The sequence below is a fragment of the Phascolarctos cinereus genome, unplaced genomic scaffold, assembly GCF_003287225.1.
Source record: "Phascolarctos cinereus isolate Bilbo 61053 unplaced genomic scaffold, phaCin_HiC Scaffold_1;HRSCAF=81, whole genome shotgun sequence".
NCBI lineage: Eukaryota > Metazoa > Chordata > Mammalia > Diprotodontia > Phascolarctidae > Phascolarctos > Phascolarctos cinereus.
The window spans coordinates 50561011-50705189 of NW_027555514.1; the positions used below are offsets into that span (position 1 = coordinate 50561011).

Genomic DNA, 144179 nt, shown 5'->3' on the forward strand with positions numbered 1-144179 from the left:
CTGCTAGACAGAAATTATAACCTTTTTAAATCCTCTAGATGCAAATGATGGAGGCAAAATTCATATTTAACATTGGAGAGACTCCATATTGTGAAGAAGTTTCAGTTAAAGTATCAAGATATAATTAACCACTTCTAGTTGCACTGGGATTGAAGTTATCATTTATATTCTTTTTAATAATATTCACATTTTCTGACGAAGGCAAATTTCACTTTGAATGGCTCATTCAATTTGAAGAGTCAGTATTAAACCTCATCAAGAAGACTGCTAGAGTAGCCATAAATTCTCAACTTCATCAGGTCAATTTCACACATAGCTACTTCAGCTGCATCCACTGATGTTGAAGATTTGGTCCCTTAAATTGAACTTTCAAAAAATTGGAATCAATACTCTATGTTCTCCTTCTGAATATCAATTAGGACTTGTGTTAGGGGGCCAAGAGTACTACACAGATTTTAAATCATAATGAACCCAATTTCATCCATTAGTATGATACCAATTGTAGAGTGTTGTGAGGGGGTGGGTGATACTGATGTGTTCACATCATGTAGTATTTATAATTTTGAAAGAGGTTTTACCTAAATGATACCCTAAAGGATTCAAACAACAGAACACACTCCCAAGAGATGTAACATCTACGGGTGACATGATATTGAATGATATTTTTGTTGAATGTTTTATTATTGAGAGCATTTTATATTATTCATCTCTTTACAAAAGTTTAACTGTGAGATTATGAAACAGACACTATTCATTCCTGAAGGAGACTGGAGAAATAGAGAGACTATCTAAATCTTTGGATAGCAGTGAGAAATTTCAGATTATAGTTTGCAGTCAAACTCAGTGAAGGAAAAAGAATGTACATATGTATATACACACATATATACACATATATGTATGTGTATATATAAATATATATATATATATTTATATATGTGTTTTCTTTGTATTTTAAAATATTTTATTTTTATTATTTGATTATATGTGTAGGGATGCCATCAAGAACCAGTCTAGTCTAATCCCATGAATCCCAACAAGTCTATAGCTGAAGGAATGCTGTTTATCATACACTTAATTTCAAAAGGAAAAAAAAAATCACACTTTTCCTTAGTAACTATTTCAGTTTTAAGCTATTTTGGTTCAGAAATTTAGGATAGGCATGAAAATAAATAATGCTTCATTTATCTATGTCCTAAGAGTAATCAGGATGACCTACTAAAGCTGAAATAGTTAGCATAAAATATTTCTAAATTAAGGTTAAATTTTAATGATCTGCGAATATAAAGGCTATACTAGTTGGTGGGCAGCTTACTCAGATGCTCCTTTAATCTAGATAATTTAAAAATTTGTAACAGGAAGAAGCAAATATAATAATTAAAAACACTGGGTTTTTAAAAATCCAACAACCTTGCACATTGCTGCTTTGACAGTGGCAGATAGCTATCTTCCATCATCAAATTTCCCTTCTTAGATGTGTTTTACCCAAAATAATATTGAAGGTAGTTTGTGTTCTGGCTGCACATACTGACTAGTGGAAGGGGATAAAAAGAGGGATGGCTTAAAAATATTCTGTGTGGCAGGCCAAATCCAATTTGTGGTTAAACATTTTTGGTCTATAAGTCATAAATCAAATTACATCAATATGTTCAAATTGTAGCTTATTCTCAACTTGAGGATGAAACCATTCTTCTGAATGCATGCAACACTTAAATTTATTCTTGATTATGTACTTATTTCTATCTTTCATATGGTTTAAAAGTTGAATTGAAAAGTCCTATGTGCACTTAAATACCTTGTCCCTTTTCTGTCTTTGCTGGGTTCTCTTATGATTCTGAAATCATCCACACCTTTTAAAAATGTCCAATAAGTCATAAGCTGTCTTCTGCTTTTAGAGACTCTGTCCAATGAATCATGATTGTCTTTTCTCTGAACTTTTTGGAATTTGATTTCCTAATCCCCAAAGTGGATATTTGATTGTCTCCTCTTCCCTTCCTATGCTATCATGACCTCTGAGATGACATAGCTATTTTCTCTCAAAGTTCCCCTGACTTCCATTTTGCTAAATTGTTCTTCTACATTGTTCATGATGCCTGAGTAGAAGTTTCATTAATTGGTCCTTTAAAGAGACGAAATTGTCCGTGAGGAAAGTATTTTTAGCGTACTTTTTGAGTACACATGAAAATTTGAATTGATTTCCAGATAATTAAAGTCCCACCCATCATGTCTGCTATACCTCTTTTGCTGTGCTAGGTTTGTGAAATTCAGAAGTTTTAGTACATATCCTAAGCATGTCTACAATTGCTAGTTCCACTTTCTTAACCCCCCCCATTTATCCCACCACATCTTATAGTAGACTGAAATGTACCTCAGAATTCCAGTATCTCAAAATATCAGTGACCTCCTTTTCAAAATTCAATTGTTTTCCACTTAGTAGTCATTCCCCTTGACCATTCTGCAATACTTCTTTATTAATGCTCTTCTTTTCTTGACTTTCCTGATGTTACATTCTCCTTATGCTCACTCTACCTTTACGAGTTTCTCCTTTTCTTTCTTTTCCTTTTAATGTAGTTATTTTGCAACATTCTCTTTGGCCAAATTTTTTCTCTACTTTCTGTCCCTTTATGATGTTATCCATTCTCACAGTTTACCTATCATCTCTATGCAGATATCAGGTGCATATTTCTAGCCTAAACCTTTCTCTTCTGTACTCCAAACTCAAATTCCCAAATGGCTACTAGGTATTCATACTTGGATGTTCAATCAGCTCCTTAAAGTTAGTTAAACCTTTCTGAAATGAATTCACAGTCTTTCCCATCCAAACCTGTCAGTTTTCCCAATTTTTGTGTTTAACTACATTCTCATAATCATGAAAGCAAATACAGTCTTCTTTGAATTGTTCCTTCTTCTGGCCTTCCAAAGACCATCAGTCACTATATCTTGCCTCATGTCTATCTCTAAAATATTTAAAATATTTCTTATATCTGCACTTTCCTTTTGAATCTCACTGCTACCACTTTAGTATAAAGTCTCATCACCTCTTATATGAAATGTTGTAACTGTCTCCTAATCAATTTCCCTAGTCTTTCATTCCTTTATCCATATAACACACCAGTGACAAATCAATCATCTTAATGCTCAGGGTTGATAATTAAGCAAATATTTATTAAGTACTTATGTTCACAAGCATTGAAAATATAATGGTTAAATGATAAATACTCTCATCTCTCGGGGGTTTAAAATGTAATAGGGGGTATAAGATAAATACAAAGATATCATAAAATAGCTTGATATTATAGTTAAAGGCATAGGAGAGGCCAGAATAGTATGAAAGATTCAAGAAAGGAAAGATTGCTCATACTATCGGGATAAAGAAAGGCATCTATGGAGAACATAGCCCCTGAGCTGAGACTTGAAGGAAGAGAAGGAATTCATAAGGCAGAGAAAAAGACACCATTCCAAGCATGGAGGCTAGCTTGTGCAAAGGCACACAGGCAGATGTGAGATATATAGCTGAGGTAGCATTGACAGAACATGTCTACTGAGTGGATGTGGATGGGGGGTTTTGAGGATGGGTGACTGGGAGAAAGGTGGTTTGATCAACAAAAATAAAGAAGAGGCAGCTTTGGAAGGGTAGACGATGTCAAAGTAAAGTTCCAACTTCTTATTTTGATATTCAAGTTCTACCCTTCTTACTCTCCTAAAATCTGCTTCTAATCTCCCATTTCAGACTTAACTCACAGTAACCTTCAGTGGCCTGTGTTTTATCCAAACTGGACACGTTTTCTTCCCCCTGCAAACAGTATAGTCTCATCTGCTTTACTCACATTGGTTCCCACAGCTGGAGTGTTTGTACTCATTACTGTGAGTTAAAATCTTACCTATGCTTCAAAGCCCATAATGCAAAGGTGATTTCTTCAACCTAACCTTTCCTGCTCACCCTAGACAGAAGTGATACTTTTCCATTATAAACCATCATGCCACTTAATACCTCTTGTGTGTTGCTGTGATCCTTAATATAATTTTTTAATGTGTCTTCCCCTCTCTTGGTTGGTACTCTGTACATACCAGGTGGTCAGTGTGTGTGTGTGTGTGTGTGTGTGTGTGTGTGTGTGTGCAGAATTGAACTGGTTCTCCCAAAGAGCTGTATCACTTTTAATTTTCTCTTACTTTATTTTCACTCAAGTTGTACATTTTCATAGAGGAATGTACGTTCTTGACATAGTGCTATTCTCCCACTTCTTAGATTTTTCTGGACATTTCTGTCTGTTCCAGTAATAAGTTCCATCATAAAATGTCTTGACAATACATATGGAACCCTATTGATTGAAATTCTTTTAGGAAAGTCATTTCAGAGGGATGGGAGATTTTAAAGCATAAAATTCTTAAGACATGAAAAAGGAAACAATCATGTTGAGGAATAAATCCTGGAAGTTGTCTGAAGAATTCAAAATAAATTAAATTATTAAAAGTTGTGAACAAAAGAGGGAAGCCAGAAGATATATATATTTTTAAAGGATGAATAGAAGAACATGATAAAAATAGCACCAGGGATACTAAAGCTCAGGCTAGTAAGGAATGCAAAAGTCAACAAAAGGGGGATTAATTATATGAAAAATGAAGATATTTTGTCTATCTTCATAAATATGAAAGAGCAAATATGAAAAATAAAGCAGGCATATGATCACTGCTTGGTGTGAATGTGATGAAGATAACTGCTAAATTATCATTTTATTTCTTTTTCTCTGGCAAAGAGAATGCATGTTAGATGGGAAAATGACTAGTGGGGAATTGATAACCAAGAGAAGTAAGGAAAGAGTCATGGCACACCCACCCCAGATGAATTACATCCTCAAGGAACTGAAAGAAGTGGTGGGTGTGATTACTTGAGTCACTGGCAGTGACAGATGAAAGAGTGGAGAACTACCTAGTTGCCACAGAACTGGAGGAGGGCATACATTGTTAGGAGGAGATTGAGAAGGGAGAGGAAATAATCTGCACACTATAAACTAGAGGTCTTGACTTTAATTCCTGGCAAAAGGCTAGAATTTATTATTCAAGATTCAGGCTAGAAAAGGAAATAAATGTTATAAAGAATCATATAAAGGTGATGAAAAACTCAACTTATTTTGTTTTATGTTATGGATTTATGGGTGTGTATATATGCACATATAAAAAATATAAAAATTGTATAATATATTATATAACATGGGATATGTACACATACATATATAATTACATGTATATATATATGTATATTTGGGTGTTTATATGGATTTAAGCAAATATGATAAAGTATCTCAACTATTCTTATAAAAAAGAAAGATATGATGATATGATGATAATACAATTAGATTTGAAAATGATTAAATGGCTGTACTCCAACATTACTCATTAATGATTTAATGTTAACTAGGCAGGAGGTGTCCAGTGGAGGTCCCTTAACATCTCTGCATGTCTGTGTGTTGTAGAACATTTTAGTTAATGACTTGGATAATGGTGTACATGCCATTCTTATCACATATGAAGATGACTCAAAGTTGAAAGAAATAACCAACATACTCTTGTAGAGTCTGGATGTGAAAAACAAAAAGAATCTGACAGGCTGAATCTGATGAAATCTGACAGAGGAAAAAAAAGTTGTATATTTGAGTTCAAAAAATCAACTTCACAAGTGTTAGATGGAGTATGCGTGATTGTTTAGTCGTTTTTTGGTCTTGTCTGATGCTTCATGGCTTCATTTGGGGTTTTCTTGGCAAAACTACTGAAGTGGTTTGCTATTTCCTTTTCCAGTTCATTTTACAGATGAGGAAACTGAGGCAAACAAGGTTAAGTGACTTGCCTAGGGTTACACAGTTATTAAGTATCAGAGAGCTGACTTGAACCTAGCTCTTCCTGACTCCAGGCCCAGTACTGTATTCACCTGGCCACCTAGCTTCTCTTGATGGCATAGTCAGACAACATTTTTTTTTATGGATAAAATATGGAGGCTTTAATAGATTGCAAGTTCAATATGAATTAGTGGTTAGATTAGGGACAGCCAAAAATATTAATTCAATCCCGGACTACATTAAGAAAAGCATAACTTAAGACAGGTCATAATTCTTTTTTTTTTCTCTGCCTTAATCAGACTATATCTAGAACACATGCTTAGTTCTGGGTCCTGCAGTTTAGAAAGGATATTGATTAACAGTACAGTGGCCAGTAAAGGCTAGGCAGAATGGTGATGAGGCTTGAGTTTACATCATTTGAATATCAGTCAAAGAAACTAGGAATGTTTAGCCTGGAGAAGAGAAGACTTGCTTGGGGTGGGGGCGGGGGGAGAGATATAGTAATTGTGTCTGGGCATTTAAAGAAGAGCCATGTGGAAGAAAGAAAAAACAATCCTCTTATTTGGCCCAGGAGAGCTGAACCTAGAACAATAGGTAGAAGGTGCAGAGAGACAAATTTAGTGAGCTGTTGATAAGTGGAATGGTTCAGACCAAACACTTGACTCTTACTAGCTCTATGACCCTGGGCAAGTCACGTAACCCCAATTGCCTAACTAAAAAAAAAAAAGATAATGGAATGGCTTTCCTTGAGAGTGGGTGGGTCACCCATCTCCCTCACTGTTAATTTTCTAGAAGAAACTGGACAATCAGTGGTTGGATATATTATAGTGATTCTTTTCTGAGTATGATATGGACTAGATAGCTATTAAAATTTCCCCTGGGTTTTAAATTCTGTGATTTGTGATCATTTCAGTGGTTTTCCAGCCAAAACCATTCTTCCTACAATTGACTCTCATCCATTTTTCAGGTGTTTTAAATTATGGCCACCAAATTATGCCATATTCCTCAAAACAATTTATGTAGCCAACTGTTCATAGTTACCTTCATTTTTTTTTTTCAGATCTGCTCCCAGCCATTCATCCCTGTGAAAAAGTAGTCTAGCAGCTCTAACAGGGGACAGAAGTCTGTTGATTAAACCTTTCTGCTTCAAAAAGGAACAACACAGTCTCCTGCTGGCTGGGAGGAGTGAAACTTCAGATCCTTTTAGGCTGCAGAAAAGCTAGTCATTTTGGTAGTAAGATGAAATCTTAGCTTCTTTCAAAGATTTCTGGTTTCAGTTTTCATGTCTGCTGATATATACAGGGGCACAGGTGGTAAATGTTCCCAAAAGAGACCTAATTTTGAATCCTGTATAAAAGTACAGCCTTATAATAATATGTGTGTCAATTATATAATCTACTTTTGTTGAAACTGTCAAATTGCCAATAATAAAATATATGGGGGGGGGAGCTCCATTCACTTCAAACGGAGAATCTCTACTAACTGAGCCTTAGATGATGATGTATTTTCTTCATGATGAGAGCCCTGGACCACTATCAGCACAGTGAGAGGAAAAAGCCCTGGATTTGGAGTAAGAGAACTTGCATTCAAATCCCAGTTCTGCCACTTACTACCTATATGACCTTGGGCAAGTGATTTAACCTTTCTGGGACTCAGTTTCCTCAAATGTCTAATATAATGGGTGGAGTATATTACCTCTAAGATTCTTCCTTCCTCTTAATCTAAGCATCTAGAAAGTGAAATATAGGCTGGTTGAAATCCCACTATTAGGCAGTTTTGCCTGTTTTTAGAAGATGTACTTTATAGGGATTTTTTTGAGTTATGTTATTTGTTGTTTCAAAACAATGTACCACTGTCTTTTTAGGGTGAACAGTTGACTCCATATACAGTGTTGAGGAATATAGTACGTTTTTATGAGTGCTGGCTTATGAGAATTGAAAAAATTAGTGAACAAGTCACTTAATATCTCTAAACTTCAATTTCCTCATCTGTAAAAATGAGAAAAGAGCATGTTGGACTAAGTGATCACTAGTCTTTTCCACTTCACAAGATCTAAAATCTTATGTGTCCCAGAGACACAGCTTTTAAAAGGAAGAAGAGACATCTTCCATAGCCACTAGTGCTTTAAAATCACTGGCGATTCATTTGAGACTTCTTCTGACTATGCTATCTATTCCTATATAAATCAATCTAAGTGGGTGGTGGTTGGTGTGTTTCATAAGTAAATGGAGGATCTCCATCCAATTTTGGAAGATTATACACTTTTCCCATAGGTAAGGCAAGTTTACACGTGAAATCACATCTGTACCTCTCAGTAGGAAATGAGCCATTTCAAGTCTCTTCCACTTAGCATCAGTAGTAGCATGATGCAGTATAATTGCTAGAATTGGTGAATCTCCTCCCTCCTCCCCACCTGAAACATGGGAGGCAGCTGCTTTTTCAGAAGGTCAAGGTTCACATTCTACTAGAAAACCCTCACACCTGTGGTAAAACTCTAGCGATACATATTGTCTTCTTTTTTCTTCTTCTGTGTCATTCTCCCATTTGCCACATTTTTAACATTGTGATTGCTTCCTACTCCCTTGCAATTCCTCCTTGACTCCCTCTCAGGGTTAGTTCTATCCCATGTAAGAAACCTTGATTGTATCTAATGGCCTAAAGCAATTCCTTAAGTTCTTTCCCTTTCTCTAGTTCCAGGATCCACTTGCATGTAGTTTGTGTAATGGGTAATTACTTCTATTTCTCATTTATGATTCCATCAAAGTGCCCTTTCATTCAAGTGGTACAAAGAGCATTGGAAGGAATAAGAAATATTTTGTTACTGTTGTTACTAAACTTTTGACTACTCTTGAATGAAAGGATTCAGATGAATGATCTGAGCAGTGACTGGATTCAAATTAGGCCTAAACAGAATTGGAATATACACAGAATGAGGCAATGGCTGGTCAGTTAATTGGGATGGGTGAAGGTGGGTGGCATGGACTAGGTGGGGGAGATGGAGGGGGAGGGTACCCAGCCAAGAATGTGGGGTAGGTAGGGATGATGACACAATCAGTTACGAAAATGAGATACAGACAAAATGTGTTTAAGAAAGAGGATACAGGGTTTTTCCTTTTTGTTCTGATTCTTTTTTCATAACATGACTAATGTGGAAATATATTTTACATGATTTACATGTATAACCTATATCAGATTGCTGGCTATCTTGGGGAGGTTGTAGGAGAAGGAGGGAGGGAGGGAGAAAAATTTGGAACTCAAAATCATATAAAAATGAATGTTGAAAATTATCTTTACATGCAATCGGAAAAAAATAAAATACTATTAAGTGCAAAAAAGGGGACTGCAGGTATTATGCCTACCTGACAAGGGGTAACATTAGATAATAATGATAACTCATATTTAGAGCATACTTTAGAGTTTACAAAGTACCTCCTTCAAAACACCCCTCTAATGAGATAATCTAGTCTCTGTTTTACAGATTATGAAACTGAAGCTCAGAAAAGTCCTGTGGCTCACCTATGGTCGTAGAGTAAATGAGCTGTAATTTGAACATAGATATCTGACTTTGCGACCAGTATTCTTCCCACTGCACAACAATTCCTAATTGGACAACTTAGATTTTGTGGAATAGAAATAATTATTTTTGACCAGTGACTCTTGAAAACCACATACAAAGTCTGGTTTGTAGTCACGTTATTTGTGAAACTTTCAGTGAGTGGGATATTTTATATATTTATTGTGAAACAATGGAACAGAATTACAATGGTTTACCTTATTTTGACACTATATTAAGTTCTTGTTTCTTTAACATTGTTTTCTCTTTGTGTTTGAAAAATGACTTGATGGAAATTGTGTAAGCACTGTTAGCGTTCTAGATAGAAGAGTAAAAGTCTGTCTTCCTATTCCTTATGATGAATGGCAATTATCACACTTTTATACCAATTATAATTTATTTTGTATAACTTCTGCAATATCAGGCACTAATTATTTATGAATACTTGTTTTCACAATAAAATAATAAATATTAGGGCATTTGGATGATGGAAGAGCATCTGAAGTGAACCTGACCAAACTTTTTGCCATTACATATGGCATATTTCTATGCAGGCATAAGATGGTGAGTTAACAGTAATCTAAGGAATCAAGTCAACCAATCTGTCAAAAGATGCACACTTTTATCTGAATTAATTGCTTTTTTTTTTGATTTACCAGTTCCCTTTGCCTGTGTAGACAGATCCATAGTCTATTTGGGTTTAAGAGACCAATCAACACTTAGCATTTAGTCAAAGAACCATTTTGTTGCCATTGTCACTAAACTGATTGGCTGCTTTGACTGACTATTCAATCAAAACAATGAAATTGCTTGTGTATGTCAAAAATAGAGTTCATTATTTGCCAGCTGCCATGTCTTTTTTTCCTTAAATGTTAATACCATGCCTAGCAAGTTCATCCAAAATGTAACACTGCCTCCTCATTTGTATCTCCTTTTTTGAAGAAATTATTTTAAAGTTAATGGTACTGTTCTTTCAAGTGAAAAACTCATTTAAAAAACTGTGATGATCAAATGCTTAGTAATTCCATATTTATACATGAACCCCAATCTTGCCAGTTTACAAGCCCCAACAACTTTTTATTCTGACCACAATCACATACCTCATTTCTAAAACATCTTTCAGAAGGCAGACACGATCTCTTCTTAAGACGCAACCCCTACCCCCAGAATAGAGAGGTAATTGTTAGTTCAAGTGAGCAGAAACATTCAACACTTCTTTTACTCTATTGAACTGCTGTATTTGACCAGAGCACGGATGATGACAAAAGTCTTGCCCTTGAAACACAGGCTGAATTAACGGATTCAGAGGATTCAGATGAATGATCGAAGCCGCAACTGGATTCAAGTGAGGCCTGAATAAAGTTGGAATAAATGCACCATGAGGCAATGGCTGGAGGGCTAAGTGGGATGGGTGAAGGTGGGTAGCAGGGACTAGATGGAGGGGGTGCCCAGACAAGAAAGTAGGGTGTGTAGGGATAACAGCAGGAGTCAAAGGTGAAAATGAGATGGGGGTAAAGTGGGTTTGAGAGAGGGGATGCAGGTGAGCTATAGGGAGGTGTCCTCCATGAGGATTTATAGAAGCAGAGACAGCAAAGTGTTGCAAAAGAGTGTGATGGATGGTTGTAATGGATGTGTGCTGATGGACCGGCACCGATGGCATCGCGGCGGTAGAGGAGAAGGCAGGGGTACCTGTGGCTTTAAGATGTTTGGACAGGAACTGCTTCTGCATATGCTGCTGGGCTTGTAGCTGAAGTAGCCTGTATTTGTCTATTTCATCAGGTGTAAATGTTATGGGCTGCTGTGTTAAAGGTGGAGAGATGGATTTGTGGTAGACTTCCCTTTCTGTTTCACCATATTTCTGCATAGTACTGTCAAAGTAAGAGTTGATATTCCCTTCTACTTCATTTATGTCCATGCTGCCATCGTGTTGCTCTGAGATTTTTTGTTCCTCTTTGGTCTCTGTTGAATTAACACCCGAATATCTAATAGATGGCAGAGCACCAGGGAAATTATTTGGTACTGGGTCAGAGCTTTGTAGAAAAGGTTGGGTTCCACTAATTGAGGGGCTCAATTGTTCCTTTGGAACAGTGTTCATTTTTATGTTTGGGGACCAATAGTCTGTTCCTATTTGAATTATACCTTTCAAAAGACAGTTCTCATCACCAGTGTCTGACAAAGCAGCATCGTGCTTTGTATGTGATCCTTCATCCTTGTCTCTCTCAGCACTTCTTTGAATCAAACCGCCTTTATTCTTGGTAACCGTACTTATGTTCTGCGTTTCTTCCAACAAAGCAAACACTGGTGGGCTGTGTACGGGTGCCGGGAGCTTAATTGCAAAGTGACTTTGGGAGGGATCCTCCACTTCCATCTGGCAGCCATCTGAAAAGACCTTGCCCTTGTTTATTTGCTCCTGACATTTCTCTGGGTGGGCTCTCTCCAAAAGCCTCAGGGCTGGCAGTGATGTTTTCTCTCTTTCTGAAATGTGAAACCCTGAGATCCTTGGGGTTCCACTGTCTCCATCTTTCTGTGGCCAGTCGATCAATTCAGAGGTATACTGGACGAGGTTTATTTTTCCCAGGTTGGAATTGTGAGGGTTTTCCATGTCCTCCTGAATCTCACTGCCTTTATTTGGGTAATCAGTTTTCTCTCTTAAGAAAGAGCCTGAATTTCTGTTCCAAATTCCTGGATTTTCAGAGGATCTGTCACTGCTCCTAGAATGCCTTGTGAAACAACTTTGGGTGCTGGGGTCCCCAGGAGGTTTACTGGCTTTGGGGCCTAGACACAGGTGTCTAGTCTTTCCCTGCCTTGACTTATCCCTGTTGTAAGTATATCTATATTTTGATTGTTTTTCATTTCTAAACCCACTCCAGAGTTTGCAGTTTCCCCCTCTCTGACTTTTTGATGGGAAATGGCTACTCCTTTCATCATCATTGGAACAGGGTAAAAAGTTGTGCTTCCTAGACCATTCTTTGTGCCCTTCCTTGGGGTGGCATTCCTTTCTACACACATAAAGCAAAGTGTCTTTGCTATTTTCACTGGACCTGTGACTTGAACAAGTGCTCCTGTGGCTGCTTGTGCTATAAAGAGAGATGTCAGAAGAACTAGACTGTCTGTCCAGAGAAGACTTTGGAGAGGAAGATTTCCAACACCTATCAGAATTTCCATTCCTTTTGTATTCTGAAGCTTCTCTGACTGCTTGAAGGTGATTTTCATTCATCCTCCCATGAAAGTCCTTCCCACCATCACTTACATCACTGATGCATTCTGCTAAACTGGAACTGAATGTCCAAGGGTCTTGGTTTCCGCATTTGTACCTCAAGTGAGTATCCCACGTAGCAGATTTATGTTTTTTAGTCCTAGAGACGTAGGGAGAAAAACACTTGACCTCACTGGCATCATTCAGGGTTACCCTTTGGCAACCTTGCAAATGGTCCTTCAAAGGTCCCATAGATTCTGTTTCATGTGGATGCCTCTCTACCACACAATCCTTTTCAGAGGCAGCAAGATAAGCAGGCACTTTAGGATTTTTTTCACTTAAATCATTTGTACTATATTCCTGTTCATTCACATTTGGCTCAGAGTTATTGAGGCCTGATTGATATTTTTTCAGGGAACATTTCTCATCTAGATTACATTTCATCTTCTTTGGTTTCAGTGACTGATTATCTTCTTGTATCACTATTCGTTTATCTTTGATTAAACCTGAGGCTTGGCTCTCCTTTTCTATCTGAGTTCCAGAAGGCTCCATATAATATTCTGCATTCTTTTCGTTTTGTTTATTAGCTCCTTTTGTGTTTCCAGAATGTTTGAAATCGAAATACAATGGGTTACAGCCATAAGAGAGGCAGGGTTTTGTTTTTGTAAATAACAGAAGCTCTGTTGGCCACTGGAGGTTGGTGCTGCCATCTTTACCGAGCACATGAAGGAAAGGCAATGCTTTGGATTCTTCTCCATGGATTAATGTATCTTTTACAAGTGTTTCCATGTTTCTTTTAGCTGTCTCTGCTTTTTCAACTGATTTTATTCTGTTGTCCATTCTGGAGCTGGGATTTAGCTTAATTGAATGCTCTTGTCCCATTGGTGATGGAAACTCATCCAGACATTCAAATAACCTATATTCGCTGTGCTTATGTGTGGTCTGTGGTGTGCAAAAGGTATTTGTTTGGTACAGGTGATAGCTATGGCCTTTTGGAGAGTCCTCAGTCTCATTCATTTCTTTTCCATGTTCTTTTTCTCTAAATGAAGAATTAAAATCTATACCTGAAAGATGAATATGAGATTTGGACATGGAAGAATGGATGTGGATGGCGTCTTGCAGTATCCTATCATTAGTAACATTCTTGTCTTTCAAAACTTTAGTTCTTATGGGAACAGTGCTGGAGATCATTTTTTCTATATGACCTCGGGGATCATTTATTACTTTCCCCCCACTGAGTGCCATGTCTCCATCTGAAAACGTACAACCCTTCCAGCTCACCGTTGCTTGTTTTGTTTTGTGGGTGGGTGATTTGGCGCACTCACACGTTTCTTCCGTGTTCTCATTGAAAACTGATGCAGAGGACTCCAATTTTAGATGAGCTTTTTTGGAGAAAGAGAAAGAGACACCTGTCCTGTGACAGGGATTGCTGCCATCAGAAAGTGGCTGTAAGATCCGACTTCCAAACAAATAATGTCTCTCAGTTTGGAACAAGCGTCGATTTTGCGTAATCTGACGTTGTTTGCTGGAAATGCTTCTGGGGATGTTTTTACCTTTAAGGAGAACAGAGCTCTTCATGTATCCCATATTTCTGCCATCCTTAAATGGGATAACTTCTTGTTGAAACTGCTTTTCTGGGGCTACTCTTGGTGCTTTAAATACTGGCCCACTTCCAGACACACTGAAAATGTTAACAAATATGGTGTCAATGACTCAGGAATTAAGTTCAATACCATAGAAATTTGAACAGTGACACAATCATCTCAGGGAAGGATTGGACTGCTCTTATTTTAGTTAACCAGAGTCGTTCTAACAGATCACTTGCTCGGTTTTACAAACTGCAGGACTTGTAGTCCTCTGCTTTGTAACGGCAACTTCTAAGCAACCATCAGGCCTCCACTCTTACCTTTAAAAGCTTTTTAAAATAGTCAGCTACACAAAAGATAACCAGGCCTCCACCTTATCTTTTCTTAGAGCTCCAAGGGAAAAACAAAATATTTCCATTTTTTCCATAGAACATCTTCAGAATTACAACAGGGCCTTTGAAAAGAGTTCTTAAGTCATTTCCCGGGAACTCAGAAAAAGTTGTCCTTGGAAGAAGAAATAAAAGAGCCTTTTTAAAAAGAATTGCATCTTAAGAATATAAGGCTTGTTCATTTCTCTTTTCTGCTTATTAATTAACTTGCAGTTTGGGGCATCTCAGTTCTATTTCTCTCTCATTTTATATTCATTTTTAGAATATTTAAGAATAATAATAATAACTAGAATACAGACACCAAAAACACAACAAAGGTCCTGCCCTCTGGGAATTTATATTCTTCTACTCTTGGGAATCTCAGTACCTGAAATATCTCTTTCTGGAATGTTTCCTCTTATTTTGTATTCATTCTTGTGTTCTTTTTCTTTAAATGTTGCACTACTTAATTATAAGTTGGCCTTTACATCCCCAGGCTTTAGCATCGTGCCTGGCACATAGTACGTACTCCAATGCTTATTAACTGCTAAGTCTTATATTCCTAATAATTTCTTTAGTTCAATTGATTCTCATTATCTGACTCAAGCCTACCTTTCCAGTTTTACTGAACATAACCTTCCTACACATACTTCTACATACTCTACAAGGCACCTAGGTTTCTCAGTAGAAAGAACACTGGACCTGGAATCAGGAAGACCTGAGTTCCAATTCAGCTTCACACATTCAGAAGCTAGCTGTGTAACTCTGGGCAAGTCACTTAACTTCAGTCTGACTTGATTGTTCTATTTGAAAAATGGGGATAATAATAGTCCCTTCCTCTTAGGATTGTTTGTGAGGATGAAATGGGATGATGTTTGTAAAGTACTTTGCAAATCTGAAAGCCCCTGTATCAATCATATACCAAATCTCACCATCACTAAATATAAAAATCCTGACTACCCTAGCCATTTTATCCACACTACTAGGAGGATGAGGAGGATTAAACCAAACACACCTGCGAAAAATCCTAGCATAGTCATCTATCTCTCACATAGGATGAACAATCGTTATTATCCTAATCAACCCAACCATAGCTATATAAATGCTGGCTATTATTATCATTATTGTTGTCATTGCTACTGCTACTGTCTTTTCCCTCTTTTTGAATCCCTAGCTCTTAGCATAGTGCCTGGCACACAGTATTTAATAAATATTTTTTTACTATTATTATTACATTCTAGCCAATTTGGCAGGCTTGCTGTTCCCTATATAATATTCAGTTTCCTATTTACAAGCTTTTGTGCATGCTGTCCTCAAGCCCTGTGATATACTTCCTCCTAACCTTTGCTGCTTAGAATTTCTACCCTGCTTCAAAGCTCAGTTCAAATTTTACCTCCTATAGAAACTTTGGACTTGAGAAATTTTAAGGGATTGAGAAAAACTTGAGGAAACATACTGTCAACAAAAGTTAAATATAAAAATATAGAGCATAAATAAATGAAATATATGGAAAAAGTAGATATAAAGTAATTTCCAGAGGGAAGAGATTAGCAATAAAATACTACCTCATGTATAAGCAATTTTTTTGTTGCTGTTATTCTTGTACCTAGGGCCTAGAATGATTCCTGACACATGATAGGTACTTAATAAATGCTTATTGAAAAAAAAGACTGAATTTTAAAATATGGCAACACAGTAAATGAAATATTAGTTGAAGAAACTAACTGAATCTGGTCCTACAGTTGGTATGTGCATAGCCACCACAGAAGCAACCCTATTTTGCTTTTTGTTGCTTACTTTTTCAGTTGTGTTGGATTCTCTATAACCCTTTTTGAGGAGGGAAGTTTTCTCAGCAAAGATACTGGAGCGGTTCGCCATTTCCTTCTCCAGCTTTTTTACAGATGAGGAACTGAGACAAACAGGGTTAAGTGACTTGCCCGGGGTCACACAGCTAGTAAGAGGCTGAGGTTGGATCTAAACTCATGAAGATGAGTCTTTCTGATTCCAAGGTCAAGGCTCTATCCACCACACCACCTAGCTGCTCAGAAGCAACCCCACCACTGTTTTTGTACGATATGTTACAAATGGATATCTTCGCCAAATCCCCATTTATTATCGTTTTGTTGTTGTTATTGTCTTTGCTTCCGTCATGCTGAAAGAAATGTATCTGATTAAGGACCATGAAGCAACCCATGGGTTAAAATTAAAAAACAAAAACAAAAAAACCCATTAATGATATTGGTTGAAAGTTGGTATGAAGGCCAAAACCCATTAAAAATTTGGCAACAGAAACAAATACTTGTGTATAAAAAGTCGACCAAAAGTCTCAGATAGGGTTGACACATTATAATAAGCTAACTACAATTTCACGTAGAATGAATGCCTCGAAATGGAGACACTTCCCTATGAAATAAATCTGACTACTCTTCAGTGGTGATGTAATTAAGTCACTTACTACAAAGATTGCTTACCATTCATTTAAGCAAGAAACACTTTTTTACTGCGAGAGCGTCATGCGTTTTATAATTTATCAGGTTGATAGCACTAAATTAATTAGCTGCATTAGTGTTCTGCATAATGATTTATAGATACAAACATCTCATCCTATAAATTAAATGGGTATTGGGGACAATTTCCTTTTTCTGAAACACTCAGTGGATGTGTCATAAAATCTCTACTTCTTAGCTGCAATGGTTTATTCGTATAACTCCTTGTTTCCTTATAATTATTAATTTAGCCAGCATTAAGAGGAAAATGTAAATGAGGTAATTACATCTCTGTTTGTCATTCAGCCATTGATAATGACATTTATTCAAGGGTTTGAGTGAATACAAAGTGATGTTAGAGAATTTACAGAGTAATCAAAGAGATATTACCATTCAATTTTCTTCTGATGACATAAAATAAACCAAGTAAATTATAGTGCTCGATTTATACTAGGAAAATATAAATTTAGGTCAAGTTAATAAGCTAAATACTATTATTTCAGAATCATTCTTTGGTTTCTTCTCAAAGGGTGGATTAAATGAATAGTTTTAGAAGAAGGGAAAATCCTAAAAAGACAAGTAATCCATTTAGAGACTTTAAATATTAGAAGTATTTATTATGTTTCCCTCTCTTCTTTGCAAAGAGTAGTTGACTGTGGGTATGGGATACTTCATGTACTGTTGGGATCTCTAAAGAAGGAAAAAGGAAACATATTTCGAAGTGAAAGTGAGGTAAAAAACAAAAGATACTGACACGTGCACATATATACATATACATATATACACACATATATATACACACACACACATACACATATATATATATATATATATGTGCGTGTGTGTGTGTTTGTATGCATGCATGTGTGTGTATAGATGGCTGGATTGAGCCAGCTAGGTGGTATAGAAATTCAAGGGTGGGGAACCTGCAGCCTCGAGGCCACATCTGGCCTTCTAAGTCAAGTGTGGACCTTTAACTGAATTCAGGGCCACATTTGAGGGCCACAGGACCCCCACCCCTACATAATGGATAAAGCACCCAGAGTCAGGGAAGTCTGAGTTCAAATCTAGCCTCAGATACTTATCAGCTATATGATCCTGGAAAAGTCACCTCACCACTGTCTGCCTCAGTTTACCCATCTGTAAAATGGGGATAAATATAGGATTTTTTTTTTTGTGAAAATAAAATAATATTTGCAAAGCACTGCAAATCTGGAAGCACGTCAATGCTATGTAAATATTAGCTATAATATATACATACACATGAAGCATTCACTATTTGGTACTATTTCAGATGGCCCATGTTCATGGGTTTGAGCTTCTCATTCTCACCATTCAGACTGCTGCCTTAATTCAGCCAGCTGATGTAGCCGCTTGAGTGCTTTTTCTTGTTTCTTCTCATCTTTCCATGACTTAGAAGCTACATTTCGAGCAAATTCCCGTTGTTTTAATTCTTTCAGTCTCTAGGGGAGAAAAGTTAAAATGAAAAGTAGTAAATAAGGGGCAGCTAGGTGGTACAGTGGATAGATCTCTGGCCTTGGAGTCAGGAGGACCTGAGTTCAAATCTGGCCTCAGACACTTGACATTTACTAGCTGTATGACCCTGGACAAGTCACTTAACCCCAATTGCCTCACCAAAAACAAAGCAAAAAATAGTAAATTAATACATAGGACAATAATGTGTATTCTTCAACCTGAAAATCTCACTCTCCTCCATTTTGGCCTGAGTGTGTTGTAGCTTTCTTGGAAAGAAGAGGATGAAGGTCTTTGTGTTTTTTTTTCCCTTTCTTCTCACTGTCATTCTTTATCCTACTTCCAGTAGGAAGTACCTCTCTCTGAAGTTCAGATAGACGTTAATAGAACTGTCCCCAAGCTCTATAAAGAGCTCAGGAATCAGCTTTCTCCCTCCCCTTCATTCTTATGAATCCTCTCATGGTTTTCTGATTTCATCCAAGCCCTGTTCCTGGATTAGTAGCAATCCAAAAAAGCATGAGAGTCAGAGTGTGGAGCAGTGGATAGAAACCTGACCAGCACCAGAGTCAGGAAGGCCTGGGCTCACATCCCACCTCTGACTTGCCCTGGTCAAGCCACTTAACCTCTCAGTGCCTCAGGAAACTGAAAATAGGGAGTGTACGCTAATTTCCATTGATACGATCAATTTCTTCACAAGTAGCTCTTTGAATCAACAAAATCAAAGGTCCAGGCCAAGTACATAGATACGCATGTATGCAAACACAGATTTACATATAGATAGATGTATCTACACATAGATATATTTTCTGATGCACATATGTGTAATTATATACACAGCGCATTGCATCATATAAACTATCAGTAGATGCCAAGGATATAAAAGCAGAACCAAAACAGTTCTTGCCCTCAATCAACTTATGTTTTCCTACTTCCTTTCACCCCTTTTTGCCAGAGGAAGAAACTTCAACTGCTTAAATTGAACTCAGAAAAAAACGCAAAACCCTGTAGGGATGAGTGGGAGAACCCAGACAGACAGCCTCAGTACGGTGCTCAAGTTAAAATAGCCCCCAAAGGGTTTAAAGCGATTTGTTCTTTGTCTCTAATGCCGAGATGGCTTAGTATTTACATTGCGAGGCACTCTTCGCCTGATCAGCTTTCCACCTCTTGGTCCTCCACTAAGCACAGAGAATCACGCTTAAACCCAAATGTCACCAGGTTTCCACTGAAGATCAAATGAACATGCCCTTAGCTCTGGGCTCAGGCCTAGATTTGTAGCACATTTGAAGGTCAGTCTTTCTTAACCCAAACAGAGTGGTTTGAGACTCGCACTGCAATCTGTAAGCATTTACTCTCTCTTTATTTCCAAGGGCAAATTTAAAGAAAATAGACAAGCATCCACATATAGCAGAATCCCTTGGCTGTCAAGTGAAATAATCGTGCTATGTTGGCTTATTCCCTACCTGGAGGACAGAGTTCAAAACTTTAAAGAACATTAGCTTCTTCCTTGAGAGAGGTAACTCATGGGGAATTGTTGTCAAATGACTATGCCCGGAATCCCAGACTGCCACTCAAGCAGCAGAAAGGATAAGGTATAAACATGAACCTTTTAAAGGGAGAAGGGTAGTGGGAATTCATGACAAGAGAGTTTACAGAGAAAAGAGAGTAGCCACAGGGGAAATGGTGGTGTCAGCCTGATGGTATAATATAAAAAATATACTAGCACCTCCTTCAGGAAAGAAAGAGCTGGTAGAAATAAAAAGTTGGCCTATGTATTTGATATGAAGCTTAAAAAATATTTCATTATAGCATTATCTTTAGGTGGGCCCAGAGCCCTCACTAGCAGAACTTTCCTGACCCCATTGCTATCAACATAGAGATTGGGTGTGCTTCGGGGATAGCCAGAGAGGAATCATTCCCATGGTGAGTGCCAGCCCTGTGTCTTGGCTCATTGTTCTGTGCCAGCCACCTCTACCTATCAGGGTAACATACCTCATCCAACCACAGAGGGATAATTGGGGGTCGGACTGACCTCTTAATCTACGGTAAATGTATTTGTAGTCTGATGTTCTCTGTTTCCTGTTGTTTAGCCCCTGTGTGATTTGGGGGGAAAGTTCTGAATCTGGAATCAAAAGACCTGAACTCAAACCTGTGTGACTGAGCAAGTCACTGAACTTTCCTGCTTTTCATTTTTTTTAATCTGTAAAATTAAAGCATTGGAATAGATGGCCTCTAAGGTCCCTTTCAGGTCTGAGCCTATGAGTTTAATAACCTTTCATTGAATTTTTCAAGGTCACATAAGTGGGAAGTAGGAGAACTGGGACCTGAGCCCAGGAACGGGACTCTTTCAGTTAAAACACATTGCTTCTCCTAACAGTATTATGATGATGGCAACCTCATTCCCATTAGAAGAGATACCCCAAGCTTTAATTGTTTGCAAAAACATTTAACATTTTTGGAAAAAAAAAGACATAGACATTGAAAAATGTCATTTATTGACACTTGTAATGGATAGGCAGTCACTAGAAAGTACTCTGGGGCACACATTCATTTGGGAAAACAGAAACCATTTCTACCTGTCATAGAGAGCAGTGTGGAAAGAAAGCAGTGTATTGTGGAAGGCATGGAGTGAAGAGGGATGCCATTTCTTCTCTTGACAGTTTGAATGGTAATCAACAAAGCAAAGGGAAAGGCTCTAAGAATAGAAAGGAAAAAAAAAACTAGCTGCATTTTCCCTTCTAATGATGTAGGGTGGATGCCAGAGAAGTAAAGGGAACCAAAAAATATCAAATTATCACATGCATAAGTTCACAAACAGGTGTTTGGGGACTTGAAAATGAAAAAAATTAGGAGTGTCAACACTGAACAGCTGTATGACATTGAGTATATCTTTAAATTCTCTGGACCTCAGTTTTCTTATCTGTTAAATAAGGTATTTAGACCAGATAACCTCTAAGATCCCTAAATCTGTGATTTGGTAAGATATAAAAAACAGATAAAAATATGCTTCTCTATCCTAGGCTTGGTTTGATTTCTAAGACAATGGGAAACCAGCTGTTATCTTCACATAGGTTTATAGATATAAAGATAGAAGGGACCCTCAGGTCATCTAGCCAGTGGTATCAAACTCAAATAGCAACAAATCCCTGCAGGTAGCATACTGACTTAGAAAACCACAAATTCACATTATCTATATTGCATCGTATTTTTATTTATTTTGTTAAGCATTTCCCAATTACATTTTAATCTGTTTCAGGCTGCTTTCCTACCTTTTGTCAGTGATAAGAACAAGCAGGAAGTTTGACACCTCTGATAGACCCACCTAATCATTTTAGAGATGAGGAAAAAAGGGGACCCAGAAAAGTGAGGGTACTTAATGAGGGTCACCCAGATAGACCCTGCATCTTGCCTTATAGTTCTCTGACTGCCTCCCCTACTGGAGTTCAACCAGTGGGGTTGAACTAACTCAAATGCCAGAACCAGAATTTGAATCCAGGTCTGATGATTATATATCCAGCATTCTTTCATTGTATCCTCTCTTCTTGGCCCCAAGACTACTTCCATGTGGCCTTAATCCTGTTTTGAAATAAATCAACTGTTAAAGGGCTTTTCACCAATTTTGTTCTAATTATCTAATGGAGGTGGGGGTAGGGAGGAGAAGCAGGCTCCTCTTTAACATTTGGCAGCTATGAGCAGGCCAAGAAATCAAATGCTTCCTTCAAAAATAGCTTTCCAGAGGGCAGCCCTTAACTAGGATCTTTCTGCAGCATTTTTCATTTTGACACCTCAGACATTTTTTCAAAGAGGAATGGAAATATCAATTATGTCTTTGGAAACTTTGTTTTAAAGTCTTTCTAAGAATAAAGGCTAATCTATATACAGATCTTCTTCTCTACCCCCTCTCCTTTTCCACTGTAATGCTTGGCACAATAATTGTTATTAGTAAAAATGATGGAGGAACCCTGTGAGAAGTTAAATGCTAATATAATGGTTTCATGTTTGTTTGATTTTTTTAAATTCTCTTATTTTAGAAAACAAAAGTATATCTGAAATATGCTACCTAGTGAAGAATAGAAAAAAAATTAATAAAAGAATGATTGGGTAAGGCACTTAATCTCTCCCAGCCTCACTCTCTTCATCTGTAAAATGAGCAGGTTGGAAATAATAATAATTATTATTATAATTATAACAGCATTTATATGTCACTTTAAGATTTTCAAAGTGCTTTACACATATCGTCTGATTTTATGATAATAGCTCTGTGAATAGATGCTAATATTATCCCCATTTTACTGATGAGGAGACTGAGGCAAAGAGAGGGTAAGTGACATAGCTTAGTAAGTACCTGAGGTGGGGCTCCAATTCTAGTACTGTATCTGCTATGTCACTGAGCTGGTTTGATGAGGTCTCAATGACCTCTAGGGTCCCTTTCAGCTCTAAATCTATGATGCTATGATGGTAGCATCATTTGATTTGATCCCATGAAGCAGAACTAGAAGCAACCAGTGAAAATTAAAAAGATGGCAGGATAGCAAATAAGCTTCTTCCCAATCAGAACTGTTCAAAATTGGAAGGGGCCACATTATTAGATGGGGGTGGGTAGAGGGGAGTATTGGGTTCCTCCTCACTGGAGGTCTTTGAGCAAAAGCTAGATGACACTTAAGCAGACACTTTGTGGAGGGAATTCTTTGAGTAAATGGTCATGGAAATCCCTTCCAATTCAGAGGTTCTGTGATCCAGTTGTCACTTTGTTGGGCCCAAATCCCAGCCTTTGGTCAGTTCTCTGTCTTCTCAGGTTTCTCTGCCTTTTCCTTCTGCAGAGTGCCGGGTTGTTTCTACACTTAATGGTCCTTTATGGTTCTCTCTCTGTCCCCCAAGAGTTACTAAAGCTTTTGGTGATTCTGGTGACTTCTTTTTTGTCCCTGTGACTTTCCTCAGTTAAGCCATCTACCCCCCTCTCATTAAGAAACTTCAGTTCCTCTTCAACTATCCCCCATTAAAAATTAATAAAACAAATTTTCTGCCAGCTCCAATTTCTTCCACCAAAATATCCCATTGACAGCTCTGATTTATCCCCATCTCTCCACAAGTTAAAATACTTAACTAATAAATAATAAGTCTGTTGGCAGGCCCAATTTTTCCCCATGTCTTTCCAAATTAACATCATTTTCACATTTTACATTCATGAAGACACACCAATCAACTAGAAGAAGCAATAGACACAACGTACCAGGAGAAGACGGAAAGGTCAGACTCATTCTATGAGATTAGAAACATATCTCTAAGCTTAACCTGATCATTCATTCTGGGAATATGGCTTTTGTATTAGACCCTTGAATCATAGGATTCAAGGAAGGATTCATCAAGGCAGAATCATAGACTCTCAGAACCAGAGGAGACTTAAAGTTCATTTAGTCAAGCCCCTTTATTTTCCAGGTGAGAAAATGGAAGGTCTAGAAGTGATAGAGTCAGAATTAGAATCTAGATCTTGGATCAATCACTTAGCTTTTATGTGTCTCAGTTTTCTCATATGACAAAAAATAAATTAAATTGGAGTAGACGGCTTTTAATGTTCCTGTCAGCTCCAAATCTGTAATTCTATGTAGTGCTGACTCAAGACCATATCTTTGGGCTCCAAAGTCTGGGCTTTTTTTACTCCACCATGTTAACCATTGAAAGGGGATATTATTTAGCCTGGGTTAGAAACTGTAACCAAAAGATAAATAATGCCTGAAACAATTGAACAACTCTTTATGCTATCCCAGTGATAGGAAGCCAGGGGTATGCTGGAGCCAACTCAATGAGCTGTGAAAGCTGATTGTTAAATTTTCATTGTGAGCATTTCCTCCTAGGAAATTGGGAAACACCACAAATCAGGATTTGACTTATCTTTTTGATTGTATGAATTTAAGAAAATGGTGAAGAAAATATTAATACTGCAGATTAAACTTAAAAGTGTGTCAGACATACACTTATTTTTGGAGGGAGGGGAGAATCAGTTAAACTTTTAGCAGCACTCCCCTGTATGAGGCCCAAACAGTTTTGTTTTCAAAGGATGTGCGTATAGCATCATACATATGCATATACATACACATGCATATACACACACATTATTCTTAAGAGAACCCCAAAGAATGATTCTCAAGTCTACCCAAAAATAATATTTGAACATGTCTAGCTTCTACTACATATCTCATCTTGTGGAATCTCAGCAGCTGACTGTATAACTATATAAAATCTACCATTCCTCCCTTTCCCAATCAGAGCCTGTCTAAATGTCAATCAATCACTTATTACATGTCTACTATGTGCCACTGGGGATACCAAGTAAAAAGCAAAATAATCCCTACCTTCAGGAAGCTTATATTCTATTCAAGAAAGGAGCATGAATACATGTAAGTACAAAGATGTACAGAGTAAAATACAAGGTACATTTCTGGGAGAGACATACATGGCTGGGGAGCGGAAAAGTCAAGCAAGACCTCATGTAGGAGATGAGATTGAAGGAAGCCAGGGATGTTATGAAGTGAAGAAAGGGGGGAGTATATTCTAGGCAGAAAGGAAAAATAGAGAGATGGATTGAGTAAATATGAAGATGCAAAGGCATGGAGATAGGAAATTATAGAGCAAGTGATATAAAATTCTATCTTTTTCCATTAAATATAAAGGTGATGAACTTCAAGCTCCTGTAATAAGGTTAGTAGAACAGACATTGAGAGATGATTCTATTAAAGTTCTATTAGTGTTGAAATACACTGTTATGGAATACAGCTTTTACATTTTAATAGCCATCTCCAGCCATGAATCTTCCAGCGCCCTATCCATAACCACCTTGGTCACACTGAGCAATCTATCATCGGTGACTCAAAAGGTAAATGATGACAAACAATAGAGATTAATTTTATAGGACCGATTTATATGTTCACATCATGCTTAGCTTAGTTTTTTTTGGCAGGCACACAAATGTGTGGGAGTAAGGAAAACTGTGGCTTAAAAGAAACAAACAAGCTTTAGGCTAAATCCCTTCTCCATCTTTGTTTATACGCAATTTCAAATACCAAAGGTCTAAATGCTAAATATAATTTAGCCAGCTCTCCCAGGAATCTTATTGCTTGCCCCAAGCACAAAGAAACTGTGGAGAGAGGTAATGAGTTGATAAAGTTTTCTTATATAGGGCCTATCATCATCAATGAAGGTTGAGCCAGGGATGCTTGCCCCATACTGGCACAACTCCACTAAGGTCCCTAGGTTTTGTTGATTTAATATGGGACCTGATGGTTTTGTTTCATTAGCTGATGCAACATCTGGATTTTTGCCATTTTACCAAGTGTTGATTCATTTATAAATTACTCCCCTTTTTAGGGGGGTTATTTTCATCAGCATAAGAAAGCTAAAATTATTTTATTTTAATGTTGGGAGCAAAAGGAAGTTCTTAGAAGATATAGGGTTTCTCCTTAAGATGCATGAGAGGAAGATATTGAACAATGAAGAGAAGGCCCAGCTCCTTGACTTTTATTTTCCTTTCTGTTATCCAGGTTTCAAACTCCATGCCATCTTCAACTGCTTATTCTATCATATCTCACATCCAATGTATTGGCAAGACTTGTCAATTCAACTTCCACTATATTCCTAGTATCCATCCCTTCTCTCCTTTGAAATAGCCATCACTCAAGTGGAGCCCTCATCACCTCCCCCCTAGAATACTGCAATAGCCTCCAAATTAATCTGCCTACCTCATGTTTCTCCATGTCCAATTTATCCCTGTTTCTTCTAGGTTAACTATAAACTTTTCAGTTTGAAATATGAAGTCTTCATAATCTGTCTCCTCTTTGCCCTATGCTTGGAATGTCTCCTTACTTCTTTATCTCAAATACCTTTCTTTTCTCAAAGCTCAACTCATGTGCCATTTCCTATATAGGGCAGGTATAAATCTGTATGTAATGAAAAGAAATGTAAAATTTTATGCTTAGGTTAAAAAAAAAACTCTCCTGGACAAATATGAGGGAGGAATACCTAGATAGCCATTCCTTTAAAAACAAACAACAAAAAAAAGATGATTTTGGTGGATTGTAATCAGTCACAAAAAGCTACTAAGATCTTACAAGGCATAGTGTGTAGGAAAAAAGGAAATGATTGGACAGACCCCACATGGGACATGGTGTTGAATTTGGAAGGCCATGTTTTAGAAACTGTAACATGTTATCATCATTAAGGTATCATCATTGAAAATAATTCCAATCTTTTCTTGAATAATTTTGTGAAACTTGAAAGCTTTTCCATATATTTCCTATGATAATAAGAACCAATTCTAAGCATGGGCATTACATAGATCACAAGTAATCCCAAGGAAAAACAGTTGTAGCTGACTGGAATGAAGTGAAGGAACAGAGAGGATAGATACCAAGAAAACAAAGAGTTTATGTTGGGGAGTAGTAGGAGATGTTTGTATAAGTAAGGTAGGGTCACATTATAAAAGCCTTGTATGCCAGGAAGACAATTGTGGATTTAATCCAGTTAATATGGAGAGAGGTCAGCATGGAAGGGCCTGACTTTTTTTTCAGGGGATGAAGGGCTAGAGTTGTTGGCATCAGAGATATTTTGCAGAGATTGAGATTATAAGGTAATAAAGAGCTAAAGGAGACCTTAGCCCCTTCCTTTTACAGATAGAGAAACTGAGGTCCAGGAAGATTAAGTGACTTCCTCAATTCACATAGATAGTCATCATCAGAGGTGGGTTTTGAACCCAGGACCTCTGATTCAAAAGTCAATGACATTTTTATTGAGAATGAAACAGCAAGAGGGACAGCTAGGTGGTGCAGTGGATAGAGCACTGGTCCTGAAATCAGGAGGACCTGAGTTCAAATCTGGCCTCAGACTAAATACTTGATACTTACTAGCTGTGTGACCCTGGGCAAGTCACTTAACCCCAATTGCCTAAAAACAAAACAACAACAACAAAAAGAATAAAACAGCAAGGAAAGGCATAAAAGGTTCATTCTCCCCCTGAAGGTGATCAGAGAGGGGCTGAAAGTTTAGAGACTGTATAAAAAGCATTAACCCAGGAGATCTGGTGGAGAAAAGATAAAAAGTGACAGTGACCACACTGGAAAAAGGATCTCTACACTTGGCAAATTTGCTATGTTCAACTTTTCACAAAAAATATTTGCAGAAGCTATTTTGTGAGGGTCAGAATATTAGTCTTGCCTTCTGTGAATCCATAATAATAACTTCTTGGGAGGGGATTCTTGATTATGACTGTGATCTTGGGGGGGGGGGTTTGTCTTTTTACCAGTTTTTGTTTAATGATTTTATTATCTGAGGGTGTGCTCAATAGCACTTACTTTGGGATAGATGGAGACATTGATTGATAGGAAGAAAGATGGATAATAGATGAATAGATAGTAATAATAATAATAATAATTACTAGTATCTATATAGTGCTTTACAAATATTATCTTGTTTTATCCTCACAACAGCCCTAGGAGGTAGATGCTATTAGTATCTCCGTGTTACAGACAGGAAAACAGTGGCAAACAGAGGTTGAGGGACTTGCCCAGGGTCACACAACTTCTAAGTGTCTTAGGCTGTATTTGAATGTATGTCTTCCAAGTCCAGCATTCTATGTATAGATCGAACATTTATTAAGCTCTTAGTATTTGCTAAGCACTGGAAATACATACACAAGCAAGAAAGGTCTTAAGCATGTTTTAAATGGCTCCATGACTAAGAAAGAGACCAGTATGCAGTGATATACTGGGAATGCAGACTCAAGGCTTTACCTCCTCTTTCTCTGCCAGGGGATAAACCACATGAAGAGAAGCATAGTGCTGGCATGTGAACTGTAGGAATTACATAAGCGTCTATTTCTCATGGTTTCTTCAAGGAAACTCAAGGAAATCAGCAGGACAGAGGGATAGAATATAAACCCCTTGAGGGCAGACCACCAAACCAAGCACTGTGCCAGGCACATAACAGGTGCTTAACAGTTGGTGATTGGTGAATGACATTGTCAAAGGCAAGAGGGAAAACAGTTGTTGTAGCTCCAAGAGAGACAAAGAGAAGGATCAATGTAGTGATAAGGTTAGAGATGAGATGATATTCTTTTACTTCTAATGTATACTTTCCTCACTATCTACTTTCCCTCTAACAATGTGGTAAAATTCATCATGGCATAATAAATAGAGGGCAAGATTTAGAGTTAGCCAGACCTGAGTTTGAGTATTGCCCTAGAAACTTATTAGTTGTGTGATCCTCAGAGAGTCACTGGAACTCAGTTATCTGACCTGTAAAATGAGGAGGTTGGCCCCCAATGATCTCCAAGATTCCTTCTAGCTCTATATCTGTGACCTTATGATCCTATGAATTCTTCTCTAGCTCAGGAGAGCCTTAGTCTTTGCTACGATGAAGATTTGTGACCCTAGACCCAGCCTGGTGATGACCTTCTCTGATCTTTCCTGGGCTGGTCCCTCTGACATCAGATTCGAGGTCTACCAGAAGTCCCATCATCTGACTCATTAGCAAGGTCAGTGATTGTGCCTTGTTGATTATATCCTTTGAGGAATCAGGGTCACACCTCCAAGCCACAAAGAAGAATTTTTTTTTAAATTAAATTCTAACCACAAAACTGTTTGATGGCAGAGGTTTGTAAAACATGCCTCAATGATCTGGGTAGCCTTAGTTATAGGATAAGTTACTGATTTTTTTAAAAAATCATTTATTCAGAATCATTGCCTTGACCAACTCTCTGTTCAGGAAGGTGAAGCTACACTGAAGTTTTATTTTAAAGGAAAATATATTACCTTTGAGTAAGAAAGTATGCCAGTATTTTTCAAGTCTGATCCAACTCAGAATAAATAAAAAAAGGAAATTGAGCAGATCACTCAGTCTCTATGTGTTTAGAATAGCAGCATTCCTGATACTTTTTATTACTAGAAACAAGCAGGTGCTCGAACTCCTGTCCAGCCTACACACTGCCTTCTCTGCTTGGTATCACTGAAGCCAAAAACAGACGTGGAGATTTCCTCCAGCTGATCCATTTCTTACCTCTTAAAATTAATCATTGTTTCCATTTCTCAACCTTTTATTCACAGGTCTCAAGGTGCTTTGCAGGCATTAATTAATTCTCACACCAAAACAGGACACTAATGGGGGGGGGTCAGTATTATTAACCCCACTTTATAGATGAGGAAATAATCACAAAAAAGTTAAATGATTTGCCCAGAGCCACATGGCAGATCTCCAAAAGAGCTGATTTGAAATCAGGAGCCTAATTCTAAGTTAGGTGGAGGAAAGCATCAGACAGCACAAACATGGGAGATCCAACATATTGCAAAATATTCCATTTTCTGAATCAAAAAATGTCTTGCCCAAGACATGTCCCTCAAAATGATTTTTCAAAATTACATTTATAGATCAACAAATCATTCTCAAATTTAACAAATTATACTTTAATGAGTATAGTTTATCATCTGAATCATAGAAATATGTTGGAGTACATATAAATTAGTCATTATTTCTTAAGGTCTTAAGAAAAACTATTATTCATTTCCTGCTGCTGTCAAATTCTTGTCTCTAGGAAAACTCTGAATGCCCAGAATCACAGTACTTCAGAGTTGGGAGGGGCCTCAACAATCCCCTAAACTTATCTCCATACAAAGCATGAATCCTGTCCTTAACATGTGGTCCACTAGCCCATGCTTGAAGATTTCAGTGGCAGAGAGATCATTCCTTTCACAAGGAAACAGTTCCTTTTTGGGGAAGCATTGGAGACACTTTCTACATGTTGGTTTCTTTCCAAAGGCTTTCTCACTCCTAGTGACTTCTTTCTGAGACTGAATTTACATGTGTCTTCTCTTGAACTCAAAACTCAGGAAAAAAAAGGACTCTCCTCTTTCTAGCTTTTATTAGTTCCACCCTAAAGCACTGAATAATCATTTTCTGCATTGAAAAAGAGTTTTATGGAAATACCCAGGCTTGAACTTTTGGTTACACTTCCATTGTTTGGAAGTTCTTTTTTATATTGAACTGAAATTTATCCCCTTACACTAAGGGTTTATCTCCTGAATCTTATTTCTTCTCTCTAGTACAGCACATTTAATCCCTCCTAGGAATTTGGTCCACATGAAAGGGTAGTTCAGTACTCAAAATGGTCTAGAACCAACCTGTTTCTCCTACCACCCTCTAAGTCACTGTGGTTGTTTTTGTAGTCATTGTAACTGACTTATTTAAATCCGATGCACTTGCAAATCAAGACATAACCCTCCTGATGTCATAGGACAACAAGCCACAGAGATCAATTCAAGAAGAGCTAGAAGATCCTAGAGAAGTCCTGGAACAGAGCCAGGTGGAAGGGGCATACATCCAAGGAAAGACCAGACTGCTCCACCCCAACCTATTGGCTGGGCCACCATCATGTCATATCCTCTTCCCAAAGTCTGCAAATATATAAATACACTCAAATAGCAAATGTGGTCCACTCATGACTGAGAGATTTGCGTGCCCTAAATTCTCCATGTTAGTTCTTTCTTCCAACTCAGTCTGAGTGACATGGCAGGTGGGCAAAGTGACTGTGCCATAACACATGTGACTTTTATTTTGTTTTAATTATAAGGTGAACTAATTTCGTGAAATGCAGGAAATCGCTAGCAGCCAAAGTTTCTAGTTACATTGGAAAGTTATTATGTTCTTTAAGGCCAGGAGAACTCCCTAGTCAGTCAACCAAGAAGCATTTATTAAACATTTACTATGTCCTTAAGTACTGGGGAGAGAAAGAAAAGGCAAAAACATAACTCCTGCCCGCAAGGAGTTTCCATTCTAATGAAGGAGAAAACATGCAAATGATTATGTATGTACAAGTTATATACAGTAAAAATGAGGGGAATCTCCCCAAATCCTTTCTGGAAAAGTCATAGGAAAAAGAGGTGCCTTTGCACTGATCACTGAAAACAAAAATTTAAAAGAAAGAAAGAAAAAGACATCCTAAAAAAATCCCTCTTGCTCCCAGGAAATTTTGTAGCTCGTCATGATGCTATCTATATTTAGAAGGCTATTATCTGCTCTGCAACTTTTCTTGCCCAGCTACAGGATGTTGATAGACACACCCTCCACATTCAGTCCATAAAACAGAACTTGACCTCCTCCACCCATGACCCAGCTATCCAATTGCTTCTTTAAGGGCAATTTCTTGTATTTCAGTTTCTCACACAGGCTAACATTATATTGATTTTTAAAAGCTCTTTCAATTTCAACTTCATCCTCCCAGTCTTTCATGCCTTAGTTTAGGGTCAGTGTTACCTGCTGAGAATATGGCAGGCAAAGGTATTTAATCTGAACCATGCCTACTAATGAAAACTCAGTGCTGAAGTGAAAGCATTCTTGGCATTTCATCAATTTCTCCCTCGATGGGAAACCAATTTTTTTTTCTGAATCACATTCTGTGAGAGATAAGGATTATGGTACTAGCATAGCAATGGGACTTGGAATTAATGAAATGGTTCTAAGACTTGGAAAAATTTGACTCGGTCAAGAAATAGAAATTAAAAAAACAAACAAACAAACAAACATAAAACTTGCTCGGTCTTGCCAGTAGTGAAAGGCAGGTATTGCTACTCTCCCAAATTGATGGTCTCCTGCAGGAATGAAATCTCTCTCCACAACCATTGAATCATTGGGTTGTAAAATAGAAGACAACTATTTGGCCCAACATAGAGGAGGTTCCAGATGGTTTCTAGCTGTATCTTCATGGATGGTTTAATTAAAATCCTTTCTCTCAGACAATCAATAGAGGCTGACAATTTGCTGAAAAACAGGGTATCAGAGAACAGTTCCTGCCCTCCCTAGGGTGGTCACTTCATCCTGTATTTACTAACCTAATGGGTCTTTTCTTTGAGGAGTCAGAAAAAGCATCAGAGAGATCAGATTGGGGAGGAGCAGTCAGTGGAGAAAAATGTGTGTGTGTGTGTGTATGTTTGTGTGTATGGAGGGGAGACATGGGTAGAAAATAAACCTTTTATCTTCCTACTAGAAGCCCCTTTTAGGGCACTTATTTTTCTTTTTTAGAAGACAACAATAATGAGAGTAATAATATTACAATGTTTTGTTAAGTTTAGTTTATCTTAACAGCAATCTATCTTCCCTTGTCACTAAGTCAGACTTTTTTCCCCATTGAACGAAATAGAGCAGTAAATATCCATAAAAGCAAGAATAAGCTACACAAATCTACTGAATTCATAAGAGATAGCTGGTACGCAATCATAGAGTCAGAGAGCCAGAAACAAGGTGGGCTCAAATCCCACCTCTGCCACGTACTAACTGCACGATCATGAGCAAATCACAACCTCTAAGTTGCCCCTTGCCAGCAACTCCTTAGTCTAATACATTACAATCGAGGTGAGTTGCTGATTTATATCAGTGGATGGATTTTCTATATTAGGAGTTCCCTATACCGATAAAAACAAATAAGTAAATAAAAACAACGTAGGACTAAAATTTAAAACCACATTTGGAGGAGAACTAGGTAGATTTTGAGTTTTATACCATGTTCTTCCCACGCCCATTGTCTGAAATAGAGCTGTTGAACAAAGAACCAAAAGGTAGAGACAATAAGAGAAAGGGCCTGAGTAGTCTGAGAACTAAATTAATAGTAGCTGAATAACCATATGATCGCATAAAGCTCACTGTAAAACTTGTCTGCTGAGTAAATATCTGGTGACTTTCTTGGTTTTGGTTTTCAAAACCAATGTTTTAGTAAGATGAGGGTGCCATGGTTCCCTCTGGCTCTATAAGGAAGAACACATAAGGAAGCCATAAAAGGGAGAAAATATGCCTTCCTTTCCTCTCCAGGACCCTCTGTTCAAAATGGGCTTCTTTGTTGGCTTAAGTGCAGAATTGCTCTGCTTCAACCAGTAGCCTTTGGAGCTCCTGGTGAATTCTGTCCAAATTAAAAAAAGAAAGTTTTATGGATGTATGTGTTTTCAACATTGCAAACATTTATAGGACACTCCTGCCGCGTCATAAGTTTCTTGTAATAAAGTGAAACTAACAATACAGTGACCTCATTTGAAAGTGTACTCAACATTCCATATCTATAGCACTCTATTTTTAAAAATGAACAGAAAAATATGTTCTCTCCCTGCTTAATAAAAAAAAAAACAGAAAAACACATTTCTTATAATAAACATGCATAGTAATTAAGCAAGAAAAAATCCTCCAATGGTGGTGTGTATACATGCATACACATACATGTGCATGTATATATATGTGTGTGTACGTGGATGTGCATAATATGCATATATATGTGTGTGTACATGTGTGCACATGTGTGTTTATACATATACATATTTGTAAGTGTCATTCTACACCCTAAATCTATCACCTCTTTTTTTTTTCTTTTTGATGAGGCAGTTGGGATTAAATGACTTGTTCAGGGTCACATGGCTAGTAAATATCAAGTGTCTGAGGCGGAATTTGAACTCGGGTCCTCCTGACTCCAAGGCCAGAGCTCTATCCACTGTGCCACTTCTCTTTAATGCATAGCAAATTTCAATATTATTCCTCTGGAATCGTGAATGGTCTTCATATTGATCATAGTACGTATAGCTTTTTTGTTATTGTTCTTATGTTGTAGTTGTCACTGTATAAATAGTTCTCCTGGTTCTTCTCCCTTCCCTCTACTCTGTTCATGCAAGTTTTTTCTGTGTCTTTGACACTATCTCTTTTCTTACAGCATAATAGTATTCTATCTCCTTCATATGCTACAGCTTATTCAGCCATTCCTCCATTGATTAATATCTTCTCATTTTCCAGTTTTTTGCCAGCATAAAAATAACGGCTATAAATATGTTTGCACATGTAAGACCTTTTTCTTTTTCTTTGCTATCTTTTGGGAAGAGGCCTAGCAGTGGTATACGACTGGGTCATTTTAGAGAGTGTCAGAGAACAATCAGCCATCAAGAACATCACATATACTGATTCTAGAGGACCAACGATAAAGAGAGACAGGCAGTGCAGAATGAGATGAATTGTTTGATCTGGCCAATGCAAGGATGTCTTTTGCTGACTATGCATATCTGCTAGGAAGATCTTGTTTATCTCCCTCTTCCCCCCCCCACCCTCACTTCAGCAGAAGGAAGGGAGTTAGGAAAAAGTTCTCTTCATTGCTTATAAACTGAAAGCAAGGATGTCTGGGTTTCTATGGGAATGGCCACACCCACCTGAGCTCTTCCTACATTAAAAAAAAAGTCTATCAGTGTCTGGGCAAGAGAAACTACAGTAGCTGCTATTCTTGCCTAGCACACAACAAGGGCTTAATAAATGCCTGTTGATTGACTGCGCCATATTTTACAGATAAGCAAAATGGAACCCAAGAAGGTTAAGTGATAGTGTTACGCAATTAGTAAATGTCAGAAGCAAGATTCCAGCCCCGGACTCTTTCCACTAGTCCCAATAACCACTTAGATTTGTATGCACCTAGGTTCAGTTGCAGTCCCTTACATCCTGTAGTCCAAGGAAAAGGATGGTATTGTGTTATTTCATCATCAAAGGGATGGACAAGTAACCCATCTGCTTTTAGAAACTGCCTCATTTTTCCTGTCCATCTTCATTATTCCCTTTATTCCAATTCTTCCCTCTCCACAAAATGAATTATGTCCCAAATCAGAAGTAGAGGCAAGTCTTGGAAACTTATTTGTATACACTTTTCTTTTCCCTTGCTGCCTTCCCTTCCCTTTGCTTCCCCACCTTTTCCCTCCCTTTCTTTCCCTTCTCTTCCCTTCTCCTTTCCTTTGTCCTTTCCTTTCTTCTCTCTCTCTCTCTCTCCTTTCCAACCCAGCATATTTCAATACCTTGCAGAGCAGATGTCATTCAAACTTAGAATTCGCTTAATTTCACTGCTCCAGTCCCAATAAAACAGGAAAGCAATTAGGAAATATGTAAACCAATGAAATATTATACCTCGCTTCGGACTTCTTGGGAACCTTTTTAAAATCCATCTCTTTCCCAGAGTGAATGATGATTCTACAGTGCCACTGAGTCCAAAACGGTCTCTTCCATCCTCATCATCATATCAGAACTTAAAAGGCAATTTCTGAACTATGAAATGGACTTCAATAAATGCCAAAGCATCAGTTCCATTTTGAAAAAGGGAATGGAAACTGAAGGTTAAAGAGCCAAACAAGGATCAATTTTTTTTTGTGAAAATACAAATCCATCAGTATTAGGGGAATGTCTCAGGTGCACATGGAATGCACACACACACACACACGCACACACACACACACTTTTCTATTTTTCACCATCCAAATAAGCCTGGAGCTGTCAGAGGATGTGTGGACTGAAGTAGCCTTGTCATTTCTCCATCCCAAAACTCTCTGAATACTATGCTTGGACTCTTTGCATTAATAATGTATACATACCACTCTAATTTGATTTCAGGAGAAAGTGAACAGATGTCTCAATTTGGCCAGAAAAAAACAATCATAAGAGATTTCTCATTTAAGTCTACCAGCTTGCTACCACTATGCTCGTCATAGTGAAACATTAATCTCCCTTTCATCCTCTGATTTTATCATGGGACCGTCCTATGGAAAAGGTATAGAACCTGTCTTCTAATTGGAGACTTTCTTTTTCTTTTTTTCCATGCCTCTGAAATGCTGTCTTTAAAGCGCTTTCCAGAAAATTATTTTTCCTTCGCTTTGCAAACTGGAAAATGAGACCCAAGGAAGAGCATGCCTTTTGTCAAATGTCACACTGAGAGTCAGTGGCTGATGGGGACTGGGGTCTGGACTCTGTGGGCTGTGCTTCAGACATTAAGCCTCCCTACAGCACTATCAAATCAAAAGCCATCAGCTGGAAAGTCTTCCAGGACCAATATTCCAATACATCCTTATTGTTGAGTGTCTGAAGGTGACAGGCACTACTGAAAGATGATCATCCTAAACCATTAAGAAAAAAGATATAAATGTAAAGTCTTTAAAAGAACTGAATCTCAACTCCCCTTAGCCCATTTCACTTACAGTATCCTGCTTTTCATCATAGCTAAATGTCTTGAGAAAGTTGTCTACACCCATTACCTCTACTTTCTCACTGCCAACTCTCTCTTCATCTACCTTCAGTTCCTATCCACCCCCCAAAAAAGAAAACATTCAATGAGCATTTGTTAGGTACCTACTACGTGCAGGACACTGTGTTAAATGCTGAAGATGCACAGACAAAAAGAAAATGGGCCCTGACTTCTATGAACTTGCATTTTAAAGATGGCAAGGCTACGGCTACATGTGAAGGGAGGAATATGTGCATGAAAACGTGAGGGAAAAGCCAAAGGAGCAATGACCAAGGCCATCATGAAACACTTCCCAGATCAGAGGTTCTATGAACTAATCCTTGAAGGAAGCTACGGACTCCTACTTCTACAGAGGTAGAAGGGAGGAAAGAATGTAGTTCTGGCATCAAGAACAGTGCAACGGCGTATAGATGGGAGATGGTATGCTGTATCAGGCCAGTTTAGCTAGAATCATAATGCATGTAGACGTAACTAGTGTGGAATGGTCTTTTTCAGTCCTCATCTTCCTGTACCACTTTTAGTATTTGATGCTGTTGACTTTCTCCTTTTACTAAATACTTCATCATCTCTGGACTTCAGATACAGCACACTCTTGTGGTTCTCTCTCTACATGTAATTCCTTTTTTTAACAAAGAATGACTCAATCAGAGAAGTTCTTATTTGAAAGGCATGACAATGGCCATTTAGACTAGATATCCCCCCAAATGATTGCTCCATAGCATGCCTGAAACACACCAATGTAGCTTGCAAAGAAGAGGTATCCACCATCCTCCAAGGAAGCCCATTCCAACTCTTGACAAATTTAATTCTTAAGAAATGTTTCTTGACATCAAGCCTAATTTTGTCTAATTTTGTAAGTGCTAGCCTTTGCTCTGAGTCCTGCCTGCAGGACCAGAAGTTTAATCTCTCTTTCAAATGCCAACTGACTTGACTGGCCCTTTGTCTTCTTTGTGACTTCTTTGGCTTGGCTGATGTCCCTATGTCTGTCCCCGACATTTTCTTCTCTTCCTTGGAAATCTCATTCATTCTTATAGCCACGATTCCTACTTCAATATAGATGACTAACAAATCTACCTATCTGGCCCTCACCTCTCCTTGGTCTGCTATATATTTCTTGCATTTCTGCCTCCTCTCCATGCACATGGCTACTAACTTAGTTGAGGCAGCCATCACTTTTATGGACCACCAGTTCTGGGATCACCTGGACCTATACTTCTCACCTAAGTATATTCTCATTGCTAGTTAGCTCATCCTTCAACCCAACTAGCAACATGAGTTTACTAATGTATAGATCTGTCTCTGATACTCCTGGTCAATGACAATAACAGATCACATATGATCAGGGGTTTAGAGATAGAAGGGATCTTAGGGGTTATTTAATCCAAACCCTTTATTATAAAAATAAAGAAGGGGCAGCTAGGTGGTGCAGTGGATAGAGCACCAGCCCTGGATTGAGGAGGACCTGAGTTCAAATCCAGCCTCAGACATATAACACTTACTAGCTATGTGATCCTGGGCAAGTCACTTAACCCCATTGCCTAACCAAAATAAATAAATAAAAAAAATAAAGAAGGAAGTCCAGAGAGTTGAAATTACTTGTTGAAGATCATTCAGGTAGTGTTAAAGCCACTCATGCTTTCCTCAACCTATTTACCTTTTGTCCATGCTCTTAAACAAATCTTCCATGTGGGCAGCCTCCAAATGTACTAATGGCCTACACAGTACAGTCTCTCATCTATTGTCCATCCCTCTGGTCTTGTGACTGGCCCACTTCCTTTTCCACCAATATATCTCTTTGAAGATATCTTTTCATGAGGGGGTCCAATAGGTAGAGGGCTGAGTCTAGAGTCAGGAAGAACCAAGCTTTAATTTACTCATAGATACTTATTAACTGTGTAAACCTGTGAAAATCATTTAACTGCTGTCTGTCTCAGTTCCTTCAACTGTAAAATGGGGCTATTAATAGCACCTACCTCCCAAAGTTGTTGTGAGGATCAAACAATGGAATCATTGTAAGAAGCGCTTAGCACAGTGCCTGGCACAGGGTAAATGCTCAATAAATATGTTCCCTTCCTCTTTTGCACTTAGGCAATTTATCATTCATAATATACTACAGCCTGCTTGGGTCCACAATACAACTTTCTGCTGCTTTGGAGGTGAATCACCATTTTTTATTTCTCAGGGACTGTGATATTCCATGATTCACAGCCATTGAATTTTGGTATAAAAAGATTTGTGCTATTGTTGTTATGATGTCAGACTCTACCTTCAGATCTTTGAAAGTGCTAGAAAAAAATGCCTAAACTATCAATCATATTCCCTTTCTCCTATTCAATTTTAGTTCCAATTCATTTTCTACCCAGGACATATGTACTGATGGGCCAACTCGAAGTGTTGTCCATCTAGTTTAATGTAAAGCATTTTTCACCAACTTGTTTTTGTTTTGTTTTTTTCCTCTGTGGATGCTTAACTCTTGGGTGATTGTGGATCTCATTTGGGAGACTCTGGGGCATAACGCAATCAGTACAACAGTATCCTCAGTCACTTATCATAGTGTCTGGCATACGGTAAATGTTTAATAAATACTTGATTGATTAATTAAGGATATCACTATATACAAATGGTTGGAGCTACATGAAAATGTCAGGGGCCCAGAAACAATGATTATAAAAAAAAAAAAGTATGCCACGCATACATGTGACCAAATTAATAGCAAAGGGAAAACTAGAACTTAGAACTCCTAACTAGTTGCTAAGCAAAACACTGGCTTTTTCTGTTTCTATTGCTTCTCCATATGTAAAAAAGTGCATCTTCTCTCCTATTGGACCCCATGTTGGAGTAAATCATATGGGACAAGGATTTATTGAATAACTTAGCCTCTGTCAAATCAGTGTGAAGATAGAATTAAGGTGGAAAAGAAAATCAGTCTGGGGAAGAGATTCCCTTAACCAAGATGTTCTGGTGCTACCGATGGTTGGAGTCAAAAGAGGAATTATGCTTGCCTCTTTCCACATGGGATAGCTAGGTGGCATAGTGGATAGAGTGCCAGGTATGGAATCAGGAGGATCTGAGTACAAATCTGGCCTCAGACACTTACTAGCTGTGTGACCCTGGGCAAGCCATTTCACCCTGTTTGTCTCAGTTTCCTTATCTGTAAAATGAGCTGGAGAAGGAAATGACAAACCACTCCAGTATCTTTGCCAAGAAAATCCCAAATGGGGTCACAAATAGTCAGACATGACTGAAACAACTGAACATGCTGTCCACATTAGAGAAAATTTATTTCTAGACTATTTTCAGGCTTCCAAGAGAGAGTCAATGTCTTTCTGTGATATGTATTAGAAACACACATTTTTTCCGCTAATAGTCCACATATACATGGAAATATTTTTTTCTTCTTCAGCAATGGTGGGAGGTAGGGGAAGAAGGCAGGGAGATAGAAAATTAACTTGAAATTCCTAATGTGTCTTCCTTGCAAACCTCTAATTGTAGCATTCCTCCCAAATAAAACCCTTATATTATTACAAAAAGGATGAAAACAAATAGCCGTGACCAGAGCAGAATAACTCAATACCTTATAATGTTGTGACACTTTTGCAGTAACCCAATCAGTATAGTTGTACTTCTCACCACAATATGAAATTTCTCATAGTCTCTTTAAAAAGTATGCATTAGCATTTGAAGTCTCTTTATTACAGATTCATCTGGCATCAACCCAAATAGTCTTGGCTGTAATGAAATCACTGGGTATTCACGTAGATGGTGCCTAGATTTCCTTAGGTGCTCTGACTGTAATTCAGTATTAGTTTGGGGACAACTTAATGAGTTATCAACTGATTTGATACAAGACTTGTTGAGATTCAATTCTTCAGAAATTGCCAGCTTGGTAAAATAAAAATTAGTCCAGAGCTGTTTTCCTATTCCTGGGAGGCAAATAAATGATTATTAACATTTGCAAACAACTTTTTAAAAAAATCTAACTAAGCTAATGGTTTATAGCTATCATGATAATAAAGATGGAGGGGTGGGGCAGTGAGGATGGACAACTCTTAAAATAAATATAGCAGGGAGAACATTTTTCTAGGCACTGGAATTTATGATCAGCATTACTCGAAAGCTCCACAGGACTCAATTATGCAGCTAACTTTTCAGCATTAATCACTAGTGAAAGATGCAGCTGGGCATGGTTTATTTGATGTTAATAACAAAACACTAATAGTTATAGGGGGCAAATTAGATATATCATATGTAGGTGAAGGTAGCCCATGGATCCAAGGGTGGCCCCATTAGAAGTCTTGGATAGAAAATGCTGATATAAGCAAAAAGTGATAATTGTCACTTGATGTGCTTAGATACTTTTCTAAGTTGCCCATAAGGAATACAAAACTGAAGTCACTGATGATGAGTGAAATTTGACAAATGAGCTTGGGTACTCTTGTGTGCAATCATGTGCATGTGTAAACTGTGAATGAGGAAAAAAAAAAAGAAACACCTCAGTTCAGCCCAGAACCAAGCCCTTTCTCAAAAGAAAGGAAACCCTAAAAGTAGCTTTGATGAATTAGTGCCTTAGTGACTTAGTGACTGGTGCAGACTCAGAAAGGAAAAAGCATGAGCCTATGCCCAAGCCTAAAGGCAGAATAAAATACTAAAATCAAAACTTCATTCTAAGGAGGATATCTGACTCAGTTATTTGCATACCTAAAGCATTTTGGAATTTGAAATCCTAAAGCATTTAAATAATAATCAGATGACCAGTTAAATACTATTTCTGATTATTTTTGCAAGATTGGCTAATGTTCTATATTTGTACATTTTTTTTAAATTTAGGATTCTGGGATTCCATTTGCAAAACCATTTGTAGTTATTTTTGATGCCTTTTCTTTTTCTTCTTTCCAATTTCCCTCCTTTCCTCCTCCTCCCTTCTCTTTCTTTTTTGTTTTTCTATTTCTTTCTTTCTCTTTCTTCCTTTTTCTCTCATGCTTTTCTTTACTTTCTCCTTTCTTTTCTCTATTCTCTTTCTTTCATTATTTCATTACTGTCATGAGTAAGATGAAAAAAAGTTTGAAAAAAATCCTTTTAACTCACAAAGATTTAAGTACATACTCTCATAACAACTGAAAATAATGTACTATGCATGATGTCATAAAAGCTTGTCGTAATCTAAAATTTAGAGAATGTCTGTGATGTACTATCCAAGGGTGGAGAACTGGCAACCTCGAGGTCACATGTGACCCTTTAGGTTCTCAAGTGTGGCCCTTTGTCTGAATCCAAACTTCACAGAACAAATCCTAGGATTTGCACTTGAGGACCTAGAGGATCACATATGGCCTCAAGACCATGGGTTCCGCACTCTTGCCTATACTCTCTATGGAAAACACCCAATACAATTTCTGTTCTCTGGGAACTTGCATTGGAAAACAGCTTAACATACACACTCAGAGGAATACTGGGTGATCTTACTTATACTCTTATGGTCTGTTCTTACTCTTTCTCTCTCCCAAAATTTTATTTGTATTTAGGATCAAATAGATCAACAAAGACCTACTAAGTGCCAGGCACTGTGCAAAGCACACCAAGGACACAAAGACAAAAGAAGGTGTAGTTATTGTCTTCAAGGACCTTATATCCTATCAGAGGAAATAGAGTGTGTGTGTGTGTGTGTGTGTGTGTGTGTAAGTAAATACAAAGCATGGCCAAGTAATTTGGGGTATAGCATTTGTATTGCAGATGACAAGAGAAGGCCAAATGTTGGGTGTGGTATTTGAGCTGAGGTTTGAAGGTGCTTAGGAGGTGAAGCTTGAGTGTATTCTAGGATTGGAGAAAGGCCCATGAAAAGATATGAAGACAGGAAAAGGAATACTGTGTGTGAAGAACAGCAAGAAGACCATTTTGACTGCAATATAGAGAGTATATGAAGGGGAGTAATGTGTAACTAGGGTAGGCAAGGTAATCTGGAATGAGGTAAGGAATTCAAGTGCTAAAAACTGGAACATTTAGTGACATGATCATACCTAAATGTTAAAATGATATTAATGAATATTGCTTTGGTGGCTGTGTTGAGTAGGTTTGGAAAGGGGAGGTGTTTGTAGCAGAAAAACCAGTTAGAGGGCTATTATAGTTTTGCAGATGAGGAGAGATGAGGGCCAGAACTAAGGTTGGCTATGTGAGTAAAGAGAATGGGACTGATGGGAGAGATTTATCTATAAGGCTTGAAAATTTACTGGAAATGAACGGCCTCGTTCTGTGATGGCTGACTTTGATAGACTTAGTTCTTCTCAACAATGTAAAGATCTAAGACAACTTCAAAAGACTCATGATGGAAAATGTTATCCACATCCAGAAAAAGAACCATGGAGTCTGAATGCAGATAGAAGCATACTATTTGCTCTCCTTTTATTTTGCTGTTTTGTTTCATTTCTTCTTTCTCATGGTTCCTCCCATTAGTTCTAATTCTTCTATATATTATGATTAATGTGAAAATATGCTTAATATGAATGTATAAGTAGAGCTTATATCAGATTACATGCCATCTTGGGGAGGGGGAGGAGAAGGAGGGATGGAGAGAAAATTTAAAACTCAAAGTCTTATGGAAATGAATGTTGAAAACTAAAAGTAAACTATTTTTAAAAAGAATGAGGCAAAAGGACAATAAAAGGAAATAAAAACTGAAACAAAAGAAAATTGATTGGAAATTAAATGGTGTTCAAAAAGACAGGAAGAGACTTGATAACAATACTGAGTGTATAAAGTAGGTAACTGGAAGGATTGTGATTGCCTTAATAGAAAAATCAAAGTTAGGTAGGAGGGTGGGTTTTAGGGGAATGATAATGAATCCAATTTTGAACATCTTGAATTTGAGATGTGTGCATGATATCCAGTTGCAAATTCCAACAGGTAGTTGGAGATACATTGAGTGGATAAGGCCAAGTGAAAGTGTCTTAAGGATGGGGGATAACTGGATATGAATATAGGCAGGAGGGATGGATCCAGTAGTTAAGGGGAGAATTGAAAATAAGAGACAAAGAGATGATCATAAGGGCAATTTCCAATTGGAATGGGAAAGGAGGAGATCACACATATAAGTAAAGGAACTGGCCTTGACAAGGAGAAGGGCCACGTCTTTATTTGACACCGAAGAAATGGAATAGGGAATTGGAGATGACAATGAATTTTTATATGTTAAGTTAGGGAGGAGAGTGAATTCAAGGCAAATGGCTTCTATTTCGTCAGTTAAGTATGACATGAAGTCCTCTTGTGTGTGTGTGTGTGGGGGGGTTGTGGTAGAAGGTTTGAGAAGAAAAGCAAAGGCTTACAATAGCTGCAGTGGGGAGTGAGATAAAGAGTTAATCAGAGAAGAATAGAAGTCTCAAGGTAGGGAAGGTGAAGTTGAGATTGTGTTATCAATAACTAAATTGGGAAGTGGATCTGGTCAATACAGTTGTTTGATTTTCCCTGAATTTGAGATTTGTCAAGTCATGATAAGAAATAGGACAATGGGGAAAGGGATTAGAGAGTTCAAGACAGTGGAAAGTTGAAGTAGGTACATTCAGAATATAGAGTCAAGACAGAGAATATAAGAAATTAAAGCCAAAGTAAGGGTGATTGGAGGCGTGGGGGCCACGGTGAGGCTGAGGAATAAAATTAAGATGACTAGGAAATGGAGAGAGAGAGAATGAGGGGAGGTTCTTGCTGGACAGAGGAATATCAAAATTCATGATGGAGGAAGTAGAACACTTGCAAATGATGGTGAGACGGAGGATGTGACTATCCTTCTTGGTGTCTGAGATGAAATGAAACAGGAAGTCAAAGGAGTCAATGAGATTCATGAACTGGGAATCCGGAATATTTAAGAGAACATCAATATGTAAAATGAATTCCAACAGTGTAAAAGGGCTGAGGTTGAAGTGTAGAAGAAGACTACAAACCAGATATTAGACTACTGAGGAAAGAAGGAAGAATAACTTGGGCTCAGTAAGTAACTACCAGGCTTTTGACAGAGTAATATATCTGTCATCTAAGTAACAGCTTAGCAAAGTAGAGAGATAATCACCATGGAAGGATAAAGTTTCAGGGTTCAGAAACTTGTGATGACTACCTACTAAAGTATAGAGGAGTTGCTACTTGTATTGGTAGAGGAAATCGATAGATGGATGGATGGATGGATAGATAGATAGTTGGAGAGAGATGGTAGAAATTAAATATACCTTATAGCAATACATATCTATATCTATCTAAATACACATATATTTCACATGCTAAATTATGTACATGTATATGCACATTTATAAAAAGGGGTTTTTTGGTTTTTTGTTTTCGTTTTTTTAAACTAGAGGACGAGATTGAGCCACAATCACCTCATCATCAGAGTGGTGACAAGTTTGCACTGAGTCATCCATGTTCTCCTGACAGGTCTTACTGATGCTCAGTCTATGACATCTGGAAAAGACCTAGCCAGAGATAAGGGTAATGTAACCTTTGGTCAGAGAATACAGAAAAATTCACCTCATTACACATTGATAGAATGCATGACCTACCAAGTGTAGGACTCTAGCCAGGGCTGAACTAACTAGTTATAGATAAGTCATACACAGGGTTTCACAACGGCAGTAGAAAATAGTGGCTAGAGGGCTGGACTTAGATTTAGAAAGATCTAATTTCAAATACCAAAGTGTATCTAATTAGATGATCCTAAAGAAGTCACTAAAACTTCTGCCTTTCAAGTAGCTCTGTAGGGTAAAAGCTACTTAGTCATAGATGGGCTGAGGGAGTTTCTTTTCTTTTTTTTTTTTTTGGTTGGGCAATGGGGGTTAAGTGACTTGCCCAGGGTCACACAGCTGATAAGTGTTATGTGTCTGAGGATGGATTTGAGGCTGAGGGAGTTTCTACTCAGAGCATTTCCCCATAGGGTGAACTCTTAGATCCTTCACCTACATAGGGATGTTTGTGGTACATGCCTGAGATATCTTGGCAAGCGATAATTGACGTGGAAGCTTCAAAAAGATGAAAATCAATCTTCCTTTTTTGTTCTTAATGCAACTTTTTCATTCTCCATCTACATAATGATATTTACAAATAGGACTTATCACATGACAGGAATGTCCAACAATTAAGAAAATAAGCTATTGGCAATAGAAAGGCTTTCAAATCACCTTACTGCTCTGCAGGTAGAACACATCAGTTTTTTCTTCCCTCCTTTTTCAGTGAACAACATTGTCATTGATATTACTGAAATTTTAAAAAAATGTTCCCACATTGGATAAAAATAAAAGAAAATTGCCCTTCCTGCTTTATAGACTTATGATTAACACCATCACCACCAAGGTAGCAATTGTATGGTGCTTTAAAGTTTGCAAATCATCTCATATCTTATCTGATTTGATCCTCACAACAACTCTGGGAGAAGCTATTATTGTCCCCATTTTACATATGAGGAAAGTAAGGCTTTGAGGTGTCGAGTGACTTATCCAAGGTTATTAAACTATTAAATGTCCGAGGGAGAATTTGAACCCAGGCATTCCTCTGCCTCAGAATCATGGAAGGTAAAAGCTGGAAGGAAATATAGAGGTTTTTAGTCCAAACTCCTTAATTTCTAGAGGAAATGGAGGCTTAACCAAGATCACACTGTTAATTACAGGCAGAGTCCTAACTGAAACCCTGCACAATGCTTCCAACTATAGCATACTGTGTATTCAATGTTATGATTCAGCTACCTTAAATCACTTCAAGCTATCTTGGAAACTCCTTGCTGTTAGAACAGAGATCTCTGGTTATAGCAAAGAAAAGCCTTTAACCATTCACCCCACCTAGACGATTACATTTGGCTTTCATTTGTAACCCAGGAGATGTCATTAAAAATCCAGATGAAAGCATTCTTTGACCAAGAGAAAAGAGACTTCGTACTTTCCTTTCGTTAGTCATGGCATGATTTGCTCTGTGATGGCTTGCTTGTGAAACAGCACTGATTTGTAATTGTGTAGCTCAGGGTCACTGCTTTAGTGTGTGCCCTTTGAAGCTGACATTTTCTTTTTAAACTCTATTTTCAGTCAAAACTCCCCCTAAACTGAACTAAGAATGGAAAAGCTTGTATTTACTCTTGGCTTCAGGATTTTAATGAAATGTGATGAACATCTTTGCCGTTATCTACATGGAAGAAATCTATTTATTTAGCCATTAAACCATTTTCTAGGCTCATATGAGAATAGCAGAGGTCTGAAAAGCTGCAGAATTTATAGACCTTTGAGAATCAACTAGAACCATTCATTTTCTTTATCAATATTATCAGAATTTACTTTAAAACATGATCAGAAAACATGCCAGGGATAATACAGAGAAATTTGTCACCAAAAAAAGCTGCATATTCCAGAATATTGGGGTAGGCCCTAGCCTTAGAGATGCTTAGGAAAGCCTAAGAAAGTTGATTACATCATAGGTTCCATTTATCTTATTCATTCTTCTTAATCATGGTTCAAGCTATTTGCCTTCTCACCTACACACAAACAATTCTTTCCTCATGAATGCAAAAGGAAAATGGAGAGGATATAGGAGGAGTGAGTGGTCCTGTTTCCCCTCTTCCTTCCCTACCAGATGATTAAAATAATTTGGTTAAAGGATCATTTCCAAAATTAATCACTATATTGAATACCATCCACAAAATTCATCCAGATTATTTGTGCTTTGTGCAAAAGTCAGACTGCTGCAATAATCAATCTGGTACTTCAAAGACCTGTGATTTCATTGGTGTGAGCATCCTGTCACTGGTACATATTATAAACCTTCCACACTGGCTGTCCCCAACAGAGAATCTTGTCCTTATTCCTCCATAAATTCTTCACCTGACACACTGCACTAGAAACCTTCTTCTACCACTTTTAACAGTTTGGGGATACTAATGAGATGTTGGGACTGTCCATCTATTATGCCTTGTTCTTCCTAAATGATCAGCCCATTCCCTATTTTATGTATTAATATCTTAGAGAATTTCTTTCTTACCACTCTCCTTGAATTGGTAACTTAATTGGTAACATACTTAAAATTATGTGCTGGAATTAGATAGACCATTAGGTCACCAGAACTTTTGATTCTTTGTAGATAGTAGTATTCCCTGATTATATCAGGGGAAGACTGATATTAAAAATAGAGGATTTTATGGTAGAGAAGCACCTTAAAATCACTGAAAGTGCTGCAAATTTTCCCGAATGTAACCTATCCTGCATGCTTCCTTTTATCCGATTCAGTCACTTTTACCTGCCCAAGTGAATGTCTTTTTAAATATTAATTTTTATTGATATTTTTCATCATCTTCATTTCCAAATATATGCATCCACCTCCTACCTGAGAGTTATTCCTTCTAACAAAAAATAGAGGGGGTGAAGGAGGAAGAAAAGGAGGAAGGAGAGGCAGAGACAGAGAGAGACATGAACAAAAGCAGGTCAGCACAATTGGCAGACACATCAACCACCTCTGACAGAATATACAGGGTTATACACATAGTCCCATTTCTGCAAGGAAGATGCATTTTTGTAAACTTGTCTAATGCAAAATTTGTTCACTACACTTGTAAAATATTTTCGAGGGGTTTTTGGCTCCCATTTATATCATTATAGTCAATATGTATTTTCCTGATTCTTACTTTACTTTGCATCATTTCATGTAAATCTACCCATATTTCACTATATTCTTCATCATTCTTCTAGCACAGTAATCCACTATATTAATGGACCCCAACTTCCTTAGCCATTCACCCAGTTGATGGGTATCTACTTTGTTTTCAGTTCTTTGCTACAATCAATGCGTTCTGATAAATATTTTACTGTAAATGAGGTTTTCTTTTTGTCATTGACCTCCTTGAGGAATATACCAATCACTGGTATCTTTGGGTCAAAGGTATGGATATTTTAGTTACTTTCTTTGCAGAATTTCAATTGGTGTTCAGAATGGTGGGACGAACTCTCAAGTCCCATCATGTCATATCTGCTAATCTGCTGGATGTACCATTAAAACCTTAGCATTGTTTTCACTATATTTCCCTTATTATTTGTGACATGGAACATTTTTCCATTTGGCTGTCGATAATTTGTAAATCTTCTTTTGAAAAACTATTTGTTTGCTGTGAATAATAAGAATCCCTCTCTTCTTTCAAGACACAACCCAATCAACACCTTCTACACAAAGCTTTTCCTGATCTACCTTAGTACTAGTGTCCTCTCTCCCAAACTACCTTTTATTAATTTGTATTTGTTCTCTTTATATTTACTCTGCGTACACGCACCTAGGCTCATTGTATCCCCTGTTAGGATGTAATCGTCTAGTGATCAGAGATTATTTCATTCATCATATTTGTATCTCTGGCACTTAGCACAGTGTCTGGCACACAGTAGGAGCTTAAAATATACATGTTAAGTAATTGATTGTTGGTTATCTATTAAGAAGTGTAAATTTTCTATGGATCTTGGATATCAGCACCTTATTAGAGGTAATGTATGTGAAGATACCTTCCCTCTGCTCCCCTCCTCATCAATGGCTTCCCTTCTCATCTTTCTTGTATTAATTCTACTCGTGCAAAAGCTTTTGATTTCATGAATTCAAAATGATATATTGCCTTCTTTGGTTAAGAACTGCCTCCCTAGTTTAAGCTGCAAAAGGTACCTGATCTAGTTCTCTACTAATTATTTTAAGATATGGCCTTTTATATTCATGGCACTTATTCATATAAGTTGATGGTTTAAACCAGGAATCAGCAAACTACTGCCTACAGGCCAAATCTGGACCACCTTCCACACTTACATGTGTGCAAACACACACACACACACACACACACACATTCTCAGCTCCCAGGCCATACAAAAACAGGCAGTAGGCTATGCTTTGCTGACTCTTGATTTAAACCTAATTTTTGCCAAACTGTTTTCCCCCAAATGCATTTCTCAGTCAAAACAATATACCTTTTTCTCATCTTACATCTGGCCCCTTCTTCCTTCTTTTATAGTCAACAATACCTAGGTTGAGTCCCTCATTACTACTTGCCTAGACAATTGCAATAGCCTCTTAATCAGACTCTCTTATCACACTATCCCTTCTTGAATCGATCCTCCACACAGTGCCCAATGACCTCTCCTATTCGTACATCCCACCATGCCCCTTTTGCCTCTACAATACAATAGGTACAAAGACTTTACTTTTGCCATTTTCCATTTTGTTGAAGTCAACAGCTGTTTAAACAGGTCAGATTGGAGCTGCAATAATTGTATAAAATGTTTTTCCTCCTCTTTATCCTTTCCTCAAGTTTTATATTAGTTTTGACCTTTGCTCTAAACAGTCAATGATTTGGCTGTCAATTGATCTAAGATATTTCTCACATCAGTAACCAGTCACATTCTAAGAGGCTGTTTATATTATTCTTATAATGTTGTTTAGTGCTTTTTATATCGGACACATAGTGTGTACACACACACACCTATATATGTATATGTGTGCATATATGTGTATATATACATGCATGTATACATGTGTGTATGTGCATGCATATATGTATTTGTGTGCTTATGTGCATGTATTGTGTGTATGTGTGCATATATGTATATATAGTTATAATTAGTTTTATTTATATACAGTTATATATTGTTATATACAGATATACATAGAGTTATGTATGTGTTATACATATAGCCATATAGTTATATATATATATATATATGGTTATACACATATATAGTTATACACACATATATATATATATATATATATATATATATATATATATATATATATAGTTATATACAAAATAAATATAATTCAGGAAAAATATTACCAGTTAGAGAAGGGGCCCCAGAAAAGTTTACATGAAGAGGGTGGTGATTGCTTGAGCTAATCCTTGAAGATTCTAAGGAAGATACCGAGAGATTCTAAAATGTAGAGGTAAAGAGGAAGTACATTCTAAGGATGGAACACAATCAGTAAAAAGGCATGGAGATGGCATGGAGGGCCACATATGAGAAATTGAATATGAAGATCAGTTTAACTGGAGTACATTGTACATGGATGGGGGACTGTTAGGTAATCAGGCTGGATAAGTAGGTTGTGGCCAGGCTGTGACAAGCTTTAAATGCCAAACAGGGGAGTTTAATGAGTGGAGGAGTGATAATGGTAAAACCATAGCTTTGGCAACTCTCTGAACAAGGGCTGGAAGAGAGAGACAGAGAGAGACAGAGTCAGACTTGAGGCTGAGATTAGGAGGCTATTGCAATAGTCAACGTAAAAGGTGATCAGGGCCTGAAGAAGGGTAGTAGCTGTTTAAATACAGACAAAAGAATAAATGAGAAATTTTGTGGAGGTAAAAGTTATAAGATCTGGCCATCAATTGGATATATAGGATGAGAATGAGGATTCTTATATAATGTTGAGATTGTGGACCTGGTCAGGTGAAAGGACAGTGGTGCCCTGGACAGAAACAGGGAAGTTTTCCTAAGAGGGACAGGATTTGGGAAGAAGATAATTGATTATGTTTTAGACACGGTAAGTTTGAGATGTCTATGAGGCATCCAATTTGAAATGTCAAATAGGCAGTAGGGGATTTGGAATTGTAGCTCAGAAGAGAGGTAAGGACTAGCTATTTGGATTTGGAAGTGAATAGCATAGAGGTGATAATGAAACCTACAGGGGCTGATGACTCGGTGAGAACACAGAGAGGGAATAGTTTACAAGCTAAAACGTCTGCAAGTCCAAGGGCTCTTTAATTTCTTAATCTCAAATCTCAAAATACATATTTTCTCCAGCACATCTTTTACCATCTTCCCTTGTACCTATCTTCCCATTCAAGTCACCGAGTATTGAGGTTGACCTAGTTCTGCAGATCTCATGAAGTTCCCTACAGATTTCTCAGCTTCTTTATGTTCTGCAAGGGATGGAGCATAAGGTTAAGTAATTTTCATGGCAGCCTGTTTGATTAGATGCATTATAAGCAGGGCAAGTTTAGATTGTGTCCCGTGGAATGATGCCTCGTTTTACCTTTGAGGACATGATGAAACCAACTCCACAAAGTCCTTTATTTCTCTCTCTGAGAAAGACCTATTCACTATCCTCCCACTTGACCACAACTCTTTCATATATTTTTGATTCATTTATGTTAATAATTCCAATCTAAATATGATTCACCTTCTCAAATAGCAACTCATTGGCTATTGAATAAATATCGTACGCTACAATTCTTACAATTAAATGAATGTTTACAGACATTCTAAGAACTTGATGATTTTTAGGCCACATCATCCTTTGATGACCACTGCCACTCTCACTGCAAAGGTGGGAAGAGGGCCACCAAAGTGAGCTAAACAAAGTTGGCCAACAAATGGTCAATGGAAGGCCAGTTATGTTTTTATTACTCCAATATTTGAGCAATGAGCCTCTCCATACTCAATGAGTTTGGCTATCATCAACAGATGTCCTACTGTAAGTCTTTTGAGTTCAGTGGAACTTATCAGGACCTACAAATCTACCAGCATATCCTTCAAGAATCCATCTCATAATGAGACATGGGTGGAATCACATTTTATAAAGGCAATATTAACAATAAAAGCTTAAATATACATGCAGCTTTGTGGTTGCAAAACAGTTTACATATGCCATCTCATTAGGGGATATGAGTAGGGAGTGGGAGTATAATCATTCCTAGCTGAAGAATCTGAGGTTCATAGAAATTAATTGACTTTCTGCTCACTTGTCACTTGACAGACAGCTAATAAGCATCACAGTTGGGACTCACATTAGGGTTTTATCTAGCAAATCTGGTGTTCTATTTACCACACTGTGTTCCAAGAGAGTATATAGATTTTTATAAATCCTACATACAACTTTACCTGGATTCATAAATATTAAGTAAAATTTACCTTCTGTTTATCTGGCAATAGGCTGTGATTAGCATATTGCAAATGTGTGTATAGGTGCAGGAAAGTTTCATCCTCAAAGTTAATGTCAGTTCTTTTTAACCAATAACTTCGGAATTATGGGAGCAGTTTTTATTAATAAATTAACTGATACCAACAGCCAACAGTGATAAAAAGCCATGTAGATAAACTTATTAAGTGTAGCAGCTTGGAAAATTACTTTCCAGGAAAAAAAATAATTGTCAGCAAATCTTGACAGAGTTCTAGAGAGAGAGTGAGTGAGCTAGCTGGCATAGTGGATAGAGCATGGGGCCTGACGACAGGAAGACTGGAGCTCAAATCTAGTCTCAGACATTTACCAGCTGGAAGAAATTAGGCAAGTCACTTACCTCTGCCTGCCTCAGTTTTCTCATTTGTAAAAATGGGGGTAATAATACCACCTATCTCCCAGAGGTGTGAGGATCAAATTAAATAACTGTAAAAGTGTTTAGCACAGTTAGGACTGAACTTGGCACATAATAAGCAATATATCAATGTTAATAGTTATTATTATTATTGGTCCTAGAGAGGTATAGGAACTAGATCACATATTTCATTTTTCTTCAATGACATACATCTCCACCACCAACACATGAACATGTACATATAGAGCCTGCTTTCTTTTTAATTTAATTTTTAATTTTAATTTCCATCAAATGTCTTTGAGGTCTTTGATTGATAGCTCTATGCCAACTTGCAAAGTAAGTATTTCACAACTATTTTTGGTGCTTGGAGCCCTGTGTGCTCTTTTGAAAGTCAATATATGACCATCCTAGTATGCATTTTCCACAACTACTGGTTGAATGCTGTTATGGAAAAAACAGAGGGACTTCTAGGTTTAGTGTGTTCTGGTACTGTAGTTTCTCCCATAAGGCTTGTAAAATGGTGATGCAGATGAGTAAAGAATTTGCCTGATTTGCTCACAGTCACACAGGGAGTCAGTCTTCTGACAGGCAGAATAGTAATAATGCAAATTAAACTCTTGGAAAGAAAGCTTAAATATGAATTCGAATTCAGATTGAAGAATCCTGATGCCATTCTTTTTTTTTTTTTAATCCTGTGAGTACTACTGAATAAGGTGTAGGGATGATATAAAGTTTGGGGCTGGTAGGAAGCCAAAAGTCACTAACAGTCTTGCTAAATGGCACTCCAGAAGGATAATTTTCATGGAGTGGCCAAGGGCATCATGGGAGCCCAAAGAGGTTGAGAGGAATTTTCTTACTCCATCTTAACTTTGGCTGAATTCAAGGAATGGAAACCAAAGTCTATGAAAGCCTGCTTTAATTCCCAATGGCTTTTCTGACTGGCTTACTTGTTCTGGGGCTGAATCACAAAAGTACTGAGACAGTCTCTAAAGATATGAATTTTAAAAAGAACTGAAAGCCCCTTTTCTTAGAGGCTATATTTCAGTTAGGTGGATAGAGGACTGAGCTTGGAGTTAGGAAGACCTGAGTTCACATCTGGCTTCGTGCACTTCCTTGCTGTGTGACTTGGACAAGTCACTTAACCCTGTTTGCCTCAGTTTCCTCATCTGTAAAGTGGGGATATTAATAGCACCTACCTCCCAGGGTTGCTGAGAGAATCAAATGAGATATTTAGAAAAAACTGCCTGGCACATAGTAGGTGCTTTCTGCATGCTAGTTACTTTTGCTAGCTTTTACTATGGAGCAGCTGCAATTCAGATGGTAGCACAGAGATGCTGAAGAGAAAGGGTTATTCCCAATGCCAGCATTTGGCAACATAGAGGATAGCCCAGAAGAGAATCCGCATTGTGTAATAGTGGAGAAAACTTGCCTCCTGTTACTATACTAGAAGATGACATCAGCAGCTCTGCAATGATATAAGCAGCAACATCAAATGCATGGAAGTGTTCCAGGAACATGCGTTGCTCTCACCATACATCTGTTCCCTATATATGTGCCTCTTCCTTCAATAGTGTGGTAACCTGTGGAGACAGTGGACCCACTGGTTCCATGAAAGGGATGCTCCTTTTCATGTATTTGGTTATGATGACTTTTAAACTATTACATTTCTTTTACTTTGAACTAATGTATCCTCTGGTTGGTTTGGTAAAAGAAACATTGGTGGGGGCTCCGAGCTAAAAAAATAATAACTTATTGCTGTCATTTGTTTTAATATAAAGATAATCCTTCCCCTCTTATATCAGCTCCCACCATAAGCCCTCCCTTGCAACAAAGAAAAACTGTCACAGCAAGAAACCAACTTACTCCTGTAACAGCAGAATGTTTGAACGTAAATTCAACATTATATTACTATAGGTTTATATATATATATATATATATATATATATATATTATATATATATATATATATATATATATATATATATATAAAAGTAGGGGGATACTGAGTAATGGCAGTAAGGAGAAAGTCTGGAAATGGCAATGGGGAGCAAAATGTATTCAATTTCTCCTACTTTGATGTCAGGGATATGAGTGAAAATGCAGTCAATGTTAGAAAGGAATTCCAGAAGATTTTGTGGTGGTGTGTTTACTTTTTTTTTTTCACTCTAATCATTTTGACTATGAAGTCCTGTTGGCCTACAGACCTACTTCAGGTATTATTCAGCTGTGTTTCTTTCCAAAGGTGGCAGTCAAAGTCATTTGCACTGATGAGGTTCTTTAAGATGCTGAGCAGAACATGGACTTCTGGCTTCCAGAGCTTGCCAAAAGGTGTCCATGCACAGGCCTGCAGAATTCCCCACACTATATTTTTCCCCTACATCTAATAAGAGGTTGTAAATAAAGTGTCTAGCAGACCTTTAAATCTCGCATAAATATGAACCACAATTACATGACCAGCAGCAACATTTTCTGGCTGTTGGTCTGTATTTACCAGTGTCTCAGACCTTAACCTGCTCTTGGGTTCATGATCCTACTTGTTCTTTATATTTTTCTTTCCACCTGTGTATTCTGTCTCCTTTCCTTATTGCAACAGATGCTGATTTTAGGCAGTCAATAAATGTTCTAAGACTTATAAATAACCTCATCAGAGACAACAGTCACCACTGTGTTATTGAAAGATGAACAAAGGTGAGAAACAGGAAGGGTTGATTTCTGAACTAGATATAATTTAATCAAAAATTTTAATTTTAAAAATGTGATTAATTGATAAAATTTAAATCTAATCAAAAATTTTAATTAAGCACCAATAAAGTCGAAAGTACTGTGATTCACAGGGTACACCGAAAGGCGAAAAATTATGCAGTCTATGTCCTCAAGGTGCTTTCAATCTAATGGGTAGAAATATAGCATGCTCATAAGTAAGTTTGGTAGAAGGCAGAATGAGATAAGGTAAAGGAGAGATTCAAAGGATTCTATGAAAAACTGAGGAAGGAGAGATAACGTTTTGCCAGTGGAATCAAAGAAAGTGTCCTGGAGGATGGGATGCCTGAACTGAATGTTGGTGGACGAGATGGATTGCAACAGACACAGATGTGCATGGGCCACATTCCTAGAGTACAGAACTGCCTATGAACATGTCCTGTAGTGAGAAATTATAGAATCAGCTCAAGGAGCAGCGTGAAATAATACTAGCAATGTAAGTTAGAGCCAATGAGTGTTTCTGAGCAGAGGAAGGATATGCTCACACCTGGAAATTCCTTGAGTGGCTGTGTGAAGAATAGGGTGGGGAGGAGTGAGGCTGGAGGTAAGGAGACCTGTTAGGCTGTTCCAGTAGTACAGGTGAGAGGGGATAAGGGCTTGAGCTCAGCTGGTGACCTTGTGAGTAGAGGACAAAATAGGTATAAAATAAATACCAATATAAGATCAACAGGACTGGCATGGATGGCAAGAGGAGAGAGAAGAAAGAATTAAAGATGACTCCCAGGTTTTGAGCCAGGGAGATTGATAAGATGGTGGCACCACCTACAGAAATTCAGAATTTGGGAAGTCAGGGGCAAATTATTCTTTTTTTTTTCAGTTGGGGAGGGAATGAGGTCAGTCTTTGTGTTTGAGGTTCCAATAAGACATCCAACTGGTAAAGCAAAAGAGTGATGAATTTGAAGTCAGGGAACCTGGTCATGAATCCTGACTCTGCTGCTTCCTACCTGTGTGACCTTGGACAAGTAATTTCACTTTTTTTGAGCTACAATTTCCTCATCTGTTAAAGGAGAGCATTAAAGTAAATGACTACTAAGGTCTCCTACATCTCTAACCATTTGATTTAAGCAGGCAGTGGGAGACGCAAAATTGGGTCACAGGAGTAAGCTGGACATTTAGATTTGGAAAATGTACATAAAAGTGATCGTTGAAGGCACTGGCATGAAAAACAGAGCCAAGGCAAAGATTGTACTGAGAAGAAAGAAAGAATGAAGAAAACCTTTATAAAGCACCATCAGGCAACGTGCTGAGCACTTCAGAAATAGCTCATTTGAACGGAAATTAAGTGACTTATCCAGAGTCACACAGCTAGTATTTGGAGTAGAATTTGAACTCAGGTCTTCCTGATTGTAGCATCTGTGCCACTTAGCTAAAGAATAGGAAAGAGAAGAGAGGGAAAGATAAGAGTCGGGGGTAACACTCACACCAGAAAGTGTTAGATTAGTGATGTCAAAAACAGAAATCTCAAGAATCGAATGACAACTCAAAAACTAAACTGGATCCAGGGCCAGAGTTAGGCCAAGCAACCCCAAGCAACCTGACTATTACTTCTGAGGTATGAGACTTTGAGGAGGACATTTAATCTCTCTGCACCTTACCTTCCTCCTCTGTAGAAGAAAGGTGAAATAGGAGAACCTGAAGGTCCTCTTTTAGGGCAGAATACTGGGATCCTTCTTTCACTGGCGTTTCCTATCCCTAGGCTACGGAAAAATGGCAACAGCAGTTCCCCGGAAAAACAACAACTGCAAAACCAGCAACAAACCCCAATATCTCAGTCCTGTTATAAAGACAATGACTCTGGTGGGTTTTCAAAAACAGACAGACGTACATGCATGGTACACAATTCATACTGGTCTGGAAGTCAACTGATAACCCTGAAGGATACCACTAAGAAACTATTTTAAAAGTTCAACCCTCTAACAAACAGCAGGATGAGGAAGACAACCCCACAAAGCAATGGTGTGATGTATAAATTCCCCCTTTTACAGATGATTTTGGTGGCTTCTCCTCCTCCATTCACAATCTCCTGTGCAGGGGTGTGACCAGAAAGCAAGCCAGCCTCTGCCTGAAAGACTCCTAAGGAAGGAACTTGGGTTTTCGGCACTACTGAGAATTCATGGCAGCTGTTACCACTCCAGGGCCAACTTCTCTGTCTTTGCCAGTAGCCACTGCCAGAGGTCAACGAACAAACAGATGGTGTGTGGCATCGCAGACAGAAGATGTATTGCTGCTTCTACGACAATTTCATAATTAAGGCTGAGGGATGTTAGACCAACAGCAATCTTCAAAAGCAGCTTTTTTTTCCCCAGCAGCAGCGGGGATTTTATGAGTGAGTTATAGGGAGACACTGCAGAGAGGAACCAGGCCTGAGATGTTCCTATTTTCCCACTCCATCACTGCCACTTTTCTCTTAGCAGTGATGAAATAGAACAGATTATGCCATCCTGATGGAAGGAGTTTTCTAGGAATTCTTGTTCTTGGAGTAGTAAGAAGTGTATTGGACTAAGTGTTCAAGGGCGCGTGGTCTATTCCCAATGATGCCACCTACAATCTGTATGACCTTGGGCAAGTAACAGCCTGGATGAGCTCCACTTTACTTATCCGTAAATGGGAAAAGTAAAACCTTCCATGGGTACTTCACAGTTTTGTGATTTTTAAATATTTCTTTAAATACCATATCTTCCCCATAAGCTTTATTTTTCTTAAACATTTTTTTTTTCAGAATGACTCTTACTTTTTACACTTTGTGGATAGAGAGATAGATACAGAGAAAGATATATATATATATATATATATATATATATATATATATATATATATATATATATATATTCTCTCTTCCCTCCCTCTCTTTCTCACATATACATAGATATGCAGATGCAGACACATACACGCACACAACATCCTCTCTTTTAACAAAAGACACTAGTTAAAACTGCTAGAAACAAAAACTGCATTCAACAGCATCATATATTTTCCTCTACCTCTAACTCCCCCCCCATACAAAGACTGAATGTATATTTATGAAGCAGATTGAATTCCCCCAATAACTTTATCATAGGAGATATGATATTCTTTAACTAAATTATCAATTCTTAACCTGAGGTCCATAGGACTCCCAAGGGGTCTTTGGATACATTTGAAGGGGTCCATGAACTTAGACTAGAAAAATTAATTACATCTTTATTTCAGTATAACTGATTTCCTTTATAATGTGATATGTTTCATTTTTGCATTTAATTATATTATTCCAAGGAGGGGTCCCTAGGCCTGGCCAGATTGCCAAAGGGATTCATATCTCTTTCTCTCTCTCTCTCTCTCTCTCTCTCTCTCTCTCTCTCTCTCTCTCTCTCTCTCTCTCTCTCTCACACACACACACACACACACACACACACACAAAGGTTAAGAACACTTATCTAGATTAGATGCTACATTTCACAGAGCAGAGATTTCGAACTGCTTTTTAAAAGTTTGGTGAAATATATTATAGACTAGTCCATATAAAGGCTGAATGGAGGAAGTGTATTAGACAGTTTAGAGCTCCTTTATTTTATAAACTCAAGTTTTCATCAAATCTTACTTTTTATAAGAACAGTTATTATCATTTAGTACTTAATTCATTTTAGTCCTCCTATTCACTCTGTAAGAAGAATCATTATGAAAAGCTGACCCCAACTTGTGCTAAAAACTTAGAAGTTTGCCCCTGACTTTCCAATTTGACCTAGAGAGGAAAGGCAAAGAATAGGAAAACAGGAGAATAAAAAGTATATAAATCTGCATGGGAATTCTAGAGAAAGGTAGGTGAAGGTTAGGAATCAGAGGACCTGGGTTTGAATCCTGTCTATGCTGCTTGCCAGTTATGTGACCTTCAGCAAGGCCCTTAACCTTTCTGGGCCTTAGTTTCTCCAGCTGTAAAAAGATCTCTAACATTGCTTCAAGCTTGAAGTCTATTGCCTTGGTCCACAGCTCAGCTTTCTATTATTTTTTTTTAATTTAATTTTCTCTTTCTTTCCCTCTTACTCCTTAGTGATGAAGAATGGAATGGGATAGAATAGGAAAATATTTCTTAAGAATGTACCACGTTCTGTACCAAGCTTTGGAGTAATTCCTAGGAGTGACAAAAAGAAAAGTGTGTCCATTCTTGCTTTCAAAGAGCTTGGATTCTAATTAGGAGGAACAACACATAAAGGAGGATCAGCCTCAGGGCAGACAGCAAGGCCATTCATGATCAGTTTATGTTTCTACAGAATACAGAACCTAACCTAAGTGCCTTATGAGCCACCCCATTTACCCCATGGTAACCCCATGTACCCCCTCTGATTGATGGGATTGGCTGAATAGGAAGTAAAGGTGAATGGTGGAGCCTTTCCCCACCCTAAATCCCCATTAGGTTTCCTAGAAAAGCAGTAGCAGTAGCAATGACAAGGAGGAAGAGATGCCATGTACCAGTGGTTTAAAATGGTTTTTTAAATTGACTTAATATTTCCACTGCACTTGTTTTTAAAAAGACAAAGTCAATAGTTAGTAATTAAGTCCTATACTATTTTAAGTCAGCTTTGTAGAATCTCCTTGTGAGTGTGAAATGGCTCTGGTTAGTTTTTGTGCCCCCAGGACCTAGCATAGGGCTGAATGACGGACATTTGCCAAATGAATTCATAGACACAGGAACAGGGGCAAGAACATTTGTAAAGAAACTGAGAACAAGATTCAGAGATGAAGGTCATTAGTCAACCAACAAGCATTTATTAAGTGCCAACTATTTGCCAGCTGCTGGGAATGCAGATACAAAGAATGAAATGATCTCCACTTCCAAGATGCTTATGTTTTAATGGGAGATATGAGTCCATATCTAAGTATATAGGGAATAAATATAAATAAATACAATAATTAGAGAGGAGGGCACAAGCTGTTGGAAGGATCAGGAATAGCTTTATGTAGGAGATGGTATCGAAGATGAACCTTGAAAAAGAGAAGTTTTCTGTAGGGTAGAGATGAGAAGGGAGTATGTTTCAGGAATGGTGGACATCCAGTGAAAAGATTTGAGGACCAGAGAGAAAGCACATTTGGCTGGATTATAAGGTACAAGAATGAGAGTAATATATAATGAGATTGGAAAGATAGTTTGGGGTAAGGTTGTGAAAATCTTTTTTTTTTTTAAGTAATTGGGGTTAAGTGACTTGCCCAGGGTCATACAGCTAGTAAGCGTCAAGTGTTTGGTCTGAGGTCGGGATTTGAACTCAGGTCCTCCTGACTTCAGTGCCGGTGCTCTATCCACTGCGCCACCTAGCTGCCCCTTGAAAATCTTTAAAAAGAATACAGAGGCACTTACATTTCTATCCTAGAGGCAATTTGTTGTTGAGTCATTTCAGTCATTTCTGATTCTTCATGACCTAACTTTGGGGTTTTCTTTGCAAAAATACTGGGGTACTTGCCATTTCCTTCTTCAGCTCATTTTACAGATGAGGAACTAAGATAAACAGGGTTAAGTGACTTGCCTAGGGTCACCCATCAAGTAAATGTCTGAAGCCAGATTTGAATTAATGAAGATGACTCTTCCTGCTTCCAGGCCTGGCATTCTTCACTGTGCCACCTAGCTGCCCTAGAGGCAATCAAGAACACAAGAATTTATTAACTACAGGAGCAGCATGGTGAGATCTGTGCATAAGGAAAATTGCATTGGAAGCTATGTGAAGATTGGACTGGAATGGAGAGAAGTTAAAGCACAGAGACCAATTCAGAGGTGATTACAAGAGTAGGTGAAAGGGCTAAGGGCCTGAACTAAGAGGGCAGCAGGATAAATAAAGAGGCTGGATGTGAGAATGTGGTAGGAGTGACAAGGAAGAGAGGGAATCCAATGGGGCTATTCTGTTGCATCATCATGCCCAGTTATTAGACTATACTTGAGTTTTCTTTAAATTAGGTTGGATCTAATAATTTAAATATAACCTGAAATAATGCTATTAAAATGACTAAAATATTCACACTCTATGACCTAGAGATCCCATTGCTGCATAGATATTCTAAAGAGATCATATGTGGAAAATAAGGTACCACATATATCAAAATATTCGTAGCAGATCTTTTGGTAGTGACAAAAAAACCCAAAACAATGTAGATGTGGATTAGTCAAGGAATCACTAAATAACTAACATTTTAATATAATGCAAAAGCTTGGGAAGATCAATACAAACTCATACAGGATGAATTAAACAGAGATAGGAAAATGAAACCTGCAATGACTACAATAATGTAAATGGAAAGAATAACCACAAAAACGAAAACAAAACTCAAGGTTGTTTAATTAAAAAGACAAAGAAGAGTTGAAAACCAGGCCTCCCTCCCTTCATTGTAGAAATGTGGAACTATGGCTCCCTATGATTGTGGAATACTGAATATTCTCTTCGATGCTATTGATATGCTGGCTAATCTTTGTTATAAAGATATCTCACTGGGGAGGGGAGAGAGCAGAAATAGATTCAAAAACAAAATACATCAATGAAAATAAGATTAAAAAATGTTTTTTCCTTAAATCTAAGCTGAATATGATTATTGGACACAAAAGAATCTCTAGGGGTATTTTCCTTATCTTTTGCCATTCCTCCAGGGCTAGCCTATATGTTGTGATTGAAAAGAAACAAAAATTGTCTTTGTAGTTCAGAAGTCTATGTATCTACCTGCCTACCTGAAATTTCCAGTATTAACTCCTAAAGGCAATATGTAGGGAGACTATAATACGTACGGTTAGCATTCATTTGCATTTTAGCTTGAATTAGCATATCAGATTAAACAGACTTTCCTCCCTTTCCCCCACCCCCAAAGGACTTTCACACAATGCAACAAAGAACCTTTTTTAATGGATGAGAAGAAAAGTTCAGAACGTGGTACTGCACAAGGTGGACAAGCCTGGTTGGAGTATCATAGCATAAAGGTACCAGATTCTTGGAACAGTTAACACTGAAAGAAGAGAGAGAGTAGGTGGCACAGAGGAGCAGTGGCATGTTCTGAAGCACCAGCTTCACCGACATTAGCAATTCTCAAACTTTGCAGAGTGTTTTGTGAACTATGATTAAGACAGCTATATGACCATTTCAATGCCCATTTTCTCCCTAAAATAATATGGAATTACAGTTTAAAATAATTATTACAAAATGCAGAATAAGTATCAAAAACTTGTATTTCGTGTAGTGCATTTCTGGCACAAAACTGGCATATTTTCTTCTATTTTACTCTAAAATTTCTTCAATTACCTATAATCCTCGCTTCAGGCCATCCGGACCTCTATTTATGGTTTCTTGTATTATACTGAAAGTCCAAAACTCATTTAAAAAATGGTACTATTTTTTACATCTAGTCAACCTCGTAAGCCTCTACTACAACAGGATTTTGGAAGCAAAGGAAATCGGTTCAAATTTTGCTATGATACGGGTGACTACAGGAAAGCTACTTTATGTCTATAGATACCCCAGACCTCAGCATTCCTTCATTAGGGAAAGAGGGTCAGAAGAAACCTGAGTCTGAATATTGCCTCTTGACAGTCACTAATCATAATAGTATTTATACAGTATGCTTTAAGGTTGGCAAAGTGCTTTACATTGGTTATCTCATTGGATTCTAGTTCTGTGCCATGATTATCAAGTTGTTTAATTAACTTCTCTAGGCCTATTTGTCTCATCTGTAGAATGGGGACTGTAAATATTGGTAGTACTTCCCGCACAAGCTCATCGTGAGGATCCTATGCAAAAGACTTACTTAGGAAACTTTAAAGTGTTACACAAATATCAACAATTACTTCAATAGTATTGTAAGTATTCATTGACTTTTACAAAGCATACTAAAGCTAGTGGAGGGGTGCCCAGGAGATGGTACGGTCCTCTCCATGTCTTTATTGCATATGGCGTTTGTTTCAAACTCAAGTACACTAAAGAAAGATTCGGGATCACTCGAGGGAATTTGGCTAAACGAAGGAAAAAAATCAAATGGGTAAAGACTGTTTGTTGTATAGATGTACGTGCCAGCCATCATTATGTGTAAATACAAGCAGTTGGACTGCGTCAGTGGTAACAGACTCAGAGAGAACCCAAAACTGGGCCATTATTCCATACATAAGGACCCCTGAAGGCTGCATATTGACTTGGTTTTAACATGTGCAATTCATTTTGTTGTATTTTTACTTATTTGGTTCAATATTTCCCCAACACATCTTAATCCAGTTTGGCCCATATCAGGAGTACTGGATATTGAGCGATGTGTTTGGCATCTCTGAACCACATGATCTCTATGTTTCTTCTGAAAGTTATCATTCTAACAACTGAACTCAATAGTCTAGTATTTGATAGTCAGGAGAATAAAAACCCCTCAGGACGAGGTGCTGAGAAAATCTGCCAGAAGGAATATAGGAATCTTCTTAACTGTGATGAATGGGAAAATTCTTAACCAAAGGACAGAGTAAATTACAAAAGTTAAAATAGATCATTTCAATTACAAGTTGAAAAGACATCATCATCATCATGCTTTGCACAAATAGAATTAGTATATCTATAATAAGAAAGGAAATTGTCAAATGAGGGAAAATCTTTGCATATATCCAAGATACAAAGGGAATTTGAATGAATACACACACATACACATACATACATGAATAAGAACCCTTCTCATTTGCTGATCATAGACAAAAGACATGAGCTAAGTTCTCAGGAACAGCAGAGCATTTCTAATCAGGTTGAAAATCATACTAAATATCTATTAATAGGAGGAATGCTAATCAAAACAACTTGTGAGGTTTCACCTCACACCCAGCACATTGGCAAAGATGGCAAGAGAGGGAAAGAGTCAATGTAAAAGAAAAGGCACCAATTTTAAAACGATCTTATTTTAGGGAGGTAGAATTTGTAAAAAAATTGTAAAAAAAAAAAAAGCCCAGGGGTATCTAACCTGGGATTACAGGTATACCCAAGGGATTTGGCAATAGATTTTAGGGGGTCTGTGACTTTGGATGTATGGGGCCTAGAGTTAGGGAGACCAGTTGAAATCCAGTCTCAGGCACTTACTACCTGTGTGACCCCGGGCAAGTCACATAACTTGTTCACCTCAGTTTCCTCATCTGAAAAATGATCTGGAGAAGGAAATGGCAAACCACTCCAGTATCTTTGTCAAGAAAACCCAAATGGGATCATGAAGAGTAGAATACAACTTGAACAACAACAAACTTGTATGGGGAAAAAATTATATCTTTAAGTGTCCCTTCTAATCCCATCTATATTATTTTATGCATTAAAAATTATTCAGTGAGGGGTCCATAATCTTCTCAAGACTGACAAAAGGATCCATCAGACACCAAAAAAATTAAGATCCCAATGCACTAGAGAGCATTCCATAACATGACTAGAGATCGTTGTGATACTGAATTCAATAAATGCTTATAGCTAAAACTTTCCTACAGTAAGACAGAGCCTACTGTCTCACTATAATTCAACTCAATACATGTACATGGAGTAAGAAAGAGGACAGAATTTTGTTGTTCAGTCATGTCCAACTCTTTGTGACCTGTTTGCCATTTGTTTCTCGAGCTCATTTTACAGATGAGAAAAGTGAAGCAAATAGGATTAAGGGAATTGTCCAGGGTCACACAGCTAGTAAATGTCTGAGGTGAGGTTAGAAGTCAGGGGGAGATGAGTCTTCCTGACTCCAGGTCTTGCATTCTACCCACTATATCACCTAGATGCCCTTGAGAACGGAAGGCTATTATATAAACCTTCATCATAAGTACTGTTAAGCCATGCATAGCAACAACTTTTCAAACAGGATTATCTAGTCATCACTGGAATTTTTTCTTGGCATTATCATATGCTTTTAAAAATATTTTATTTTTAATTTATGGAATAAGACAAGCTTTTTATAACATAATATAATAAAAAAATATGCTCTTTTAAAAAAAGTCACATGTGCAAAATAACCCATGCTGAAATTGATGGTCCAAAGCATGTTAAACATTATGGGATACTGATGTGTATGCTGCTTCAACCTTCCCAAATGTGGTAGGTTGTTTAGCTATGTTGTGGGTGTTACAGTATAGATTTCCAACTAGATCAAAATGGTTTGATTAGACATCATCATTAATCTTCCTTTTTTTTCAATGATTTCAAATACATTTTTTAAAAACCCCATACATATTAAGGCAATTAAAAAGAACTACAAGAGAAGATGTTTCCCTATAAAGAAATTATACACAAGGGGCTGGTTAAAATGAAGAAAACTTTCTAGTTTATCTCCCTTATGCTCAATGGTATGAAAAGCAGCCATAACACTTTCCACTGAATGAACTTGCCCCTGAGTTCTTTAGGTTTGGTTTACAACCACAGAAGGGTAGGTTTGCCTTATGGATTCAGGGTACAAAAGTCAAGATATATTATGTATAAACTGCAATAGAATAGTGAAGGGAACAATGACCACAACTTCTTTCCTTTTGCTTAACATACTGACCACAATATGGAGCCTGTTTTCACAGCCAATCATTTTCAGAAAGACATATCCTTCCTCCACTTCCTTCCTTTGTCTTTGACAGAGAATGGGATGCCATCAGAAAAAGTCCCTACATTCACACTCTCTCTCCCCACTGTGGTTGTTTATACATTAATTTTTTTGTTTGTACATTATTTGTAACAATTACTTAATTTATTTATTTTTTCTTTTCAGGGAAGAGAGAGGTCTGGAACTGTGCTTTAGTCAACATGAGGAACTCCAGGTGTGGAAATCTCTCCACCAAAGCATATCGTAGGATCATAGATCCTACAATTGGAAGAGACCTAAGAATTTATCTAACTCTAATTTTATGAAAAAAGAAATCAAGGGTCAGGGGCAGTAATGGATTTTCCCAAGGTGGCCAGGTAGTCAGCTTTTATGGTAGGTTTTGAACCCAGATACACTGACTTGAGAGAAAATGAATATTCTTTCTGTTGTACTCCATTTCCTCTTAGTAATCTGCAACACATAGTTCTAAAGAGTTGCCTGAGGGTATTGAGGGACAGCTAGGTGACATAGTGAATAGAGCATTGGGCTCAGAATCAAGAAGACTCATCTTCATAAGTTCAAATCTAGCCTCAGACGCTTGCTAGCTGTGTGACCCTGAGCAAGTCACTTAACCATGTTTGCCTCAGTTTCTTCATCTGTCAAATGCACTGAAGAAGGAAATGGCAAACCACTCTACTATCTTTTGGGGTCATGAAGAATAGGATACAACTGAAAAAAATGACTAACCAACAAGCGGCATTGAGAAGCTATGTAACTTGCTTGTACCTAATCTGTGCCAGAAGCAAGGTCTGAACTCAGGCTTTCCTCCTTGCTTGCTAATATCTACACCAAGATTGGTCCTCTGTCCTGTGCCACACTGCCTGGCCCCAGATCCATATTCACTCACTTACAGGATGTTCCTGTTATTGTTGTTTTTTAAATTGCCTCATGAACCTAGAAACTTTTTTTTTTAGGCAATTGGGGTTAAGTGACTTGCCTAATTGCAAGGTTAAATGAATTGCCTAATTGGGGTTGTGTCATGTGTTTGGTCTGAGGCCGGATTTGAACTCAGGTCCTCCTGACTTCAGGGCTGGTGCTCTATCCACTGCCCCTTAAACCTAGAAACTTAAAGGACCCACTGGCAAATGTTAGTGTTTTGTAATCCAACTTTATGTTGCAGCTATCAACTCAGCTTCATAGAGAATGTTTTTATTCTTGTGCTACCAGTCTCTACTTTATTATAAGTAATGAGATAAAATGCTTTAATTAGTTAACACAGGATTTTGTGGAAGAGCAGGTGTTTACATAAGGGGGTTAATGATGAAGGGAATAATTACTAGACTTCCCTCTGCCAGGCCAGCTGAAAATACAATTCTCACACTTTCCTCTCTTGATCCACAAAAGACGATTAGGGAGGAAATGGTCCCAGATCCGAGATGCCATGGGATGCTGGCCAATTTAATTCTTCTCTACATTAATGTCAAGAGATTCTGTCAATAGTATGGTACGGCTTCCCCCTAGGAGGCTACTTCAGTGAAGGGTTCATTATCTCCTCCTCACCATCCAAAGTGCATGCTGGCCTTTGGGGCAGTGGGCTATATAGACCCACACAAATATCCAGAGAATCCATCCACAGGAGCTGTGTCCCTGCCAGACATCTGCTCCATACTGACCTGGAACTCTCAGAAACAGGCTTTTTTTTTTTTCAATTATTAGCTCCTAATGCCCCATCCCCCAATCATTAGTGTTCTTTCCCAATCTCCATTTTCCTCACACTATGCCTTTTTGTGAGGGTAGCTCGGTGGCTCAGTGGATAGAGTGGCAGGCCTGGAATAAGGAAGACTTTTCTTCCTGGCTTCTAATTTGGCCTCAGACACTTACTAGCTGTGTGATCCTGGGTAAGTCACTTAACCCTGTTTGCCTCAGTTCCTTAACTGTAAAATAAATAAAGTGAGAGAAAGAAAGAGAGAGAGGGAATACGTAAGTAAATAATAATTTTTTAAAAACTGAGCTGGAGAAGGAAATGGCAAACCACTTCAGTATCTCTGCCAAGAAAACCTCCAGTGGGGTCATGAAGAGTCAGACAGGACTGAACAATAACAATCACAAATGCCTTTTTGTGTATATATCATATTCTCTGGGTAGAATATAGACTCTTTGAGGGCAGGCAACTATTATATTTTCATCACTTTATCCCTAGGGCCTCATATAATGCATTACAATTGCATTTTCTTTTTTTTAGGACTACATTTATCAACATAACAAATACAGATATATATTTTGCATGATTGCACATGTATAAGCCATATCAGATTGTTTGCCAACTCAGAGAACTCAAAATTTAAAAAATGAATATTAAAAAGTGTTTTACATGTAATTGGGGAAAAAACAAAATATTAAAAAAACAAAAGACAGGATCTGTGGTTTCAGTGGAATAGGCACCTCTCAGTGAGGAAATTCCGTCTACCACTCTAGGTCAGTACCTTCTCTATAACATGTATATTAGAGCATTTTCTAGGGGCATTGAGAGTTTAACCAACTTCTCAGAGTCACAAAGCCACTGTCTTAGAGACAGGAATTCATCCATTGTTCATCCTGACTCTGAGGCCAGCTCTCTGTCCTCTATATCAGGATGCCTTACACATATAATTAATATAATATCATTTCCTAAAATATAATTAACATATGATAATGGAATATATAAATTATTTTTCTTATAAATGTCTAAATATAAATTGTATATTCACATATAAATTTATGTGTCTATAATAATAATGATAAGATGATGATGAATAAGTGTTTGTTGGCTTGAGATGAATCAAAATGCCTTCCAGGTCTAAACCCTAGGACACAATAATCTCTGGGACAGAGTCAAGGCAAGAGGGGAAACAGGGTCTGAAACAGGTATTAGAAACAGGTATTAACTGGTCTACTATATAGAGGCTCTTTATTTGCTTCTGCACCTATCAAAGGGAAAAAATCATAATCCGGGACCAGGCCTAGCCTGCCAGCAGGGCCTCATGACACACTCATGATGTAGAAATTCACCAGCTTAACCTCTGCTCTGAGCAGAGCAGAAAGTCAAGTTGCAGAAACACTAACAGAAATATTCTTCTTTTGACAGAACCGTCTGATTCAGGCTCTATTTTAAATGCTCCAATCTGATTCTACATTTCTGTAATTCCTTGCATAATGAAATGGTAAGAATTGTCTTACAATCATTTGGCCATCATTAACAACTATGAAATTAAGTGTCCCCTGGGTTTTTCCAATTTAAAGGGGGTTAAATTGCTCATTTGCATGTTAATTAGCATTCACTTTAAAGAATAGCAAGTGTAAGTCTTTTGCAACTAACATTTAATGACAAATTTAGCTTATCTAGCCATTAAATTTAAAGGAATCTCTGCATTATTTCCTAGAGATTTCTTAAGTACTAATGATTAAAGGAATCTCATTATTCTAAACAACATGCAATTTCCAGAGATGAATACTGCTAATTTGTCTTCTTTGCTTACCAGGATCAGAAAGCAGGAATGCATTCATAGGGCACCTGGTGTAGCAGATTTTAATGTAGCCCACTGGACTTCATAGACTTGTGGCATTAAAATAAAGAATTGTTCAGGTTGACATTTAAAATCGGAATTTGTTGCCTTAAGACATAAGCCTGTGTTCAATAGCATTTGATAGTTCAGTTTCTGCTACTGAAACATGGCTATATTACATACAATTATTTCATGGGAAAGAAAAGAAAATCACCAGGTAACACCATCAAATTAACAAGCTCCATGCCTAAACATTCAGAAAATTAATACCTTACATTAGAAAATTATCAAACATTTTTGTCAACCTGGGAAAAGAAAAAGAATGGTAAAATTTCTGTCACAGATCCTTTGGCAAGAATATATACTTTTCCTCTAACGTAGTGATAGCTTGCCTTTTCCTTAAGCAGAGATACAATTTAATTTCAAGACTGCATTATTTTAAAATTGAATTTGCTATAATTTCATGGATAGTACTACAGTTAAGGATCACCTAAAGGGTGAACAGAGAGACATATAAATGATGGGCATAAGCAGACAGCACTACATCACAAAGAAAAGAATCACTCAGGAAAAGTGTTCTAAAAGGATGTCATCAAAGAAACGTATGATTGAAAAAGATGATCACCCAATCATGTCACAGAGAGAGAGAGAGACAGAGAGAGAGAGAGACAGAGAGAGAGAGAGAGATAATGAATGCACAACCCTCCCACTTCATTGCTATCCTTTTGATGAAGGAGAATTTAAGGAAGGCCTGGAGCTCATCCAATGGAGCCCTGTGGAGAACATATGGGCCATCAAGGAGAGTTGGACAGAATGTTTAAGCATGGTTGGATTGAAATTTGTATCACTGAAAGGAATACTCAGGCTGATGAAACTACACATCCACTGGAGTATTGGGCCAGGGAAAGGGAAGGGAAGAAGCCTTTATACACTGCCTACTAGGTGCCAAGCATTATCCTAAGAACTTTTTTACAATTATCTGATTTGATCCTCACAAGGACCCTGGGAGGTAGGTGTTATTATCCCTATTTTATAGATGAGGAAACAAAGGCAAACAGAGGCCAAGCAACTTGTCCAGAGTCACAGAGCTGCTAAGTGTCTGAGGCCGGATTTTAACACAGACTTTCCCGATTCTAGACCCAGTGCTCTAAATAATAGCTCTCTCGGAACACTGGAGTACTTACTGTCGTGTGTTTATGTTGGGGATATTTAAGAAGACTGAAAGGCTTCACACTCAATTCTGGTCAAAAGAAGTCAGAAACTGTCCAGCGTTGGAAAAACTTTCTGTTTGCAACTAGGGTGAATATAATAATGGCAATACATAGGAAACCCAAAGACACCAGCTACAGATTAACTCTTAGCCTATCTCACATTTGCATGTTGCTTAAAGATTACAGAGCATTTTCCTCACAATTTTGTGAGATGATGATGACAGTGATGGAAACTTTGAGATAGTACCCTCCATTTACAGATGAAGAAACTGAGGCTTACACTGCTTAAGTGACTTGCCCATGTGTTTAAGCCAAAATTCAGACTAGGTCTCCTGACTCCAAACCCTATGTTTTATTCACTAAGGCAATGACCTTTGTCAATGTTTTATATAGTCTCTACGCTGTGCTTTTATGAATATAGTTATTTGGTTTATACTTGCAAAATATACAGGACTATGAGAAAACCAATCATTCATATAGATGCTTCAGCTATAAGAAAAATTTCAAAGAGTAAAAGTTCAACTTGGTATCAGGAAAAACTTCCTAATAATTGGTATAGTCCAAGAGTAGGATTTGGGCAGGTAGATGGCGTGGTGAATAGAGCTCCAGGCCTGGAGAAAAGAAGACCTGAGTTCAAACCTGGCTTTGGAAACCTAATTGCTGTGTGACTCTGGGCACAGAGGCACTGTTTGCCTCAATTTCCTCATCTGTAAAATGAGTTGGAGAAGGAGATGACAAACCTCTAGTTATCTTTGCAAAGAAAACCCCAAAAACAAAGAATAGGATGTGCTGCCTTGGGAAGTCAGTCAGTCAATCAACAGGGGTTTATTAGGTGCCCACTATGGGCTAGGTTGTGGCTTTGTTCTCACAGGAGGTCTTCAAGCAAAGACTGATCAAAGAGATTATGAAGAGGACTCTCGTTCATGCAGAGATTGAACAACACAGATCTAGAAAGTAGATAGATGGCTCAGTGGATAGAGCAGCAGGGTCAGGAATACGTGCGTTCAAACCTAGCCTCGGATGCTTACTTGCTGTGTGACCCTAGGCAAGTCACTTAACCTATATTTGCTTGAGTTTTCTCAGTCACAAAAGGGGAATAATAATAGCATCTCCCTCCCAAGGCTGTTGTGAGAATCAAATGAAACACTTGGAAAAGTGCTTAGCATAGTGACTGGCATATAGTAGGTGCTATGTAAATGCTAGCTATTATCATTATTATTATTAAATTGCTTTCAACTTTTGAGATTGTTTGATCAACTATATATTATAATAATGCTTAGTATATGTATGCATAAACCCATATGTAACATATATTTGTTAATATATAACACATAACATTACAAAACTTATCTGCATTACACTTTTTAAAAGCTCTGTATGGGGGCAGCTAGGTGGCACAGTGAATAGAGCTCCAGCCTTGGAGTCAGAAGGACCTGAGTTCAAATGTGGCCTCAGATACTTGATACTTACTAGCTGTGTAACCCTGGGCAAACCACTTAACCCCAATTGCCTCACCAAAAACAAAACAAACAAACAAACAAACAAAAACCCCCAGAAGAGTGACTGTTGTAAATGGTCCTAAGACCTAAAAGCTCTGTATGGAAAAAGACATCTAAACCCCAGCTCATCTTCCGCTTATTTCAATTATTATATGAATAAAGCAAAGGTCCATACTACTATAGAATGTGCCTTGGAGCTCATTGCAATAGGATTATACTACACACAGAGAGATACATGACTGTAGGCATTTGCATATATGTGTATAATAATTATTCTACATCGAGCTAATGTCTAATCATTGCTCAAATGTTCAGTGTCAAGAACACAGGAAAATCCCCCTTGAAATGCAAACAATTTAACAATTGATCAAACCAGTGATTCCAGAGATAACCAGAAAATCAATTGGGATATTCTGAGGTGAATGTTTTCTCATATGTTTCTTCCCCCTGAACGTTAGACAATTTGGAGGGTTGGGACATTAATACTGATCATTAGCCAATGATTCAACATTAGCTGGAGCACAGGCTTCCAACCTTCATTTTCAGAGATAACGCTACCAAAGTTTATGTGCACAGGCTACTAAAACCAAAAGTGTTTTTCCTTCCTGTCCATATATGAACACAGTTATTTGATTTACATCTGCAAGCTACACAGGGCTATGAAAAGATAAAAAATTTATATGGTTCCCCTCAGCTACCACAAAAGTAGCATAGACGACAATAATTTTTACAGTGGCTATCACTGTGTCATTCAACAATGACAATTGGTGTATGAAGGCTCAGAAGGGGTCGTTGCTGAGGAGACTGCATACTCCATTTCCCAACTATACACTGCATACTCAATTCTCTTTACAACATAAACCATTAGTCACTAGGGATCCAGGTGGGAGAGAGGATGGATCAACATAATTCTGTCCCACTACTAGAAGAATAGCAAAAGTTTATATCTTTCTGACAGCAGAACATCCTAATCTATACTCATATTTTCAAACTCTAATAAACCTTATTTGCCCTCTTTATGTGAGTGAATGGAGCAGAGTTGGTAACATAGAGACATTATACTCTCTGGATAAACAAGTTATAGAAAGTTATTCCTCAAGTTTCATTGATAATACTGAGAATCTTCCCCATACAGGCAAATGGAATAAAGCTAAGATTAATAGGAAAGAAAAGGGAAGATAAGGGCCTTGGAAGGAATCCTAATTTACATTTTTTTTCTAATTGGAAATATTCATTCCTCTCCCTCTTTCTCTCTCACTCTTTTTTTGGAAATCTGGAATTGGCTGGGAGATCCCAGCAAAATGTTACCTCTCTGATTCTGCCTGATCCGTTGAAGATGACTAACAGTGCCTCATAAATTACAGTTGCCATTTTATTTCAATATGTGAAGATGTACTGAATCAGAATCTGGAGAGATTTGATTGTCTCACTGTTACGGAGTCAGAAAGAGCATGAGTAGCCAAAGGAGCTACAAAATGAGAAGGTTAAGGTAATAGGAGGAGAACTAGGAGAGTATGGTGTCTCAGAAGTCAAGAGAGGATAGAGTGGGCAATAGCGCTATTTAAAAGAACTTTGTAGAATGGATTACCACCAATAAATGGATCGCTGGTGGTGGAATTTCAGGAATCAGTAAGTAGGAAATATTTTAGGTGTGCAAGAATCCCTGAAGGAACTCAGGATCTAAGGATCAGATTCAGAACTAAAAGTAGCATTAGAGGTCAGCGAATTCAGCTCCCTTATTTTACATTTGAGGAAAATGAGGTCAAGAGAAGTTAAATGACTTTCTTGGAGTCACACAGCTATCAAATATCTGAGATGAGATTAAAACCCACATCTTCCTGCCTCCAGATCCAATATTTTCTTCTATATCCTGTCATAAAAATATTTAATTTTATAGCGGCAAAACTAAGGATTTTTTGTTTTAATTTAACAATGTCTTCTCTGATAAGGTCAATTGTTGAGAAGGAAAAAAAGATGACATAATGTGATTCGGCAATGGCAATTTAAGTAAGTTTGTCATCAAGATAAAGCTACTAAGAGAAATGGATGAAGCAAAGGAAAGCCCATTATTTGCTTTAAAGCAATTCTGTCAAGTACATTTCAGACTACCAACTGAAAGCGTATCTTCCTGAAATCCAGTGGGACGACATAGCATGGGGAAGGACAGAGCAAAGAAGCTTAAAGCCTTAAGCAAGAAATTATTTCCTGCCACTGACCTCTGCCCACCCCCCCCACCCAAGAGTATCGTACAGTAAGAAATACATGGGGAACAGAGGGAGGACAACGTAGATAGGTCTATAGTAAGTTAAGAGAAAATGATTCTGAGTTCAGAAAATCCAGTGGAGATGTACATACTATAAAGTGAAGAACACAAGTCAAAAACAGAACCTAAAATGTGGCCATTTACAGTGAAAGCAAAGGTGGCTGAAGGGAGGATTATGACGATAAGATAGCTGATAAACTTCATTCAGGAATAGATGATGAAATTAGAAACACTGTTAATAGTAGACTGACTTTTTTTTTCTTTATTCTCAGAGGTAAACCTATAAGATTGAACCATGCCCCATGTTACTTTCTGTTTAGAATTCCTTCCCAGATCTTCATCTGTCCACATCTTACTCCTCAAGCCCAATTTCCAGCTTTTCCACAAAGCCACGCCATGCTGCCTCAGTCAACAGTGACTTCTTTCTCTAAACTAAGGTCAATCATGAACTGTCCTACTGACTTGGCAGCAAAATATACATGGTCTTGGTATATTGCTGTCTTGTTATTCAGTTCTTAAATTTCTACTACACTCTTCAACCAAAACTAGAAGACTGCTTGTTGAAGACACTGGAAAAAAGGATCCTAAGTCAGCTACAGGTTAAACGGTCTCTGCGGTCCCTTTGAATCTGACACTCTGTGGTTGGGTATTAACATATTTACTGTTGCCTTACCCACTTTTATCACCAAAGTATGACACTGAAGGGCTTCTGCAAAGTCCGTGGCTTATAATATTTGGGATCTGTTCATTCTGTTGCTATAAACTCATTACACTAATCAATACCTTATATAGATTGTCATGGGAATTTTTCAGATCCTTACGCCTGATACGTATTCAAAAAATGTAAGTGTTAAGCACCAGGATTATAGAAGCAGGATACAAAATTAACTAATCTTAAACAATGGTAGGAGAGGTACTGTGGCTATATTGTAAAGGACTGATATGATATTCAACTCAGGCATCATGGAACTGTAACAAAAGTCAATATGGTATTAGAAAACTAGGACATGGGTTAAAATAATGTTGAAGGGAATAGAGAAAGAAAAAAAATCATAGGCAAAGATTTTGTTGGTTTTTTAACATCTTCAGGGTGTAAGAAAAAAGAATATATCCAAAATGCTTTATAAATAGGTCAACAGGATCACTAACTAACATTAGTTCTCCAGGGAAAAATTAAAATAATAAATGCTTAATTATATGACAGATATTAGGGAGGGAATTGGACTACTAAAAGAAGAAATCTAATAAAATACAAAGATAGGTCTAAGAAATTTTATGTTCATCTTATATTCCCAGAAAATTTTTTCTTTAAAAAGAAACTGAACCAATTGTCTATGTAAAAGAAGAAATAGTGCAGAGCATGAGCAAACATAATAAATCTTATTATAATTTCTACAGCTAGATTTGGCAGTTTCTCACAGTTTCACCTTTGTGTCAGACATAGACAAAGGAATCAGAAGGAAGAAACTAAAATGAACAAATCCAAATTGATAGGGAATAGAGGCACGTCCATGAACTCTGGGCCAAGTGCCAGCAGTGCATTCTTTTTTTTTGTCCCACTGCTTTCAAATGATAGTATTCAATCCTAGTCTAAATCTAGTCTAAGATGGAAGATCTGTTGATAACTAATACTGTGATTCATTCATTTATATATCAGTAACTATGTATTAGATGTCTATTGTATGTAAGACAGTATGCTAAGAAAAACAAAAACTTCACAACTTCTTTGAGTTTTCCAGACTATCTTATTTATCTGTGTGTTTTTTTTCAATCGTTTTTCAGTCATGTCCAACTCTTTGTGACCCCAATTATGGTTTTCTTGGCAAAAATACTGCAGTGGTTCACCATTTCCTTCTCCAGCTCTTTTTACAGATGAGGAACTGAGGCAAACAGGGTTAAGTGACTTACCCAGGGAAACTACTACTAAGTGTCACCAGCTACTAAATTTCTGAGGCCAGATTTGAACCCAGGAAGATGTCTTCCTGACTCCAGGCATGTCACTCTATCCATCCTGCCTCCTAGAAAAAGCCCTGAATTTGCAACCATGACACCTGCATTAGAATACTAGTTGTGATACTTAAAAGCTGTGTAACACTGAGCAAATCATTTCATCTCTTGAAGTCTCCATTATCATATCTTAAAAATGGGGCCTCTAATATTTCCACCATCTACCTCAAGCTAAGTCTCAAAACCCATTATCAAAACAAGTTATTACTGTTGTCGTAATCTGTCATTTCATTACTGCTCCAGGCTGCTGTTTCAGATAACATTTTGGTTGGGTCAGATATTAAACAACTGGCTTTAAAATCAACAAATGTAGTTCAACTGGTTACCTGTAGGAAATAGGAAAAACAAAGAAATTTATATCTTTCTCCTTTCTTCTTTCCTTCCTTCTTTCCATTTGCATTTCTAGTACTTAGATGTTATTCCCAACATTGCTTTAGAGAATTCCTGTAATGGATGGGTTAGGTCAGGGCTGAGGAACCTGTGGCCTGCTAGGTCCTCAAGTACAGCCCTTTGCACACAAACTTCACAGAACAAATTCCCAATTGAGATTCAGTCAAAAGGCCACACTTGAGGACATAGAGGGCCACATGTGGCCTTGAGGCTGCAGGTTCCCCACCCCTAGTTAGGGTCTCAAATGGTAAGATGTCCATTGCTAGAAGTATTCAAGCAGAAGTTAGATGATGTACAGGAAATCGTTGCATCAGGTGAGAGTTTAGCTTCTATAACAACAAAGACCATCTTTAGTGTCAAGATTCCATTGATTGGTTTTTACCCAATTAGGACAAATCATAATTTAATCCATATTATCAGCTGGTTCACATTTGAAAGACAATAAAACTCAATAAATTTAAAATTACAGGAGGAGTCAAATTGAAGAAGATTTTTTTTTACCTTGCTTAGTATAGCGCCTTGAACATAATAGCCAGTCAAAAAATATTTGTTAGATGAATAAAGACAAGAATCATAATACTAGGTAAAGATACTTCCTTCATACAACCCCATTCTAGACTTAGATATAGAACCTTTCATGCTTTTATACCTTCTCAGATGAAGCTTTCTACCCCTACACTCTAAAAGGCCACAGGAGAATTATAGAATATGGCAGGCTCCATCACTCCTGATTTGTTAGAGTTCTGTGCTTTACATGCCACTGAACCTGAGTTTTAGATGTGGAGACAGGAGGCAGATTAGAGACAGAACCATCATCTGGCACCTGGTATACTGGGCATTAATTTTATCCATGTTCTGTTCATCCATTGCTAATGTGTTAAATGGAAATTCAAGGCAAGATAGTCAGGCCTGTTAGGACCATCTCCTTTCATCCACCTCTCTGATTCAACTGGACATCAACCTGGGGAGACAGAACCAGGTATGGCCACTTCTCAAACCAGAGCAAATCATAATAATAACAACAGAAATTATGAACTGAATCCAACCCACCAAGTGCATCCCTGTTAATGGGGACTGAATTCTTTTTATAGGTCATTAGTCACTGCCCCCCCAGATTAAGTACATTGAAACAGGACCTCTGTTGTGCTAAATCTTTCCAAGTAGACCAGAAAGGGCAGTGCAAGATCACATGTTTTAAGAATGGACCCCTTTGAACTCTGAGAGAGACCAGACACTGAAATGAAATACTTGAGGGGGAAAACACATCCTTTTGTGAGGAAAATGGGGGTAATAGGGATTAGCTTCATATGTGGAGAAGCAGAAAGTGAATGGCTTTTGTATTATAACAGACAGTTTTATATACTAATTGAACAGGAGCTGAAGCAGTTTTTTTTTTCTAAATTGAAATGAACCAGGTTTTGTATGGGGCAGAGAGGGACTTCTGCCACTCTTGAGCATAGTGATATAAGATACCATCCTTACAACTGTGTGAGGTAGGTAGCATAATTGTTATTTTCTCAAATATGCCTCTCCCATATCTCCTCTAACACTGCCATACCTCTAGCACAGACCTTCATCATCTCATGTATTAATTACTGCAAGACCTTGATGGTGGGCCTGCCAGCCTCCATTCACCACTAAAGTGATATCCTCAAAACATAGGCTTGACCATATCACTCCCTCTTCAATAAACTCCAGTGGTGCCCTACTGCCTCCAGGAGCAAATGTTTGGCATTCAAAGCCCTTCATAACCTAGCCCCTCCTACCTTTCCAGTTTTCCTATACCTTCCCCTTCTTCTTCCCCCCACCCCAGGCAAATCCGGCCTCAGACACATAACACTCACCAGCTGTGTGACTGTGGGCAAGTCACTTAACCCCAGTGCCTAACCAAAAAAAAAAAAAAAAACAAAAAAAAAATCCAACACTGGCCTCCTGGCTGTTCCATGAATAAGACCCTTCATCTCTGGACTTTGGGCATTCTCAGCTATTTCCTATTTGAACATTCTCTCTCCTCCACTTCAACTACTGACCTTCTGGCTTCCTTAAAGTCCCAACTAAAATCCCACCTCTTACAGGAAGCCTTCCCTAACCCCTCTTAATTCTCGTGCTTCCCTAACTCTTTTAATTATTTCCTATTTATCCTGTTTATAGCTTGCTTTGTAAACCTTTGTTTGCATGTTATCTCCCCGATTAGATTGTAAGCCCCCTGAGACAGGGATTGTCTTTTGACTATTTTTGTATCCTCAGTGCAGGCACAGTGCCTAGCACATAGTAGGTACTTAATAAGTGTTAATTGAATTGAAGTGGCAAAACTGGGTTGCAAATTCATATTAAGCACAAAGGTTCCAAGGACTTTATTTCAAAGTCTTTTAAAATAGGTCTTATTATAATTATGAAGAGGATACATAGAAATAATTTTTTGGAAGTTGTAACTTTCACTTTAAACAGTTGGTACCTTCAGTAATTTGATAATAAAATTTGGTTTTTCTTGAAATGCATGTGGCTATGAGCCCAGGTTAGGAAGTTTCACAAAATTTAAAGAAGAGGAGTAAGGCATCAAACTATCTCCCTTAAGGTTCTAAATTTCTTTAGTAGAGTCTATCGAGGACTTATGCAAATCACACCTCATAGCAAAAGGACCATCTTATATGAAAACACATATAAGCCAACATGCCATGTGATTAGAAAAATCAAATACAACAAAAATATGAAGTGTTTTCTTCACCGATTTTCACATAAAGAAAAAGTTAGCCAGCTTTGATGGTGGCCTGAACTGGTTAGTAAAAATGGCAGTCATGGGGCAGCTAGGTGGTGCAGTGCATAAAACACTGGTCCTGGAGTCAGGATGACCTGAGTTCAAATCCAGCCTCAGACACTTGACACTTACTAGCTGTGTGACCCCAGGCAAGTCACTTGACCCCACTGCCTAGCCAAAAAAAAAAAATTGCAGCTATGCTCCATTTCAACTTACCTGCTTGTGAGCATGGTCATAAGAATTGATGTGATTATCAAACTCTTGATGTTTGTGGTATTGCTTGTCACACAGCTCACAGTAAAAGTTTGCCTTGACATCTTCCAGAGCTTTGGCTGTGGCCTTCTCCTTTTCAGCATCATCCTGAAAAGACAAAAGTTCCAGTTAGGGTTCTCATTAAATAGCTGTATACAACTCTGATCTCTGATGAATAAGCTGAATGGTTAACTTGGCTGTAATAAGAATTTGTACAAGGGTGAGAATCAATGGACACCTAAGATCACCTTCTAGGGTTCACTATTCTAGAAACCTATGACAGTGGAGAAGTGGATCATATCAGCATCACCACGTTAATCAACTGTATCATACTCTGCTTTGTAAGGCTGATTGTATGTGCTCCCTTCTCTCCTCTTTCACTGCCTCACCACTCATGGAGAGCCTCATCTCAGCACATATGGAAAACTGCAATAGCTGATTGCTTAGTCTTCCTGCCTCCAGTCTCCATCCATCTCTGTCCATTCTCCACTTAGTGATCAAACTGATATTCCTAAAGCACATATCTGAATGCATTGCCTTCCTATTGAACAAATTCCAGTAGCTCCCTATCCCCTCCAGGATCAAATATAAAATTCTTTGTTAAGCATTGAAATTCCTCCACTACTTGGTCCCCTCCTGCCTTTCCAGTCTCCTTATACCTTCCTTCCCTATAATCCAGTGACACTGGCCTCCTTGTGGTTCCTCTGCCAGGATCTTCTCTCTTCTAACTCAATGCATTTTCACTAGTTGTCCTCCGTATCTGGATATTTCTCCCTCCTCATGCCTGCCTCCTGGCTTCCTTCAAATCTTAGCTAAAGTCCCACCTTCTGCAAAATGCCTTTCCCAGTCCCTTTATATCTAAGTGTCTTTCCTCTGAGATTATCTCCATTTTATCTTTTGCTGCTGATTTTTTTTTTCCGGTCATACCCAACTCTTCGTGATCCCATCTGGAGTTTTCTTAGCAAAGATGCTGGAGTGGTTTGCCATTTCCTTCTCCAGCTCATTTTACAGATGAAAAAACTGAAGCAAACAGGGTTCAATGACTTGCCCAGGGTCATCCAACTAGTAACTGTCTGAGGCCAGGTTTGAACATAGGAAGAGTTTCTCTAACTCCAGGCATTGCATTATATGCACTATGGCACCACCTAGCTACCAACTTTATTCTATATATATCTTATTTGCACATAATTGTTAGAAGGTGGTCTCTTCCCCATTAGACTGTGAGTTTCTTGAGAGTAGGAATTAGGTGTTTGCCTTTGTATTCCCAACATTACATACTATTTGGCATGTAAAAGCACTTGACAATGCTTCTATACTTTCACTTGCACCACAAATCATCTGCTTTTATCAGTCTCTTTCCATTTCTAACCTACCACCCTCACCCCTATCTTCTCCTTCTTCCATGCATCATTAACAAATTAATTCAGTATAGAAAACCTCAAGGTGAAGAATCTCCCTCTACCATGTAGATCAGCATCTTCTCTGAAACTTATAGAAATTGCTGCTTAGAGCAAGGAGAATGGAATTACTCAACCAGCCTCACATAGCCAGCATTTGGTAGCAGTGACCCTTGAACCTAGGTCTCCATAGCTTCAAAGCCAATTCTCAATACATTATACCACACAATCTCTATATTTGCTTTTTTGGAGTATAGATGTTGATAGATCTGTCTATCTATCTGTCTCTCTGTCTATCTCTATTTACTGAATATGTATTTTGTGCCAAAGAGTGTGCTAGGGGCTGGAGATAAAAAAAAAAAGGAGGAAAACTGTCCCTGCCATCTAAGAACCCTACATTCTATTAGAAGAGACAAATATTTTTATTCATAGGATTATTAGAAATATATACAAGATACAAGGAATTTTTTGTTTGTTTTTGATATGTGTGTGTGGCAGGGAGGATTAGGACAGACCTGATGTAAAAGGTGACACTAGGATTCTAAGGAACATCAATAAAAAAAGGAACTATATTCTGGGCTTACAAGATAGCCAGGACAAGGGAATATCCATCCATCCATCCATCCATCTATCTATCTATCTATCTATCTATCTATCTATCTATCTATCTATCTATCTATCTCTCTATCATCTATCCATCTGTCTAGCTATCTGTCTATTTAATCTGTCTATGTATCTGTCTAATCTGTATATCTATCCATCTATTCATTATTTATCTACCTCAGTCTGGACCTATGATTTTATCAATGTGGAAGACTCTCAGTGTTGAGACTCACTTCACCAATGAATACTGATAATCCATCTAAAACTTAGATTCTTAAAAAATGGTCTCAACCTCTGAGAGGTCACTCTAAATAACCTGCCTATGATCACATGACCAATATGTTTTAGACTTGAACTTAAGTCTTCCTGACTCCAAGATGATCTGCCCCATGCAGATTAATATTTCTTCTGTGGACAAACATTCCTTCCAATATTTAATTTTGGATACACTATTCAATGGGATGAGAGAGAGAGAGAAAACTTCATATGCCCCATTCCAAAGTCAAATGTAAACCTCTCACCATCTCACCAGTAGAATGGAAGCTCTCTAAGGGTAGGAGTGACCACTGTTGCATTGGAAATTCCTTTGGTCTATGGGTTGGGCCAGATGTTCCTTTTAATTCTCAAATATACGATTTTACTATTTTATTTTTTGTCTCTGTCTAATACCTAGCACAGTGCCTTGAATATAGTATAGGTGTAATAATTTTCTGAATGCATCAGTTGATTTGAAAAATAAAAAAGGAAGTGGCAAAGTAATGCTTTCCAAATATAAGAGATTTTTACATGTATTCTTCTGATATTGTTAATAACCCACTGGTTGTTTTCAATTTAGTCTTTTCAGATAATCCTTCTCACTAATTACTAGAGGAGACAAATTTTAGTAGCTCATATCAATATAAGTAGAACATTTTTAAATGAAAAGAAAACCTCTTGTTAACCATTCTCAATGACTCATAAAATGGTTGAAAAATGAAATATTCAATTACTTTGATAGCTTTCTTAATAAAATTAATTTTAAATAATTTGGTAGTAGTGGTTCTTTTTTCATTATCGCAATTTTGTGTGAATTCCTTAGTCATTACATTTCACAATTACTGTTTGGGAGAGTAGGGTTAGAAAAAAATGTTTTTCTATGCAGGGGATTTGGTATTTACAGAATCATAGATTTGGAAACAGAAGAAATCTTAGAAGATATCTAGTACAACCCCACCATTTTACAGATGAAGAAATTGAGTCTCTAAGTGACCTTGTCAAAGTCATACAAGATCACACTTAGTGGAGTCAGGATTTAGTCTTCTGACTCACTTTCACACAGAAACAAAAGAATCCTGCCAGAAATCCATGTTAATTATTGAGTAGACAGAATTATAGGATCTTTGACTGAATTATTAACTTTTTCTTCAAAGTATAAGTCATATAGACAAAGACAGAATTTCTGCCAGCCTCTGATACTGGTAGCAAAAATATCAGGTCTCAGTTTGGGGTTGTGCCATCAACTTATTGAATGACCTTGTGGAAGTTCCTTTGCAATGCTGTTTTTCAGTCTCCTCGTTAATGAAACAGGACCAATGCTGTCCAAACCATCTCTTCACTCACAGAAAAGGTAAGAGGAGTAATCACATTGTTCCAAACAATTATGAAACCTATAAAACTCCTGAGCCCCTTGGAGACTTCAGAGATACAAGGTAGAGGGATCATTTCCAGTGATACTGAATATGTGCTCAGATTATGAAACTGAAGTAGCTGGAAATCAGTTTCTGTACTTCATATCTCTTTGATGGTAATACCAGCTCAGAGCTTTGAGGATTGAATTCATATTCCTTACATGAAAGCCCAAATTTGACCTTTTACTCTTATGTTCAAGGGACTACTTCAAGAATTCCAGCATAATCTAATTTGGTCTATTATCCTGGCTTCCCTATAAAACTGCTTGATCTTACACACACACACACACACACACACACAGAGAGAGAGAGAGAGAGAGAGAGAGAGAGAGAGAGAGAGAGAGAGAGATTTAGAACTAGAACCAATTCTCTCTTCTGCTACAGTTTACTCTGGGAAGGGACTAGCTGAAGGAGGCTAAGAAAATCCAGCTGTGGAGATCAGTGCAGCAACAAAAAGGGGGGAAGAACCAAAGACTTTGGAAGAAACTAAGAGAAAAGTAACAGAAATTAGGAGAGGATTTTAAAGATCAAGGGGAAAAGCCAAAGTCAAAAGGTAGCTCACAAGAACATAAATTGGGAGAGACGCTCATTTAGCTAGAAGGAAAAGGGCGGGGGGAGGGTGTGAATTAAAAACTCAGAAGCCAGAACAGAAGCAAAATGAGCCAAAATTTCCTGATCAGTTAGATAATTCTGAGGACCCTAGAGGAGTTACAGAACAACAGCAGCAAGGAACTCCAGAATAAGGAAGAGGAGGAAGGGAAGGAGGGAAAGAAAGATAGGAAGGAGGAGAGAAAGGACAGGAAAAGAGGGAGAAAAAGAGAGAAAGGAAGGAAGAAGGAAGAGAGAGAGGGAAGGAAGGAGGGAAAGAAAGACAGGAAGGAGGAGAGAAAGGACAGGAAAAGAGGAAAAAAGAGAGAAAGAAAGGAAGAAGGAAGAGAGGGAGGGAGGAAGGGAGGAAAAGAGAAAGAAAGAAGGGAGGAAGGAAGGAATGAAGGAAGAAAGAAATCAAAAGAAAGCATAAGGAATCAAATAAATTGGAAACTAGAATTCTCAATCAACGCAGTATTGAAAAAATAATAATAAAGACCACAGAGTATAGAACTTAGAATTTATGACAGACATTCTCACCAAAGATATGGAGGCTTTTAAAGTGGAAATAATATATGGAATACAAAAATACAGAAATTGAAGAAAAATTGATATAAAATAAGCAAAATGCAGCAATGTTAAAAGGATTCAAGAAATATTTTTATGATTTTCATGTGGTTTGAAATTGAAATATGTTCATAGCTAAGCAATAATGCATTTCCAAGGAGATATGTCTAAGTTGTTGAAGGGGAATGAAAAGAACTAACTTTAAATCTACTACTAATCACCTGTGTGACCTTAAGCCGCAGTATACTGGAGTTGGGTCAGAAAACCCATTGTTAAATTTTCAGTGTAAACATTTATACCATAGCCAATTGGCAAGCACTACAAATGAGGGCTTGCTCTATTGCTCTGTTGATTTCTTAGACATAAGAAAAGGTTAACAATGCAGATTAAACTTTAAAATGTGGTGTTTGATTTTTTTCCCCCAGAGAGCCACTTGTTAAACATTTATTAGCCCACCTTTGCTTTAGGGCCTCAATTTCACTGTCTGTCTTGATTGAAAGGTGTTGACTTGATGATCTCTAAGGCCCTTCTACCTCTGATTGTGATGTGATAGAGCCCCAAGTTACCTTGACCCAGCTGCCTATATCACCCAAGGTGGGAGAAAGATGAGCATTTGTTCAGATGGAGAGCCCTCCACTCACACCAGCAGAACCATAGAACTTTAGATCCAGAAAGGGCCTCAGAAAACATTTAACCAACCCCCTTATTTTTTACATAAGGAAGCCAGAACTTGCTATACTAAGGGTCTTGCCCATTAGAATAGATCTAGTAAGTGATAGGGTCAGGAACAGAACTCAGATCTCCTTTGTCCCAGTTTAGCATTCTTTCCCTCACTTCCCACCTCCTGCTTTCCCTATGTTTTCCCTTTGAATTGAGAACACATAACTGAAAACCACTCGCTAATTGTTTAATTCACTCCAGGCATGCCTTTTTCCCTAGCGACCAGACTTTTAGCTTCCTGGGCTTGACGGGGACAACTCACTCTGGTCCAGGCATTAATGATTCCCTAAACCTCAGGGAAAATCATGATACCTAAATTTAAGCCTACATACAACCACATTGAATAGATGAAGATTTCTGTGGACAGCAAGAGTTAGGGGCATCTCATTTTTCCTTCTGAGATTGAAAGAATGCAGTTTCTGACTTTTTGGCAAGTTTCCAGAGCTTTGCTTTTTTTTCTCTTCTTGCTCATGGACTTACAATTAAACGCTTAGTATTTGCTTATGTAACTACATAAATCAGAGGAACTCTTTAATTGGCGGAGGTTGAACATAGGAGATTATTTCTGAGAAATATATATTGCGCTGAAACTGCTGTTCATCAGTATTCTCTCCCACCAACTTCATCTTCCTCAGCATAAATTAATACACAGCTCCTCTACCAGGAAGACACTTTAGAAAAGGTGCAAGGCAGTTCCCAGGTGCACCCTAAGATAATCACAGAAGCAGCTATTCCCTTATTGCTTAATTATGCTTGTCTTCCATGGGAGAAAGAAAAAGATATAATTTCCTGCTTATCGATCAAATACAGATGCTGCATCACACAAGTTTACAAAGGTCAAGGATTGCTTCCCAGAGTTGTTCAACAGGCAATGTAACACTGAATTGTACATAGACAAATGAACTTCCATGTCCACGGCACTAGTACCAGCTCCTTTGAGCTGCAAAGAATACTGAAGATCTCTGTAGAGAGCTGCTAGTCTCACTCCATTGGAGCTGGTCTCTGAAGGGTTTGTAGTGAAAGAGAAGGAAAAGCGCTTTGAGCCAGTTTACACTTTTCCCTCCTGATCAGGGTAAAGACTTCGCCTATCGGAGGACAGCTTCTGTACTCTTTCATTAGAAGCAAGGGAACAGAGATCATCCAAGGCCGGGAAAATGTCTCCCATGATAAATAGAATACTCTTCTTCATCTCCCAGTGTACAGAGCTGGAATTAAGGCAGGCTAAAGGGCAGGTGTCAGCCATTAGGCAGTAGGATGGAATGAATGGAAGATACTGCATTAAGTAGGGAGGGACAACCAGAGCTTTGACCTATGGCAGATAATTTCAAGCCCATTGACACCATCCCACTAGGAACATTTCCTATCCTACCCACTCTACATCCGTGGCAAGAGTTTCAGCAAGTATCCCAGGACCCTTTTCCCTGCCCACCATGACACTCGGCAGTCTCATCCCAGAAATAATTCCTACCTCTTCGTTGATACCCACAAACACCTCCTCCCCCAATCAATCAACAAACACTGATTAACTGACTATTGTGTGCAAGGCACTGAGTTAGGAACTATCTGCAACTTGCCCTAGGCAAAGAAAATATTGGTTACGGAGCTGTTTGGCATCACCTCTCTTACTTCCTGTCTAGCCCACGGAAGCAAAGTGCTGTCCAATGTCATGTACGCAATACCTTGGGCTGCTGGAGAGACGCTATCCTCGGTACTTTGGCCTATCAGAAATCAAAGGTAAACGTCTGTGCAAGAAAGGGAGCTTATAGAATATGCTACTGTGTGGGAGTGAGAAATGTGAAACCAAAATGGGTTTTCTTCCGGAAACCTGCAATACTGTCTCATTTATAAAGATGGCAATTACCACCCCATCAATTCAGCCTACAGATCTGTATAATGGTAATGAATATAGACATATTACATTCATCTAAATTGAATACATTTAAATGAATACATCCATTGTGCATTAGACAGGACGTGCTTTCATTTAGCTGTTACTCCTGCTGTAACAGCTTATTGTCAAAATGCAATTAATAGTACCTGACATTTCATTTTCTAATATAAGGAAAATCAATGAAAAATGTCACAAGGCTAAGTTTTCAAGAAAGTTACCGATAACACCTACTCAATTATGAACCATTTATTATATCTAACATTTGTAAGAGATATCTAATAGAGTAGGTAGCCATTAAGGGAAGCTGACCTAGACATTGTTCAATTTTTGCTTGAAAAAAGTGATTGCAAATATATCCTCCATTCATGCCCACATGGGTATTCTCATATATTTCTACAGAGCCATGTCTCCAGCACCAAACATGCAAAGCATGAGTCTGTAGATCTCTATGGTGACGGATGAGTTAAAATAGTTAAAAGCCAATGATTTTGATTTTAGAGAAGGGCAAGAGAGATAAAGGCCAAACAAGGCCAGGTATTCCTTCTTTTCTCCTGAATGCTGGTTATCAGACCTGAGAATAAAGGAACTATATTTGGTCTGCTTGTTCTATAACAAGGGATGTTTAAAAAGTTATTGTGCTCACAAAGGCACCCCATTATTTCTAATTGGCTGTTCCAGGCTTCTATCAATTGAAATTCTAATAGGTAATTTATTTTCAGACTTAGAGAAAACTAGCAATTGCAGAAGAAATGTGTTCTATGCAAGTGCTATGGTTCAGATCTTGAAATATTAACTTCATGCTGGGAAAATGGGTCCAAGTGGGGTAAGCCTATTTAAATCAGGAGCTTTATTTGCTCAGAAAGGCATTCCTAGGGGCAAAAATGAGAACTATCAATTCCTTGATTCTCCATTTCAAGGTCTTGGCCCCATTTTGATGTTACATAGTGAAAACATGCATTACCTATCCTTCATCTATTAGCTACTCACATTGCTAGTGGGTTCTTGAAAAGCTTGTTACTATATTATAGTGACTTCACAGAAAGGAGATCTGTATGTCAGTCTTGAGGATTTACAAGTACTACTTATGGGGAAAAGAAAAGGTGGAGACTCGTATCAGACCATCTGTCTTAATAATGGAAAGAAAGATAAGACCAAGTTCCTACAAGGCTGCTGTAAAGGGAAGATAACTAAAATAATCTCTATGGATGGCTGCTTCAAATCTGGAAGGGCAAGAGGTTTCTATAGCTGTTTCAACAGTTTATATCAACATCCACAAAATCAATTCATCTACCCATTAAGTAGGGCATGATTTTGTTTATTCTATTCCCCCACCCACCCACACCCCAGCTATGTATACTTAATATCCAGTGCAAGACAATTAGGAGAGAATTTGCCAGGACATTAGAAAATGATACTAGGGGAAATAATAGACTCATACAAATCTAGAATAACCTAAGAGATCCTATAAGCCACTCCCCTGTCCCCATTCTACAGCTGAGAATATTGGGGTCAAGAGAGAATAAAATATAGATCTAAAGTCACACAGTAGGTCATTGGGAGTCAGCATCAGTTCCTATGTTTCCAGACTTCTGATGAGTGGTTTTGCTGTCACACTACGTTATATAAAAGAAAATTTTGGCCTTATCCTTAAACCTGTAAAACCCAGTTAAGTTTCAAAACAACCATGTAATATAAGTTTTACAGGCATATTATCCCCATTTTGCAGATGAGGGAACTGAGCTTGCCATGCAACTAGTAAGTTTGAAAGTCAAGATCTGAATTCACAACTCCCTGATTCAAGTTTTAGTACTTTTCTCACTATCCCATCAGAAGCCCACCTCACAGATGGTGATGATCCATTAACCACTACTTACTCCTTTTTGTGATGACTGTTCAACCATCTATTATTTGATCTGCAGTTCTGAACTTATTACCTAAGGGTATTATGAAAGATTTTGTCCAATGACTTGCTGAAATCCACATAGGCATTCCTCTATTATCAATCTAATAATCTCATCTAAAAGAAAAAATAAAGTTAGTTTATCAATCAATTGATAAACATTCATTAAACATTATCCTATGTGCTAAGTGCTAGAGTAAGTGTGGACTGACCCAATTGTTACTTAATTAATCCAGTGTGTGTATGTGTGTATGTGTGTGTGTGTGTGTGTGTGCGTGTTTGTCTGTCAGTCTGTCTCTTCTCTTCTCTCTTTTCTCTCTCTCCCTCTCTGTCTCTCTGTGTCTCTTTGTCTCCCCCCATCTACCCCCTCCCTTAGTGATTATTAAGATAAATAGACTAATCCAGGCTAAATTATCTCCAGTTCTTCCAGTCAATCCTTATGCAACATAGTCTTTTCACTCTCCTCTGGACATGTTCCAGTGGACATCCTAAAATAGCACCCACAATTGAACACAATGCTCCAAATATGGCCAGTCTAGGACAGAGTCCCATGAGACTGTTACTTTCTTTGTTTTGTATACTATGCTTCTCTTCAAGCTATAACTAAGGAAGAACCACTGGAGCCTTGACATTGGAAGGAAAATTCCTCAGGGACAGGAAGTTTGGTGGATATTAAGGGATAGCCACGAACAATGCCATGCTCTAAGGTAGAACGTGATAGGTCTGGTCCTGGGTTGGGTGGGAGTTGAGGTGATCCTGCATTCCAGCCCAATGAATAACAAGATGTTGAGATTAGAAGAAGCAGGAGCATATTATGACTAGAGAAAAAGCTCTCTGAGAGAGGCAGAAGTTGGCTGGCAGGATCCACGTGAGAAGTGGGAAGGGAGAAGGCCCAGTCCTGCCTACTTGCTCAGCCAGCCCAATCCTACAGAGCCAAAATGGGCAGATCAAAGGCAGTCTCACAACCCTGGTTGAGAAGAAGAGACAATCCAGGGGCCATTAACAGTTGCTAGTGCATTCTCTTTTCCCACATAAGACTGTCCTGACACAATGGAGCCTGGCACATAACCAATACTTAATAAATGTTTCTTGACTGACAGACAGACTGTGGGTGCAGACAGACGAGCCAGTCAGATGGGTCACAGCAATGTTGGGAAAGGGAAATAATGCCTCTACTTCTGCTGGTGAGTCATGCCTTCCTGGGGACACAGAACCCATCTCTGAGCTCCCTTTCTATGAAGAGATGATGTATCTTTAAAAGATATCTCTGTGTTGCCGCTGATATCTATTTTTTGCAGTCTGTCATTTTGATGCTTTTTTACCAATGAGGCACACTGTACATTTTGCATGGGTTATTCTTCTTTTTATGTGTCTATTTTTAATTAGAGCTCATTGAAAGTCCGCTGTACAAACACGGTGCTATTTTCTTTAGATGACCTTGACTTTTCCTCCTCAATTGGCTTCTGGCCTCTGTTGTCATTCCCTGGCTTCCTTCCAACCCTAGCTCAAATGCCACATTTTGCAGAGGGCCTTTTCTGGGGTCTACAATGCTGTGCTAACCCCTCTAAGGTTATCTTCCATCTACTCTCTAGATTTCTTACTTATACATATTTATTTACATGTTGCTTCCCCCGTTAAAATGTTAACTCCTTGAGGGCAGACTGCTTATGCTTTTTCTTTGAATCCCTTACCCTAAGGCATGCAGTAAATACTTAATAAATGCTTGTTAACTGAATGATTGATTCTCATTCTTCTATAACCATCTCCCAGTTTATTTTTTGTTGTTGTTCATGACATCATGTCCATCACAGTCTAAAAATTTTGAAGGATATTTTCTAATTCAACCACCACTTATTAAGCATTTACTCTAGGTAAGGCACTGTGCTGGGTCCTGGGGGTACAAAAGTTAACACGAAAAACAATCAGAGCCATAAGGAAGGTTATACTCTATAATATAATTTAATATATATGCCCAAATCCTTCAGTCTCCTATAATTTTCTCATGAACACAAAGGAAGACTTTTCTTTGATCCTATTCTTGCCCTCAAGATGACTTAAACTATGTATTTTTCAAATTATGCCATCCGTCCAGGCACTAGCCAAAGAGAGATTTTTGAGAGACCGAACCCAAGCAGAAGCTGTGTAAATCTCGAGCTGTGTTTCTGGGCAAGGGATTACATATGACAACTGGATGTGTGGGTAGCTGCTATAATATTATTCTCTGTGAAAATGTAAATTCCACGAGAGTAGGAGTTATTTCACTCTTTGTATTTGTGTTCGTAGTGCTTAGCACATGATAGGCACTGAATAAATGTCTATTTATTATATATATATATATATATATATAATATATATAATATCTATATTATATTATAGATCATATTCCTGTGCTAGGTTTAAAAATCTGTCTCCAAACTCAATCAATCAACAAGCGTCTATCAATTACTGACTGTTAGGAACTCTGCTAAGCGCTGAGGAAGCAAACAGTTTAACCTAGCCCAACAGGACAACTTTGAGGTTGGTAAAGTCTTTTACATATATATATATATATGATCTCATTTGGTGACCACAACACCCTTGTGACATATATGCTATTATTACCCTCATTTTACAGATGAGCAAACTGAGTTCAAGAAAGACTGTCACTTGTCCAGGGTTATATAGTGTCTGAGGATGGATTTAAATTCAGGAGTCCTAGCTCCAAGTCCAGTGCTCTATCTACTGTGCCATTTGGCCACCTTTCCAGATTGATAGAATATGACAATGTCTGCCACCTTTTGGCAAAACCTTTGAGAATGCAGGCATACTTTGATTTTAGCAGAATTTTCAACTGCAGAGCCTACAATGGCATTTAGTCCTCTTAATTTCATCTTATGAGATTCAGTTCATTGTTTTGATCTGTCGGTTTTCTAGGATTCTAAATGTAAATTCCATCATCTATTTTATTAGGTATCCCTCCTAGCTTCTTGCCAATCCAAAATTTGGTGATAATGCCACCAATGCCTTCATCAGAAAATGTCATGCAGGACAAGGACATGACCTTGGGAGACAGAGAGCTCCCATTTTATATTTATCCTTTAATCAAAATTATTGGGATCTGGCCAGTTGACCAATTCATAAACCCCTAGTAAATTCCATCCCCATCTCCCAATATTGTCTACAGAGCTAAGAGGAAAGACATCATCAACTGAATTACTGAAAAAAGCATGGATGATTATGTTGCATCTTGTTTTTGTTGCGGCTGATTTTTTTTTTACCGTTCTTTGTATTCTCAGCACTTTATACAGTACCTGGCATACAGTAAGTGCCTAATAAGTGCTTGTAAACTAATGGTTGATTATGGACATCTGCTGAAATAGCAAGACAATATTCAAAATATATTTGGCAACATGAGCAAAAGAGCAGAAGTAAACTAATAGTGTAAAGAGAATATAAAAATTGGCTAGGTTAAAAACAGAAAGGCTGTGATGGAGAATAACTTCTAATACATTTGCATTAGAAAAGAGGGGAAGTGGAAGAGGAAGGGGAAGGCATGGCAAATTAAGAAAGGACCTTAAATACCAGGCATTCCAATTTAAATTTGATCTGATCATCACCAGAAAGCCAAATTTTCCTCCATACATCCAAACATGCACAATAAGCAAATAAAAAATCAGCCAGAAAAAGTCACATACTATTAGATTTCTTCCCACAGGGAAGAGATGTAGTTTTCTGCATCCAACTGAGTGATACACTAGGCAGCTGACAAGATTTTATTCTTGTGGGACCAGTCTTTGTGTTGCAAACTGAATAAAAAAAAAATCAGACTACAAAAACAAGTAGAAGCCTCAGCCAGATACTTAATCACAGTGCTACCAAGGCACCAGTGCCCTTTACTGCTGACTCCTTTATTTTCCAACTCTCCATGGTGCCGTACACAGTATAAGCATGCTTGTTAGAAATAATGCCCCTACGTTACACATACATTTCCTCTTTTTATAAACAGGCTCTGCTTTCTAACACAGAGAGTGGACTGTCTTCCTGGAGTGGCTTTTCCCCAGCTTATTGCCTTTAGCCACCACATACAAGAGTTAATGCTAAAAGGACACATTCGTTATCAGAAATAACTTTTCCTTTTCCAATTTTTTTAATTAACAATTAATAGATGTTGATGAAAGCATATTCTTCTCTTTTATAATTTGCAATGTGTAGCTGCTTGATGAAAATATTTACTCAACACACAACATGAATTCCATCAATAAATTAAGTTGTGCATTATAACCATTTCTTGCTGAATGGATTTAAAAATCTCATTTCTTTGGCACAACTCAGGGGAGAGTCTCATGTTCTCAAGAGTTACAAAATGTAGCAAGTATTTGTATAATATATCAAGTAAACTTTTTAAAAAGTATTTTGTTTATATCATTGTTCATTTCATTGTATTAGTCCTGAAATGGAGGTCATCTATTCTCAAAAACGTCTTGCCATTTTTCAGCTACCATGTCTTGCTGTACTTAGGATCACAAAAATCTTAGGAGGCCAAGTCCAACCCCCTTCTTTTAGAGATGAGGAAACTGAGTCAGAGGGAAGTTAAGTAGCTTGCCAGGAGAAAGAGAGCTAGTAAGTACCTGAAGTGGGATTTGAACTGAGGCCTTCCTAACTAACTTCAAGTCCAGTGCCATGTCCATTGGGCCATTCTGTCTCATATTTTTATGTGTTTATCTTTCTCTCTGTGTGGAAATTTTCTTTTCCACTATTATTTTAAAAATCAGTTAATGTGAACATTTCAATGTACAAAGAATAGAAGGTTTGTATATGAAATGGAACTTATATCTAGTTTTCAAAATGTGTATTACAATTAAAACAATAGTAACAAAATTGCTTGTTTGTGTCCCCTTCTGGACTTCTACTCTCTTCTGTGTATTTTTAATGTTTCACTGATAATCTTTTCTTTTTCTTTTGTGTGTCACCATCATTATCCATTTCTTCCCACCTTCTGCTAAAATTCCCTGACCCTCAATAGAAGCTGTGCCCTACAGCAAATAGTGCAATCAATCCTAGAATCACACACTGGCCATGTCTAAGAATGTTTATCTCATTCTATAACTCTGTCCAGCCCTTTACCATTTAAAAGTAGGAAATATGATTTACCACCAGTCTTCCTAAGTCCTTACTAGTCATTTGCACTAATCAGTTTTTAATTTTTTTAAAGATTCATTAATTTATTTATTCTTAGTTTTCAATATTCACATCCACAAGATTTTGAGTTCCAAAATTTCTCTCCATGTCATCCCTCCCCCAATCCCAAGACAGCATGCATTCTGAATATCCTTTCCCCTAATCTGCCCTTCCTTCTATCTCTCTCCCCCCCCCCCCCGCCCTTCTCTTATCCCCTTCTTCTTCTATTTTCCTGAAGGGCAGGATAGATGTTTATGCCCCACTGCCTGTATATCTTATTTCCCAGTTGCACGTGAAAACAATTTTTTAACATTTGTTTTTAAAACTTTGGGCTCCAAATTTTCTCCCTTCCTCCCTCCCCACCTACCCTCATTGAGAAGGTAAGCAACTCGATACAGGTTATACTTGTGTAGTCATGCAAAACACTTCCAATTTTCAACTCAAAAGCATATGGAAAAAATTAAAAAATAAAAAATAATTAAAAAAAAACACTTCCATAGTAGTCATGCTGTGAAAAACTAACTATATTTCTCCTCATCCCAACCCGCCCCTTGTTTTTCTATTCTCTTTTTTGACCCTGTACCTCCTCAGAAGTGTTTGCTTCTGATTACTCCCTCCCCTAATATACCCTCCCCTCTATCACCTCCCTGCTCTCCCCTATTTTCCTGTAGGGTAAGATAGCTTTTCATACCAACTGAGTGTGTGTGTTATTCCCTCCTTAAGCCAAATCTGATGAAAATAAGATTCACTCATTCCCTCTCATGTCCCTCCACTTTCCCTCCACTGTAAAAACCTTTTCCTGTCTGTTTTATGTGAGATAATTTACCCCATTCTACCTCTCCCTTTCTCCTTCTCCCAGTATAATCCTCTCTCACCCCTTAATTTTATTCTCCAGATATCACCCATTCGTCTTCAACTCACCCTGTGCCCTCCACCTATCAATCTAACTATACATATAATTTTTTCCCCCTCCAACTACCCTAATACTGACAAAGGTCTCATGAGTTACAAATATCATTTTTCCATGTAGGAAGTAAACAGTTCAACCTTAATAAGTCTCTTGTGATTTCTTTTTCCTGTTTATCTCTTCATGTTCCACTTGAGTCTTATATTTGAAAGTCTGTATGTATAGGTCTTTTCCTCTCTTTGACCCCTTTTGGTGGTATCACTGGCTCAAAGGGTACACACAGTTTAGTGACTTCTGGTGTGTTTTTCACATTACTTTCCAAAATTTTTGGACAAATCCAAGTTCCACCAGCAATGCATCAGAGCGTCTGACCTCCATCAGCTCTCCAACAATTACTTAATTCCTTTTTTGTTGCCAATCTAATAGATGTGGGTAGAATATCATACTCATGCCAAACAGTAGTTTTCTTATTATTATGATATGAAGCAGATAGGCTAAATCAGGTTGAAGGCAGCAGACAGACCTCAAGCCTACTAGTAAATTAGGGAGACGTCTGCCCCATGCATGTGAAGACTTCCCCCAGCAGAGTGAGTGAATGAAATCAATTTGTTTCAAGGGCCATGAAGGTGGCTGAAACAGGTGCTATGGATCACTTAGCTATTCATTAGACATCAAAGACACCAACATCCACTCTACCCAAAGCCATTGCCAATCATCTTGATTTTTGTCTTGCCACTGGACTTGGATGACTCTGGAAAAGAGACTGAAGCTGACAACTTTGCACAACTCTGCCTCACTTTAATCCAATTCATATGCAAGTCAAGACATTACCTCATGATGTCATTGGTCCTCTTTAAAAATGAAGGATGAACAGCATCAATGACATGCAGCATTTTTTGAAAACTTCCTAAGCACATCCTTTGGCTGTTTATATTAATACACACACACACACACACACCACACACACACACACACACACACTCACACCCAATTTCCTATACATTTTGGGTATTATCATATGATTATCAGAGAAATATGCTGTCAAGATTTTTTCCCAGTTAACTGTTTCCTTTCTAATTCTAATCATACTGATTTTATTTGCAGTAATGATTTTCAATTTGATGTCATCAAAATTGTCCAAATATCTTTTACAGTTTTCCAATTTTCTTTTTTGGTCAAGAAGTCTTTCCCTATCCAAATTGTGAAGCATATCTCTTTCCTCTCTTCTTTAATTTAAAAGATCTTTTATCTTTAAGCCATGTGGGGAATAGAACGTTATAAACATGTATTAAGTACCTACTAAGTGCTATTCACTGTGCTAACCACTTTTCAGATATTTAATTTGATCTTCACAACAACCATAGGAGGCAGGTACTATTACTATGTCCATTGCACAGATAAGGAAACTGAGGTATGCAGACATTAAGTGACTTCCCAGGGTCATACAGCTAGTAAGCATTTAAGGACATTTTGAATTCCAGTCTTTCTGATGCCAGGCCCAACATTCTATCCACTGCAGCACTTGAAATATTGTATTAGGTGTATTAGGTGTGAGTTGTTGGTCTAAATTTAATTTCTGTCAAACTGATTTTCAGTTTTCCCAGCAGTTTTTGTTGAATTGTATTTACCCCTGTATTTAATATCACAGATTTTTACTGAATCTTATGCTACTATATTTATTTGCGTCTGGGACTTATTTACCTAATCTATCAGATAGTATTATCATTTTTACTACATTACACTCACACAACTATAAACAGATACATCTTCAATCATCTAAGAATTCGTAAAGAGCATTTCTGTGTTGTATTTGTATAATTACTATTTCTGTCTTGGTAGGTGAACTCTCAGAAACATTCTGTAGTCGTTTTGAATATAGGTTTGTTGGGTTTTTTTATAATTCTTTTCTTGACCTGTTAAAATTCTAACTACCCTTCAAAACTCAAGCAAAATATAACTTTTTTCCTTGAAGAATTCTTCCATCCCTCTTCCTGGAAGTTATCTTCCTTCCTCTAAGCTCCCATAAAACTTATGCCCTTATTTACTTCAAGGTTTCCATAATCTGCTTTTTTTAGTGTAAATTTTCCTTTATCGTAGCAAAATGCAATCCCTCTATGCTAGGGCCTTCTAACCTGGGATCCAATGACTTATTTTAATATAAATGCATTTTAAGCTAATTTATTTCTTTGAAATTCTATGTATTTTTTGCATTTTAAAGGGTTATTTTAGAATCAGTCCATAGGCTTCACCATACTGCCCAAAGGTCCACAGCACAAAAATGGTTAAGAACCCCTGATCTGTATCTTCTATGGGCACAGACCTATAGGTTTTGAGAGCTTTTATGGACCAAACCTTGTAGTCAAACTAGTATTGAGTCTTTCTTACCTTATCCAAGCTGTTCCTTAACTAAAAGGCATAAAGTCCATCACTTTCTTCCCTATCTCCTTAAAAATGCTTTTTTTGTCTGGCAGGGTATGTATGACTAAGTTTCACTAATATATCTTTCAAGAACAAATGGTTACCTTCATTCCATGAGGAATCAAATTTTTATTTGGATTCTGATTTGCCTTATATGTTTTGTCTATGTATTGTACATAAGCTCATAAACAGCACAGGCTCATTCATTATCTATCTTTATACCTCCCTCAACATCCCTAGTCCAGAGTACAGAAAAGGCACTCAATGATTCTTTCACGAATTGTTGAAGTGAATCAGATATGTTTATTTTCCCACTCAAGACTGGCAAACAGCAAAAGATGGTAGATGATTAGTGAGGCCATTGACTGCTTCCAGTTATCACCTATAACAAACATATTTACCATCTTATGCAAGAAAATGTGCTTGGGTCTACCCCAGAGCCATTTCTAAGTAAACAAAATGGCACTGAGATGAATTAAGAGACTTAGCTAGAGTCATAAAGTTAGTAATTATTAGAGGTGGGATAGGAACCTTACTAAGCTCAAAAAAGCACTGCTCTTTATTAATTCATTAACATTACTGAATGGTCCTTAGTATAGATGTGATAATTAGTTTACATACTTTCATGCAACCCAAGCATCAGCATAGGCATCAGTAAGGCTGATCCTTCCAATTATTAATGCTTTTTCTGCAAAGTAGCTTGAAATTAAATACTTGGTATTTATTTGCTTTATATTTATTATTTGTTGTATGTCTATTAGAATATAAGGTCCCTGTAAGTAGGAATTATTTCATTCATTGCAGTTATACTTCTAATGCTCTAAATATTGACTGATTGAACCCCCAAAATGTGGCTCTTTCCCCAATATTTAGCACTACTATTAAAAACAATTCTAATTCTCCACACCTTCATTTAGCTAAATTAAAGCCAGTTTCAGCAATCTATTCAGAAACAGGTCTATTGAACAAAAAACCAAAGTTCTAAGCTAATGCCTCTTTGAATGCCTTTATGAATACAAATGAATATGTAAGTGGTCAAATACACTGAACCGAAGATGATGACTTCAGATTTCCATTTCTTTGCAATAAAAACTCTAAAAGCTTCTGGAGTATTCTTTGATTCTGTGTGAGAGTTGTATAAAATGGAGAACCCTAGAAAATGTGGCTGTTAACAGAGAATAAACAGGAGGTAATAGGAAAAGGAAGAGAATAGAACATTATTCAGATTTTTGTTCGTGATGTAAGTAGACCTGTAGGGAGGGACCAATAGCCAGTAAGTAATTCCCTGAAATGTAAATGTTCTCGGATTTTCGTCTAACAGAAAACTACACCAGGCATCTCAAATACATAGAATAAAGTCTTAAAATGCTCCTTATGGCAGCAAACCAGATGTAGAGCCAGTCTAGCCTGTCCTTTTTCCATCAATAGCCTGAATTTATTCGCATGACTTCAGCAAGAGAAAGTGATATGATGGACACACTGAAAATAGCCACCTATGTCTAGAACCATTTACAAAATCAACAATAAATGCCATATTTTTTCATGCCTTTGGAATCTTCCCTTTTTAGAGATCTAGTCTCTTTAAAACTACCATTAACTCTTCATACAGTCCTGTGGGAAACTGTCCAGTTACAAGCTGCTACAGAGGTTGCCCTTGAGTAAATCTGAAACAGGTCTCACTGATACTAAATTGATGCCAAACTGAGGAAGAAAATGAACAGAAGTATGGTGAAGCATAGCAGTTCTCAAACTTTATGACCTCAGAAACAGAACCTCTTTACGTTTTTGAAAATTATTAAGGACCCTCCTAAAATACTTTTATGTGGGTCCTATCTATTGATATTTATCATATTAAAAATTAAAAGTCTTGGTATTTTTATGAAAATCCTTTTGATACTACAGACCCTTTGAAAGGGATTCAGAGACCCCAAAGGGTTTCTGTATCACACACTGAGAACATTTTTTAGAGTAAAAAGAGATCTAGTTGCCAAGATGGAGCATTAGGGGAAGCCAACCAGGCTGAACTCTTCCAACATCCCTCTGCAAACAACTTTAAAATTAAATTTTGGAGTGGCAGAGACAACAGAAGGTCAGGGAGAGGCATTTTTTCCGACTCCAGAAAACTTAAGAGGTTGACAGGAGATGCCTATGGGAGTAGCAGGAGTCATGATGATGACTGGCATTCTATAGCATGATATGGAGCAACTTCATTAAGAGCTATAGTGCAGGCATGGAGAGCACAAAAGCAAAGGATATTCCAGATCCCAGAAAGGAGGAGGTGGGCAGCTGTCACTTTATTGGTTCCTGGAGCCTCACCATAGTGGTTTTTAAGTGAGGACTTGATTAGCTGGTGCCTTGAATTTGATGGCAAGTATAATGGAACCTCTCAGGGAAGGAAGCAGAAAGGAAAATGCATTCAATAGAAGGTAGTATATGACTATTCCCTTGCTAACAAAGCTCAGATTTGCATCTCATTTCTGTCCTTTATGTGCCTTTTAATAAACCTGTTCTGTGTTTAAATACTTACTGTTAAGAGTAGTACTTGAAGTGGAACTGAGCACTCTTAGCTGTGGGGTAGAAATGAGCTAAATTCCCATAATACAATATGTGGATTCAGAACTGGTTGGATTACTAGAATCAAAGAGTCACTGCCAATAGCTTAGTGTCAACATGGTGGGATATCTCAAGTGGAATAGCTCAGGGATCAATCATTTTTATTGATGATTTGAATAAAATCATAGAAGGTCTACTCATCAAACCAGCAGATGGCAAAGTGCTTGGAAGGATTGCTAACTAACATATAGGATGACAGAGCTGGGATTTGACAGGCTAGAACTTTGGGCTGAATCTAATAAGATGAAATTCAATAAAGATAAATCTAAAGTCTTGTATTTGAATATAAAAAAAATCAAGTAAATCAATACAAGGTAGTAGAGATATAGATAGACAACAATTGTTCTGAAATGGATCTGGGGGCCTTAGTAAACCGCAAACCCAGTATAAATCCACAGTATGATGTGGCAGCTAAAAAAGTGAATAAAATCTTGAGCTATATTATAAGGAGCACAACTTCCAGAAAGAGGGAGATGATAGCCCCACGGTACTCCTTCCTTGCCAGATCTCATGTGCAATATGGTATTCAGTTTAAGAAGAATGCGAATATGCTGGCATGTTTCAGAGGAAGGCAGCTAGAGGAGCAAAGGGCCTCACATTCATGATATGTTGAGAATCAGTTGAGAGCATAGTGTATGTTGATCCTGGAGAAAACGTCTCAGGTGAATGGGACATAATAGTTTTCTTCAAATACATGAAGGATTGTGATGTAGAAGAGACTAGATTTGTTCTTTTTGGCCACAAACAGCAGAAACCAGTGCAATGGGTAGAAATTGAGAAGAGGATAATTTTGACTGGACGTCGGGAACATACTGCCCAACAGTTAGAGCTATTCAAAAGTGGATTGTTTCAGGAATTTCCCAAAGAGGCAGTGGATTCCCTCTCCTTGGAGATCTGCAAGTAGAATTTGGGTGAGACTTGTCAAGCATATCATAATGGAGTTTCTTTGAATAGGAATTGGACTATTTGGCTGCTGGGATCTCTTCCAAATTTCAAATTTTGTGATTTTTCTTTTTTTGAGCCCTGGGTAGGGACCCAGAGCAGACCTAGACCTTACTGAGTCTTTACTGAGAGACCTTAAAGATGAAACAGTCTGAACAGTCTGTGTGAATGAAGGGCTGTGGTTCTGTGCCATCTACAGATGTGTGCTCAATTATCACATTAGGATGCTGCGGTCTATGTATAGTATTTTCCGCTATAATACACTATAATAACTAAGGAATTTGATGTAGTTAGATTTCATCAATTGACCTACTCCTCACAATTGAAATCATTCAAACTTCTTTCTTATGTGAACAATGTCTAACTGTGAAATAACTATCTGATCAGACTTTAATGTCTGAGACTTTCTAATCTATATTCTATTCTTATGGTGATAGTAATTTTTTTTAAAGAAACCTTGGGAAATCTGGTTTCACAAAGGATATGTCATAGTCGTTATTAACTCCTAGTGTAATAAATTCTTTTTAAAATTGGAATTATCTTTAAAATTCCAGCCTCTCCTTCTAATGAACACCTTAACCTCTTATCTATTTGGAAACATCTCTGGACAGGCATTAGACTCACACATAACACCATTACTATTTCCTTCAGGTAGATGGCTGATTCATTTTCCACTCCAGCTGATGAATCTCCTTTGCATAAACTCAAGATAATAATTTTGCAGACAGATAAAGTTTCAATCACATCAGGAAAAGCTTTTCAGAGAGGGAGGCCAGATTTCATACGGAAAACGTGCTGTGTTCTTTCCCCTGGTTGTTATGTGCAATCCGGGGAATACTTATTTCAGAATTTTTCTCCTGCCACCTTGTTACAGTTCTTTGAATTTCTGCCATCTACATAATGTCCTCAAGCACTTTCTTCTCTTCTACCATGCAGGGCTGTTTATGCTGCCTGTTCATTTCAATCTATCTTTCTGGAGATAGTGGAGAATGTTTAAATGGTTGATGTTAATGCCACTTAATTTTATCCATGTAACTGAGTGTAGGATAGATGTTGTTGTGTGTATATGTGTGTTATTTTCTTCTTTTTTTCCCCTGGTAAACAGCTTTGTTGATTCCCTGTATCTCAGTTTGGAATCTTCCTAAAGAGCTAAAAAAGCATTGCTGTTGATGAGATAGTTAATTTATACCCTGCAGACAAGGCCCTGACACCTGATGAGGTGCTCTGCATTCAGGTGAAACTTCTGTAATTTGGAGGGCAATTTCTCACACTTTATCAACATTGATGAGGCACTAACCATGTTCAGGTGATGCCCTTGTGAGAGGAGAGGTAATTATGTGTACCTTATAGCCTTTTGAAAGTGTACCCTTTGCAACCTGGCTAATCAAAAATAATTTATACAATAGGTTTAATAACAAACCAGCCTACTTTACTGAAGGATAATGAATATATCAGGTATTTGTTTTAAAACCCCTTTTGTTCTTCTAACAACTCTCATTGACAAGTATTTGCAATATTTTACTTTTTGGGGGGAGGGGGGAGGATTGTGGGTTTTCCTCTGGTTTTCAGTTCTATGGGGATCCATGGGTTCACTTAATTCTATTCCATGGTCAGTGAAAGTTCTATCTGGCCTTGACCTCTCTGCAGCCTTTGACATTATTGCTCACTCTCTTTTCAGGACACTACTCTCTCTGGTTCTCCTCCCACTTATCTAACTGTTCCTGCCCTTTAATCATAGGTGTCCCTCAGGGTTCTGTCCTCTATTCTTCTCCTTCTAAACTACTTCACTTAGCAATCTCATCAACTCTCAAGGATTTAATTACCACCCCATGCTGATAATTCTCAAATCTACTTATCCTGCCCCAACCTCTCTACTGACCTCCAATCCCATATCTCCTTTTAGAGATCTGGAGCTGCATGTCCAATAGAAATCATAAACTCAGTATGTCCAAAATGGAACTTCTTATCTTGATGGAATTCTCCCTCACCTTCTCTACTGCTGTAGAGTACAACACCATCCTCTCAATCCCTAAGTTCACATCCTAAAAGTCATCTGATACTCTTCACTATCTCTTACACCACCACCCGGTCTGTCAATTTTACCCTTGCATCATCTCTAAAATATGCCTCCTTCTCTCCTCTGACACTGTCACATTCACCTCAGACCTTACCTTACCTCACACCTGGACTACTAAAAGGCAGGGAGGGGAGGGAGGTGGCTCTGCCTGCCTCCAGTCTCTCTCCACTCCCATCAGCCCCTCATTCAGCCACTAAAGTGATTTCTTTAGCACAGGTCTGATCATGTCACACCCCTCCCCACTACTCAATAAACTCCAGTGGCTTTCTAGTGCTTCCAGGTTGAAATACAAAAATGCTCTGTTTGGCATCCAAAGCCCTTCATAACCGTCTCCTCCAGCCTCTCCTGTCTTCTGACACACTTTACTCCCCATCCCATGTTCTTCTATCCTAACACTGGCCTCCTTCCTTTCCCATGAATAAGGCCCTCTACCTCTCAGCTTTGGACATTTTCTCTGGCTGTCTCACATGCCTTCTTCTGCTCTGACCACTCACCTCCTGGGCTTTGTCTCAACTGAAATCCACCTTCTACAGGAAGCCTTCCCCAACCCCTCTGAATTCCAGTGCTTTCCCTCTATTACTCATTACCTATTTATCCTGTACATAGCTTGCTTTCTATGTATTTGGTTGCATGTTGTCTCCCAGGTTAGATTATAAGCTCCCTGAGGGCAAGGATTGTCCTTTGCCTCTTCCTTGTCCTCCTCCTCCTCCTCCTCCTCCTCCTCCTCCTCCTCCTCCTCCTCCTCCTCCTCCTCCTCCTCCTCCTCCTCCTCCTCTTCTTCTTCTTCTTCTTTCTTCTCTTCTTCTTCTTCTTCTTCTTCTTCTTCTTCTTCTTTTCTTCTTCTTCTTCTTCTTCTTCTTCTTCTTCTTCTTCTATATCCCCAGTGCTTAGCATAGTGCCTGGTACATAGTAGATGTTTCATAAATGTTTATTGATTTATATATGTGAACATCTGACTTAGAAACCAGCTGGGTGAAAAGGAGGACACCAGATCAAAGAACTGATAAAGATTGCCTGGTCTTCACCACCATCTTTTAGGATCCCTATTTTTATGTAAGATTCAACTAGTGTCAACTACATAATAATTAAGTATTTACTAAGTGCTTACTATGTGTGGGTCACTGTGCTAAACACTTGGGGTACAAAAATAAGCAAGCAAGGCCATTGCTGCCTTCAAAGATTTATATTCTAATGGAGAAAGACAACATATAAAGGAGAATGAGAAGTGGGAGGGAGAATAGGTTAATATGGGCTATAGATATGGCAAGGAAGTGACCAAAAAGCCTGGTTTTGAACAGGATAAGTTAAAAGCTCACCTATCAAAGGCCAATGTAGCAATGACAGAGTCCAACCTTCCAGTGGGAGAGGGATGAGGAAGATGATCCTAATGTAATTGGCATCTTATTAAAATGACCTGGAAGCATTTCATGATTTCCCTAGCTGCTTGACCCTTCTTCCACCCCATCCCTGTTACCTCTATTTATTCTGTGTGTGTTTCATTTATGTCCATATACATACATATTGTCTTCCCTGATAGAATATACTCTTCTTGAAGGTAGGGATTTTTGTCTTTGCATCCCTGACAATTAGTACAGTACATAGAAAATAGTATGTGTTGAATGAGTGCTGATGAACTGATAGATTGATAAACTAATGATGAGACACTTGTATTAAAATTACAGAGATTGAGACCATCACTGGACCTATATCTGAAGCCTTTCCATCTCGGGTAGCCTTGCAGTATTTTAGATCCACTTGGCATATAGACTTAAGAGGTCAATATTCCCTTTGTGCCACAGCAAGGCATCAAACAATGGCTTTGGTGTGGAGCCCATTTTTAATATACCCTTTTTAGCAAATGTATTTCTAGCCACTAAAGAACTAAACATCTCTAGCAGAAGGAATGAATCAGACTCCTGGATATCATTTTAAGTGTCTGAAAATGAGTCTGTCTAGCCTGCCTTGCTTCCTTCTCAGCCCGGGGCATCTCCAAAGTAAATAAAAGCAATAATTGAGATAATGCACTGTCACATTTGCAATCTGCTGGTGAGTTGAACATGATCCTTTGGAAAATTTAGGGTAGAAAATAGATTCGTTTTTCTGGCTTGTGAAAAATCTATGTTCCCCAAATTAGGATTTTTTTTTCCTGAAAGAGTTGGAAATTGAGATCAATTCTAACCACTTAGAGGCAAGGTTAATTCTCTGTCAGGCCCCCATTGAATGTGGTGATTAGAGATGTTATGCCTTTGCATTTCAAATGGAGATCCCAACAACACGACATTCAAAGTCAAGTGCAAAGTTCTTGGCTATGTTGTTTGTTTGTTTGTTTGTTTTTAAATCAAAGGACTTTGGGATTTGTGCTCCTGCAAATCAAATGCTAGAAGTAACTTTGGAATTACATTCTGAGACAGTCATCAAGGTTGACAGAATCTATCAGATCTTTACTAAAAGACCTAAATTAGAAAGGCAGTGGGTTGCAGGTTTTCCTTATCTATTGAGATTCTTGGGCTGATTGATTCCTTAGAGATCATTTTGCAAAGAACTTTCATTATTTTCAAAATGCAGGTTAAAAAAAAGTGATTTTTTGAGGTCTCAAAAGATATATTTATTGATGCAGTAAAACAATCCAGTCATTCACTTGTGGTTCTCCTGGGTGCAGAAATCTATTGTGCTACATATATATTTTAACACCTTGCTGTTTTAACTAGAGAAAGGGGTAGAAAGCCTCCATCTTCCAAGAAAGGATGACTAGCTTATAATTTATATGAATTCTTCCCAAAAGCAAATGAAGCAGTTTGTCTTGGTAGGTAACACAGAAACAAATGAACCAAGTCTTTTAAAATCAAAATTCAAGGGAAAAGAGAAAATTGGTCAGTACTTGTTATGAGCTATTTGACTTTGTGCATTTGGCTCTATAACAGGAAGAATTTATTTTTTTTTCCTGCATGAACTTTCAGTCCCTACTTTGGGATGGGTACATCTGAAAGGAAGAGAGCCAGAGAGATTTTATAATATATGTTGTTGAAGATATTAACTAAGGTAATAAAAAGCCCAACTCTTACAACCAGGTGTCTTCTGCCTTAAGCCCAAACAAAAAATGACCAAAGAAATTAACTCCACCCCCCAAAAAAAAGTCTTATTTGATAGCAAAGTAATCTGACTTTTTTTTTTGAGAGAAAGAGAGGCACCATTTAAGTAGTTCAGTGTCTGTGCCCCAACACTGTCTGCTTCCACTACTTATGCAAGAGATATTTTATTTTAACAATAAAATCTCTCTCATGCACACACACACAGAGACATTTCTGTTTGTGTTTAGTTGTTTAATTGCATGCGTCCTATGTATTCATACCCAAAACTTGAACATTGATTAAGCTCTTGGTACAAAAGTACCATTTATAGTCATAACGGTGTATGAATGCATTTTTCAAATGAATAATTCTACCTCCCATCCCATTTAAGTAGGGTTTAATTCAACCTTTTCTAAGAACATAATCAATTCTGTCTTCAATATGTTACAGGCACTGTGTTAAGTTCTAAGAATATAAAGAAAGGCAAAAACAGCCCCTGCCCTCAAGGGAATCATATGAATTTACATATTCAGTAGCATATTAATCATACTATCAGAGAATTATGTTATATATAGAGAAAAAATAATGACATACTTCATCTGGATGAACAAAAGGTCAAGAATAACCAGAGAATTATTGTGGAGGGGAAGGAGAAGGGCAGGAAGAAGGCTCAGCCATACTAGATCTCAGATCATACTACAAAGTGTAATCATTGAAAAATAGTATAGGATTTAAGAATGACAAAGGTTGATCAGTGAAACAGATCAGGTATAATAATATGTATACAGAAGCAAATGAGCACGGTAGTCCAGTGTTTGACAAAACGCTTAAGATTCCAACAATTGGGGGAAGAACTCGCTATTTGACAAAAACTGTTGGAAAAACTATAAAGCTGTCTGGCAGAAACTAAGTAGATAGCAACATATTGCACTGTATACTAAGACAGGCTGTAAATAGGTACATGATTTAAAGATAAAAGGTGACATCATAAGCAAATTAAAGGAGCATAGTAGGAATTACCTGTCAGATCTATACATATGGGAAGAATTCAAGACAAAACTAGAGACAGAAAGGTTCATAGCAGCTAAAATGGACAATTTTGATGGCCTAAAATGAAAAGATTTTGCATAAACAAAACCAAAGCAGCAGTTAGAAGAGAGGCAAGAAACAGAAAAAAATCTTTACAGCAAGTTTCTCTGATAAAGGTCTCCTTTCTAAGATATATAGGAAACTGAGACAAATTTTTAAGAATATGAACCATTTACCAACTGATATATGGTCAAAGGATATGAAAAGGCAGGTTTCAGAGGAAGAAAGCCTATCTATCTATCTATCTATCTATCTATCTATCTATCTATCTATCTATCTATCTATCTATCTGTCTGTCTGTCTGTCTGTCTCTGTCTCTATCTGGCTAATGGGGGATTTGTTTTGCTTGACCATACATTTTTGTATAGTTTCTTTTTTTCTTATTTTCTCAATAGATGGGAGAAGAGGACATGAGAGGGAGACAATTAAGAACTGAAAATTATATATTTTCATGGCATCAAGATTTTTGGAATACTCTGTTCTAAATCTTACCCAACCTTCTTGAAAGTTTTCCAAAACCCAACAGTCCACATTGTCACAGAGATACCTCCTAAACTCCAATAACACTTGAATTCTCTAACAAATACTTGACTAGACATAAAAACGTTATTCTCAGATCATTTAAATTTTTTTTCATCTTTTTTTATCCTGAATTTATAAAACATCAAATAAGATAAATATTTCTGTATATACTGCAGAACAGGACAGGATTGTACCTGAGACTGTGAATTTCTAATATGTAGAGTTTGTTGTTTACTACACAAGACTTGCTGTTTGCCAAACCTGGAATGTTCTCCCTCTTTATTCTTGCCTCCTGGCCTCCTTCAAATATCATCTGAAATCCCTCCTTATACAAGAAGCCTTATTCCATCCTTAATCTCAGTGTTTTCCCTCTGAGATTATCTCCAACTTTCTCTGGGTATACTATGCCCTGTTTGTACGTAACTGCTCACATGTTGTCTCCCCCTTTACATTATGAGCTCCTTGAGAACAGAAACTATCTTTTGTCGTTCTTTGTATCTCTAGCACTTAACCCAGTACTTGGCACATTGTAGAAATTAAGAAATGGCAGTTATGAGACACAAAAGGTGGAGATTCATCAAAGCAAGAAACTTGAGAGGAGATGGTGAAATAGTGAACTTCTCCAAGCCTCCAGTGGAACAACACATGGTTACAGCTACATGGGAAATTACATGAATAATCACCCAAACTATCAAACAGCAACAAATTCTAGTGTTCAACTCTGCAAATCAAAAAGTTTTGCTTCCTTTCATCTCATCGATATCCTACACTCATGCTATTTACTGAAGTCTACCCTAGCTCTAAAATTCTAACTTGATACAAAAATTATATGAAAGGCAGGGAAGGTCTATTAAAAAGAGGTACAGAAGATCAAGGATGATTTAACCATCACTCAGTCATATCCCCATCTTTCCTCTCCTTCATCCTCCATATCTAATTAGTTGCCAAGTCGTGTTGACTTTACCTTCATGACAACTCTCACATCTGTCCCATTCTCTCCACTCCGATGGCTTCCTCCCTTGTTCATGATCTCATCACCTCACCTGAATTCCTGAAATAGACAGTCACCCTCTCTCCAATCTGTCCTCCACATAGCTGCTAAATCAATTATTTTATTGTTAATTTGTAGAATGAAGCAAGCATTTTCATAGTGTAATAAAAAGATAACTGCACATGAAACTGCAAATCCATTTTGTACAGATTGCTGTTACTTTTAAATATATCAGAAAATCATCATGTAAATTTCTTTTTTTTCCTTTTTTCTTCCCTCCTTCCCCCCCCCCACTTTAGAGATGGCTACCATTAGACACCAATAGGTAAATATATGTAAAATTGTTTTGTACATACTTCTATTTTTCAATTCTTTCTCTAGATGCTGATTGCATCTTTCTTCATATGTATTTTATAGTTAATTTTGTATTTATAATAGCCAAAAAGACTTAGTCTCTCAAAGTCATTCTTAAAACAATATTGCCGTAATTGTACATACAACGTTCTCTCAGTTCTGCTCACTTTGCTCTTCACCATTTCGTTCAAGTCTTTCCACACCTTTCTATCTAAGGGTTGGAAGAGACCTCAAAGGCTAACCCTATGTGATTTAATAATTAAGTATTCACAAAAGTATTTAAGAACTATGATTCTACTCTCTGAGTCCTCCAGTGCTAAAGATTTTCACTTGCCAAGTGTATATATAACCATCATACTGACCATGTTATTAACAGTACTGTTCAGAACATACCTCCACAATATCCAGTTTGCAACTTTTAGTAAATGTCTGCCCCATTACAATGGTATTATTTGGTTGGGTGCATCTACTCAATGGACCCTTTCCTTTGATGCCCTTGTAAAAATTATAATGCCTTAGCACTGCAGTTGGAATTGGGAGATCTGGGTTTGAATCCTGGATCCAACAATTAGAAGCTGTATAATTATTAGCAAGATGCTTAAATTCTCTGAGCCTCAGTCTCCCCATCTTAAAAACAGGGGTATTAATAACTGTGATAGCTAACAGGATAAGTTGGGTTTTGTTTGTTTGTTTGTTTTTTAGGCAATTGGGGTTGTAACTTGCCCAGGGTCACACAGTTAGTAAGTGTCAAGTGCTTGGTCTGAGGACAGATTTGAACTCAGGTCCTCCTGACTTCAGGGCTAGTGCTCTATCCACTGCGCCACCTAGCTGCCCCGAGGATAAGTGGTTAAAGAAAGTTTTTCATAAAGCTTAGCTTATTTGGTGTTTCTTAAAAGGCAGTTCTCAAGAAGCCAGTCTTCCTGAGCTTTTACCTTCTCAATTGACCCTCTCAGTATTAACGTAGGCTCAGGAGTGGCAGCTGCAAGGAATTTTGCTGAACTCCACAGTTCCTAGATATCCTAGAGAATATATCTGATGAAGTAAAATCACAGCCAAAGCCAAAAATGCAAAGGAAAAAAAAAACCTGCAACATCCTCTTAGCCTGAAGGGGAGTCATTTGGAGGTAGGACCCCATTGGGCAGAGTTTGACAGTATGACTCCCCAAGGAGGAAGCTCTTTGCAGATCCTGGACCCCTCAAGGCAGTGAGCAGAGATATGTAGTCCAACAGAAAGCAGCTGAACTCGAAAACTGCCAGAGAAGCAAGAGAGATGAGGAGAGGTGAAGGGCGCTAAGGGATGCTTCACAAACATGAATCACACTTGCCCTGAGTTCCGAGGCTATTTTCAGGTTCAAAACCAGTGTCAAAATGAATGTTTCTCCCACCTTTCTAAAGCTTTCTGTTCTCCTTTGTGTTCCCTTATGAAAACAGTCATAGGTGAAGTCATTAAGGGGAATTCAACTCGATCAGGAGGCCCCAAAATAAGATGGTCCATCAATTAGGGGACTCTCAAGAGTAATGGTTTCAATTAACATTCAGTTGAGCCAATAAACTCGAGGAAAAATGTGTTCTATTCTGATCTGCCCTCAAAAGTGAATAAACTAAAATATCAGAAATATATTTAGAGTTGATGATGGGGGTCAAGAGAAAGTTGGCAGCAAGTGGCCCGGCAATATCCATAAAGTGGCTCAAGGTCTATAGGATTTTAGAGTTGGAAGAAGCTACAGAGACCACCTAGGCCAGGGGTTCTTAAATTGTGTGTGTGTGCGTGTGTGTGTGTGTGTGTGTGTGTGTGTGTGTGTGTGTGTGCGCAAGAGAGAGAGAGAGAGAGAGAGAGAGAGAGAGAGAGAAGGGGTTGAGAGAGACAGAGACATGGAGAGACAAAGAGAGAGAGAGAGAGAGAAAGGAAAGAGAGACAGAGAGAGAAAGAAACAGAAAGAGATAGAGGAGAGAGAGAGAGAGAGATGCTTCTCTGGCAGTCTAGTGAAGCCTGTGGGCCTCTTCTCATAATATATAATATATATGTAATATATAATATGGTATATTATATAATATATGTAATATATCTAATGTAGTATATTATATAATATATTATATATTTTAATTGAATGAAATGTTAAACTTTAGTTACAGGCTAATGAAGTTAAAGATGCAATTCATTTTTTCCTATTCAAGCTTACAGACCATGGAGTCCAGGTTAAGTATCCCTGATCTAGTCTCAATATTCTCATTTTACAGATGAGGAAATGGAGGCCAGAGAATGAAAGAGATTTGGCTGAAGCTGACAGAGATAAGATGTGCAGGAGCTGAGATTTGAAGCCAGATTTTCTGCTCAAAATCCAGGATCCTTTCCACTACAAGCTGAATCATCAAAAACTCAAGGATAGGGTTCAGAAGCTGGCCTCTGGATGTTCCAGAGTGGCAGATCCATAGTTTAGGCAAAGGACTAGCTCATGCAGCCATACCAATTGACCCCTCATTTACTTTTTTGTATATAAGTCACTAACCCAAAAGTTGTATTTTCCTGTCTCCAAGGTTCTACATGGAAGCCATTTATAACCCATGCTGCCCCATCCCCAACTCCAAGATGGCAATGTTCTATCCTCCTGTGAATGAGCCTTGAGCATTTTATCTGCATCTATGCTTTGTCTCCATCACATTCTACCTTTGGTCATACATATTTATCTACAGGCTGCAGCCCCTCTAGGACATGATAAGCTTTTTACTTGTAGGATAGGGCTTATATATATGTGTGTGTGTGTGTGTGTGTGTGTGTGTGTGTATACACACACATACACGTATACATATATACACGTACACATGTATACATATATACACACACATATATATATATATACACTTCTGTGTATATATGTATATATATAAATTTTTAATTTTATATATATATATATATATATATATACATATACAAAATTTTGTTCTTGTATCCTCATCATTCCGCATAGTGCATTATAAACAGTAAGGACTTAATGGATTTCTGGTGTATGTGAACAATTTGTTGTGTCTTTTTCGTTGTGGTTGTTCAGTCATTTCATTCATGCCCAACTCTTTGTGACCCCATTTGGGATTTTCTTGGCAAAGATACTGAAGTGATTTGCCATTTCCTTCACCAGCTTATTTTACAGATGAGGAAAACCAAACAAACAGGGTTAAATGACTTGCCCAGGGTCACACAGCTAGTAAGTGTATGAGGCTGCATTTGAACTCAGGAAGAGGAGTTTCTGACTTCAGGCCCCACACACTATGCACTATGGTGCCACCTAGCCAGACAGTTTACCTGTGATAATAACTGTTGTAGTGGATGGGACCACATCCTTGCTATCACAAAGATTTGGGTTCAAGTTCTGTTTTTGATACATCCTAGCTGTGTAATATAAATGTGTCTAAATTACTCAATGCCCTCATCAAGCAACTCTTTAAGGAAATAACTTGTGGAGGATATGCATTGATAAAGGGAATTCCCTCATCTGGAATTCCCTATATCGTCACATCAGAGATTGAGAGCCGGAAAGAATCTCAGAAATCATCTAGCCTGACCCCCTTATTTTACAGTTGAGGAAACTGAGGCCCAAAGAGATTAAGTGAACTGCCTAGAATCATCCAAGTAGTGTTGAAGGCTGCATCCAAACTCGGGTCCTCCAATGTGAGAAGTAATGTTCTTTTTCTGGTATTATATTAACACAATGAAATCTCAGGTCACTTCAAATTGTAAGTAGTTTTTATGTTCCAGGCTCTGTGCTAAGTGCTAGGGATAGAGAGAAAGGTAAAAACAGTCTCTGTTCTCAAGCAGCTTGTGATTGTGAGACAACATGCAAAAACGACACGCAAACAAGATACACACACGATTACCTGGAGACAATCTCAGAGGGATGGCGCTTGCATTGAGGAGGATCAGGAAAGGCTTCTTGCAGAAGGTGGGATTTTAGCTGCAACTTGAAGGAACCCAGGGAAGCCAGGAAGTGGGAAAGGAAAAAGGAAGAGAATTCCACATGGATAAGCTTACACTCTACCCCAGCACTTCCTCATAGAGACTTGTGGTATGAGGCTAATCAGAACACTACTGCAAGCTCCCTGGGGAGCGGTGATGGGGGCCTGTGTCAAGGTGTTGGCTGATGTACGTGATGAAGAGGGGATTTATAGGAGATAGGTTGAGAAGGCAGAAACAACGAGCAACTCATCTTATATGTGGGAGGAGAGAAAGTGAGGCATCGATGAATACGTAGACATTATATAATGTCATCCTTTAAACTGGCAAGGCCGCAAAGGGTGCCAGAAAGATGGAGGGTGGTTGAGGGCTCCACTCAAACCCGCAAATAGACCAGGTACTATGCCACAAGACAAAATTGAAGGTCCACAAGGAGCTTACATTCTTTTAGGGAGAAGTGTGTAATTCTGATCAGTAAACATAAAATACATTTTAAACATGTACACAAAGGTATATGGGGAGTAGGGACCTTGTTGCTGTTTGTTCTTCATTTTCAAAGGGACCAGTGATATCACAGACTGATGTCTTGACTCAAGTGTGAATTGGTTTAAGTGAGGCACAGCTGTGCAAAGTTGTCAGCCTCACTGTCTCCTCCAGAGGCACTGAAACCCAGTGGCAAGGTAAAAGTCAAAATGACTGGTGCTGGTTCAGGATGCGGTAGATGACCTTGACATCTTTGATGTCTGACCAGACTCTAAGCTCTCCACAGCATCTACTCCAACAGCCATCATGACCATTGGAACAAATGGTTTTCATCTGCCTGTTCCTCCAGGGGAGTAGGGAACTAAGATCTAGAAAGATCTGGAAATGGTGTGGAAGGTAATTTGAGCTAAATGTGGAAGAAAACTAGGGACCATAAGAGAAAGGAGTGAAGAGAAAGTGCATTCCAGGCATGAAGGGGAGGAATAGACTGTACAGAGTATTGGAGATGGAAGATGAAACTTCATGTATTGGGAACAGTAAGTAAGCCAGTGTGTCTAGGACACTGACCATGCCAAAGAGAGTAATGTGTAATAAGTCTCGAAAGATAGGCAACTCTCTAGACAATAAATTACATAAGAGCTGATGGTCTACTTCTCAGGAGAAATCTGAATACCAGGAAGTGGTCACTGAATTAATTAAATCATTGCCATTATAAGAACTGCACATTTTAAGTTGGCCTTGGTATAGTGGAAAGAGCTTGGACTTATGAAAACACGCATTCAGATCACACCTCAGTTAGTACTTTGTAACCCTGGAAAAGTCACTAAAACCATTCTGTGCCTCAGTTTCCTCATCTGTCAAATGAGGGGTTCAGACTCACTGGCCCATACATAGCTCCTTTCTGCCTCTAATTCTATGATGTAGTGATTCCACGGCAATGTCCGGTAAGTTCAACGTGATCACTGGAGCTCTCCAAGAAGCATACCTTGATATTTATTTAAAATTAAAACCATGGATATGTGCCCTCCCCTTCAATATTCTAAAATGTAACTTTAGTGTCTGAATCTACCTCTGATTGGGGTACCTCAGACCAAGAGTTTAAATAAACATGTTGTTGAGCCAATAAAACATATTCCATCCCCAACTGCCCTCCAATGAATAACCTATAAAATGTAGAGCTAATTCTATTACAGCTACTCGGTGAGAATACATTACCCAGACAGTAATGAGCACTTCTAGAGGAGCCGCAGAGACCCGGGGCTTCCTGAAACAACAATTCCAAGAGCTGATTACAGTGTGATGCTGCTTCATGAGCCCTCCTGGGGCGGCAATTAATCCCTTGAACTCATCCTGTTCCACGTTTATTTACCAAAAGGACCTGAAATTAATGACAAAAATGTCTCTGTCTCAGAAAGATGATCCCTGTCTATCAGAAATAAGTATCTATGGCTCCACCAGCAGCTTACATCAATACATTAACAAGTCTTTGATTCAAGGTTAAAAACATTTAACATTTTTTTTCTTTAGAAAATTCCACGGTGGCCATTGTTTCCATGAAGGTATTAATTCAAAAAGGTCTGACATTATAGAAGTATCTGAGCCTCTGTGGACTTCACCTGAGATTTCAAATGAGTCATTTCAGAATGTCTAAAAAGGAGTATAAATTATTGAAGATCGCATCAGTGTTAACTATATTTTATTTAAAGTCTTTGCACCACATGCAACCTACTGGAAGACCTGTTATATGCTAGTTTACTTCCTATTAGCTACCCAATTGATAGCATGTTTCTTTAATGATTAAATCTGTAGGCTTTCTAAGTAAAGAATTAATTGAAACAGAAGCCACAATGAATTAACATTGAACAGATGACATTTAATTCAAATAGAACTATATGGGAAATTACCCATCCTGGAAGATGACACTACGGTGGGCATTTTCTAATTGGGAATGGTGCTATTAATCACTAATTTATTCATCCTTTCATTTTTTGTTTTAATTTTCTTTTCAGAAACATCATTTTGTGGCAAGTATGAATGATTCCCAAATCAAGAATACAGATAATCCATGGTCTTCTAGGTATGACTTACATATGGTCCTCAAAGTAAAACTAAACCAGCTAGAGGTTGATTCTTAGTAGGAATTCAAATGCAAGACGTCCAACATATACTCTGTTCATGGAAATGTTAATGGGCATGTTGTTGTTGTGGTTGTTTTTGTTCTTGTTTAGTTGTTTCAATCACGTCCAACTCTTCATGATCCCATTTGGGATTTTCTTGGCAAAGATACTGGAGCTGTTTGCCCTTTCCTTCTCTAGCTCATTTTAAAGATAAGGAAACAGAGGCAAGCAGGGTTAAGTGACTTGCCCAGGGTCACACAGCTAGCAAGTGTCTGAGGCTGGATTTGAACTCAGAAAGATGAGTCTTCCTGACTTCAGGCCCAGCATTCTATCCCCTGAGCTTAGCTCACCAGATAACACTATACAATAGTCCTAGACTGGTAAAGGAACACTTACTCTTAGCGATAAGAATATATGCATATATGCATACTTGTGTGTGAATGCATACACATTTCGATTTCAAAACCACCTCAAACTAGGACTCTCAATTCCATATTCACTGCTCCTTTTATTATATGACGTGTTTCCCGCTTTGTTAATCACCCAAGCTCGCTATCTCAGTGCCACTATAGACTCCTCATTCTGACTGACCCCTCTAGGTATTCATCATCTGGGGTTATTTTACTATAGCTATAGCTGTTATATTTGTATCTATACCTATACATAGCTATAGGTTTGTTACCTGAATGACAGCATCTAGTGGATATGTGTGGTGAGGAAGAATGAGGAACCAAGGATGGTATTGTGATCTTGCGTGACTAAGAAGCCAAGAAAAGCTTTATATACTAGAAAGAACACCAAACATGGAATTGAGACTTAGCTTGAGTCCCAGCCTCATCAATAATTACTTATAAGAATTTCGGAAATTCATCTAAATGGGACTCAGTTTCCTATCTGAAAATGAGCAGCAATTAAGTATGATTTTTAAAGTATGGACTTTTTTGAAGGAAGGAGTTCTATTTTTATTTTATTCAGAAGTTTCTTTCTAAAAGCTTATTTAGGGGAAAACAGCCAAAGAACTACCTGTGAATTCTACCTGTGAATCCAATTTAGGATTCTCTTAATTTTCCAGTAATGTACTCTTTGTTGGCATAATAGTTGTGACAAAATTAGCCAGATTATGGTACTTATTTTATGATGAAAAATTTAAAAAATCAACAATAACCATTTTTATTTGTTACCATCTGTACAATCTCTAAATCATTCTGTCATTTGAAGTCAGACACATGCATTGTGCGAGTTCTAATTGTCAAGTATTCCTCCAATGATCCTAATTAAGAACTGCCATCAACAGGGAGTTGAATGTACTCAGGTAAATGTAGTATTAAACACTCTGTCATTGCTTTCATGATTCAAAACTGGTCTAGTCTAACTCCCAAAGAGAGGGTCTAAATCATGGAATTTTAGAGCTAAAGGAACTTCCATTCATGGGCTTTTATTCTGTATTTTCAAATAGAAATAGGTGGCTACTAATCTATGTGTAAGGATCTCTATGAATTACATATTAACTTAGTTTTCAAATGTGATAACTCTGTTTTGCCGTATTTTTATTTTGTTAAATATTTCTCAATTACATTTTAATCTGGTTTGGTAAAGTGTGGCCCATGGCCTGCGACACTGATTAAGTCACAATATCTCAGGCAACTGTCTAAGAGCTATAGAAATGGCACCTGTTTAAATTGATAAAGTGACTTTTCTCTTCAGGGGTTCATTCAATCAAGGGAATCAAAGCAAAAGCAGCAACAAAAACAAGTGTGACTGTTATTCCCTATGACCAAAACAACTGATTTTTTTGGGGGGGAGGGTTAGGAAATGGGTTTAAGTGACTTGCCCAGGGTCACACAGCTAGTAAGAGTTATGTGTCTAAGGTTGCATTTGAACTCAGGTCCTCCTGACTCCAGGGCCAGTGCTCTAAGCCCCACGCCACCTAGCTGCCTCCAAAACAACTGATTTCCAGAGGTATCATAACATAGTGAGTAATAGCATGAGGATCTTGGAGTCAGGAATATCTGGGTTCAAATACTGCCTCTGATGCTAGCTGTGTCACCATGATAAAGGCTCTTCCTTGTTCTGAACCTCAGTTTCCTTTTCTGTAAAATAGGAATAATAATACTTATATGTAGCTACCTTATTAGGTTATTATGAGGCCCCACTGAGATAATGTTAATAAAGAACTTCACAAACTTTAACATACTATACAAATATCAATTGTTGGTATTATTACTAATTCTTTGTTTACTGATATTATTGGTTCAGATCCAATGGGGCATAAGAACAGTTTATTTCAGTCTAAGCCTTTTTACATGTAAACTGATCTACTTTTATATGGATGCCAAGGTTTGCTTTTAAGATTGGACTTAGAATACCAGGGATCCCCCATATAAGGCTTCTAAATAACTTGAGTCAAAAGTGGTCAGAGCCTTCGCTGCTAATTTTGGCGAGAAGCAAATCAACCTCAGTCTGTTTGCATACACACGTATTCACACAGTGATGGCTATTTTGCATTAGAACTCCTAAGATAATTGATCCAAGTTTTATACTGATTTCTATTTTGGACTCAATACAGACAGTAACATTCTTTGAATGTTCTCAACATAGCAGGAGGTGAGGAGGTGGAATCTAGAAAAGATTGAGCCACAAAATAGTTGAGTGGCTGATAAGCCCATTAAAATGAAGGGGAATGGAATGCTTAGACCTTACTCCTCTGTCTTCACCTTTAACTCTACAAACAACAAAATGACCACTCACACACCAAAGTATACTCAAATAAAACAAACAGCCTTCGGTGCTTATTTATTTTAAAGGGTCAGTAATATTATCTAGTCCAAGATGACCGATCAGTATATTCCTGCACCAATTTTACTCACTCTTTTTACAAAGGAAAGACACGAGGAAATTTAAGTGAACACACATTTCACACCCTGATGATCTCAGTTAAAGAGGAAAGCAGCCCATGAAGAGGCGAATACATTAAAAGCACACAGTCCAAGTTCAGTACCCCTCTCCATAATTCCAACCTATGCAAACATGTTCTATATATTTCTCACATCTTAAAATTGTAGGATAAGAGGCTCATAAAATGAATAGGCCATCAAGTTGAATTCTATCATTACTATCACAGAAAAGGTACTTGATTTGCCTAGGGTCACAAAGCTAGGAAGTTTATGAGACAAGATATAAATCCTGGTCTTTCTGATTCTAGGGGCAACTAGATAGAGTGTCCAGCCTGGAGGTAGAAAGACTCATCCTCCTGAGTTTGAATCTGACCTTAGACAGTTATGAGCTGTGTGACCCCGGGCAAGTCACTTAATCCTGTTTTCCTCAGTTCCTTATCTGTAAAATGAGCCAGAGAAGGAAATAGCAAACCAAGCCAGTATCTTTGCCAAGAAAACCTGAAATGGGGCCACAATGAGTTGGACATGACTGAAACATTGGACAGCTTCCTGACTCTAATCCCAGTGTCTTATTTACTTCACTTTGTCCCATCAGGGTGGAAAACCTGTGGCCTTAAGGCCACATGTGTCCCTCTAGGACAAGTGTGACCCTTAGGGCCACATGTGGCCTCGAAGCCACAGGTTCCGTACCTCTTTCCCAAATCATCTCTCGTTGCAAGTTGACGTTTTATCTCCATACAAAGCTTCTAGAGGAAAATAATGCCCACATTTCCATTCCTCTAACCAGTAACCTCTCACAACTGCTGTTCCCCAAGTCGACTCAGTGTTTAGAAAGGAAAAGCTTGGAAAGGAAACGTGCATGAAAAGTCACTATGAACTACTTTCTCACTTAACCCAGACCTCTATAAACAAGATACAGAAAGTCTGAAACAAACAGTGTTATGAGACACGGCACAGAGAAATGAGCTCTAAATTTTCCTTTGCAAACCCCAAGTATAAAATTTTAAAATATCAGCCACACTCCTGCTCAATCCACCAGCTTCTGAAACTGTTAAGAACTTAGAAGGAATAAACATTCCAGGCAATCTCATTCTGGGTGGGAGGCTTCAGGTGTTCAGCTGTTAATTTCACTGGTTACAACCACTTGGGTTTACTTAGCAGGAAGAACTTCTGTGTCATATTAGAGTAATTAGTACGTAACATCTATAAAAACAAATGAAAAGAAGAAGTCTTAAAAGAAAGAGTGATGATGTAGTTATTTTTGTCTGCGACCCGGGCTGACACTATTAATGAGGATGTGAATTTGCCTAATCATTTCCTTGAAAATCATGCTTAAATCCAGATCACTAGGCTTTGGAATTAACCATGAACCCTGATTTTGCTCGAATGAGCCATATATTATTATTATTGTTAAATGTTAAAATTTATGCCTAATACTTTTTTGAAAAAACTCTATTATTATTGCTAGAAAAGGCGTCATTTTGCGGTTTCTTTAATTTTTATTTAAAGATGTAATAAAAAATGAGGCTACTTAGTGTAATCAGTGAGTTTATGACCAGTTGTATAACTTAACGATCAGTACTTGTGTCCCTCATTTTTGCACTGAGATCTTAGCCCAGCTTAATAGCGAATGTCAGCGATCGCCATCCTATCTAAGACAAAATGTGCATAGTTCAATGGACCCTAAAACAATTTTATAGTAGGGTTTTTTTATTCTTCTCATAAAAACCATACTTTAATTCTAACAAACCTTATCCTAACTATTCATGATCTCTTAAGAGAGCTATAGTTCTTAAGTCTTAAAGACTCTAATAGCAGTTGGATTCCAGAGGAAGGAAAATAAGATGTTTCACTCCTGTGCTGCCCACCTCCTGATGGAAACTAAAAGACTCCGTACGCAGAATGAGACACGTGCTTTTGAACGTGGTTGGTGTCAAGGGGACTTTATTTTGCTTGACTGTAATTGCTTGTGATCTGGGTCTTGTTTTTTGTTTTGTTTTATTAGGGGGAGGGGAAAATACATGTAAATTTAAAATAATTTAAAAGAAGGCTGAAGCAGTAAGCAGGCTCTGGACTTAGATGTATGATGAAGTCATGATTTCTTTAGGACTATGATGCTTTCTTCAAATTGCAAATAGGCCCCATGTTTGCATGATGTGGAGCAGCACATTCTGATTCAGAAAATGTGTACCCCACTATGGTGGGTACCCCACAAAGCAATGCAAAAAAAACAAAATAAGAACTTCCCCCAAAAAACACCCTAACAATGGGTACAGTTATAGACTATGAATTTGCAGGGATGCTATTTAGAGATTATTTTTCCTCCCATGAAAATCCTCATGAAGCTTCACTAAAAGGTGAAGTGTGTAGTTACACTATCGGTTCTTAATAAACGCTCATGGATTGATTCACACACTGATTCTCCTTAGTCCTCAAGGGAAGAAGTTGCAAAGAAGCAAATTTAAGCTTAATGCAAGGAAGATATTTCTAAAAATTAGAGCTGTCCAAAAGTGGAATGGTGTGCCTTAAGATATACTAGATTCCCTTTACTTATATCAGGGATTATTCACCTTTTTTTTTTGTACTGTGGACCCCAGGACAGTCTGTTGAAGCCTATGACCCTTCTCAAAAAAAAAGTTAGTGTGTATTTCTATGATACACATACACATGCACATATGTCTATATAAATGTACATACACACATACGTGTATGTATACATATACATGTATATACAAGCACATAAACACGTGTGTATATATATGCATTTTATATACATGTGTATATATGTGTGTATACATATACACATACAAAGGAAACACATCTTGTTGAAATTTGATGATCAGTTAAAAAAAATTGGGGCACCAGAGTAAGGACCCCTGCCTTATGTCTTTAAATAAAGGCTGCAAGTCCACACGTGAGGTATGTGCAGAAGGCATCTTATTCAGGTGTGAGTTGGGCCTACCAGGTCCTGGGCTTTTTTCTTACTTTGAGATTCTATAGTTCTTATGACTCCTTAGTAGACATCACACAGAGTTAGAAACAATTCCCATGGAAACATTCAGAATTCATTACATGTTTCAATGAGCACAAATAAAGAAAACGTAGAGGACACGTGGTGTGTAATGGAGTCAGAAAGACCAGAGTTCAAATCCTGGTTCAGACACTTTGCTGTTTGACCCTGAGTAAGGGTCACCACCTCTCTGAATCACAGTTTCCTTATCTGAAAATCAAGGGTAATGATAATAACTATACTACACAATGTGACTGTTGGGAGGCAAAACCCTTTGTCAGCCTAAAATGAAAGGGACAGTGAGTAAATCTGTGAATATATTTGTATATATTGTATATATTAATGTACATTTGTATATATTTGTGCATATTTGTGCAAATATACACACACACACACACACACACACATATATATATATATACACACACATATACATATATATGAACTCCTGGGTCAGATGTCTCCCGCTATCAAGGCAGATCAACATGTTCTCTGCAACTGATGTTAACTCACTTGGTTAAAGCCAGTATGCATCAGATGCTAGCCAAGTAGTTATCTATTATGCCATGCCTCTAAGCCATGCCTGAAACTTTAAATTGCTATATGAATTTTAATTTAAAATTAACAACATTTATCAATAGTGTACTATGTACCAGTAAAACCTGTGTTAAGTGGTTTTACAAATATTTTCCTCATTTTATCCTCACCCTATGAGATAGGGGCTAATAATATTGCTAATTTTACAGATGAGGAAACTGAGGCAAAAATAGATTATTTGACTTGCCCAGGGTTACAAGTAGTAAGTGTCTGAAGTTAAATCTGAACTACAAGTTCAAGACTTCAAGTTCAGAACTCTCTTCACTATGCCATCTAGCTGCCCCTAAACAGGGGCTATTAAAAGTAGTTAATTCCTGAAGAGTAGAGAGGAGGAGCAAAAAGTTCTGCTTCCTGTTAAGAAACACCAAGCAAGTTCTCAGTCAAAAATGACATGTATCATATTCTAAGAGGAGCCTTTTTTTTTTTCTAAACGTGATATTGACCTACTGGACATGAAACTGATAGCCAAATCACAAAAATTCTAATGCAGTATCTCATAAGGACTAATAATCACAGATAAAATGGATACAAAATGGTCTCCCCTTATCCCTTGATGAGCACATACTTGTTATCAACAGTATATGAGTATTTAAAGAGAAGATAAGGAGATGACGGCTTTCTTCAATTATCTGCAGATTGGTTGTCAGAAGGCAGATTAGGCTTTTTCTACCTGAGCTCAGAAGGTGGAATAAGGAGTCATGGAGGAAAGTTGTAGAGAAGAAGTGTTAGGTTCCATGTAAGAGTAGATAGATATGAAGATTCAACTGGACATTCTTGCTCTGAGTGATGCGTCTTATGCAACTACTCTAGAATTGAAGCCAAGGTTAAATCAGAAAGGACTTCCTAATAATTAGAGCTGTTCAAAACCAGAATGATTGGCTTACCAATGGGTTGTGTTCCCCCTACCTGGAAGTGTTTAAGCAGAAGCCAAATGAATACTTATCAAGGATAGTATAGAGGTATTTCCTATGCAGGTATGGACCACATTAAGTGGTCTATGAAGTTCCTTTCAGTTCTGAGTGCTAAGCTTCTCTATGACATCAGAGGCCCTGAATTTGGGTCTTGTCTCTGCCATTAAGTAAAAGCTGTATGATCTGGGTCGAGTCACAACCTCTCTGGGCTTGCATTCTCATCTGTAAAATAATGAAGCTGTACTAGATGACCTCTAATATTCTTTTCCACCTTTAAATCCTATTGCCATCTACTAGCAACTACACATTTGAAAATATTTGAAAATTTGTTCACATCTAGGTAATTTTAAAATCCATCATCTTGGAGTTAAAGCAATTATTTTTACCCAAACATTATGATGCATATTTTATATTTCCTAGAAAAAGGAGCATAGAAGACCTGCCTTAAAAATGTACCCTACAAGACTAGGCCATATCTATAATCCAAGATGACAGAAATATTTATATTCAATATACATCAAATTCTATAGGGAATCTCTTTAGCATATCAGTCACCAAAGCAAATATTGATGAGCCTTGGAGACTCCATACTATGGTGTTTTGTGTATGTGTGTGTTAAGCTTCTGGTCCTGGGTATATTGCTGTGTTTTTAGTAATAAAGGATACACTTCAGGAGGTTTTCAAAGAATGGTGGAGTAGGAGTCAGTCATGGTGACCAATTTGTGGAAAGTGACTAACAATTAATAAATGTTTGTTGACCTGACTTGAGAAGACCTGGTTCCAAAACCTAGTTCTACCACTTTTCTACCTATGTGACCTTTGGCAATTTGACCATGTCATATCTCTAGGTGACAGTTTCTTCATCTGTAAAACGAAGTTTGATTAGATGACCTCTTAGGTTCCTTCGATCTTATGGACCTAAATAGACAAGAAGACATAATTTTATAGACAATTACCCTGGGCCAAGTAAATGTTATATCAGGATAATATAGCACTCTATTTTCCAAGTTTAGTGCCATTTGACACTTTTTAGATCCAAGGAAGGAATTGACAGGAAATCTGCTCAAGAATTATTGCTTAACATGTATACCTATATCAGATTGCTTGGCATCTTGGGGAGGGGGGAGGGGAAGGATAGAGAGAGGGAGAAAAATTTGGAACTCAAAGTCTTTCAAAAAAAATGAATGCTGAAAATTGTTTTTACATGTAATTGGAAAAAATAAATTTTTATTAAATTAAAAAAAAAGAATTATTGCTTATTCTCAAAGTTACCTGATCTCGGAAGTTTCAGTAATAGTAGTAACAATAAGCATAGCTAAATCAGGAGTGGTAATAACAAACAAAACATTTTAATTGTTTTTATTTAATCATTTTTATTACATCCCCATTATTAGGTGCTATTGTTATAATCATTTTATAGATGAAGAAACTGAGACAGAGAAGGGCTAAGTGATTTGCCTAGAGTGACACAGAAAGTAAGTGTCTGAAGCAGGATTTGAACTCTTCCTGTCCCCAAGCCCAGCCCTGTCTCCATTATTCCACTTAAAAGCCTCTAGTAATATGTATTTCACAATAAACTAACGAATCAACAAGGATTTATAAAGCACTTATTATATGCCATGTGCCATGCTAGGCAATGAAGATACAAATACAAAATACAGTTCCTAAACTCAATAAATGAACAAAACATATTCTATCATGGGCTCCAAAATGCTTACTAAAAGCCACAGATTGCTCAGGGTCATGAGTTAGCCATTCTTAGTTAACAAAACCTCAAACAAAAATGTATTCTATGAATTTGATTGTATTCTGACTTTTATTACACTCATCAAATAGTCCTAGATCACAAGCCCAAAGAAGAAAGCCCCGTGTCCCACTTTCTGTCCCCATCAACTAATGTAGTGCCTTACATGCAGTAGAATTTACATGCACATTTTGCAGTATTGCTAAAGGTGAGTTAAAGACCTCCAGGGTCACACGTCAAGAACTGGGAACTGTAATTCCTTCTTTCAGCATTCACACAATTGATGCTTGTTTCGGGAAAGGAGAAAAATAAAGGAGAAACAAGGAAAACAAAATAGACTGAGCTTTTTACTATTTGAAAAATGGTTTTCCCCTTGTTATCAGGGCCTCTTACATCTCCTGTCTGCTCATATAAGATATTGACACTCTCCAAATCCATCTGAACACAATGGTCAGGATGAAAAGCAGTTAATTTTATAGGCTGGGGATAGTCAGAAGATTAGACTTGCAGCTTTTGGCCCTGCTGAGATCACAAAGGTTTTGTGTTCCATGTAGCATCATTCCTAGAGATGCTCTGCTTTTATCTTTCTCTGCTATGTACTAGTTTGGCTTCTATCTAAATCTAACTGTAAACCTTCCTCAAAGACTCAGGGACTAAAGCCCTAAATGTTGCTTTTCATGGATCTAAAGTTTTATTTCACTAGAGTCCTTTTAACTTTGTGGAAGCATGGCTAAAGCATTGAAAGCATCATAAACAGGATACTTTAAGAATATTTCCCAAGGTGGCACCATCAATAGGGATACAATACCCCATTCCCTAATGCCATTCATTTTATTAACACAAAATAATGGAATGTGGATAAAATGGACATCACTAAACTTGAGTCCTTGCAGGGGATAAAGAAAAATAAAATCATGAAGCAAAAAAAAAATTTCCAAAGAATTTGTCTTAGAATAGCAGGCACAAAAATCACATTTTTCTTAAAATTAAAATATTTAGAGCAATTCTCAACAAAACTCCCTTTCAAAAGACTGGTTATCAAGTCAGTGTCCTCATCTGTAAAATGATGGTATTAGAATGGCAGCATATTAAGGAGAGTGTGCTGGATTTGGAATCTAGAAAATCTGGATTTGAATCCTGCCTCAGACACTTATTAGCTGTGTGACTCCATGCAAGACAACAGCTTTAAATCTGTGATCCTACGACCCTTTTATTAGGTGATCTCAAAAGTGCCTTCTTTCCTCATAGAACTCTGAACTCTTTTAAGCTATCAGATCTACCCTGGAATTGATGCTCAGAAGACCAAGAAGGGGAAACTGAATCTCAGTGTTCTCCCTTAAGAGCAGCATATTAGAGAGGAGTAGAGTGTGTTCAGACAAATCATTGTGTTTATTTCACAGTGTTTGTGCAAATTACCTTGTATAAAGGTTCCAGCTTTAGTTGAGTTAACTGAGTGTATGCTTGTGGCAGAAGCTGGGGATATGTTCTGTGTCCCAATTTCTCCTTCCCTCTTCCAATGCAGCTATATCAATATTGGGGAACTGTGCTAATCCCCCACCCCCACTCATATTTCTTTTTCTTGTTCTACTGACTCTAGAAGGAGGAACTCGGAAGAATAAGTGAAAGTTGATGTGGTAAAAGGCATTCTTGTGTGGGTATGGATTGAACTGAACAGTCATCAAGATTCCTCCAAGTTCTAGGATTCTGTAAACCTATGTAGTATTCCATATCATCACATATATAGCCCAGGGTTCCAGCCTGGTTCATTTCTGTGTGAGAAGGTAGAATTAGTAAAAGCTTGGGAGAGGAAGTGTTTGGTTTGGTGTTTGAGGCACTCCAGGCTCACTTCAGTGAAAAAACCACTTGAAATAGGGACATATTCTCATTCTCTCTGTCTGTCTCTGTCTGTTTCTCTCTGTGTCTCTTTGTCTCTCTCTTTCTCCATTTCTCTCTCAGTCTCTCTTCTCTGTCTCTGTGTGTGTCTCCCTCTCTCTCTCTTAAATGATGGGTAGAGAGTTGAGGGGAAATCAATCCAAGCGTGGGGAACAAAGTCATATGGTACAGTGATAGGCAGTGAGCACTCCCTCCCTTTGGCTGGAGTGTAGAGTACATGAAGAGGACTTTCAGAGGAAAGCTATATTTGGAACAGCTCTGTGGGACAATGCAGGAAGATAATTATTCCACAGTGATTAATGAAACCTTTTCAAAACTATGGAAAACAACACTTGAAGTGTGGTAATTTTCTGACATCAAAGAAGACTTATCAAGTGATTTTTTTCATTAGGTTGGAAAAAATGGTGTGTGTCAATATCTTCCTAAGTAACACCATGTTCATCCTAGCCCTGTTTTAGGGCATGTTTTGCAGTTTCAAATATGAAAGATGATAGCTAAAAAAAATGAAAAGGCTTCACTATTTTGGATGAAAAGTGATAGTGCCAGGAAAGCTGAATCACTAATTAGCTTGGCAGATCTTGACATTTCCCTTTTATTAACTAGGATATATTAATTTGTGCTTCAGAATTCAAGTTTTTGAGTTCAAGAGATTTCAAAGTTGTATGGGCAATACTTATGTCTACCCGATTTAGCTCTTCCCCTTCTATATGAACAGCCACCCCTGCTGGGTCCATCAGACAGGAAAGTTTCTCGTTGACATCACTGAGATCTCTCCCCTTCTTCTCCTTACCCCTTCTTGATGTTGTTTAGCTGTGCTTGGCAATGTCATAATTATCACCTGACACTGAATTGCTTTCTAGTGGAATGTCACTCCTCTCCTGCTGGGATTCTGATATTGACCTATTGGTCTCAAAAGAGTAGACTAGAATAAATCATGTGGCCAGACTGAAGTGGCAGCTCTCTGTTATTACAGTCCCTCCTTGAATACAGGCTGACTAGTACCTTGAAAAGAAGAGGACATTTACATTTGGCACAGAACTCTTACTGAAGAAACTTTTCCATTGCCTCCAGGTCTTGAGAACAGGCCTAGATCCTGCCAAGAAGAAACCTGACAAAAAACCTAATAAGAACATATGTAATTTGTGTGATTTACTAATCCTCTTTATGCTAGATAAATAGAATACTAGAAGCAAAGATCCTCTAGTGAGCATAAAAGAACCCAGTAAAAGTTTCTCTCTCCTCTCTATGTTCCCCTTTCTTCTTCTTCTTCTCCATCCTCTCTCCTCCCTCTTTTTGGTTTGGAGTTAAAAGCCTTAGTCTTATATCAAGTTGACCTCAATGGGGCCAGAGAGGCAATTTAATTTCACTCATTTTTCAAGGACACTTATGTGTTATATCTTTAGAGTTATTATTGAGAGTTTTCATTTCAATTTATAAGAATGGGATTTTAAGTTTATAATGAGCTAGAAATTTTCCCCAAACTCCATATGCTTACTAGTCCTCATTAAACATCTCTTCCCCATTCTGCACACACTTCTTCCTTTATGCAATGGTGTTCAGGTTTCCAAGTATTCTACAATATTTACTTATGGACTTTATTTTCACACAACAAGATCACAATTAACCACCCCTCCTCCCCATGCACACACCAAAACACAGGCATACAATATACAAGGATCAATTCATCAAAACCACAAAAAGAGTCATTGTGACTAACAATACATACAACCTTATCCATAAGCAGTTTTTCTTTTCTTAAAAAAAAAAAAAGACGGGACCCACATGTACAAAAACATTTATAGCACCTCTTTCTGTGATGGTAAAGGATTGAAAATTCAGGGGATGCCCATCAATTGTGGAATGGCTGAACAAGTTGTGGTATTGCGAATGTAATGGAATACGATTGTGCTATAACAAATGATGAGCAAGCAGACTTCAGAAAAACCTGGAAAGACATATATGGACTGATGCTGAGTGAAGTGAGCAGAATCAGGAGAACGTTGTACACAATAACAGCCACGTTGTGCAATGACTAACTTTGATAGACTTAGCTCTTCTCAGCAATGCAAGGATCTAAGACATCTCCAAAAGTCTCATGTTGGAAAATGGTATCCACATCCAGAGAAAGAACTATGGAGTTTGCATGCAGATAGAAGCATACTATTTGCTCTTTTTTTTCTTCTGTTTTGTTTTGTTTCTTCTTTCTTGTGGTTCTTCCTATTTGTTCTAACTCTTCTTTACAACATGACTAATGTGAAAATATGTTTAATAGGTATGTATACGTAGAGCCTATTGCAGATTGCAAGCCTTCTTGGGGAGGGAGTCAGGGAAGGACGAGAAGAAAATTTAAAACTCAAAAGCTTGTGGAAGTGAATGTTGAAAACTAAAAATAAATAATATACTTAAAATTTTAAAAAGATAGGGTACTTTAACAAGTTACAAATAAAGTTGTTCTATATATCTGACTTCTTTTGCTGCCCTTTAAGACTGTCTTATTGTTTACAGCTGTGATCAATTTATATATCCTTCTGATTTTGCCTTTTTCACTCTGCTTTGCTTCTAACAAGATAACTCATGTTTACTTAAATTCTTCATATTCCATTAAGTCATTCAAACAAACTTGGAAACTGTTGCAGAATAAAGAAAGCAAAACTAGGAGAACAATTTATAAAAAATCAACATTTAAAAGACAAAAACTTTGAAAGATTTAAGAATGCTGACAAACACAATGACCAATCATGATTCCAGAGTACTCATAAGGAAACATATTGCCCACCTCCTGAGAGAATAGTGATGAATTCAGGCTGCAGATTGAGACATATTTTTGACATGACTAATATAGAAATTTGATTTGCTTGACTGCATATTTGTTACAAGAGTTTTGTTTTTCTTTCTTTTTAAATGGGAGGGACAGAAAATAGATTTTTGTTAACTGGGGGGAAATTAACTAAAAAAAAGAAATTTGGAATTTTTTATGAATAATTAGAAATCATTTTCTAAAATTGTTGGGGCAAATTCATACCTGTATTAGCTGTGAATCGTTGTGTTTGTTTCCTGTGTTCCAGTGAATATCTTCATTTTTTTTCATCTTTCACCATCTTTGCCAAAGTTAAGGTTCTACTTTAGGTTTGTTATATTTTGCATTTATCAGACGACTAACAATTTTGAGCACTTTTCCATATGGTTGTAAACATTTTGCATTTCTTCTTTTGAAAACCATTCATATCCATTAGCTACTTTTATTTTGCAGAATGATAATTATATAGATTTGTGTAAATTTATCGTATATTTTAGAAATCATACTTTTGTCAGAAATTATTAACGAAAACAATTTCCCTTCTTCATATGTTTATTCTTATTCTAGCTGCACTGGGATTATTTGTGCAAAATATGTCATTATGCAATCAAAATTGCCTATTCTTATTTGTATATATTTTTATTCATCCCATATTCATTATTGAAAAAGATACAACATTTTATTCTCTTCTAATTTTTATGGTGCCTCCATTTCAATTTAATTAATTTCAAATTTATTTAGGTTTTAGCATATAATGCTGATCTAAGCGTATTTTCCACCAAACAATAACCCATTTTTACTAACAACACTTGTTAAATAAGGATTTCATTCCTATGTACATTGTGTTCTTTGGTTTATTGAAGCATAACTGTTGTACGTCTAGCCTTCAAAGTATTATTTATCTAATCATCTGTTCCACTTAACAGCTTTAAAAAAAAATAAAGCTATTTTATTCTGCATCAAAGTACAAGATAATCATTGCTTTATAACATAATGAGATTCGGTATTGCCAAGCCCTGTTCATTCCCACTATGCTCCCCTGCCCAACTCTTCTCCTTGATAGTCTATTTGTCTGTTCTACATACAAATTGTATCTACAAATAATTGTGCTATTTGGCTATTTTATTTCTGAAACATATGCTTGATCATTTGATTGAAATAGCACTAAATAGGGGCAGAGAGGTGGCACAGTGAATAGAGCTCTGGCCTTGGAGTCAGGAGGACCTGAGTTCAAATCCAGGCTCAGACACTTAATACTTACTAGCTGTGTGACCCTGGGCAAGTCACTTAACCCAAACTGCCTAAGCAAAAAAATAAAAAAAAGAAAAGAAAAGGGAAGAGTAGAAACCAGCCATACACAAAATAAAATTAGCCTCCAAATACTAGAGGTAATATGGAAAAAAAAATTAAAAAAAGAAATAGCACTAAATATCTAAATTACTATGGTTATTATTACCATTTCTATTACAATGAAATAGCCCATTCATGAATACTGAATGTGTTCAAGTTTCTGGTTTTTCTTTGTTTCTTTGAAAAAAAAATTGTAGTAGTAGCATGAATACTAACATTTTAGTAGTAACAGCTAACCTACTGTGTGCCAGCACTATGTTAAGCATTTTACAGATATTATCATTTTATCCTCACAACAATCCTGCAAGGAAGGTGAACCCCATCGCACAAATGAAGAAGTGTGTTCAGGATGGGAAAGAGATGTTTAATGAGGACTAGTAAGCATATGGAGTTTGGGGAAAATGTCTAGCTCAATATAAACTTACAATCCCATTCTACAGATGAGAAAACTGAGGCAAACAGAAATTAAGTAATTGGCCCAGAGTCACACATCTAGTAAGGGTCTGAGACTGGATGCAAACTTGGGTCTTCCTGACCCCAAGTCAAACATCTCATCCAATGTACCACTCAGCTATTTATAGAAGGTCTTTGAATGCCTTGGCAGGATAACCTCTGGACATTTATTTATTTTGTTGCTATTTAACAGGCATTTGCCTTTTTTTTTTCCTTCTTTATGGTTCTTACTAATACCATACAAGAAATGCTAATGATTTTTGTGGAATTGGACTTTGTGAAGCTATTTAAAACTAAAAAACCAGCATTATGGGTTAAATAGAATTTTGTGAGATTGTTCCAAACTCAGTTATCATTTATAACATTGTTTCCATGGGAAAATATTTTCTTAATCCCAATCACACGAGTTACAAATGAACTTCACACATTGGAACTACCTATGTTTGGAGAGTAAGAAAATGTGATAAATTGTGAGGCGAGAAAAGTATACATCTTTTTATCTATTACAAGTTATTATTTTTTTAATCATGAATATAGAACACTTAAAAAGTGATAACAAATTTTGGTTACACTAGACAAATTTCTGAGCATAGGTGGATACTATTCATTAGACTAAACAGTGCAACTGGAAACACCCAACAGGAATATTCATTTTTGTTGGTGATTACAGAAAGAAGAAAAGCAGTTCTTGTGAATATTAACTTTAATACCTTTTTTAGTCAGGCATGTTCAAAAGTTCTCATCAGCTTCTAATGGTAGGGAAGAATGGTAGGCCACAATAAGGGAACATGTTTGCTTGTAATAACAAGTCAAGAGATTCCTTTGGAGACATAGTGTATGATAAAAAATAACATGTCATTTGTGGTTGGAGCAATACCAACTAAGACTGAAATGTCTCCTGTGTGGGCCAAGATAATTTCTTCCCCTAAAAAGGTAATGAAGCCAAACTCAAATTTTAGTTGGTCCACAAGCCTAAGTCGCTACCTGTTTATGTAGCTTTCCATTCGCCAAAGGTATAAAAAGCCTGACATAGAAGTCAACACTTGGGCTTGACAGAAGCCTCACAGGCATGTGAGTCAGCAGAGTTGATCAAGTCAACACACTTGACTGGGTACATCTCCTCGCCTCTATAGAGGTGAGAGGAGCTCCATTCAACTGAACCAATATGATGTCTTTGCTCAATGTCCTTCATGTGTTGTTATCAAGGAAAAATCATTTTATGGAATGTTCAATGTTTTACAAATGTTTTATTTTCTTCCAATCCAAGATTTGAACTACCACCAGAATGGCTTCAGTCAGACCTTCCCCAGAACACCAGTGATGGGTTAACTAGTTGAATCATTGGAAAATGACACAGAAAACCTTGAGAATTAGTATTGGCAAAGTTATGACAATTATTTAGACCATTCTTTCCAATTTATTTCAATCTTTCATGTGCTATAATTTCACAGGACCAGAGATTTAATCTAGATGGGATTCCATCATGGATTCTTACAACACTAAGAAGTAATGAATTGCAGGAATTAGTATATTCATTTGAAAAAAAGAAGAATCCAAGGTTCAAAGAGGTTAAGTCATTTGATAAAGTGTTATTTCCATTAAATAGCAGACCCAAGATTCTTCTTTGATCCCTGAATTCTTCTGCCACTATGGGTTTTTTTTTTAACCATACCATGCTGCTTGCAATTAGAAATGAATGTAGTATAATAGAAAGAGCAATGGATTTGAAGTCAAAGGACCTGGTTTAGATCCTAGCCTTCCCATTTTGCTATGTGACCTTGAGCAAATCATTCCTATTCTCTGGAACTTAGAGTCTCCTCCTGCATGATGAGCAATTGGACTAGATAAGCTCCAAAGTTCTAACATAAATGATTATATTGCTATCCCTCTTACTTCTCTGTTTCCATGTCTTCATTGGCCAGTCACCCTCTTTGTGGACTATACTGGTGCTCCTCAAAGGTCTGCCTTATTGCTTTTCTCTTCAATCTTTACAGTTTCCTCTCTTCAGCAATCTCCTTTACTCCATGGCTTCAACTCTGACCCTTCCACAAATGACTCTCAAATCTACATCTCTGGGCCCTAAACTTTCTGAACTCTAGGACTTTTTCCTCCATCTACCTCCTGGACACCTTTCACTTTTTATTTCTCAGTAGAACCTTAAAGTCAATATGCTACAATATGAGCTTATTATCTCATTCCCTAAACCTGCTCCTGTTGGAAACTACTACTTCTGTGGCATTGCCATTCATGATAAAAACCTTGTGTTAATTTGATCTTTGCATCTCCTTTATGCAAAGCAACCAATTAATTCCAGACTTCTGCTAATTCAACCTCAGTAGCTTATTTCATATCCAGCTTCCTTTCTCCATTTCCTTTGCTATCACTCTAGTTTCAATCCTTATTAATATCCACATGAACCATTACAATGGTCTTGTAACAGTTGCTTCTTCCTCAATGCAGTCTTCCAAAAAAAATCTAGAATAATCATCCCTACACATGGGTATGGTTCAGTAATTTTTCTGCTTAAAAATCCTGGATTTTCTACTATTTTTTAGGGAAGTTCAGAATCATTTGCCTGGCATGCAATGATCGGGAGCCTTCTAATGCCTTACCTTCCATTAATCCTCTCAATGTAGTTAACCCTTCAGCCAAATGTGTTTGATCTCAGTTTCCCCAAAGTGCTATGATACTTCCACCTCTGTATTTTTGCTCAAGTTTTCCCTACATCCCCTTTCTAGATGAGTTCTTCCATATATATTTTTAAAGCCATATATATAGATGTATAGATAGCTAGATAGATATACATAGATAAATAGGTAGACAGACAGACAGATAGATAGATAGATATAGATAGTCAGTCATATCTTTTGGAAAGCTTTCTTTGATTCATCCCCCAAACAACTAGAAAAACATCCAAGTCAGTAAAAAACATGCCTTTCAAATAGTATAGTTAATAAAAATTCTTATGTACCTATCATGAAATATATATATTATAGTTGCCTGGGTTTTATTTTTTATTGCTTCATTAGATTATAAGCTCAGCAAAGACAGGGACCATTTTATCTAAATTCTGACAAATGAGATAATATGGGTAAGGCCCTTAGCAAACTTTAAAGCATTATATAATTATTTGTTATTTATTATTATTGCTATTATTTATTTCCCTTAGCACCTTGGACTTCATTTTACATAGGGTTGGTGCTGGTTCCACAGACATGTTCAAAACAGAGCTCCCCCTCATCAAATCCATTTTACTTAGGAGCTTTCTTATTTTCTTCAAGGGTACTTAATATCATTCACCATACTCACCACCACAATGTCATTCTCCATCTCACTTTCCCATATCCCACACAGCCAGTCAATTTTTCAGGCTTATTTATTTGCCCTCCACATTTTTCTCAACCATCCTCTTCTTCATACTCACACAGTCATCAACATAATTCAGATTTTTATCACCTCTCACCCGGACTCTTATAAAAGCCCGCTAATTGGTCTTCCTGCCTCAAGTTTGTCCCCATTCTAACATGCCCTCCACACAATTGCTGAAGTGATTTTCCTAAAACTCAGATCTGATTTTGTCCCTTTTACACTCAAGAAGCTGCACTGGCTCCACATTACCTTGAAGATTCAATGTCAATTGGTCTCCTCTGTTTGGTATTTGAAGCCCTCCATGACCTGATCCCAATTTACCTTGCCAGCTTAATTACCCATCTCTACAATTATTCCCTCTATGGTCCAGATAAACTAGCTTTCTTACTGTTCCTGATGGATAGCACTTTAATCTCTCATCTCCTTATATTTGTATATGGCTATCTCACGTGTCTGTCAGCCATGCATCTCCTTCTCCCGTCTACCTCTTAGAATTCCATTGCTTGAGACATGTGAAGCCTTTTCTGCTTCCCCAGCTTCTAGAGCCTTTCCCCCCAATTCACTGCATATCCATTTTCTACATACCCAGACATGTACACACTATATTCTACGTCTAGATTGTAAACTCCTTGAAGATAGAGAGTATTTCATGCTTGTCTTTGTGGCACAGTGCCTGACAAGAAATAGGTGCCTAAAATAAACACATATTGATTGATTATAAATGATCAAAATATAATGGACAAAGCTATGTGAGAAATCAACGGCTGTTGATGAAGTTGCCAAAAGGGCATTATCTTCATTACTTGAGATATCAGTTATAGTATCCAAAGTTCAAAATGTCTGGTTCTCCTTCATTGGATCTTGACCTTTATATTTAATTTCTTCTTTAAAGAATGAATCAGCATCCAACCAGAAAAGATTTCACTTTATTTCAACTGGTTTCTGGGTGCTTAGGCTTAATTTTCTTTCCCTTCAATATATGTAGCTCAAAGTTCTCTAAGGAGGTATAGTTCCTGTATATTGATTCAGATCATATTATTCAATCACACATCTATTCTCTTCTATCTTAATAAATGCTAAGTAATGAGCCAGAATCTCTTAGAGCCTTAACTATACGCTGGGTACTGAAGCAGTAAGTTACTGAATAAGTGCTTAAGGGCCAAAAAAAGTGAAAACAATTTCCCAAGGTACCTACCAAATTGTCAGGAAATAGCTGTTTTCACAATGAGCTTCAACAGAACTCAACAGCCTGGTATCTCCAAACTCATCAAAACTGTCTTTTTTTTCTTTCTATGCTTTCCCAATATACATTTATTGGAGTCCATTTCATTCCCAATTCTGTCTCTCGAATATTATAGTCATCCTTGGTGGCAACAAAGAATCATACATTTAACTAGAAGGTGCTTTGGAGGTCATTTAATTAAATTTCATAATTCCACAGATGAAGTAACTGAAGCCAGAAGAAGCTAAGTGACTTGTCTAAGTTCACATAGTTAGAAACAGAGCCAGATCTATGACCCAAGTCTCCTGGTGCCCTTCTGCACATGTGACACTGCCTTCTCTATGCCACTAATAGGAAATGAAATCAAAGAGCTAGGTTGATGCTTGTTTTTCCTTTTTCATTTTTATTAATGTCTATTTCCAAATGTATTCCTTCTACCCCTTTACCAAGAAAACCACCTCTTTTAATAAAGAGTTTAAGAGGAAGGGGAAAAAATATAATTCAGCAAAACTAACCAACAAATAAGAGGTACATTTTTTTAAGAGGAGAAATTCCCTGGGACTAGGTAGATGTACACAATCACAAAAATAAGTTAAAGAACTTTCCAACAGAAATTATGCATACAGTTTTTACCTTATAAACATGAATGGAATGGTTAAAGCTTGAGATTTTCCTTGAATTTCAGTAATGAGTAACTTACCCTGCCATGTCCACAAGGGATTCTCTGGCTTTTCTGTTCTCTCTTTAACTGCCACATTATTGGAAGTAATCTTCCTCCCTCCAACACCACCATCAACCCACTTCCTAAGCCTTTGCAAACTCTTGACTCAAACTCTCGAAATGCCTTCCTCCAAAGACATCAGTGATGTCTTAGCTGCTAAATCCTATGGCCTTTTCTTAGCCTTCATCCTCTTTCACCTTTCCACAATTAGGTACCAACCTTTCTGCTGGGTACTCTCTGTGCCCTTGGTTTCTTTCACATTGTTCTCTCTTAATCATCCCTTCTTCCTTGCTTGTTCCTTTTCTATGTCTGGATTAATCATTCATCCATCTCTTGACCCCTTAGGATGGATGTCACTCAGGCCTCGGGTCTGGGTTTTCTTTTCTTTCTACATGTAATCTCTTGAAGATATCAACATCCACCACAATCTGAAGTATAATCTATATGAAGATAACCCTGAAATCCATATGTCTAACTTTATCTTTCCCATGAAGTTTTCATGTATGACCGTCTGCCAATTGGAAACCTTCTGATCTAGAACTAAACCTGTCCAAAACAGATCTCATTACCTCCCCATTAAATCTGCCACTCATCTAAACTTGCTTATTTCTACTTAGAATACTGGTATTCTCCTAGTCACCCAGATGTACATTTCACATCTAACCTTGATTCTTCCCTATCCTTTACAACTATATCCAATTAATTCCCTAAGTGTTGTGAATTCTACTTACACAAGTCTCATATGCCATTCATATGGTCACAACTTTAGTAAAGACTCTCAATAACTCTTACTTAGATTGCTATAATAGCCTTCTAACTAATCTTATTTCTAAGTCTCTCCACTATCCAATCTATTTTCTCTAACAGCTGCCAAAACAATCTTCCCAAGGCAAAGGTCTGACCTCATCAATGGCTCCATATTCCTATAAGATAATATTAAACTCCTTAGCATGGCATAAATTCACATTTTCCAACTTCAAGTGGGCCCTCACTATAGTAAGGTAGTCTGTTTATTCCTCCCTAATTGAATCTCTATATCATCTTCCCTTCAAAACTATGCAAACTTTCTCTTCTCAACTCAAGCCTTCTACTTCTCTCCTCTGATCTCTCAGGTGAGGACCTTGCCACTTAACTTTACTAAGAAATTGAAGTCATTCAATAAGAGCTCCCTCTCATCTCTTTCTATTCATCTCAAAATCTGATCCCCAACCCCCTTACAGCATCACCAACCCTCTTCTCTTGTCTTCAATTCTCTGACAAAAAGATGACACTGCTGTTTATGAACAATCCTTCTACATATGCACTCCATCTCAATCCTCCTGTCTTCTCTAGCATATTGCAACCCTAATTATCCCCTTGTTCAAATCTTTAAACTTTCTTATCTATTGGCTCTTTTTCTACTTTCTCCTCCATCTGTAAAAAATCTTCACCAGATCCTACCATCCCCTCAAGCTCACTACTTTGTATCTCTCCTCTCTTACTCATCCAATTTCCTTGAAAAAGCTATCTATACTCTCTGCCTCCATTTCATCTCTTCTCTATGACTTTTAAGCCCTTTTCAATCTGGATTCCAACCTCAGCACTCATCCTTGTATTTATATCTCTAGCACCCAGCACAGCGTGTAGTGCACAGTAAGTTCTTAATATCTACAATCTGGGTACTATCTTTCTCCTATTATTTGATCCTCCCCCTTTCACATACTCTGCATTTCAACCAAAATAAATTACCAACTGGACTCTAGACTCAGTATGCTCTTCCCAAGACTAGAACGTAGGCTGCCTCTTCCAGTCTAACTCTTAGAATTTTTCTGTTCTGTTACAACTCAGTTCACAGAATCACAGAATTTCAGAGTTGAAAAGGATGTCAGTAGCCTACTAGTTCAACTCCAAACTGGAAAATAATTCCTATTATAATATACCCAAATAGTCATCCAGCTTTTGTTTTAAGACTTTCAAAGAGAGGAAATTCACTATCTTCTCCCTCCAACAGAAGATCTTTTCCTAGGTCTTTCCTTCCCACCCTACCCATCCCAACTCCTCGTGCTTCACCTTTCAGAATAACTAATGTCTACTCTGTGCATGTCCTTTATGTAGGCAGTTATCTGCATGCAGACTTTGCCATTAAGACATGGCCTCTTGAGGACAGGGATGATGTTATTTTTCATTTTAGGGGGATGGGTAGGTATCCCCAGCACTTAGCACAATGCCGAGTACATAGTCAGCACTTAATATATGCTTGCTGCCTAACAAACTTTTAGGGCAGTCCATTCCAATGATGTATCCTTCTAATTTTTAGAATGCTTGAATTTTCCTCTTTGGTACTTCCATCCATTATTCCTAATTCTGCCTCCTGGGTCCAAGCCCAAAATAATCCCTCTTCCATATGATCGTCCTTCAAATAGTTAAAGACAAATACCATGTTCCCCTAAATCTTCTTTTCTCTAAGTTAAAAATCTCTAGTTCTTTCAACTGATTCTTATCTGGCAATAATTTGAATAACTTCACTATCATAGCTGCCTTCCTCTGAGAACTCTCTAGCTTATCAGTGTTTTCTCTAAAATATGCCACCTAAATTTCAACACAGTAGTCTAGATGTGAGCTAAACATGGCAGTGTTTTACACATAGGATCTCTTTCGATAATATTTCATAACTTCTCATTGGGAAAGGAAATGGCAAACCACTCCAGTATCTTTGCCAGGAAAAGCCCAAATAGGATGACAAAGAGTTGGACATGACTGAAAGGACTGAACAACAACAACATCACAATAAAAGTTCTCATAATTCCTCCAACAGTCCTCCAAATGTGTTAGGAGTCAATTCAATGCAGAGACTTTATTTATTCTCTCTCACTTCTGTTGTCTGATCAGCTTGTTTTCTTTTTCAACAGTTTAGGGACTTTCTTTGTCTTGTTTTAATATCTTGAGGATAATACTGTCACTGGGTTCACTAACATTGCTTTAATAGTGCATTCTAAAATTTTGCCAAGAATGAAAGTCAAGCTCACTGGCTTATGCTTTGTAGCATGTGTTGTCATTTTCTTTTGTTTTTCTTTTTGAAAATGAGGACAGCTGTCCTTAACCTATTTTGCTGTACCTTTATTGTACCCCATGATCTTCCAAAGATCCACTGGCAATGGCCCACTCCTCATACCTTCTAGTTCTTTCATGACCTCATGTTCTAGGTCACATGACCTCACAACTTGAGGCAGCTGATCACTTGTGTTCTTCCTCTTCTTAACTTCATGATCATTCCCTAATGAGCCATTTTGGTTCCATCACTACCAACACAAGAATCATTCTCCTTGGCAGAGAAATCAGAAACAACTTAAAAATTGGACAGTTCTACCTTCCTTCCGTTATTCATTATCATAGTTTTGTCTGGAGCAGCACTACCGTCTCTTCCCTGATTTTCCAAATTTCTCTAATATAAATAAAAATAAATGGAAAATAAAATACAAAAACCTCCCTGTTGCCCTTAGCTTTCATTACGAGCCTTGTTTCATTCTCAACTTTAGCACTGCTGACATTTATAAAACCATACCATGCTTTTGCATTCATCCTACTCATCTGTTTTTAAGAAAATGATATCAGTTGGGTTCATAATTATGTGTTATGTAACATGTTAGCTTTGTGACCTTGGGCAAATCATTTATCCCTTCTAGGCCTCTGCTTACCCTTCTGGAAAGTGGGGATAATAGCACATGCACTACCTATCTCTTCAGAGAGCAATTTGTAAAATGGTAAAAGACCAATAAAATAAATATGGCATATCCCAAAAGTCTTAGTGCAGTTTTAAAAGCTGAAACTAAACTAAGACTTTGGTACACAATGCATAAAGTAGAAAACCAGGAGATTTGGAGTATGACTTGCTTGTAATCTTGAATTTGCTGCTCAGGACCTCAGTTCATTTATACGTACTGGGCAGGGGGGAGGGGAGAGGAGGGAGACTAAATGTGATGGGATCTAAAGTCCCTTCCAAGTCTAAATCTATGACCTGCCTATCCCATCAAGAGAAGTCTGAGAAAGAAGATATTGGATAGAATGAGGGAAGTCTTGACAAAGGAAACAATACCTGAGTTAGACCCTGAAGTATGGGGGTAAGATTTAGGGAAATACAGATATAAAACTGGTGCCTACCTCAATGCCTTGCTCGTAATAAGGCACTTTATAAATTATTGGTTGCATTGCATTGAATTAAATGAAGGTATGCTGGTAGCAAAGTGTAAGGATGCTAAGTAACCAAGCTTAGCCAGAATGTAGTATGAGACAAGAAGGGAGGGGAGGGGCAAGGAAATAAGCATTTATTAAGCACCTACTATGGAGCAGCTAGGTGGTACAGTAGATACAATGTCTGGCCTTGAGTCAAATGACCTGAGTTCAACTCTAGCCTCAGACACTGGTTGTGTCACCCTGTTTGCCTCATCTGTAAAATGAGCTAGAGAAGAAAATGGTGAATCACTCCAGTATCTTTGCCAAGAAAACCCTAAATGGGGTCATGAAAGTCGGACAAGATTGAAAAATGATGGAACAGTGACAATAAGCACCTATTATGAGCCAAGCACTGTGCTAAAAGCTTTACAAATATTATTTCATTACATCCTCACAAACACTCTGGGAAATAGGTGCTATTATTATCCCCATTTTACAGATGAGAAAACTGTGATTTACTTAGGATTACACAGCTAGTGTTAGGAGAGAAAAGCAAGTCATTGCCCAGCACTGGAAGGCTGTGGATTTCAAGCTGAGGAGTGTAGACTTTGGTAGAAAGGAGAAGCCATTCAAAAGCCATGAGTGGGATGATGATATGACCAGAGCGGCAGTCTAGATTAATCTGGCAGCAATGTGTAACAGTTTAGATCCCCGAAAGATTGAAGGTACAGAGACTGGTTAAGAGGCTAATGCAATAGCCTGAGCAGGAAGTAATGAGGGCCTGAGGTCAATGTCTCTGACACCAGTTTTAGCTTTCTTGCCACTGAGTGATAAGTCCTTCCCTAGAATAAATGGGTGCTAAACCAAAAGCAGAAAATTAGTCTAAATCCTATTAGGGGCAGGTACTTGGTGATTCTCCTAAAGTGCTCCTAGAAAATGATCTCAAATAGACCAAATATTCCCTGTGCTTATCTGTTTAATTGATGATTTGTGGTATAAATGTTCTCTTTGTAATCTAGAGGGAGAGGCAGAGAGAGGGAAAGAAAGGACAATGAAACAGAGGCTCAGTAACTAGGAGATCCATCAGAGAAAATAGAGAAGGACACTTAAGAGATTGAGGTGAATCCACTTAAGAAACAATTCATCATAGATGCAGTCTGGACAATATAAGTTACATTCTTCTAGGTATTGTCTGTCTGAAGCAATGGTCTTCGGTGCATGATTATTCTGAATTCTATTAGTAAATCCCTAAGTGCTTGCATTTCTGTTTATAAACGTTTTCCTGTGTAAGCCAGATCTTTTTGTTGTTCTTTAAAGGGATTATGGATCTAATTTTCATTTTATCTTATGAACTACTGATCACAGCTCTCCAGGCACATAAGTTTATTATGAAATCGCTCAAACAGCCTCATCCAAACTTTATTTTTGTCTATGGTGAGCAAGGTTAGGAGTAAGGTAAAAAATGAAGTTCTGAATTTTCCTAGAAGATGAACTTTGACTTTTTCTACAACCAGTAACCAGATCCCTGTCTCCTGTCAGTGACTCACAGTCTATTCTTCTTTCAGGCGATCTCCAAGAAAAGGATCAGTGGCCCGAGAGTATGGCCTTAGGTACGAACCCCACTTCCAGCTCTGAGAGATCTGCTGAATGGGATCATTTAGCTGTAGGACCTTCATGCCATGTTCCCAACTACTCCTAAGGATATAGGAATCTTTCATATGGCCTGGACATTTCAGAAGCAAAAAGGTAAGTGCAGAGACATCTGCCCTATTTTGTTGGGGCACAACATCTCTACCCACAAGCTACACCCAGACTAGCCTTTGTTGTTGGTAAGGCTTCCCTGTGCCAACACGTCACATGTTTAACTCCCAGTTACTGTATGTGGGTCATTCCTCCTAACATTAATGATCCTATCCATAAGGTAAAACTTACTCTGCCTGGGTATGCTTCCCTACTTATAATTGCAGATGATATAAAATACTTGGGAGTCTGCTTGCCAAAAAAACCCCAGAAACTATGTGAAAAATATTACAAAACATTTTTTCACACTAATGAAGACAGATCTAAGCAATTGGAGAAATATTAATTGCTTATAGGTAGGCTAAGCCAACATAATAAAAACAAGAATTCTACCTAAATGAATTTGCTTATTTAGTGCCATACTAATTAAACTAACAAAAATTCTTTTATAGAAGTAGAAAAAATACCAATTCATCTGAAAGAACAAAAGGTCAAGAATATCAAGGGAATCAATGAAAAAATGTAAAAGAAGGCAGCCCAGCAGTACCAGATCTCAAACTTTTTACAAAGTGGTAATCATCAAAACAGTTTGGTGCTAGAGAAGAAATAAAGGGGTCGATCAGTGAAATAGATTAGGTATAAAACACGTAGCAAAATCACTATAACAATCTAGTGCTTGATAAACCCAAAGATCCAAGCTTTTGAGACAAGAATTCACTATTTGACAAAAACTGCTGAGAAAATTAAAAAGCAATTTGAAAGAAACTAGGTATAGATCAATATCTCACACCTTATACCAAGATAAGGTCAGAATGGATACATGAGTAAGATAGAAAGGGTGGTATCATAAGCAAATTAAGGGAGCATGAAAAATTTTACTTTTCAGAGCTATGAAAAAGGAAGAATTTATGGCCAAACAAGAGATAGAGAGGATCAAAGATGGTAAAATAGATAAATTTGAGTGCATTAAATTTAAAAGTTTTGTAAAAACAAAACCAATGCAGCTAAGATTAGCAGGAAAGCAGGAAACTGGGGGAAAATATTTTGCAGGAAGTTTCTCTGATAAAGGCCTAATTTCTCAAATATATAGAGAACTGAGCCAAATTTATAAGAATATGAGTCATTCCCCAAATGATAAATGGTCAAAGGATATGAATTGGCAGTTTTCAGAAGAAGAAATCAAAAACATGAATTTTTGTTGTTATTTAGTTGATTAGTTATATCTCATTCATCATGACTCATTTGGGGTTTTCTTGGCAAAGGTACTATAATGGCTTGCCATTTCCTTCTCTACCTCATTTTAC

At 37.7% G+C, this 144179-nt stretch overlaps 1 protein-coding gene across 1 annotated transcript; it reads right to left on the minus strand.

The window, feature by feature from the left end:
• Nucleotides 1-10564: 10564 nt before the first annotated feature.
• Nucleotides 10565-87219, minus strand: ZNF804B (zinc finger protein 804B). Its single transcript, XM_078149662.1, has 4 exons — nt 87178-87219; nt 79974-80117; nt 18350-18480; nt 10565-14258 (listed from the first exon to the last, which is right to left on the minus strand). The coding sequence occupies exons 1-4, from the start codon at nt 87217-87219 to the stop codon at nt 10565-10567; spliced, it is 4011 nt and encodes a 1336-aa protein (XP_078005788.1).
• Between the last annotated feature and the right edge of the window lie 56960 nt (nt 87220-144179).

Coding starts and splice junctions, on each gene's coding strand:
- ZNF804B (XM_078149662.1), bottom strand. CDS start 87,219: ATGACATTGGACAGCACTTTGCTTCCGTGGGCTAGACAGGAA. Junction 18,481..79,973: donor ATGACCATGCTCACAAGCAG/GTAAGTTGAAAT, acceptor TTTCTCCCCTAG/AGACTGAAAGAATTAAAACA. Junction 14,259..18,349: donor TTAAGGCAGCAGTCTGAATG/GTGAGAATGAGA, acceptor TAACATTTTCAG/TGTGTCTGGAAGTGGGCCAG.